General features: G+C 43.6%; 4 protein-coding genes and 1 pseudogene across 11 annotated transcripts in view; 1 reads left to right on the forward strand and 4 right to left on the reverse strand.

Annotated features, from left to right (window-relative positions):
• The window catches only part of GATAD1 (GATA zinc finger domain containing 1), a 26,807-nt gene extending 326 nt beyond the window's left edge, over positions 1-26,481 (reverse strand). The window contains exons 1-6 of one of the 4 annotated variants that reach the window (XM_085892559.1): positions 26,287-26,481; positions 10,120-10,270; positions 9,606-9,731; positions 8,243-8,302; positions 7,830-8,010; positions 1-111 (exon numbers count right to left, since the gene is read on the reverse strand). The exon at positions 1-111 is cut by the window's left edge and continues 326 nt beyond it. In XM_085892559.1, coding sequence (XP_085748685.1) covers positions 59-111; positions 7,830-8,010; positions 8,243-8,302; positions 9,606-9,731; positions 10,120-10,269 — 570 coding nt within the window. In that variant the 5' untranslated portion in view covers position 10,270; positions 26,287-26,481 and the 3' untranslated portion in view covers positions 1-58. Of the gene's footprint in view, positions 112-4,032; positions 5,185-7,829; positions 8,011-8,242; positions 8,303-9,605; positions 9,732-10,119; positions 10,271-26,286 lie in introns of those variants that run through there. The other 3 variants (XM_085892558.1, XM_085892556.1, XM_085892557.1) reach the window with 3 other exon arrangements.
• A 9,743-nt stretch (positions 26,482-36,224) lies between these two features.
• Positions 36,225-107,143, reverse strand: LOC147022017 (glutaminase kidney isoform, mitochondrial-like). 5 transcript variants are annotated; one of them, XR_015061044.1, is made up of 19 exons: positions 106,908-107,143; positions 87,326-87,419; positions 86,432-86,553; positions 71,472-71,601; positions 67,458-67,537; positions 66,166-66,329; positions 64,346-64,404; positions 63,740-63,772; positions 55,870-55,928; positions 52,258-52,324; positions 50,546-50,596; positions 50,122-50,298; positions 45,955-46,086; positions 44,463-44,555; positions 44,099-44,160; positions 43,131-43,207; positions 39,559-39,622; positions 37,811-38,603; positions 36,225-37,091 (listed from the first exon to the last, which is right to left on the reverse strand). XR_015061044.1 is itself a non-coding variant. In XM_085892568.1 (18 exons), the coding sequence occupies exons 1-18, from the start codon at positions 107,105-107,107 to the stop codon at positions 38,453-38,455; spliced, it is 1,815 nt and encodes a 604-aa protein (XP_085748694.1). In that variant the 5' UTR covers positions 107,108-107,143; the 3' UTR covers positions 37,154-38,452. The 5 variants fall into 5 exon arrangements, 3 of the variants coding, with proteins under 3 accessions (XP_085748694.1, XP_085748696.1, XP_085748695.1); XR_015061045.1 differs by lacking the exon at positions 36,225-37,091 and adding an exon at positions 41,799-41,908 and having other exon boundaries at positions 38,542-38,603; XM_085892568.1 differs by lacking the exon at positions 36,225-37,091 and having other exon boundaries at positions 37,154-38,603.
• LOC147022018 (uncharacterized) lies at positions 100,314-102,495 on the forward strand. The gene is made up of 2 exons (XM_085893527.1): positions 100,314-100,416; positions 100,527-102,495. Exon 2 carries the CDS (start codon positions 101,041-101,043, stop codon positions 102,493-102,495), a length of 1,455 nt encoding a protein of 484 aa, XP_085749653.1. The 5' UTR covers positions 100,314-100,416; positions 100,527-101,040.
• A 22,315-nt stretch (positions 107,144-129,458) lies between the features above and the next one.
• On the reverse strand, positions 129,459-130,607 carry LOC147022019 (protein FAM200C-like). The gene has a single exon (XM_085890479.1). The coding sequence runs from the start codon at positions 130,605-130,607 to the stop codon at positions 129,459-129,461; it is 1,149 nt and encodes a 382-aa protein (XP_085746605.1).
• A 7,566-nt stretch (positions 130,608-138,173) lies between these two features.
• Positions 138,174-139,368, reverse strand: LOC147022020 (uncharacterized; annotated as a pseudogene).
• Between the last annotated feature and the right edge of the window lie 4,811 nt (positions 139,369-144,179).

Consider the following 144,179-nt stretch of genomic DNA (forward strand, 5'->3'; position numbering starts at 1 on the left):
CTTCCATCTTGGTCACCAATACTCAGTCCTGGTGGCACCATATGTCCTTGAGTGGCTTTTACTTTGGCAATGACAAAGTGATTTGATTTTGGTGAAGATCCGAATCCAGATCTGCATAAGAGATTTTTTTAATTGATGTGATTCTTCACCATTGAGAGATGGGGCCAAAAACGATATATAGTGTAGGACAATGTATCAAAAGGCTTTGGACGTATTCAGATGAAACATGGTGGACAGGTTAGATGTGTGCCAATGACGAATTAATTCGATTTTGGTTGAATCCAGGTTTGGATAAGAGATGAAAAAACATTTCAAGTGATTCTTCACCATTTAGAGATCAGGCTAAAAACGATAGATGGCATATTTCAAAAATGTATTAGGCCTGATATGTTCCACTGGATCAGGCATTGCGTGGCGGAGGTATGCGCTCTACAGATTGCCCTTCTAGTTTGGTTTTTCTCTTCTACCCTGAGGTATTTGTATGATGCTTTGTTTTCTCGCTCCTGTGTTGTTTTTAAGTCCACATTTATTTGATGTGTTGTTGTTGGTTTACCTCGTACAGACATGTACTTGGTACATTTAGATAGGACAAATTCCATTTGAATATCCGTTTACGAGTTTAGTTGTTCTGTAAGGGTAACAAGTTATGTTGCACTTCAACTTTAACCTGTGTCGAAAAAGTTCCATGGTTCCAGAGATTTCCAGGATATAAAATCGTCTTGCAAGTACGAGCAGTTTGGCGGAGGGACTTTTGTGAATGTTCTCTCTCTGAGGCCTCTGTTTCTACCACCTCTTCTCAGGTCTTTTTCTCTCTGTTCTTTCATCGCTCCCCCAATTCCCTGTTCTTTCATCCCTCTCCAATCCCATGAGGTCACACACATTCTTTGAGTAACCCCCTCTTTGTGAAACTCCCAAAATTCAGGCTCACTGGTCACCTCCACTCCTCCGTTCTTTGCTTCCACTTGTAGAACTTCCCTTCTTAGGGCCCTGTCACACCTTGACGTTTTAGCCAGCGTATGGCAAGGTCTCAAAATGTATGTAAAACGCTGGCGTACGCTGAACTATTGATGTTTTTTTTAACTTTTGGGCATATAATAACGTGTTGGACGTATGCATAATGTATTAGTAACATACACAGAACGTTTCAATAACATATAGATAACTTATACCAATGAATGCTGAGCGTGTTGTTGGCGTTCACAACCTATGCCCAACGATAGTCTAACTTATGCATAGCGCGTGGTAGCGTATCGCTGACGATCACGTGGTGTAGGCTATTAGTGGGCTGCGGCTCGACGATTCAAATCATAACTGCACAAGACATCGAAGTGTGAAGCCGCTGTCACACCTTGACGTTTTAGCCAGCATATGCCGACGTATGAAAAATTTGCCGAACCAAGCTGGCACACGTCGAATACGTTATGGGTAAGTTTTGTATACGTTAAGAGCATGCTGGCATACGTCGTAGTACATTGGCATACGTCGTCATACACAGAGTACGTCGAGAAATTTTGAGCATGTTGAAAATTTCGACGTACGACACGTTCCGCATACGTTGGCCATAAGTTGTAGGCACATTACGCGATCGTTGACACACGTTACTTGTACATTACTCATAAGTTGAAACACGTCAAGGTAATGGTTAGCGTCAGTGTTCCAGACTCCGTTTTTTTTTTTCTTCGGTATGACGGTGATGTTGACACTTCGATTTCTAGTGCGGTTATGATTTAAATCGTTGAGCGGCTGCCTATTAATTATATTATATTATAACCGCACTAGAAATCGAAGTGTCAACATCACCGTCATACCGAAGAAAAAAAAAAAAAAACAGGGAGTCTGGAACACTAACGCTAACCATTACATTGACGCGTTTCGACTTATGAGTAACGTACAAGTAACGTGTGTCGACATGTGTCAACGATCGCGTAACGTGCCTACAACACGTTACTCATAGGTTAGAAATAAGTTTCGGGTACGCTAAACATTACCTCGACGTGTTTCGACTGATGAGCAACGTACAAGTAACGTGTGTCGACGCGTGTCAACGATCGCGTAACGTGCCCACAACTTATGGCCAGCGTTATGCGGAACGTGCGAGTCATACGCTGGCATACGTCGAAAAATTTCAAGCATGGAAAATTTGTCTTACACCTCGGTGTACTACGACGTATGCCAGCGTACTACGACGTATGCCAGCGTGCTCTTAACGTATACAAACTTACCCATAATGTATTCGACGTGTGCCAGCATTTTAGCCAAATTTTGCATACGTCAGGCATATGTTGGCTAAATCGTCAAGGTGTGACAGGGCCTTTAGTTTGGTCAATCCCACCCTTCAAACCACGACTTCACATTGGCATTGTACCACAATGTCAGGTCATTCTCCATCCCAACCACTGATCCAATCTTTATGACAGTTTGAGTCTATGGTTCGATGGAGGTGCTGTGTAATGGACATGTCTGCAAGGTAAAGTGTTTATCGCTTAATTTATTATCATATAAAGTGATGTACGATTAAAGTTAGTCACATGTAGTCATACTTAAAATAAAAGTGATAATTAAATGAGTTTGAATAAGGATAATGCATTGCTGTGTTGACTGACTGTCTGGACACAACTCTGAGGTTGTAGGTCCATTGATGTTGAGTCATCTACTAATGTGGACCTGCAACCGGGGTTGTGGATTCGCCATTTGGAGAGGTTCTGAGTTGAAAGGATCAAAACCTCGATGATCCAGGCAGTTGGGAAATCAGTCGATTGCTTATGTACTTACCAGTACATAGTGTGTGTGTGTGTGTGTGTGTGTGTGTGTGTGTGTGTGTGTGTGTGTGTGTGTGTGTGTGTGTGTGTGTGTGTGTGTGTGTGTGTGTGTGTGTGTGTGTGTGTGTGTATATATATATATATATATATATATATATATATATATATATATATATATATATATATATATATATATATATATATATATATATATATATATATATATATATATATGCGTGTGCCTGTGACGTCTGGCTTCCTTCTTGGAACTACGGTGCAGTAATTGGTCTTTATTTTGATTTACCTCTCCCCATTTACTTGCAGGTTGCTACATTCTCATTCTCCTCATGTTTGTTCACCCCCTTGCTCTAATGACGGTGGCCTACCTTTTACCTTCTATCAATTTGCTCTTCTATGAACTTTTGAACACAACATTTCTTTTTCACACAAAATATTGAGGGATACTTTCTCTGTAGCTGTATCATCCATCGTTTTAATTGTGGATTCCATAACATAAAGTTATGAGGTATAAGCTTGTTACTAATGATCATGGGCGTCGATCCCGGGGGGGTTGTTGCGTATGTTGCGTTGCGTACAGTTATTTTGACGGCAGCTGAGTAATGTTGTTTTATTGTTTGTAATAATATTGTTTGACGGCAGCTTTTGTTTGTTTTTGGCAGAGTAATATTGTTTGACGGCAGCTGAGTAATGTTGCGTACAGTTATTTAATTTTACTGCAAATATTTGTTTTCTCTCCTCACCCATCTTCTTCTTGGTCTTCTTCTTCTTCTTCTTCCTGCGTATGGCAGCCTGGCTGCCAGGTCACCATCATCTTTTGGGGGCGCAACTATGCCGCTGATGTGTGACCTTCTTCCAGTACACTGGTACTCATTTCACCGACCTTGGAAGGCTGACAGGCTGAGTCAACCCCACCTGGTGTTAATTCAGTGGCCAACAGGGCTTGAACTCAGGACCCGAAGATCCCGAGCCAGCCACCCTAACCACTAAGCCAATACCAGGCTCACCCGTCTCAATATGCTCATCAGATGTTCCTCATTGTCATCGCTGTCAATGTAATTTAATGTGTCATCCATCACATGCTTCCTTTGCTCGTGTGCTAATATCGGTGTGAGTAATTTAATCCAAAATGTACATCGAAGCACCTTGGTGTTAATTTTTCTTACATTATGCTTTTCATTACTATTATGCAGTAAAGCTACAATCTTTTTGGAGGGAAAAATGTTTCATCCCAACAATGATGGGATCACAAAACTACAAAATGAATTGCAATTTTATTATATACTTGCCACAGCAGCAACTTTAAGATACAAACATTTAGCAATATTCGAACAGGGCCACTATTACAATGTGGAATACAAAGTTACAAAAGGACAGCATGCCTTGCATGATACACAACATGATGTGTCCACAATTCAACAACACGATTCGTGTGATCCGCTGATTTTATCTATACGTACGTGTCATCGTGCTTTGTTCTCGAAGGTATCCATAAAAGTGGGAGTACAGGATAAAACTTTCCTCAAAAACTGCACGAAAACTCATGTTTGCAGTTTTGCGTTTTACTGTTGATTAGCATCCCTTCGATGTCCACAAAATTAACCTGTTCATGATAACTGGAGAAAACCTGGTTTTCGATGAACAAATGCCACAAATCTAACACATTTAAACATTGAGTTTAAATGTGTTTGATTTGTACTCTTTAAAAAAAAACATGCATTCAAAGAATTGTGGAATGACGATGAACAACGCTTGATATTTGTCTAACGGCAACCACGGCAATGTGCAATACTTAGGCAGAGTCATGACCTTCATGTGGAATGGCATTGCACATTCCAAATAGCTTGGCTCAATCAGAACGACTTAACACACAATAGACGGTCATCCTGATCTCAATATCTCAGAAACCTAGGCCAAAAGTGAGAAGGGTCCTCCTGCCACCAGTAGGTTTTCTGTGCAGTCCTCCAATCTTAAACGAGTGATCCCCTTCTCCATCATTGGTTTTCTTTTTTGTCAAAAACGAAACATGATCTTGAGCATCTTGAGAGATGGCATTAAGCCAAAATTGAAAGTTCATGTGGAAAACTCCAAGGGGTTTATATTTTATTTTAATGGAATTGAAAAAAAATAAAAATAAAATAAATCATCAAGATAGTACTGATCTAATATGAATGACCATTCATCTGAATCTTGTCTTTATAAATAGTCAGTGACTAAAGGACACACTTTGCCTGCTGAGATGTAGAAGAACCCCCAACGCAAAGTGGCAGATGTGTCCAAGTGCAACACTTGTCAGTGTGTATGGCAAGGGTGGGATATGGTGAACAGCGAGAATGAAAGTACTCCGATGGGGCGTGGCATACAAACTCCAAAAACTCCATCCGACGAGGAAGTTCTTCCTCTGGGCCTGCACCCCTCACGTTACACCCATCAGCATTATACAAACACTTTAACCTGACACTACTCAGCATTGCAATGGGCATGCATGCGCACCAAGCAGAACTCTGCCACATGCCTCTGAGCAACTAGTCTCGGGGCCTGCTCACCCACCGAGCAAGACTTGAATACAGGCCGCCTGTGCACCCGCCAAGTGAGACTTGGCAACAGGCCTGCATGCCGAAGTGAGACTCGGTGACGGGCCTGCACATCCACAGAGCTTAACTCGGCGACAGGCCTGCATGCCCAGAGAACGCAACTAACCTATCGGCCTGCATATCCACCGAAACTCAATAAAGGGCCTGTGTGCCATTGAGTCCAAACATCCTCTGAAATTACATTGATACTGAAAATTACATTGTCCAAATCAGATCAGGATTTGGGGAGGGGAGATGGTTGCCATCAGTGTCAAATAATGACCCTCTAACATTTATATCCCTGGTTAATATCACCTGTTTCTGCTCCTTGGTTATGGATGCTGTTGATAAGAATGGAGATCACCCGATCTGTGAAAGTCAACTCTCCCTTTCAAATGGAGTCTCTTGAGCTCTTTGTGCCTGCTTATTCTTTTCATGTTTCCTGCCTCTGCTCGAGTATTGCAATAAATGTGTCTGTGTGTTTGTCTGTTTGACGGCAGAACAAGTTGAAAATATGATCCATTAGAATTATCAAATTTGGTACAGAGCTTCACATTGTACATAAAAACAGCGCGAGTAAATATAGTCCTGTGCTAAAGTTTAATTTCATTTTTTTATTGTTGTGACCTCAAAGTTGAACTTGTCAGAGACATTCACAGTATGAAGTTTTGCACCAAATTTGGCGATGTCAGCTGTCCTCGTTGTCTGGTTATTTTACCAACAAACAAATAAATAAACCAATGTCACCCGCAGGGTGACCCGTATCTTGCCAAAAGGTGACCACGTGTGACTTCTTTAAGGTCACACTGAGGTGAACAGAGCTGCTATCCACCAGTAGCGACTCCTTGAGGAATATCTGCCGATGAGAGATTCCGATGAGAATCGTTCTACAGAGTAACCATGAAAAATATGTGTTTGCCTCATAACGTCACCAAATGACGTCATAATGCCTCAAGCTTGACATATCTAGAAAGCACTCAAAGGTGTTCAATTTGAGGTATTACACGATATGGTACCTAAGATTTCAAAATTTGACCTTGGGGTCAAAATATTTCGACCTATGGCGCTAACCATGAAGGTCAAGGCCAATTGCCACCAAAAACTAATCAGCTGAGCGCCAGACCATATACAGCATTCCCATAAAGTTTGGAGATTATTCGATTAAAATTACTCAAAAAATAAGGGTTTCGGCGACCTCCATGATTTACCGCAAAGTGACCTTGACCTTTATGTGTGCTGAAGGGTATTGTAATAATACTACGATATGTGTACCCACAAGAGTTTCCGATGAGAATTGTGCTCTTCAGAGTGATATAAAGGTGAAAAATCCAATGATTACAGAGGAAAAAAAATAAAAAATAAAAAAAATAAAAAAAAAAACTTACCAAGTAACAGATCTTGCAAAAACTTCGTTTTGGCAAGATAACAAGCACACAGATGGGATGATCACAGTACTCACACACCCGGCCTATGGCTGCATTGTCAATAATAATAAACCAGAAACTTCTGAGAACACCTTATTAATAGAACACCTTGTTTACAGAGCAGTCTTGAGAAAAAGGACATGGGAAGAGTCTTTTAAGCTCTTGCTTTGCATTTCTGAGCACTATCTATATTTCCTATAAACCACCATTTTGTCTGAATCTCGATATTCTCCAAAGCTGAGAGAGCAAGTGGAAACTTTGATTGGTCGAGATGGCGTAATATTTTGTCTAAGTACTACTGCTAAACGGAAGGTTTTTGAAATTGCGAAAAGGCGATTTGTGTTCTACAATGTTCAAGTATATAATTCAACTGAAATAAAATAAAGATTCTAAATGTGGTCGAAAAACAAAATTTGGAAGTTAACTGCCATTGATGCATCATCTTTGACACCACCCTAACACGTTACATTAGTTCTTCGTCCCTGTTGTTGGTGTCATTTCGGACGTCCCTAAAATCAGTAAGATTCCTGTAAGGAATGATTTCTAATTTTGTTTGACTGCCAGACTAAAAATAAAAATTACCTTACTTCTCTCTGCGAATGTGTGATTGGGACGAGATTCCGTACAATTTACTGATTTTAGGTGCCAAAGTACTGCTAAACTGGATATTTGTGTTATACAGCATTCAAAATACAACATTCAATTGAAGTGAAGTTGTTCCTCGATCACAGAGCAAAGTCTGTAGACAGACGTACAAAGCGAACAAATTGCTTAGCTCTGCTTTTCGCTTCGCACGCAGGATAATCACCCATAATTTGTGGGCATGGTCTCTCCGAAGACGTTCCGCAGTGTTTTAACCCAGATGTAAATAGTTTGGATAATTTCCCCAAAATTACTATTATTCTCGATCCGAGTATTCTAAATCGATGCATTCTTTTCTGTCAGTAGCACAAGAATGCAGCAAACAATGAACCCCTCACTCTCGTGGACAAATGTTCAGAGTACGACTACAGCGCTGCAATAACTGCGTATATACATGCACAGCTGGCACTCACCCAGGATGTACGTGGATGGATCAAATTTTCCCTTTGGACTGCCCGTCGTTGGCAGTAGCCATGTGATGACTGCACTCTTCTCACAATACTGGTCTTGCATGAAGCCCCTAATCTGAGCAAAGTACAGCTCCCCTTCCTCATCCAGCACAGACACCACATCGCCAACTTGATAGAAAACGCCCTACATGCACGTAAAGATCCAAGCGTTATTAATCTTCAGCGACAGTTAACCAATGGTGGTGGTGCAGAGGAAGCAAGGTTGGTCGATTTACAACTTGAGCTTAAATTATGCTTTGTATAAATTCATTACTTTCATGTTGTTATCATATTAAAACATTCATGGGCATTTGTTGTAAGCGCATTACGGATAAAAGAAAGTAGGGTTGAACGTTATATGTGTAGAGGTCAATTACCTGGTATAAAATAGAGTCGCTTGTCACAACCGTAGCAACAGCTTCAGGAGCCCTGAGAGGCTGGATAAAAAAACAGATGAAAAGCCCAGGAGAATATCAGGAAAAAAATAATAGTAATCACACAACAGGAAATAAAATAGCTCAATCTTTGAGTAAATAAAGTCCAAAAGCTATCAAATGAAAACCAACTTCTTTCCAAGGACAACAACAAAAAAAGGACATTTGACTTGACATCAACTGCTATTTTTCACCAATACATAAAGGTACAATCCTAGTCCAAAATAATTTCTTCAAAAAAAAAATATAATCTAAGACTACCACTTATCATCATCAATACTGTACTATTGGCAGAATGCTCAGTGTTCATGCTGCCGCAGCAATCTCTCGCCGAGTTAATGTTGGGTGGTTTCCCGTTGCCTTCCAGGCAGTCAATCAGGGCAGGAATTTGTAATTTGTTCAGGAGGAGGAGATTGGGACCAGACTCTGTGTAGAGCGTTGGTGCTACCTAAGCAGTCTCCTCAGCTATTGGGCACAATCCTGGACGGGTTGCCACTCCGACACAGGATACCAGCATGCTGGCACTCATTTTGCCGACCTCAGAAGGATGGCAGGCCGAATTAACCCCACCCATGGTATTAATTAAACAGCTGAGTGGGATTTGAACTCAATAAAGGGCCTGCGTGCCCATTGAGCCCAAACATCCTCTGAAATTACATTGATACTGAAAATTACATTGTCCAAATCAGATCAGGATTTGGGGAGGGGAGATGGTTGCCATCAGTGCCAAATAATGACCCTCTCACATTTATATCCCTGGTTAATATCACGTGTTTATGCTCCTTGGTTATGGCTGCTATTGATAAGAATGGAGATCAGCCGATCTGTGAAAGTCGCATCTCCCTTTCAAATTGAGTCTCTTGAGCTCTTTGTGCCTGCTTATTCTTTTCATGGTTTCCTGCCTCTGCTCGAGTATTGCAATAAATGTGTCTGTGTGTTTGTCTGTTTGACGGCAGAACAAGTTCACAATATGATCCGTTAGAATTACCAAATTTGGTACAAAGCTTCACATGCTGGCAGATGGGACACCCAGATTAATGTCAATATGAGGTAAGGTGCACTTTGTGAGCAACTCCTTGTCTGCATAGCACCAAGGTCTATAGTTATATTGGGAATCAAACCCAGACGAGACAGCTCAAGGGCAAGTGCATTACCTCTACAGCAACCTTGCAGACAAAAAAAAAAAAAAACTTTTGGAATACATTTACAATAATTTTTACTGTCATAATAAAGACGTGGGTAGTCCCCCGCCCCCCCCCCCCCCGAGACATTTTCCAGGATATTTTGCAACATGTGGTGTACGCACATTTTTCAACTTAAAGATGTGCCTGCGGCCCTTCCCTTTGCTCGAGAGTTTCCTGTCGGCAGCTGGCTGTGTTCTTGCCTTGGTGTTCCGCAGGCGGGCAGACCGGCGATGGGCCTCCGGTTTTCCCTGTCGACAAAAATAAAAATTCTGCTTTTACAAGATAGGTCAGTCTTGTGATACAAGCCACATATTTTGCTGTACTCATATGCACCACGTGTCCATATATGTTCAGCTTAATTTATCATGTTATCTACCAACAGAAGTCATCTGATGAAACCAGCAATCATAAACTGTCAACTGTCTTCAAATCCACAGCCATCTCAATCATATTCTTTATTATATTACTAGCAAATACAACCGTCGCTTCACTGACAGAGACAATAAAAGGGGTGGGGGGGGTGAGGAGAAAGAGGGAGGGAGAGAGAAAGGAGGCAGATGTAAGGGGGGCAGGGGAGACAGAGAGGATGAAGAAGGGGGAGCTTGGGGGGAGCAAAACTGCAAAGGTTTCACTCACCGTCTTTGATACACTATTACCATGGCCACCTGAGCTTCCTGGAGCTATGGCGCAGCTGTTGCACACAACGTCCCCCTGACTGCTCCTGCGCCACATAGCAGTGTTACCTGTACGGCAGCAACTGCAGCTTGGCTTTAAACCTAGAGGCATCCTAGAGACGGGAAGAAGGGGAGAGAGAAAAATAAATATATTCCCACAGGGAAACAAGTCAAAGAAAGTGGAACTATCGGATGACTATGCAACACTTAAACAAAGCTAACTACATTCCGTCATCCATTGAAGGTCTATTTAAAGTTCTTTTAAGACTAAAGTCAGATTGTTTATCAAAACACATCAATCCTGGGACAGGCTGCTCGTGGCCACTTTTCCACACCGCATTCCTGCAGTTGACAGGTCATGGAGGACAATGTCGAGCAAACAACTCAGTCTTCTGTGACATTCATGTGTAAAAATTGCTGTCAGGTGTGCACCTTCAGATGTCAGACATCTTTGGAGTTGCCAGAGGACAAGTGTCGATACAAAAGCAGTCTTGGACCTCTGAAAGAGGCTGAAGGTAAAATCCTAGTCCAGAAGTGAGAGACTCCAAATGTGATGCTCAAACCCGCATCTGAAAGGCTACCTTAACCTCTATACTTTGACATTCCAGACGAGCCAAACCAAATAAAGATGCGAGAAGAGTATGGTAATGAATAATACCCTGTACTTGCATTCCTATAAAATTTGCATTCCTACTTGTAGAAACATTCAAGTTTGACCAGCCTTTGAGCTTCAAGTGTAGGATTTCTGAACCATTTTTATTGTTTTACAAGGATGCAGAGCTCAGGGTCGAGTGTGACCCTATTAAATTACAAATTACAGATTTCAAAATGCACCTGAGAGGTCGATAAATCAAGAAAAAACAATTCATTGTCAGCTCGTAAATTATGTTAGCATTTTTTTTTGTATACCTTGTCGAGGCTCGTATGAGAGCTAACACACAACGCAAAGCAAGGGGGCATGAGACAAGAGGGGCGGGAGTGGGAGGGACAAAACAGTGGAGAACAGACACATTAGGAAATCTGTGGAAGGGAGAGGGATGGGACAGGGAACATGAGGAAGAGGAGCCCTCAGTTGGGTTTGCTTTCCATGAGGCAAAGGCAAGTTGTTTCAGGACAACTGCCTTGCCACAAGCTTCAGTAAACAAAGGGCGGGAGGAAGGGTAGGACAACTGAAGACGAAGACATTACAGGGACTTTCAGGAAGGAAAGCAGGGGAATTGAAGGAAGTGGGCTTGGGTGGATTATCGGGGGTAGAAAAGATCGAGGATTTGGATGGGGGATGATAAGAGGTGGTGGTGAACAGCTGTTTTGAAAGCCTGGAGAGAAGAATGGGAAAGAATAGAGTGAGGGAGTTTATTCCAAAGGTGGGAAAAAAAGAGGAATGAAAGAGTGAAAGTGAGCAGTGATTCGTGTTTTTGGTAGTTTTACCAGAAGGGGGTTGTTGGCGGACCTTGAGCACCATGTGGAAATGTGGTGGGGGCAAATCGCAGAGAGAGCAGGGGGGGCAAGGCTGGAGAGGAGACGGTAGAAGACAGAAAGACCATCGACCAACCTGCGGTGATTGAGTGAGAGGCCCAAAGACTCAGTAAGAGGCCCAAAGACTCATTGCGGGAGATGCTGATGATCCTAAATGCCCTGGTTTCGACAGCGTGAAGCCGAGAAAGGTGGGAGGCAGGAGCACCAGCCCAGAGGGGAAAGGAGTACTCCATCAGGCTACAGACAAAAGCTTTGTAAGTGGTCAGGAGCTCAAGAGGGCCGAGGAAGGACTTTGCACAACGGAGGATTCCCAGTCGGCGACTGGATTTGGAGGCGAGGTTTGAAATGTGACATTCCCAGGAAAGGTCATGGCAGATAGTGAGACCCAGAAGCTTGAAAGAAAAGTCTTCTTCCAGAGGATTGTTGAGAAAGTGGATGGGGAGGGGGGCGTTTCTAAACGGTCTTTTCGAAGAGACATCTTAAGAGTGTGAGATTTGTCTGGATTGAAAGACATGTTCCACGTGTTGGACCAGTTTGTGATTTTATCCAGATCTGCAGTGAGCGAAGAAGCTGCTGCTTCCCGGTCTGAGGGATGACCGATGGTACGGCAGAGGGTGGAGTCATCAGCAAAGAGATATAGAGGATTTTCCAGAGAGTTGGAGAGATCATTGATGAAAACCAGAAAAACGAACAGGGCCGAGAACGCGACCTTGAGGAACTCCAGCATGGACAGGAAGAGGGGATGAAAGAACTCCATTTAGGGCCACACGTTGACTGCGACAGGAGAGGAAGTCAGCGAGCCATGAGTGGAGATGGCCTTGGATACCATGGGAAGAGAGTTTGGTGAGTAGGGCAGGGTGCCAGACTGTGTCAAAAGCACGTGATATATCCAGGGATATGGCTCGGATTTCCTGTGTGGCATTGAGGACCTCCATCCATTGATGGGAGAGCGGAAACAGCATATTCAGGGTAGAGTGACCTGGTCTGAAACCAAATTGATGATCGGAAATCAAGCCATTGGAGAAGAGGAAGGATTTCATGTCTGAAGCGATGATGGATTCCATAACCTTGCTGATGATTGGGAGAAGGCTGATTGGTCTGTAGTTGCAGGGATCTGTTTTTGCACCTTTTTAATGCAAGGCAGTGATGTTTGCAGATTTCCAAGCATATGGCAGATGACCTTGAGCAAATGAGAGGGTGAATAGAACAGAGAGGGGGTGAGCAAGAGCAGAAGAGCAGGCTTTGAGGACATGTGGGCTGATGCCGTCTGGACCGGTTGAAGAATCTGAGTCGAGGTTTGAAAGCAAGCTCTCCACCTTGTCAGGAGAAAAGGACACAGAGTCCAGGGACAGTTGGGTGCGACTGTGTAAGGTGGGTAGAGAAAGTGATGGGTTTAGGACACAAGATTTAGCTGCAAACACCGAGTTTAGGCATTCAGCTTTTTCACGTGCGGTATCAGCAGTGCGGCCATTTGAGGTAAGGGAGGGGTTGGAGGGGGAACATACACCAGAAATAGATTTGTTTAGATGTCACCAGGATTTTGAGGAGGAAGAGAGGTTTGAGAGTTCAGACTTGAGATGAGAAAGATGTTGTTTTCTGGCTCTCCTGAGGGTAGATACACACTTGTTCCGAGCTTTGTGGAAGGAACTGAGATTGCCCTCAGTTGGGTTTGCTTTCCATGAGGAAAAGGCAAGTTGTTTCAGGACAACTGCCTCACCACAAGCTTCAGTGAACCATGAGCGGGAGGAAGGGTAGGACAACTGAAGACGAGAGGGGATAAATCTGTGCATGAGGGAGATAAGAGCAAGTTTCTTTGAAAGAATTCCCAGGATGAGTTGATGTTGGAGAAAGTAGCGATAGGAGACCAGCCTATAAGTTTGAGGGCTGCTTGGAGACCCTGCCAATCGGCTTGAGTGAAATGCCAGACTCGACGGCGGTGAGGTGGTTCTCTGATAATAGCCAGAGAGATATCCACTTTGACAAGGACGTGGTCAGAAGAACCGATTGGAGCGAAGGAAGAGCAGCAGATATTGTCAGGGAAATTTGTCAAAATCAAATCCAGAAGAGATGGAGTACCATTGGTTGAGATCCAGGTTGGGAAGTTGACCGATTGAGTCAGTCCCAATGAGTCGCAGAAAGCTTTTGCTGAGGTGCCATGACAGGTGAGAGAGGTACCCACACCTTGCCAACTGGCATGATGACAATTGAAGTCGCCACATAAGAGGAAGAGAGAGTTTGGATGAGAAGGTAGAAGATGGTCCATGTTTTCGGATAGTGAGGGGCAGATGGAATCATCACTGTTCGGTGGACGGTACAGTACACATATAAACACGAGGTGGGAGGGGAGGGAAGCCGTAGCCAGAGGTATTCCTGGGGGTGTGGGGGAGTGAGAGCAGTGCATGGAGAGTGAGGAATCGAGTCTTTGATGAAGAGAGCAACACCTCCACCAGGACGAGGCCCAGGTCTGTCATACGGGAGGAGGGAGTAACCAGGAAGAGATACTTGGGAGTCAGACACGTCTTGGGAGAGGAAAGTTTCTGTTAGGCAGATTATGTCTGGTTTGTCAGTGGCAGCCTGTATGGAAAGATCTGAAAGGTTTGAGCAAAGGCCCCAGATATTTGAGGTCCACACTTTTAATGAAGAGATAGGGAGGAGGCTTTGGGTGCAGGGTGTGGGGGGGAGGGGGAGGGTAGGACAAGGGACGAGAAGGGGAGGTAAGGAGGGTAGTGGAAAGAGGGTGGGGGATTGCAGAATAGCTCGGGGAGGTGGCCGAATGAGGAGAAAAGGCTCTGTGGTGCTGGGGGAGAGGGGGGACAAAAGAGGGGGAAGAAGGCAGTTGAGGATTTGAGGAGGTGGAGTTAAGAGATGGAGGTGGGAGGGCAGTGGAAGGAGGCAGCTTAGTGGATGAGAGGGGGGGGAACTTTGAGAAGGATGAGTGAGGGGGATGAAAGGTGGGAGAAAGGTGAGGGGGAAATTTTTGAGAGAGGTGAGAGGGAGGCTTGGAGGGAGTAGAGTGGGATGGTTGCTTTGAGAGTGAGAGTGAGGGGTGAGTTGGCACTGAAGTTGGAAAAAAGAATGGTTGATGGAAAGCGAACATTCATAGCAAACTGGGGTTTTTTCAAGTTTTCGGTCAGAGATGCGATTTAACACAATTCTTGATGGATGCAATAAAGGCGAATTCAGAGAATGGAGAGAAGAAGCGCTGTAACAGTTGGATTTTTTAGGCAAGGAATGAAGGAGAGGTCGAAATGAGAGCAGTCTGTTAAAATAGCAGAAGAGTAGTGCATTATGAAACATTAAAGAGTACCACATGTGTGAGAGAGGAAGATGAAGCATTACAAGATCGTTTTTGTTATTATTATTAATGTTTGAGAGAGTTTTCAACAGATTAGGTCATGGAAGTGTTGTCGAGAAAATCGAGGACGAAGAAGAGGAGGAAGATTAAGAGGAAGAAGAAGAAGCAGAATCGGGAGAAGGTTAGCCTATTGTTGTCGTTATATATATATATATATATATATATATATATATATATATATATATATATATATATATATATATATATTTATTTTTTTTAAAGATTAGAAATCGAGAGATTAGTTGGGAGAATGGGGGACATTAGGAAAGTGGGGAGGATAGAAATTGAAGGTAATGGGGAGAAAAAAAACAAACAAAAAAAAAGGATCGAACACCGAGGGGAACCGTTTGGCATCAAGCCGAGGCCAAGGCCTCGGCCTCAAACACCCCGTAAGAACGTCGACAAAAACTCACAAAATAGCACGATTTTTGAAACAAAACCGAACTAGGAACACACAGTAATATGTAGGTGAGAAAATTAAACAGTTAAAACGGGACAAATAACGACCGGAAACTTAACTTTGAGAACGTCAGCAGAGCCTCTTAGGAGACCTCTCGACGCTCCAAACCCGGAACCGGAAGCATTGAATGACATAGTTTCGAGGTGGCATTATAACAAACCAAATTAAGGTAAAGTGTCGACTTGTTGTGGTGCCGGGTTCGGTGGCGAGGACGACCGCTAGACGGAGCAGTCGGGCCGTCTCCCACCGAACACCGGAATGGAAGGTTGTCACCCCGGATAACTCCAGAGTTGACGGGTCGCTTAAAGGACCGTGGTTGCCAATATTTTGACGGGGTGAGGCAGGGTCCACTTGTCTATTCCAATTTACCGAAGTACTCACGCCGTCTCGCTACCGGGGAAGCCAAACCCTCGGCCGACTCTGTCCGAACTGAGTCGCATGTACCGACTCGAGTGTGGCGTAACCGAGCGGGAGTTACCAGGTTACCAGGCCTCCGTGGCCTGGCAGAGCCGCGCCGGTCCCAATGACAACTTACGGCACAAATGGCCTCACGACTTCTCAAGCCCGCACCGTGCTGGGTCAATGAAAGAAAACATGGACAACGAACTGGAACATTTAACACGGGGCTTATTTTACAATGGGGAGAGGGAGACACAGAGCAGACTTATCACGAATATGCAGGCAATGTACAGTGAGCAAAAGCACTTAACAATTTGTACTTACAGGACTGGGCCCATGGACACACACACACACACGAAATGGACCCCGTTGGGGTCTTTATTGGACCCTCCAGCCGAGGAGGATAGGTCAGTTGGGGGGTCAGAGTCCGGCTATGCACCTGTCCGCCACGTGGGATTTGCTCGGTCTTGTTCGGTGGGACTCGAACCCACAGCTTTGACGCAGCACCAAGCACCAGGGGCGAGGGATATGCGACAGACGCCAGCCAGCACGAAGGCGGACAATACGAGAGGAACCCTTGCGCTGCGAGGACAACCGGAAAACCAGACCAGACAAATGGATCACCAACCGGCCAGGCGAGGGCAGACCAGCGCCAGCACAGACAGAACGCGCTGAACACTCTCCCTCCTCCTCGCGCGCGGTGGCCAGAGGGACCACCTCTGACGTGACCTCATCCCTCATTGGACGGGGGGGGGCGTGTCGGTTGCCTCGGTGGCCTGCCTTCATTGGGTGGAGGGCGTGTCGATGTCTCCGCCCCCCCCCCTCGAAGAGGTCTGCCCCTCGAAGAGGCTGCGCAATAGTATATGGCGTTCTGGCTTCCCATTGGCTGGCGAGCGTCAGCCAACACTCGCTCCTCGCTGAATGGACAAGAGGAACTCCAGGCCCTTTTTTGGAGCGAAAACCAGAGCACTAGCGACAGAGGAAACCCCACCTACGCACGCGTTCGGTGTGCCAGCACGCGAAGAATGCGAATAGTGCCGAAAGCAGAGGGGGGCTGTTGCTGTCGACTCCTTTGGATAGTTGTTGGGGGATTTAAGATGTAAAAATACCTGACTATAAAATAACCCGCAGCACACACATGCAACTCCCATTAAACACAGGGAGGAACCTAACTATACACATACTTATCGAAATAACTAAGCTTAGGGACTGGTCTGTTTGTGTGCAAAAGGCTTCCAAATCCCTAACAGACTGACTAAAGTTTGGAAGCGACCAGAAGGCTCCTACCACTGGGTAGGGAGCATGCCACGACTATCCCCAGATTAAATGTTATTGATCATTTCCACCAGCAAGCTTGTACTAATTTCTTTCTGACCTCGAGAAGATGACAGGCTGGGTTGACCTGTTTGGTGTTATTTTTGGCATGGCTGGGTTTGAAATCAGGACCCGAAGATCCTAAGCCAACTGCCTCATCTGTTAAACCACCACGAGGCATTAGTATGAACCAGACGTGTTTAAACATCGGAAGGTTCAGTGGTAAAAGGGTATTTTGTAAGGCTTATGGATGTAATCACAGAAGGGCAGGGATTCGTTTCTTTGACTTCTCAAAGGATCCTCCAATTATAAATTCTCAGATCCATAACAACTGGAGAGTTCATAGAACACAATGCCCTGTGCAATGTTCAAGATTATACAGGAGCTGTTAGTATCCCCAGGCGGTCTGCCAGTTTTCTACATGGCAAGTACGTCAAGCATATACTTGCCATTTGCAGAGGTTGTGTTCTTGAAAATCCTCGTGAACCCCAAATCCGCAAACTTAGGGGGTAATGGGGAAAATATGGTTAGGGACTTCAACTTCAAAATTTGTCCAAATTGTACCCTTAATTAACATGTTTGTGCATTGTTTTTGTGATATTTATTTTCCTGAATAAAAGAGTTATTAAGAACAGAAAATAAAATATTATTTTTTTGAGTTATTAAGATCATGACATTTGCCTTTAATCATAATGATGATAAACTTGATCGAATAATATGATGGCGATGTTGATGGAGATGATGATGTTGGGGCGATTGAGGGGGTTAAGTCAGTGAGGGGTCAGCCCATGTTAAGTGGATAAATGTGGAGAAGAGTTCGCAACCCATGATTATTCAAGCGCATTGACCGCAATGCACAAACATTGCCTCGATAAATTAATTGTGATGGAGCAAATCCACGAACAGGAAACCCACGGACGGTAAGGCTCTCCTGCACTTGAATTTTAAAGATAGTTTTAAAAAAATCCATGTTTAGTGGTCCTGAAGTAGTCCATCCATCCATCCATTGGGACCATACTCTGTGTAGAGCGTTGGTGCTGCCTAAGCAGTCTCCTATAAGACTGCCGAAGTAGTCTTACACACCAACCACCCTTATACACTGTAATAAAACAATGAGGAGTTGCAATTTAGGAGATGGAGGCTTTATTGATCAGTACATAGCCATTATGGCAGCCTTTTCTTCACCCAGACACATGACTCACCCTCTCATGCTATATAATCGAAAAACTGTATTGTATGGTTCTTGGAAGTATTATGAAGGTGATTTGTGCTCGAAAGTCTTCAAGTCTATAATTTAATTTAAATGAGGATTTAAACAGGTTTAAAGGCAAATAAATAAATTCTGGTTTTTAACCACAATTTTATCCAGTGTCTGTTACACCACCATATCTAACACGTTGCATTAGTTATTCACACCTGGTGTTTGTGTCCATTATGACATCATTTAAAAACAGTAAGTGTCCTGTCTGGAATAAATTTCACTTTTGTTTGACTGCCAGGCAGGCAGGTTTACAAACTAAAAAAAAAATTATCTGTATTTTTCGAATTCTATCGCATCGTCTGTTCTCGCTGGTAGCTTGAGATCGAGAGCTACAGTAGCCCCATAGGTTTGTTGCCGTAAACGATACAGGGTCATACTGTTGTGGGGCTGGGTATCGGTGGCGAGCACGACCGCTAGAGGGAGTAGTAGAGTCGGCTCCACCGAACACCCGGAATTTATAGGTCGTCACCCCGGATAACTCCAGAGCCGACGGGTCACTTAAAGGACAGTGGTCACCAACAATTCGACCACGTGGGGTAGGGTTAATTGCCTAATTTCAATATACCGAAATACCCATGCAGTCAAACTACTGGGGAACTATACCAGTGGCCGACTCTGTCCGATCCGAGTCGCAGGTAATGACTCGGATCCGGTGTAACCGAGCGGAGTTACCAGAGCCACGCCGGACCAAATGAACAATTTACCCTTGCTATCTCTCAATACACAGCATGCTAAGTCAATGAAACACAGAAACGAGCTGGAACATTTAACAGGGGATTTATTTATAATAGGGAGGGAGACACAGAGCAGAGTTATCCGAATAAAGAAATGTACAATGAACAAAAGCACTTAAAGGTCCCATGACACCCAAAAGTACTGAAAAAAAAAATATATATATATATATATACATATACATATATATATATATATATATACATATATATATATATATATATATATATATATATATATATATATATATATATATATATATACACACACACATATATGTCCTACAGGAGTTTTTCATCGTGATTTCAGATCTGACAATTTTTTCACAATACTCATTCTGTAAAATGGAAAACTAAAAAAACAAACCTCTTTGGGAACGCCCCTAAAAATTCTGCCGAAAGGGGCGTAACCCACATGACGCCAACTGCAGTTTGACAAAGGCTGCACATAAATTACTCGGGTTGGTGGTCTACGCGATTCTATTGGCTTTCTGTGCGTTTCCACATGTGATTGGTCGACTCAATCGCTTCGTTCATTTCTGCTTTAAAAAAAAAATTGAACATTTGGTTTTGAATAATGGATGACATGGACTTTCATTTGCCTGGTAACAACAGTGAATGTGAGAGAAATGAAGGATTTTGGTCTGAATCAGATGGAGAATTGTCGGATAACGTAGTCGTGGGAGGTGAAGTTCAGGCAGCTGGAAATGAAATACGGCCTTACCAGTTCGAGCCCGAAGCAGGACAAGCAGAGGAAACTGGCGATGAAATTCCCGGAGTTCATTATGATCGGGAGGACATCGAAGGAAGACTTGGCAATAACAGCTGGTTAGATTAAATCCTATTTGGAATTCAATAATGTAAATTCTACTTGCATACTGCTCGATATCAGAAATATTTTAGTGAGGTGACGTGAACAGCACAGCGCAGCGGACATGTTTCTCCGCGGCGAATGAATCACAAGCAAGGCCAGCGCATGTCATCGGCCGTATCTCTCCACGCATAAAACGAAGCAATCTCGCTGTCTGGATACGATTAAAACTTGTGTGCAGAACACACCTTGTGACACAATTGTCTAGAGTAGTCCGATAAATCTGACATTCTGTTGCATTTTTATTTATTTTATTCCTACTGTCGTCATGGAGCGCCAGTAGGAAACAATGAAGAAAAGAGAATAATAAAAGAAAGCGACAGCACGTCAGATTTATCGGCCTAGTCGGAGGGACGACGGATTTAATCGGCCTAGTCGGAGGGACGACGGATTTTTCGGACTGGTCTAGACTCTAGAGATCTCGAGTCAATCCACTTTGTGCGAGTTTCTGCATGTGACGTTAACGCTGCGGTTCGCTGAAGTCAACTTTTTTAAGGGGCGGGGCATAGAAAGTTGTGAAAAGCACCAGAAATGTTCGAAATATTGGTCTAATTATCCCATTTTTGATTAAAAAAAAAACATGGGTGATTTCTTCACGAGGAAGGTCAAGTTAATATATAAATAACCAGAAACTTTTGGGTGTCATGGGACCTTTAACAATTTATACTTAAAGATGAGGCCCAGACACACACACACACACACACACACACACACACACACACACACACACACACACACACACACACACACACACACACACACACACACACACACACACACACACACACACACAATAAAATGGACCTCAGTGGGTCTTCAGTCAGTCGAGCTGGGCCGGGGTACCTGTCCTGCCTCGTGCGGTCACACCGACCCGAACCACCACGGTGGGACTCGAACCCACGACCTTGGCGTTGCCAGCACCAAGACTGCAGACCGCTCGACAACGACCACAGACTGTTCCGCAATCGCCACCAGGACTGCAGACCGCTATCGCCACGATCCTCCAGAACGCACTCTTGTTGACAACCACTCACTGGCTTTGGAAATGTCTGAATTGAAATGTCCTTTCCCACAAGAAATGTGTCACACACAATGACAGGCAGCTCGGCAAACACCACGATCTCCATCTGCCGAACTCTGGTCCCGACAACCACACTCCTCCTCTCCGCTACTCGCCTCCTGATTAGACGGTGGGTTGTCAGGCGACTCGTGGCGGCCTCCTGATTGGCTGGGGCGTGCGTGTGGTGCTCGCCCTCCACTCATTGGCTGGAGGAAACGCTCTGTGCCCCTCCTCGGAGCGGAGCTTCGACCCGAGTCGACGAAGGCTCCGCCCACGTCCTCAGTCAAAAACACGTGCGTAATGGCAACCGGGTTGAGTGCGGGAAGGTGGCGTTGTTGTAGTGGATGCAGTAGTAGTAGTAGCTGTAGTTGGTGAAGAAGCGAAGATGGGTGTTGTTGTCGTTGGTGGTGTAAAGATCCAAACTATAAAATAATCCACAGCGCACGTACAATTATTCACCCATGAAACATCGGACGGGACCCGAACTAGAAACACATTCTTACCGATATAACTTATCTATAGGACCTGGATGTTGTGTGCAGTAAGCTTCCAAATTCACAATACGATGGGCTATCTAAAGTGAACCCTTTCATTTTGCTAAATTCATTTCATGAAATAAATATTTCCTTCCTATGCCGAGTCGGATATCTTTAGAGTGTACGAGGTGCAGTGGAACACGAGAAGCAAGAGCGTCAGCATCAACTCCGCTTTATTGCGCGTCCGGATGTACATTCCTGCCACCCCTAGCGGGCGAGTCATGATATACGAAAACCCAATCATGTGATACAGCACACTCCTCCCCTCGTAATATGACAAGTCAAATGATTAAAGGACAATCATAACATGACCACCCGAAACCAATCAACACTCATAATCCTCCAAGTACCGCGGCCGCACCCTGACCCGCCTCGGACGGACAGCGCCGCCAGACAGCCCAGGCTCAGACGCCTCCCGGCTCGGTCGAGGTGACACCCTCGCCGTACTCGCGCCATCCGCAATAACAACCGCCCCCGGCCGACCAGCCTGCCCGACGTCCCCGGGCAGGACAGAATCAGGCGAAGACCCCCTGGGCGTCGGCACATCCGGCCCTGGCGATACAACGTCTGGCCCGGCGACATTACAGGTGGGGGTCCCACATCGTTCGGCCCGAGGGGCGTGGGGGGGGGGGGTGACGCTGGACAGCGATCATGCATTTGGTCCACGTGCCGCTTCCACACCTCCCCACCATCAGTCCGCACCATGCAATTCGCCGGCCCCAGTACCACCGAGACCACAGCCGGCACCCATTTGGAACTGTGGAAATAATCGTGCACCATTACCCGCTGCCCCACATCGAAACCGCGCAGCAGCGTCGGACGCGACACCGTCCGACTCCCCGACCCTCCAGGTCGCAGCAAATCCAGTCGGGACCGCAATGCCCGTACATAGAAACTAATGGCAGGCGAATCACCCGTGACAGGATGAATCGCGTTCCTGTAATGGAGCAAAAAAGACATCGACCACTGTCTGCACAGGTGCAACACCCCCCCCCCCCCCCGCGCAAAGCCCGTTTCAACATCTTAACAAACGACTCAGCTTTCCCATTTGTCTCAGGATGATACGGTGCGGACCTTAGATGCCGTATACCATTTTGACGCATAACTCATCAAATACACCTGCGATGAACTGCGGACCGTTATCAGAGACCAGGATCTCCGGTAATCCTTTATTAGCAAAGATCGTCCGCAGTTTCTTGACTGTAATGTTTGCTGATGTATGCTGCATTACTACAACCTCCGGCCATTTAGAGAATGCATCGATCACAATCAAAAACATTTTGCCATTAACCGGCCCCGCAAAATCTACATGGACCCTCTGCCAAGCTCGGTCTGGCACAGGCCAGAGACCCGAAGCTCGACGCGGGTTATCAGCATCTGTTTGACACGTGGCACAACGCTTAACCAACTGCTCAATGTCTTTGTCCAACCCCGACCACCACAACAGGCTACGAGCAAGACTCTTGGTCTTCACGACGCCAAGGTGACTGACATGCAGTTCTTCCAAACACCGCTGCCTGAACCTCGGTGGAATCACCGTCCTCATTCCCCACATTACGCACTGTTGGACCAACGACAGCTCCGATGCGCGCGACGTGAAAGGTTGAAATGCCGGTGTCGAAGGCAGATCGCTCCAATTCCCCGTATAAATCGCCTGGATGACACGGGCGAGCACCAGATCACGAGCCGATTCCAACGCGACCTGTCTGGCCGTGATCGGCCCGCTTTGGACCTGGCCCAGCGCGAACACATCGACCCGGTCAGCCGACTCAGACGCAGCTGGACCCTCCGCACACGGCAAGCTTGAGAGCCCGTCGCAGTTAGCATGCTTCTCGGTGCTTCGGAACTGAATATCATAATCGTAAGCACCAAGAAACAGACACCACCGCTGTATTCGCGCGGCCGATACCACCGGTACCCCGCGTTCGGGTCTCAGGATAAATTGAAGCAGTTTGTGATCCGTCTGCAAAGTGAAATGCCGCCCCAGCAGGTATTGATGAAACCTCCGCACACCCCAGATGAGGCTGAGAGCCTCGCGCTCGATCTGGGCATATTCCCGCTCTGCTGCGGACAGGGTCCGGGATGCAAAACGAACAGGCCGCTCGGAACCATCGTCCATTCTGTGGGAGAGCACTGCCCCGATGCCATATGCAGAGCTGTCGCATGCCAATAAGAGCGGACGCGCAGGCTCGTAGTGCACGAGGGCCGTATCCTCTGTGAGCAGCCGCTTGACGCGGTTGAACGACGCCTGGTGTGCAGGCCCCCAAGCCCAGCGCTCGACCTACCTGAGCAACCGTGTTAACGGCGCAAGTTGTGAGCTGAGCCCGCGCACGAACCTTTGGTAATACTGGGCCATACCAATGAACGAGCGCAGCTGCATCTTGTCGCGAGGCGGTGGCATGTATTGAATCGCCTCCACCTTCTGAGGCCCTTTCAACAGCCCCTCCGGCGTGATGATGTGCCCGAGGTATTCCAAGCGCTGCTTGAAGAACGCGCACTTGTCCCGGTTCAAGCGCAGGCCGCACGCTTCTGGCTTTGTCAGCACTTGGGCAATGCTCGCAAGGTGCTCGTCCGCCGTTTTCCCCGCAATGAGCACATCGTCCAGGTTGGTCTGAGCGGGCAGGCCAATGCAAACCTGATCCATGGCTTTCTGCCACAAGGCTGGGGCCGAAGCAATCCCAAAACAGAGTCGGGTATATCGATAGAGCCCTTGACACGTGTTGATTGTCAAAAGCTCGCTACTCCCAGGATCCATCGCCAGGTGAAAATATGCATCACGCAGGTCTAGCTTCGTGAAGTATTGACTCCCCGCCAATCGCGCATATATTTCATCGATTGACGGCAGTGGATATTGCTCCCGCTGAGCCCCGGCTTAACCGTGGATTTGAAGTCCCCGCACAATCGGACGTCTCCATTCCGTTTCAGCACCGTGACGACCGGGGTGGCCCAATCCGAGTACGACACCCGTTCGATCACTCCACAGGCCTCCAGCCTATCCAGTTCACCCTTGACCTTGTCCCGCAGGGCATACGGCATCGGACGTAGTTTACAAAAACGAGGAACCACCCCCTCCTTCAGGAAGAGTTTTGCCTCCACGCCCTTGAGTTCTCCAAGGTCGTCGCAAAACAAACCTTGATGTCTATGAAGAATCTTCTCCAACTGATCCTCCCATCGGCTCGGCACGGGTTGCACAAGGTGAACTGCGGCCCAGTCTAGCCTGATGCGGGACAGCCAATCTCGGCCGAGGAGAGACGGTCCCCTCCCCCGCACGACGTACAACGGAAGCATGGCGACATGGCCTTGGTACCGCACAGACACGTCTGCCATCCCGACTGGCGTTATCTTCTCGCGGGTGTACGTGAACAGCGTGAGGTTTGACCTGATAAGCTTCAGGCCGTTGAGTCTACGCGCGGTTTGTTCGCCGATGATCGACACAGCCGCTCCCGTCTCGACCTGAAACGTGATCGGCGTTTTGTTCACTTCGATTTCCACCGTCATTGGGCGCGCCGCCGCTGGGCCAATTGAAAACAGGCCCCTCAACGGCCGCCGCTTCCGCCCTGGGTCGCCTCGCACATCGCCGTCCATGACCTTAACGGTGGCCGGCGCCCCACGGCACACACGCTTCAGATGACCCACCTTGTGACAATTTAAACACACGGTGCCTTTATACGGGCACGCACGGCGCAGGTGTCGACCTCCGCATCCCAAACACGTCCGCGGGGTCACCTCGTCGCTCGTGCGGCCGCGCGGCGACGTCCGACCCGCACCGAAGGTCGTGCGTGCGTCCCGGGGTGCCCGCGACCCCGCGTGGCCGGTGATGGCCCGAACATCCCCGCGAGTCCGCTCGACCGCTGTAGCCGTGCTGACCGCCGAGTCGAATGTAATGGCTTCACCCTTCAGCCGTAGAACCGCCGAAACCATCTTCACATCTTGTAAACCAGCAATAAAACGATCTCTGAGCCGAGCTGGACGCTCCCCCGCCGTGAACTCGCAGGCCACGGAAGAATGCTTCACTCGCGCCACGAAATCAGCGACGCGCTCCTCCGCACCTTTCGAGAGGCGATCGAACTGGAATCGAGCGAGCTGTAATGACTTCTCCGGCGCCATGTGTGCTTTCATCTCCACAACGTCCCGAAACGACAGCCCGTCATCACGGGGCTCGTCCGGCGCCACCAAATCACTCAGTAGTCGATAATGTTCCGTCGATAGCGAGGCGAGCAAGATCGACTTCTGTTTGCTCTCGTCGACCACATCATTCGCGTGGAAATAGCATCCCAATTGCTCCGAAAACAATTCGAAGTCGTCTCCGACGAAAACGGACACGTATCCGTTTTCAACCATCCTCGTCAGCCAACTATGGTGTACGAGGTGCAGTGGAACACGAGAAGCAAGTGTCAGCATCAACTCCGCTTTATTGCGCGTCCTCATGTACATTCCTGCCACCCCTAGCGGGCGGGGCATGATATATGAAAACCCAATCACGTGATACAGCACAATCTTGGAATTAATTATAAAAAAAAAATAGATTTAAAGGAACGTTCGATGACGTTAATGACAAGAATGGCCAGGTGGATAGAAACGGTGCACGATATGCAAACGGGAAGATAAAATACATGGAGTGTGGAGCAAAAGCAAAGAATGAAGCCCGTTTCCCGCCTGTTCCCACCTGCTCGCGTGTCGGTTTCCTCATACAAGTTAAACAGCAGAAAAACCGAGGTGAGCTTCTCGGATAAGGAAAGAGAGAGAGGATCTCTGAACCTGTCGTACACCAAGCCCGAACCGGTGCGTGACGAGAACCATTATCGGCACACTGCACCACCTCACGAACAAACCGGAAGTGGTACTCTTCTTGTGGAATCCATCGATTGGCCGGGGAATAATTATTTGAGAAATCACGAGTCGAAACCTCATAAGGATTTTACAATCACCGACATTATAAAAGCTTTGGACAATCCAGCGGAGATATTTTTTTTTGGTTCAAGGCAAAAAGCACTACCACGAACTATACCGCCATGGCGATGAGACGGTGCACAATTTCAAAAAACAAACAAAACAGTGTTAAACCACTGAAATAACATCAGCGAAAATACACTACATGAAGTAACATCGACGAAATACTGAAAATCATCGGCATTACCCATAAGGAGGCTCCCTATCTCCCAATCTCGTCCCACAATCTTTTCTACCACCAACAATAACTCCACCTCATGGAACCCACTTCCTTGGAGGTCCATGTTTCCTCCTATTTTCTTGCTTGTTCGGTGCAATTGTTACTCCACCACCTCACTGTGATATCGTCACCTTGTTGTCCCGTCACCGAGCTCCTCCACAAGCCTCAATCAGTTAGAAATGTTTTTTTGCTGCCATTGTCCTATCAGGAATCCATCCACCACTCCACCACATCTACCGGAACAAATATTCAGCCAGTAAAACGATCCTTTACCTTTCAAATTCCAGCTCAACTTCTTACTCTCCTCCATTCCTTTGTCCTTTTTTTTCCCTACAAGTGACATCAACTTTCTGTTTCATCAAATTACTCATTACCTTCACCACCCGAGGTGAAGGAGGTTATGTTTTCACCCCCTTTCTGTATGTCTGTTTGTTTGTTTGTCTGTGTACAGGATATCTCAAGAAGTTGTGGACGGATCCGGATGAAATTTTGTGGGCCGGTTTGATGTGTAACAAAGATGAACTGATTAGATTTTGGTGGAGATCCGGATCCAACTCGTATAATTTTTTTTAAGTGATTCTTCACCATTGAGAAATAGGGCCAAAAACGATATGTATCACGATATCTCAAAAAGTTGTGAACGGATTCGGACGAAACTTGGTGGACACGTCGGGTGTTTTACAAGGAAGAATTGTTTCAATTTTGGTGAAGATCCGAATCTGGATACAAGAATTATTTAATTTTATAAAGTGATTCTTCACCATTGAGATGGGGGTCAAAAACCATATCGAACTGCATAGAATGATGTTTTTAAAATGTCGTGAGCCCGATATGTTATCATGGATCAGACATTACCTGGCGGAGGTATGCGCTACACCGAGTGCCCTTCGAGTTCACGACTGTATTTCAAAGCTGTAATTCAATGTGATCTCATCTCCCACATTCACACTGATCCTTTTTATTTACTCGAGGGCCCATTGGCCCAATGGACCAAATTTTCATTGATCTTCATGGCTTTGATGAAAACCTGCCTGACCATTAGCTTGCCTTTCAGGTCAGGTCAGGTATGTGAGCATGCACCGGAGCAGCGCATCGCTGCGTCCACTCTCCGCCAGTACTCCAGGGGCCTCCATCTGGCCATCCCCCAGGAAGATGCCTGGCCCATCCCCATCTCCTTGAGATGTTGACCAACCTGCTGCAACCACGAGGCATGTGGTCGGCCCATTGACCTCCTCCACTCATGAGGCTCCCTCGCTGTTGGATCTTTTTCAGCAAGCCCAGATGTGATAATATACGTTCGTTATTATTATTGCCAAATGATACTCTTATTATTGTTGTTGTAAATATTATTAGTATTAATTAATATGTGCTTTGTTACAATGTTATCATTATTTTTATGATTTATTTTGTAATTGGGACGCCATGCCGCAGAAGGACAAATTAAGGTGGTCTATACACATCAAAATGGCGTGTGTTTAAAACATCTAAATTTTTCCGGTTTCTCCATAGTTAATTTACCTAATAAACTCAGAAAATCATGACGATCATTTCAGTGGATCACACTCGACATCAGAAAGCTCAAGTAGAAACATACACACACACACACACACACACACACACACACACACACACACACACACACACACACACACACACACACACACACACACACACACACACACACACACACCTCGTCCATTTATAGTCGACCAGCAGAGTACTCGCCTGATGGACAATCTTGTTCCAAGCATGCAACACGTTCTTCTGACGCATACCCTTATCCGGGCGGTGGATAGACAACTGACAGCTCCGTATAGGCAAAAGCAAAATAACGCGGGTTACGTACATGAAGCAAAAACATAACTACTGCTGATAATTAACAAGCTCGAATGAGCCAAGATCCTCGTCCTCTTAATGATGACGTCATAAAAACGAATATGACGTCATTGTGATGTACCAGGTTTGCGATAAATTATCTGTGCTAATGCCCGGCTTGATTCCCGCAAACAAAATTCAAACAGCTTGCCAAGTTTCGGAGATAATGGTATCGGCGATTTCCATTAGCAGCGATATTATGACGTCAATTTTTTCCTAGGAAGAATTTCCAAAATCGGAGATGGTTACTGCCTGCGCATGGGCTTTCTGCATATACATGGCAAGTTTCACGAAGATCCGATGAAAACACTGGGTTGTGAAACAAAAAATGTCAAAAAATGGGAATGACGTCATAAAAATTGATATGACGTCATAGTGATGTATCATATGTGCGGTAATTCATCTTTGCTAATGCCCTGTTCGATTCCCGCAAACAGAATTCAAAAAGCTTGCCAAGTTTCAGAGATAATTTTTAGGCGATTCCCATTAGCGGAGATATTTTGACGTCATAACTTTTTTTTCTAGGAGGAATTTTCAAAATCGGAGATGGTTACTGTCTGCGCAGGGTATTTTTACATATATATGCCAAGTTTCAGGAAGTTTCAATGAAAACTGTAGGCTGTGAAACAAAAAAGTCCACAAGAACAACAACATGAGTAAGACAGAGATCCTCCACGAGGATCTAAAAACACCTCACTGCACTTGGAAATGTGGGGACTGGAATCATACTGTCCTGTAAATGGTGAACACTTGTAATACCCTCACCCACCTGTAGGTGCAGCTACATGATACACATTTACAGAGAGAATTTGCATCCCTCCCCTTACAAAATCACCAGCAAAACCTGGAGGGGGAGCACTCGGGAGAGTGCAAAACCTCCGCCGCCAATACTGCTGTGTCACTCAAGTGAACCTTATATCTTATTCATTAAATATGATGTCAACAGTGCTGACAGAGTTATAGTTATTTTCTCCAACATTTTTTTGGGGCGGGGTGGGATTGGAAATCACTTAAAACATGTAGAAATGCAAAAAAAAAAAATTTTGTTTTCTAACAATTTTTTTTCTCTAACAATTTTTTTTTTTGGGGGGGGGGTTGTAAATCACTTAAAACATGTAGAAATGCAAAAAAATTCTCTTTTTTTGGGAGGGGGTAACAATTTTTTGGGGGGTTGGAAATCACTTAAAACATGTAGAAATGCAAAAAAAAAATTCTCTATTTTTTTTGGGGGGGGGAGGTAACAATTTTTTTTGGGGGGGGGGGGTTGGAAATCACTTAAAACATGCAGAAATGCAAAAAAAATAAAATTCTCTAACAATTTTTTTTTTCGGGGGGGGGGGAGGGACCAAGTCCAAAATTTAATGGCATGATCCTTGGACCATACCTAACCCTCCCACCAAGTTTCGTCGAAATCCGTCGAGGAGTTTTTCTGTAATACTGTTCACAAACAAACTAACAAACAAACAAACAGAAAGGGGTGAAAACAGTAACCTCCATCCATCTTTGAAGATGGCGGAGGTTAATAAAAACACCCCTATTATACATTAATTGGGGTCATGCTGATCCTATGTAGCAAGTCTTGATGTAATCAGACCAGAACTGAAGGATGAGTAGTGCAACAAACAAACACACACACACACACACACACACACACACACACACACACACACACACACACACACACACACACACACACACACACACACACACACACACACACACCGGTCTGTCAATTACAGGAAGGATTCCTCTCAGGCCCCAGCACCAACCTCCTCTCATTGTCAGAAGTACAATTCATTGTTGACAAAGGAAATGGTTGTTTTGTATTGTGCCCAAGATCGTTCAGTGTATGTACTTGTTACGTCTGTAGGGGGGCGTGTCTGTGCTCGTGCCATAAATTGACTAAATCCTTTTACGTACAGAGGAGCAGTTTGGTGCTCACTTATTCATTCCCTTTTCAGGCAGAACATTTTGGAGTCACTGCTGGGACGAACGTGCCAAGGATGATTGCATGCACAGCAACATTTCCTCAATTAACTATTAATCTCTTAGACTCTTAAGCAACCCATTTGGCAGTTAGGTTGGTGTGGGGAGAACTTGGCCAGAGGGTGAGGAAAGAGTGCATGCAACTTAAGGGACCATAATGGTGAAAGCCAAGGTTGCAGCAAAGGCCTGGCTGGCAAGAGGGATGTCTCCATTAGTGATTGTTTTAACACTGCGATGGCAAATACGGATACCACAGCCTTAGAGGATCGACAGATTCAGGTCAAAGGGGCACTGTATCCACCGTCGAAAGATCGATGTGTGTTGCTGAGTGATTTGCTGGGAATTTCAGCACCCAGCCAACAAAATGTAATTGGAAAAAGCCGAATGTCACTCATTTAATATGTATTTATTATCTTGATCGTGGTGAAGTTGAAGAACGTGAAGATAACGGTGTTAGGTCAGGTATGGGAACATGCGCAGGAACAGCGTGTTCCAGCGTCCACTTTCCTCCGGTACTTCAGGGGCCTCCGTCCTGCCATCCTCCAAGCAGATGCCTGGCCCATCCCCAACTCCTTGAGATGCCGATCAACCTGCTGCAACCACGAGGCACATGGTCGGCCCATTGGCCTCCTCCACTCAGGAGACTCCCTCGCTGAGAGAATCTGGTGAGCAGGATCAGCGTCAGGAAAGCGAGCCACATGTCCATACAGCCGCAGCTGACACTCGCAGACTATACAGGTAACAAACCTCATCTGAAGCTCTCTCGGCAACCGCTTGTTCGACACAAAGTCCGATCAGTGATACTCAAGGATTCTCCGAAGAGACCTGGTACCGAAGGAGTTAAGTCTCCTCAGATCCTTGGTCAGAGTCCAAGTCACGTCTGCAGAGCAAGACTGGGACCAACAAGTACTGAAAGACTCGGACTTTCGTCCTCCTGAATCGGTACCGACAGCGCCACATCCCATGATCCAGTGAATCCATGACTCCCCAGGCCCAACCCAGATGTCTGTCGACCTCTGGCTCACAACGTGCGGAGACATGTGTGGAAGAAAAATAATTATATTCACGTATTCTCAATTACAATTGTTGCTGGTACTTTATAAATTTAATTTTTGTGCTGTAGTCTAATTGGCTGTCAATAATGTTTCCCTTTTCCCAAGCGTCTTTTGACCTACATATTGATAAAAGTTACTATGAAAAAGGTCTTGCTTGCTGCATAGAAACAGGGTGACCTGGTTGATTACACTACAAACAATTTCCATGATTGTGTCATTCTCTCCCTCCCATCCAAAGTGGACACGTATTGCAGTTTTGAGTTATTTTGCCTAATGTTTATCAGCTCATCCCGTGGTTCAATTGCCAAATGTCTCACCCTCCCATTCCTTGGAATGTCAAATTGTGTATAAGAGTGTTTACTTCAGGCTTCTGTTTCAGTGAAGTCCATTCAATGTTTCAGTGAATCATTGAATGTTCTTCCTCCGTATATAGAAAATTTAAGATTCTCCTTTGGAATGATGATCCAACTTGTGGAAATTGAGTTCTTTTCCACCACAAATGACTATCACTGCCAAGGTAAGTGAATCTCTCCATGACCTCAACATCCTCACCACAAACAGGAACAGACAAGATAGCAGCATCCAAGATTTCATTGAAAGCCTGGATCTAGGTTTTCAGCCAGGAAACTCATAAACCCAGCGGCTCAGACTCCTCATTCAGTGCCCCGAGGGCCCCCTGTAACGATATCCATTGTCTCCACAAAGATGACTGCATCATCTGCGAAATCAAGGTCAGAGATCTTGACATTCCCAAACGATGCACCGCAGCTTGATCTCTCCGACATCCTCCTCAGAATCCAGTCCATACAAGCACTGAAAAGGGTGGTGGCCAGTACACACCCTTGACGAACTCCAGTAATAACTGCAAATAAGTTGTAAATGGAACCACCACACCTCACATTACTTTTGGTTCGAGAGTTCAAAAATCAGATTGATCCGTTTTGGTGGCACTCCATGAAGACCAAGAATCCTCCAGAAGGCATCCTGATTCACTGAATTTAACACTTTGCGTAGAGCAACATTAGCTGTGAGCAGCCCCTGCCAAAACTCTCGTCTGCGTTCGGTGAGGACCCGAAGAGCAAGGATACGGTCAATTGTTGACTTCATTTTAAGTCAAGCTTGATGACTGGTTGCTGGTGCTCGAGCAAATGGTGGTGAACCCTATCAAGCACTGAGAGCAGTGTCACCCCTCTGTAGTTGTTGTAGTCCTGGCGATCACTCTTCCCTTTCCAGAGAGAGACAACAAGGCCCCTCTTCCAGTCAGTCGGGATGATGCCTGCGTTCCAAACGGAACACACAACTGCATGCGACAACATGAGTACAGCATTTACACCAGCCTTGAGAAATTCAGCATGGATGCCACAGATCCCATGAGCTTTACCTCCTTTCAACTGGTTCACCGCAGCCTGTGTTTCCATAAGCGAAGGTGGTTCACAGTTTATCGAAGAACAAGCAATCGTGATAGTTGCACCCCTGACATCCAATTCAACAGCTGGTGGGTTAGCGTGGTACAGCCACTCAAAGTAACCGACCCAGCGGGCATTCACTTCGGACTCCTCTGTCAAGAGCCCACCAGCCTCTGCTCCAACGGCAGTACACCAGGTGACGGGCTTGGAGGAACGCAATACACAAATTCTTCTGCAAGCAGGACGAGAATTACTTGCCAACAGGTGATGCTCTGCCACTTCACAGCTTCCTCACACATAGGCCCCTTTTTCTGTACTCAACACACGTGCAGTTTTACGACTCAACTCCCTGAACAGCTCAGCTCTACCATTAAGCCTGGCCCTGCGACTATGTTCAATGTTATCCAGTGTCCTTTGGGAGACAAGTTTCTTCTTCACCTGATGGTGGGTTCCAAGACATCCACCGGCAACATCAAGGATGGTAATCTTGAAGGCACTCCACAACTCTTCAGGATTTCCCAAAATACCCAGACCTCCCCCCCCCCACTCCCCCAAGTCCTCAATCTGCTTGTTTGCAAACTCCTCAGCTAACCTCTCATCCTTGAGTTTGCCAAAAACCAGCCTAGGCATGGTACCATTGCCAACATCCTGGGATGGTACTATTCTCCTGGATTTAAGCTGCAACTTAGTTGCTACAAGACTGTGCTTGAGGTATTGAGGAACTGAGCACTCCAGTCATCCCTGCAGTTCTGAATCATCCTCGAGCACATAGTCAATCTCCTTCGACACACCATCAGAGTTGGAATACTCAGTCCAGCGACGAGGCTGTGGGTGCTAAAACCATGAACCAGCCACCCTTAGTTCACAATTTCTGGCAAAGTCAAGGAACTTGACTATTCTGGTTCACGGTTCAAGACCCATTGGGACCAACACATGTCTCATAGCCATCCCTATCAGTGCCAGTCTGCATTGAAATCCTCCAAGACGAGAAGAGTATCTTGCCTGGAGCACTCATCAACCACAGACTCGACCGCAGCATAGAATTCCTCCTTCACAGTGAGAACACTCGTCTCATTCGGAGCATATTCAGAGACCAGTGAAATTACACTCAAGGAGTGACAAATCCTCAGTCTCATCATGGGAGTCAGGCTTAATGGACACAGCTACAACAACCCCTTGGGCATGGTAACCATTAGAGTGACCAGACCAGTAGTACTGTCAGTGTAACCTGAAAGTAGTTGATAATTATAAGATTATTGTGAAAGTAGTTTATAATCATCTCACCACTATCCGGTCTCTGAATCTCTGAGTGCTGGAGTGGCTGAACTAGCTGAACTAGCTGAACTAGCTAGCTGCAAGAGACAAAAATCAAAGAGCTGAGCGAAACCAGTGAATGGAGCGGCAAGATTGTTTAGACCCAAAAAGACCACTGAGACAAACTACAAAGAGACTTGGATGAATTACAGCAGTCGGTGCAACAAAAACAAGAAGTGCAAGCATTGGCCAGCAGAGGTTTGGAGAACGATGAACATTTGGTCACATTAGGGAAGAAACCAAAGCTAATACAGGATTCTGCTTTGCTTTGAGAAAGAGATTTCAAGACATCAGGTCAGATTGGTGAGCCTGGGCAAAAGGATAGATTTATAGCCTCGTTCACCAGATAGAAAAGTTTTTCGAGCTGAGTACACCAAATAGAAAATGGACTGAGTAAAGGTTTCCTGGAAACTGAGACTGTTGATACTGTAGTGTACTTTTCATCAGTGCCGATTTGTAAGCACTATTCCATCATTCCACCATTGAGAGATGGGGCCAAAAACGACAAGTAGCATGATATTTCTAAAAGTTGTGGACGAGTTATAACATAACGAGGTGGATGAGTTGGTTCGGCGACAAGAACAAGCCGATTCGATTTTTGGTTCAGGTCCGATTCCAGATCCGGCCCAGCAGTGGGATACAAAACGTGAACTGTTCAACGTGGCAGAGGTATGCCGTCTCCCAAGTGCCATTCTCGTTATTCAGGCAATTTTGAGTTGTATTCATTTTTGTTGTGTGCATGGAGGCAAGCTCAGAGTTGTTAGTTTGCACATCTACCACAAGTAAAACAATAACGTAACAAATATTTGTTTTGTGACATTATTGTTATTAGTCAATTATTATTGTTATTAGACTAATAATAATTAGTTAATGCAGTCGACATATAGTTACCTTTCCATCGATTGACTTTACCGAGAAGCCTTAACAGTTAGTGACTTTGATGTGGATGTGGACTTGGAGTTGGAAGAGGGGAATAGGATGTGGACTTGGAATTGGGATGAGGGAGGGGTGGGATGTGGACCTGCAGTTGGGAGGGTGGGTGGGATGTGGACTTGGAATTGGGATGAGGGAGGGACGTGGGCTTGGAATTGGGATGAGGGAGGGACATGGGCTTGGAGTTTGGAGGGTGGAGGGATGTGCACTTGGAGTTGGGAGGGATGTGGACTTGGAATTGGGAGGGGTGGGTGGGATGTGGACTTTGGAGTTGAGAATGGAAGGGGGAGGGAGAGATTCACACTTGGAGTTGGGAGGGGGAGGGATGTGCACTTTGGAGTTGGGAGGGATGCACACTTGGAGTTGGGATTCGGGGGGGTGGGGTGGGGGGGGAGAGATGTGGACTTGGAGTTGGGAATGGGGTAGAGAATATTTTACCCCAAAGTCTTATCTGTCTGAGGTGTAACACCAATCTTTGCCAAGAACATTAAATTATGAACGAGAAGGGCACTCGTTTGAGCGCATACGGCGCATACCTCCGCAACACAATGCCTGATCCATGAGAATATATGAGGCCATATACATTTTTGAAATATCATGCTACATATCGTTTTTGGCCCTATCTCTCAATGGTGAAGAAGCACTTTAAAAATTTGAGTAGTCGGATCTGGATATAGATCTTCACCAAAATCTAATCAGTTCATCCACGTCACACACCCAACCTGCCCACCAAATTTCATCTGGATCCGTCCAAAACTTTTTGGGATATCGTGCACACAGACAGACAGACAAACAAACAGAGAGGGTTGAAAGCATAATCTCCTTCACCTTCGGTGGCGGAGGTAAAAATCAAATCTGCCTACCATTTCAGCTTTGCAAAAATTTATTCTGGATGATGTTCAAAGCACAGGAATAAACACACAAGAAATTCGCGCAATATAATGCAACCATCAAAATCACATGTTCTATCAAAACACCTCCAGCACAAAAAATATTATTTTTTACAACAATCTTACAATTATAAACTACTTTCAGAACAGTTTAACTTACACATTAAAGCATCTTCAAAAACTTGCAAGGCCTTTGATTTTCAGACACCGACCAAAGAGAAATAGCACATTAAGATCCACAAACAAATATAAATGCCCTTCTATTAGGGCCAGCTATTAAATTGTTATAACCAAATCAAATACTTCTCAAAACCGACCAACCTTTGTGCGAGGGGAGACCTACATTGAATGAGGTGGAAAAGTAGACAAAAACAAACAAAACTGAGAAGGTTATGGATGGGGAAATAGAAGGAAAAATGTAAGCTATGGACTTGGGGAGGGGGGGGGATAGAATTGTTGTTGTAGTTGTTAACAAGTGCATCTTGGACTGAGACCTAATTCTGAATTCAGTCCATTAGTTCTATCATTCACCGAGGTAGGGCTGTGCTTTTGATGCAGTGCCCCTGTATATTGAGTGAGGAATTTAGAATTTGGCCAGGGTGTCAAAAATAACTTGCCTCCTCGTATTGAAAGCCACCATGAGTTCTTTAACGTCACCAACTCACGTAAGCAGATGGGACACCCAGTTTAATGTCCATTCGAGGAACAGTGTACACATTGATGAATCATCCTGCATGCAAACATCAGGGTAACAGTTTATAGCCAGGCTGAAATACCCAGGTTTATACCCAGGCCAGACAGCTCAGAGGTGAGTGTGCATAGCTCGAGGCTATCCTCTCAGCCTAGTGGTAGCGATATATATATATATATATATATATATATATATATATATATATATATATATATATATATATATATATATCGCTACCACTAGGCTGAGAGGATAGCCTAGAGCTAGTGGTAGAGAGAAGGGAACAAAAGCAGACAAGGTAGAACAGAATATGCAGATGATGAACATCACATCGTTTGATTGTCGATAACTTTTGTAAGAAGCCTTCCACATTTACTCTACAATCCTGTCATGGCCCTGATCCTGTTTCTCACTCATCTCCAATAACACATCAAATGTCTGTATTTCCTGCTGCTGTGTCCAAAAAGCAGTTCAAATGTGCTGGAAGTTTGGTCATACAATTGCCAATGCAGTTGATTAAAGATAGCTAAACAACATCGTTTTGCTCAATAAAGAAAACCTCAAGATAAAATGAAGCGATTTTAAAATGCATATTCTTCAGTTCTCTAACGAATACCAAAGGATCTCTATCCTTTCACGTTTTCTAAAAATTTTCACCAAATGTCAAAAGGATAATAAAAAAAAACAACCACAATAAAATATACATTTTCCTCTCAAAAGTTACAAAATCAATGATTCAATGATGCATCTCTGCATTCTACCTACAATTTTACAATCCATGTGCAACATAAAACCCCACAAAAATGGAATAAATAAATTCGCAATAAATAAAATCAAATACATTTCGTTTTAATATCTGCTGTGACACACCTTCGATTATGCTATGCACAAATCTCCATCTGTACAACAGAGACAAAAAGCTTGCTTTCATCCGAAAGTGGCCCTGTTGAATAAAGATATACTTATTAATGGATAGGATCAACCAAAGGAGTATGTAAGTGCTATGAGAATGAACGTGCAGCCTGAGGTTTTGAGCATTAGCCCATCAGATAAATAAAAGGGAAAGGGCTCACGATCCAAATGGTAACTGCACCGCAATTAACATACTCCAGCTTTTCGGAGATAAAATCCATCATTTATCTCATCTACCAAGACAAAATGACACTACCCTTCACAGAGATTAGTGTTCCTTTGCTTCCTATTTGTGGTGGTTGTTTGAACAACACTAATAAAAATGTCCCCAATAAAGTCCAATCAAACCTCATGTAAAGCATCATTTCACTTTTATGCAAGAAAGAATGACATTGACAAAACGAGCCAAGTGTAACACGAGTCAAATATAACATCATGAACTTAAAGCAACATTAAATAAAATAAAGAAAGTTCTTGCTCAGAGCAACGCATTTGAGAGACACCAAAACTGCAGTGTATGGGGTGATTAAGAAATGGTACATCTGCAATGTAACTTTGAGGTAAAACTCAATGCATGTCGAGTGATGAGGAATTCATTCATTAGACCATCCCCTCCAGGTTCTCTTGGGATGTCGTCGTATTTTTGCCATCGTTTCCGGCCGGCAAGAATTTCCCATCGTGTTCTTGCAGCAACTGCACAACCTCTTGTTGTCCAAACCTCACTGCCTCATCCATCGGAGTATTTCCCCACCTGCCACAGATTCCATCATTGAGGCTGGCATTCCCAGAATAAGTAAATTGTGTTTCAAGTTTGCACCTCCATTAAATCCCACATATAACTAGAATGGCACTCGTAGAGTGCATCGTCTCACCCCGCACGTTCATTCTGAACAAAAACATCATCGATAACTGAAAACGCTACCATTATGGCCCATATACCCCTATCATCCATCCACCCTGTTATGTCATGCTGTTTCTTGGCATGGGTTATGAATGTCATAAAAATAATTCTTCACTCACATCAGGTCATAGATCAGACAAATGAAGCTTCAGATTTTTTTGGAGAAAGATTTCAATTCAACCAATTATGGCTGAAATACCACTTCACCAATGACATCATTGTTATCACACTATATACCCCAAGGGGAGTTTATGACATATGCCAAGCTTAAATTTTTTCTCGTTGAGTGGTTTCGGAGAAAAATGATGCCCAATTTTTTCCCCTTTAATGATACTCCCATATGTCTGCCATACCAGGTGACCTATGATGTCAGATTTAGCAAAAAAAAAAATTCTTCGTGGGGAGTCCCTCCGATGTCTAAAGTTTTGCACATCTTGTCTGAATCGGACAAGCGGTTGCAGAGAAAAACATTTTTAAAGTGAAAATATAGACGTGGACACACACACAGACACACACACACACACGCAGACAGACACACAGACAGGGGCATTGCAATGGTCTCACATCCCCTTCAGGGTGAGACTAAAACTTCACAATATCACAATAAGAATTGTATTATAATTCCTTTTTTTGGAGATTATCTTCATAAATATAACATTGCATTTCGTACTCCAGTCTACCAATCGGAAAATGTTTGCTCATTTATCACACAATTGCTTCAGAGTTTCTTGGTGGGCAGAACAGATCCATATCATGCATCAATTATATATCAGAGCACAATGTTCATAAAAAAGAAAAAAAATACCTGTCTTTGGGTGAGATGTTCACTTTACATGACTCCAGTAGGAATCGCACTACTTCAGCATGCCCTAGTATAGAATGAAGCAAATAAACAAGTTACACAAGACATATCATAAACCACTAAAACACAAGATAGAAGACCCTCCATATCGGGGGTTCAACTATCGCGGGTTTCTACCAATCGCAGGCAACCGATTGTGTTCCGATTCCGTTATCGCGGGATTTCATTTCGACCAATCGTGGTTTTTGAGCTGAGAGGAGTTATCATTTGCATCCCATGAATGAATGATTACCTTCCATTACAAGCCTTGTGGTGTTTCTCATGCACCGTTTTTAATGAGCCCAAATGAAAAGCAATGAACAAAGTTAGTTTTACCAAGAGACATAGAAAGGTTATGACGTTGGGTTGAGTTGTTACAATGTTTGGCTCAAGGAGAAAATGAGGCATTTTTATTTTGTATACCTTGTCGAGGCTTGTATGAGAGTGAACACACAACGCACAGCAAGGGGGGCATGAGACAGGAGGGGCGGAAGAGGGAAGGACAAAACAGTGGGGAACAGAGACATTAGATCAGTGTAAGGGAGAGGGATGGGGCGGGGAACACGGGGTATAGAAGATGGACATTAGAGGGACTTTCAGGAAGGAAAGCAGGGGAATTGAAGGAAGTGGGCTTGGGTGGATTATTGGGGGTAGAAAAGATCGAGGATTTGGATGGGGTAAAGATAAGAGGTGGTGGTGTACAGCTGTTTTGAAGGCCTGGAGGGAAGAATAGGATTGAAGAGAGTGTGGGAGTATATTCCAAAGTTGGGAAAAAAGAGGAATGAAAGAGTGAAGGTGAGCTTAGTGATTTTGGTAATTTTACCAGAAGGGGATTGCTGGTGGACCTTGAGCGCCCTGCAGAAATATGGGGGGGGGGGAGACATATCGCAGGGAGAGGGGGGGTGAAACCGGAGAGGAGATGGTAGAAGAAAGAAAGACCACTGCCCTGCCTGTGGTGGGAGAGTGAGAGGCCCAAAGACTCAGCCTCATCGCGGGTGATACCAATGATCCTAAATGCCTTGGTTTCCACAGCGAGAAGCCGAGAAAGGTGAGAGGTAGGAGCACCATCTCAGAGGGAAGAGCAGTACTCCATCTGGCTGCAGACGAAAGCTTTGTATACATGGTCAGGAGCTCAGGTGGGCCGAGGAAGGACTTTGCACGACGAAGGATTCCCAGTCGGCGACTGGCTTTGGAGGCCAGGTTGCAAATGCGTCTTTCCCAGGAAAGATCATGGCAGATGGTGAGAGCCAGAAGCTTGAATGAAAGGACTTCTTGCAGAGGATTGTTGAGAAAGTCGATGGGGTTGGGGGAGGTTTCCGGACAGTCCTTTCAAAGAGACATAGTGAGAGTGTGAGATTTGTCAGGATTGAACAACATGTTCCAAGTGTTGGACCAGCTTGTGATTTTATTCACATCTGCAGAGAGTGAAGAGGCTGCTGCTTGCCAATCTGAGGGATGACAGATGGTAAGGGAGTGGGTGGAGTCATCAGCAAGGAGATAAAGAGGATTTTCCAGAGAGTTGGAGAGATCGTTGATGAAAACCAGAAAAAAGCACAGGGCCCAGAACACTGCCTTGAAGAACTCCAGCCTGGACAGGAAGAGGGGATGAGAGAACTCCATTAAGGGCACACGTTGACTGTGACAGGAGAGGAAGTCTGTGAGCCATGAGTGGAGATTGTCTTGGATACCATAAAAAGTGAGTTTGATGAGCAGTGCGGGTTGCCAGACTGTATCGAAAGCACGCAATATATCTCGGGAGAAGGCTCTGATCTCACGCCTGGCATTGTGGACCTCTATCCATTGTTGGGAAAGTAGGAGCAGCAAGTCCAAGGTAGAGTGACCTGGTCTGAATCCAAATTGATGATCTGAAATCAGGCCATTAGAGAAAAGGAAGGATTTAATGTAGCAAGCGATGATGGATTCCATAACATTGCTGATGATTGGGAGAAGGCTGATTGGTCTATAATTGCAGGGATGTTTTTGCACCTTTTTTATGCAGAGCGGTAAGAAGTTGCTGCTGCGAAGAAACTTTTATGAAGTTGCTGATTTCAAAACAGATGGCAAATGACCTTGAGCAAATGAGAGGGTGAACAGAAGAGAAAGAGGGTGAGCAAGAGCAGCAGAGCAGATTTTAGGACACATGGGATGATGCCGTCTGGACCAGTTGCAGAATCGGAGTCGAGGTTTGACAGCAAAATCTCTACCTTGTCGGGAGAAACGGACACAGAGTCCCGGAACAGCTGGGTGTGACTGGATAAGGTGGGTTCATAAAGCGATGGGGTTGGGACACAAGATGTTGTTTAATGGGTAAAACCTGCAAAGGACAAGAGACATAAGGACAACTTTTAACCCTTAGATGCATAAGTGGGTCAAAAATGACCCAGTTTGGCTGTAAAATTGCAATCTCTTTTTTGCATTCATGCATCTAAGGGTTAAAGTAATATTTATTAATCCCTACTGTTTACCTTAAACACAATGATACTAATTACATATAACACTTAATGACTTTCCTAATAATCCCTAAATTAAACACATACCAATGTCACAGACTACAATGCAGCTGTAAGTTCACTCATGACTCTGGAGATGGCAACCTAGCTCAAGCAAACAGTTTGTAAAATAAACTTCATCGGGTTATAAATGAGTGAAGGGTAGGCGGTGAGCATGTTCGAAAGGATCTAGTCCCAAGGGTGCACACACGATGAAGCCGACGGGCCAGTCGTGTCGTAGAAGTCCTCAGAAGATGAAGTCCTCATATCACCAAAGTATGGAGAAGAAGCCATGTTCACGGGTCAAGTTGTGTGAGCGATATTGAAGACGGGACCTCCAAACTGTTAAGGACACTGTGTTACATGAAGAAGGGGAGAGAGTGGAGGAACAGGCAAGTTGCCTTCTCAATAATGCACCAGCAAGGATATACAAGCTTTGAAGTCATCTCCAAGACAACAGCAGTGCAATGTTAGACAAGTAGATTCAACGAATAGAGGAAGTTCAGCAAATGATACCTCACTGGGTATGATAAGAAGTGAAGCTGAATTTCGACCAACCAATGTACATTGGGTGAAGTTGGTTCTTCGTGGCCAGGGAATGGGGGAGTTGATGAACCAGCCCAGGTTTGCATACAGAAGACCCCCGACTCCTTCTTTACTGGGTGAATCAGTTTTAAAATGATTTGCGCCACATAAAATTGAGCAGCTCAGGAGAATGTGTCATTTTATTTCTCCCCTTTGTCTCCTCTGCTCCTTCTCCTTCCTTCTTTTTCCTCTTTCCTCTTGATGAAAACTGTCGGTGTCTCTTACATCTTGTGTTGTTATTGTTGCCAATGCCACTGCAGTCTTGGCTGGTGTCATTGTGACCCAACAGGACATTCAACAGTCAAAACAACCTTTACCAAAGCACAATTAAATTAAAATACTGGTCCTTAATAGTACACAAAGAGGTTACCCAAATTTTGTCAAAAACCATGATATTTAAGGGCTTACTGTATATATCCTTGAATACAAAATAATAACAGCTGGATGCACTAATGGCAATACCTTCAGCAGCAGCAACATGTAGGGCTGTGCGGTAGTCATAATCCTTTTGCTCCATGTCCATAGCAGATAACGCAAACCTGAATTTGCAAGAAAGAAAAAAAACAACAGCAAACCTTTAAACCTTGATAACGAGCCGTTAATTAACCTCCGCCATCGAAGATCGGAGGTTACTGTTTTCACCCCTTTCTGTTTGTTTGTTTGTTTGTTTGTGAACAGTATTACGGAAAAACTCCTCGACGGATTTCGACCAAACTTGGTGGGGGGAGGTTAGGTATGGACCAAGAATCATGCCATTAGATTGTGGACTTGGTCCCCGCCCCCCCCCAAAAAAAATTGTTGGAGAAATTTTTTTTTGCATTTCTACATGTTTTAAGTGATTTCCAACCCCCCCCAAAAAAAATTGTTAGAGAAAAATATTTTTTTTTGCATTTCTACATGTTTTGAGTGATTTCCAACCCCCCCAAAACATTTAGAGAAAAATTTTTTTTTTTTTGCATTTCTACATGTTTTACGTGATTTCCAACCCCCCCCCTAAAAAAAATTGTTATAGAAAAAAAAATTTTTGCAACTTTTTTTCAACAAAATTTCGATTTCATTTTTTTGCATTTCTACGTTTTAAGTGATTTCCAACCCCCCCCCCCCCACCCAAAAAAAAATTGGAGAAAAGAACTATAACTCTGTCAGCACTGTTGACATCATATTTAATGAATAAGATATAAGGTTCACTTGAGTGACCCAGCAGTATTGGCGGCGGAGGTTTTGCACTCTTCCGAGTGCTCCCCCTCTAGTTGATTCAGCAATTGAAATTCTTTGTGGTGTGAAAAAACAAGATGGATTGAGAAAGTAAAATTGCTATACATTTTACATCAGCTGGTCTGCTTCCAAGAAGCTCAGTTATTTACCTGCTGCTTCTGTTTCTTATTTTCAGATTCAAAATCAAAATACTATAACATATAAAACTGTCTTACCTCCTCATGGCAGAAACATCTCCACTGTAAGCTGCAAACAGTAGGTTGATGACGGTTTTAGCCTGATGTGAAAGAGAAAAGAATAATCAGAAACTGTAAGCATTATTGATTATGAAATTGTTGAATTTTGAGAACAGTGATGAAAGAAATTAAGTAAATCGGTGAAGGAGAAAGAGGGGACATGGAACAACGGAAGAGTGGAATGCTGTTGATGATTATACCACAATATGAGATTTTTGCATTTGATATCTGGTTGAATGTTGATATTCAACCATTCATTTGATATTTGGTTGAATGTTGCAACAACCGAATTAATATTACATCCAAAAGAGACGCAAGGGACTTTACATAATCGTAGTCTCACCTTGACCTCACCACCCTCCCGTCGTGGATCCAGTTTCTTGACAAAGTGTCGAAGGTTGTCATAATTATGAAAATTGAAGACTGAAACCAACTCCTTCAAGGTAAGAAGAGACAAAAGCTCAAAACAACATGAATGAAAGGCAATCCAGCAACAACTGTTTCAACTAAACACAAAAATACCTGCTGCCTATTCTTATAGCACGTGAAATAATGCTGTGTACATTCTTGACACAATCAACAAGTAAAAAAAGATATAAAATGTCATAGCCCCTGTTGTTTTAGTAATTTTGCTGTATGAAGTTCAACGGCAAGCCCATATTTATGTACAACTAAAATGGCTACCAGTCTACCAGTCAGTCATCTTTGATCAGATTGCAAAATAAAGTGAGGGGTACGTGTATACCATCATGGACTGTGCTTGTGCCAAGTTTGAATAAAATCAGACCGTGCATGTCTGAGAAATGGATGGGGACACATTTCAGTAACAAAATGGCCACCAGTCAGCCATCTTGGATTTTTCTCGAAAAAAAATGACGTGCATATGTAAGCCATCATTTATTATCTGTGTGCCAAGTTTGAACAACATCAGTAAATGCATGTCCGGAAATGGTTAAGGACGTGTTCAACATCGGGTTTTTTACAACTAAAATGGCCATCAGTCTACCAGTCAGCCATCTTTGATCAGATCACAAAATAAAGTTCGGTGCAAGTGTATACCATTGTGTACTGTGCTTGAGGCATGTTTGAACAAAATTGGACCATGCATGTCGGAAAAATGGTTGGGGACACGTTTAAGTAACAAAATGACCGCCAGTCGGCCATATTGGATCTGATCTCGAAAATAAATGACAAGCTTATGTAAGGCATCATTCATTAACTGTGGGCCAAGTTTGAAGAACATCGGTAAATACAAGTCCAAGAAATAGTTGAGGACACGTTCAACACCGGGTTTTTTACAACTAAAATGGCCACCAGTCGGCCATATTGGATATGATGTCGAAAAAAAAAAGATACATGTAAGCCATCATTCATTATATGTCTGCCAAGTTTGAACAACATCGGTAAATGCATGTCTGAGAAATTGTTGAGGACATATTTGATAACGTGTTTCAAATTTTTACAACTAAAATGGCTGCCAGTCGGCCACCTTGCATCTTATGTCGAAAAAAAAATGGCATGCACATGTATGTCATCATGTGTTGTTTTTGTGCCAAGTGCAAATAAAATCAGTCAATACATGTCCGAGATATGGTTGTGGACACACGCATGCACACACGGACATGAAAATCGAGACCAAATCCATAAGCCTCAGTTTCTAACTCAGTCCAACGGGGGCTAATAAACATGTGACTTTCGTGTAATGATGCAAACTATGATGTAAGGAAAGGAAATAAGGAAAGCAGTATCAAAAGGGCTTAATTTACCAATTACCACCACATTTCAAACTGGGTTGAAGCAGTTTGACATGAAGGACAATGCTGCATGCACTTCACCTGACAGAAGTGGATGCCTCGGACACTGTTTCCCAGTTTGTCCAGTGATGGGGACCAGCAAACAATGCCCATAACATTGGGCACCACCAGGAGAATCGCTCCACAAACACCAGACTTTGCTGGTAATCCAACCTAATGGCAAAATCCCACCACCAACAATGACGGCAATAATTATGATTGCCGATTTTCTCACTTCGCTTGGATATGCATCAAAAAAATTATTATTCAAGTCGAGCTACATTCAAGGTACACTGCCCCCAAGCCAAATAAAGAACCAGCATATCCTCCAGCGCACGACATTGCAGGGTGACTTTGGCGCCTGGCGATGTTGCCATGCAGCACATGGAAACGGAATTGGGAGGGAACGGTGAACAATATATAATTGATTAATTGCGTAATTAAAATAAGTAAATAATAATCGTAAAATAATGAATTTCTTAATCAATTTGCTAATAGCATACCTAAACCACCGCTGTTTCATCCAAATCTGTAGTTTTTTGAAAATTAATTAAGCAATAAATCGAAAAATCAAATAATTAATCGATTGATTGATTGATCAATAAATCAAAAATACCTTTTATCGCCAAATCACTTGGTCACTGACATGTCCAAATATCAGCTTCCTAGCTCAAAAGGTGCCTGAGAAATTGCCCAGATGAGAAAGAAAATAAATAAGTAATTAATAAAACAAAAATAATTAAGCAATTAATCAACTAATTGATTCATGAAAAAATAAAAATAAGATTTTTGCCAAAGCACTTGTTCACTATTGTGCTCAAATTTCAGCTTCCTAGCTCAAATGATAGCTGAGATATCGCACGGACAACCAAACAAACAAACAAAGAAACAAGAAAGAAAGCAAACAAACGGTGTGAAAACCGAGTACACCCTTCCGTTGCACGTCATCGCCAGGACGTCTTCGGCGTTGACGTTGAGCAGCGCCTGGAGGTGGAATAGGGAGGGATGGTGTACACCAAACGGAATGAAAACTGAGTACGCTCTTTTAGCACGCCCCTGGCGATGACGTCGTGCTTCTGGAGACTGAATAGGAAGGGGGCGGTGAACAATATATTTATTCAATACGAAATTGAAATAGAGTGGAGGCAGAAGGGGAAATATAGACATAACAAGAGGAGTAACTACAAAGTCTGAGTGACATTCTACGACCTTTGATCTGGTTTTCGCTCACTTAAACTCCCAAAAGTCAGTTGGGCTTTCATATTTGAGTACAGTATATGTCACAATAACAACCGTTATATTAAAGTGTGACATTATTGTCGTGTTTCAAATCAGGATTTAAATGAATTTACAATGGTGGTTAAAAATCGATTAACAAAGAGGGACGTTGTCTTTGGTCAGGGAAGCCTTCCCCTTAATTACATATTTCCTGCATTAATGCATGTGCTTAAAATAAGAATGCAACAAGCGACATAAAAAATAACGGAACAGCAAATTACTTGTTAAATTTCTGGTCTGCCAAAGCATCAAGAACATGGAAATTTACAACCAATTAGATACACAGTATGATAATGATTACCCATCAATGATACACGTATTTTGATTGTCAATGATACAGCAGAGCCAATGCAACTCATTTAAAGAAAGATGTGAAAGTGTACAAAATGAACAACATGGTGAACGACTGGCCACTTTGATCAAAAACACAATCAGTAAGAGATGAGAATCCCATTTTGGTTGAACGAAGAGTCTATTCATCAAATCAGTTCTGTTTTAACATTAACAACTAGAACGGGCACTCGGTAGAGCGCATACCTTCGCCGCCGCAACTTTTTTTCCGGGCACATTTGAAAAACGTCATTTTAAAACGTCCATGACGGCACAACCGTCAGTCCGATTGACGTCAAATTTGGTGTGTAACCTCCTTGAAGGCAGTCCAACAAAATGGAATGATAAACACTGAAAAATTAAAAAGTTGAAAAATGACGTCATTTTGACGCACTTCCGGGGACGTCTCGTCCAATCGGGGACTACCATACTGAAAGCTCTTAGTTCACTGAACGTTTTAACATTGGTTTCATGTCAATAGCTCTATTAGATCTGAAGCTATGCCTACAAGTATATTTTGACCTTGAGTGTGACCTTGACCTTGACTACAGAGTTAATTGGCAAAACCTGTACATCAATAAACAGATATTTTGGTACTGATCCCCTAATGCCTGGATTTGGGAGACTTTGCTTTATAAATTATATAGATATTTGAATGTAAAATATCAAGACATTTTAGCCACAATTGAAAAACGTCATGTTCAAACATCAATGACGTCATAACGGTCAGTCCGATCGAAGTCAAATTTGGTGTGTGACGTCCTACAAAACGGTATGATCAAAACTGATGAGCTCGAAAATTGAAAATTTACGTCATCTTGTGACGTCATTTAGACGCACTTCCGATGACGTTACGTCAAATCCGACACTACATATCCGAAAGGTATCTCCTCATGGAACAATATGGCGGTGGCTGCATGTCGATAGCTGTATTATGAAGGAAGTTATGCTCAAAAGAGTGTTTTTGACCTTTTCATGACCTTGACCTTGACCTTTAACCTGATCGCTCCCAAAATCTAATCAAATCGTCCTTGCATACTCACGAATCATCCCACCAAATTTCATGCAATTCGGTTTTATACTTTCTGAGTTATGCGAATAACAAACAAACACACATATTCACAAATAAATAAATACACAGCGACCAAAACATAACCTTTCGCAGAATGTGAAGGTAATGATTGTCTTGAGTACTGTATACAATTTGTAAAAAGTTGGTGATCTCTAAGGCAAATCCAGACAAATTTGAACCACTCCCATGTAGATATATATATATATATATATATATATATATATATATATATATATATATATATATATATATATATATACATATATGTATATGTACATATATAAATATATATATATATATATATATATATATATATATATATATATATATATATATATATATATGCATGTGTCCTGCTAAATGAGTGGCAGCCCAATTTGCCTCAGAATCACAAAAGTTCAAAACATACACACCTGTGACATTGCACTTTTGGGCAATAAGGTACGGAATCAAATGTGATATGGATGCTTTATACTGTACAATCAAAAACTTCAGATATCAAGCAAAGGGTGGTTGTTTTATTTATTTTTTACCATGGAAACCAGCATTCATAGTCTATAGATACCTCATGCACATGTTCTGGGCAAAACAAGTATGGAAGTACAGTTATGTGCAAAAGTCTTAGGCCACCACATTTTTTTCACTAATTTGTTATTTCTCTCTTTCAGATGACATAAACCCACACCATGCTCGAAATAACAAACTTGATAAGATTCAAATTATTTTGCTGCTGACTTTGGTGATTTGGTGAGAATCGAAGGAACAATGAATGATGACAAGTAAGCAGATCATAATCCACCATGGTATCCCATCAGTAAAGAGTCTAATTGGTGACAACTTTGTTATCCAGTATGACAATGACCCCAAGGACACTGTAAATGTCCTTAAAATATATTTACAAGGAAAAGCAGAGTCGAGAACTCAACAGCTATTAGAATGGCCCTCAAAATGTCCTGATCTTAACATCACTGAATCTGTCTGGGATTATTTGAATCGGAAGAAAAACGAAAAAACAAAAACAAAAAGCCAAATCATGGGAAATATTGCAGAATGCATGGAAAAACCTCGAATGGAATTTCTCCAGAAATTTCAGAAAAGCATTCCAAAAACAAATTTGCTGTTTCACATGAAAATGTTGGTCACACGAAATATTCAAATTTCATACATTAATATTGTAAGATACAATTAATTTTTGCTTCTTCAATAAAACATGATGAAAATATGCCAATGTGATCATAAAAAATGTTTATTTTCAAGGTGGCCTAAGACTTTTGCCCAGTATTGTATATTGAAAGAAATTTTACACCTATGCATAGAAAAAGGTTCCAAGCACCTGTTTGGGTGATTCTAAATGCCTTATTTCTGTTCACTAATTATAAACCAATGCACAATAATTATAAACCAAAAATAAACAATTTTATTTCAAGCCCCTCGTTTATGAGATATCCAATGTGAAAATTATATTAACAATTCCGAATGACATTTATTCTTCATAAAGATTTGAGCAGGCTCAAAAACAGTAGACTTACATGGAATGCGAACTGGCCAGAGAAATCGTACATGCCGCAGGAATGCATGAGGCTGAGTGTGTTCCGAACAGCTTCGGGACTCAGCACATGTTCGCCCGTGATGGGACAGATTCCACCGTTTGCCAGAGTAGCTGCCAATACACTTGCCGACTCGCATGTTACCTCAATAGAACAGAGCTGCAAACACCAAGGTTTACACATTAATATTGTGCACGAGACTCCCATCAAAGCAATATTGGACCAAATCTACTGAATGTTCTTTCTTGTCATGTGCTGCTGTTGTTTCAAATCACTTAGGCGAGTCGCAGCTTAGTTCAATGGAAAAGCTAAAAAGCGTCTGCACAGCAGACCATACCATCATGCGAAAAAAAACTGAAAACGTTTATTTAAAAAAAAAGAAAAATAATGATATTATTTTAATCACCTGAAAGTAAAAATCCAAGCAGGTCCCAAGGTCTGTGCCTTCGGGAAAGCACTGAAATAAAAACATTGCAAAATTGGTTACTGCATCGTAACCCAAAAATTATGTTTCCGACTATTGCAATAAAATGTGAGGTTCAATTCTTACTGATTTAAATTCCTCAGCACAATCCAAGTACACATCATAAATCTGGCACAATGAAAGGCCTTTACATTCTGACCAAAGTTTGATGAAAATATGACCATCTGCAGGTGATCGCATGAACAAACTCATTACACTGCTGAAGGTTATCAGTGAAGACAACAAGGGAAAGACTAACCCTGCTTTCATTTGATAAAATTCTGAGGGTGGAAAGATGGCATAGTTAAGCAAATATTCCTCATGTGCTTAAAGGTATAATAGCAAATTAAACTATAGATTGATGATGGAAATATATTTGATAGAGAACAGATCTGATATAAATCCCCCAAAGCATTAATGTATCATGAAACATGATGTACGTTGTACAAAATAAATGTTAATTTACATCCGCAACCAGTTTTGTGAACATGATGCATTCATCTCCACTTCAATTTGGCACTGGGTGGAGTCATTTTGGCTCAAAACTGCTTCAGATGAAACAGTTGTGCCCGTCTACGGTCAAGTATCAAAGTTTTTAAAATGTTTTCAGTTTGGTGCAAAGCTAAAAATTTCCAAGTGGGATATACATATATTTTTGATTTGAGGTACCAAACTCTTTAAAGAGGGTTAGTGCAGTTTATTGGCAAGGGTTATACCAGGTGATTTGCCATTTCCTTCCCAGTATTGTTTGTTCATGCCCTATTCATTTAAATGATTAGCATCAAGCAAGGAAGCAGCACGTACCATTCTTTTGTCTTTGGCATGACTCGGTCAGAGTTTGAATGACTGACCTCCCAGTCTGAGAGCAGATACGCTAACCATTATGCCACTGTCTGGTGGTAGTGTGTGTGTGTGTGTGTGTGTGTGTGTGTGTGTGTGTGTGTGTGTGTGTGTGTGTGTGTGTGTGTGTGTGTGTGTGTGTGTGTGTGCGCATGCCAGGGAGCATGGGAAATACATATATATATATACTCTCCCCCCCCCCCCCCCGTGGTCTTCTCACCCAACCCCCAACAATACATATATATATATATATATATATATATATATATATATATATATATATATATATATATATATATATATATATATATATATATATATATATAATAGATTCTGATGTACCATGCTATGTTACAGAGCGTTAGTGCTGACGAAGCAGTTTCTTAGCAAGGGTTATACTGGGTGGTTTGCCGTGGTGCCTCCGAGCAGCAGTTAGGGCAGGGATTGGGAATTTGCTCAGAGTTTTGACGATAGCTCGCTTACTCTTCTTGAATAACACCATGGCATCTTTAACGTCTACCAACTAATGCCAGCAGACGGGACATCCATTTAACGTCCAACTGAAGGATGGCACACACATTGATGAATCACCTTGTCTGTGAAACACCGGGATGACCGTTTATAAGCTGGTCGGGATTCAAACCCAAACTAGACAGCTCAGAGGTGAGTGTGTGTACCTCTAGGTCATCCTGTCAGACACACACACACACACACACACACACACACACACACACACACACACACACACACACACCAGGAAAAAAATTCTCAATCTACTGTAAAAAAAACTCAGCAACCTGAGAAACTATCCTTACCTTCTTTTCCTTCAAGTAGTAACCGATTGCAAAGTTCCTATCTCCTGTATCTCGTTCTGACTGAAACCTGCCAAAAGGATATTGCTCTGTGAGCCAGAGAAAAACAGTAAACCTGATGTTCATAGATGATACAACATGGTTACAATGACTGTGAACTGATAGGATAGTTCATAGATAGTGTACTCACCTCAAAGTTGTTTAGTCTGGATTTACTTCCCAACCGAATAGGATCTGACAACTGCATTTTGGAGAGAATGCCAAGCCAGATAGTTTGGCTACTCGGTCTTGCTTATTGATGTGCAATGCCTTATAAAAGACTCACAGGTCACTGTGGCTAAATCTCAAAATCCTGCCTTAGCTTCAAGCAGACAGATGCTACTGCATTACAATGATCACCAAAATGTTCTGCTGAGTTTACTGCATTTGTGCTGCCCCAGTTATTGTTGTCACAGAGAAGTGTGGATTCCAATGGCACAAAAATCCATTTGTTAATCCATTTGCAATTCATCAATGTTCATGTTCATCGAGCAAAACAATATAGTTTTGCTTTTCATTCAATATTGCCATTATCATTTTCCCCATTGTCTTACTATAGCTGAACCAAAGGGGAAATGGAAGAAATATTTTGAAATGTTTAACATTCCGTTGTTAAAATAGCAGGTTACCTCACTTAATGACAACAGATTACGACATGTACTGTTGCACATTATCATGGATATTCAAACCCAACATTATACACTGTCTGTTTTGTCTCCACAAATGAGTAAGTGGTCCAGGTTTAGCCGTAAGGCATGGAAAATGAATGCTAATGGAGAAGTGGCATACACAAACATCGCTACTTTTCAAAGTTTAAATTATGTTCTTGGGAACGATGTACTTATAGCGAATCTTTAACTTCCTTGAATATCCTGTTTACAATGACTGAATTTATTAAGACCTGTCTCCCTCTATTGGACTTAGGTGACATGTAATCTCAGAGGTATTTTTAAGTTTTGAGAGCAGAACAATTACAAACTTCAGAACGACATTTTGGATAAGGTGAAGATTTGATATAATGGGAAACACCATAATGGTGCATGTCAAGCAGGTCAGGTGCAAAAGCAGCAAATAAGGACATGTTAAATTGTCAGCTTGACCCTTCTCCGAATACATAAAGCCATTTTATAGCCAAGATCTCAGACCCTCAAGTCGGTTTTACAAATTTTAGGCTTTTGTTTTTTTACATTGATCTATGGGCCATTTTGGAGATTGCACATAAATCAAATGTAAAACAGACATTGCAAGACATCAGTGTACCATTACATTAACAATAAGGATATTATATCACAAAAACATGCAATTTCGGATTTGAACTTTGATTCCTCACATCATGAGCCAGTGGGTTAAAAAAGGAATGCTACCAGGTTCACTAAAAATTTTCTGTTTCAAAAGTTGGTGGTATATTTATATGCAATACACACACACACACACACACACACACACACACACACACACACACACACACACACACACACACACACACACACACACACACACACACACACACACACACACATATATATATATATATATATATATATATATATATATATTGTCGCAGGTCTGATGGTTAAGGTTTATCTCCCGCCCCCCCCGACCCAAATAAGGTGGACGAGCAGTTAACACCAACCAGGCCCGGATTGCCGAGTGGTATTCCTTTGGAGGCGGACATGTGATCCTCAGAAATCATCGGGCGCAGGAGTAGCATTGGCGGCACTAGTGGAGCGACAGAATCACAGATGGATGCACAAGGGGTTTATACTCGAACCCCACACAAATACACGGACACAGCAACTTAAAATAAACCCGGATTTAATTAAAATAGACAAATATTTACAAGGGACAATAATTTAGAATGTAATAATACATGAGGTAAACTAAGCCCAAAGTCGAGGCGCCTCGACACAGACTTAAATACAGACAATGGGAAAACGAAACAAAAGAAAATCCTCCCTTTATTCTGGCACTAAGCTTGGTCCAGAGATGGTCTCTGTGGAACTTTGGAAGTGAGGCGCTTCATTCTGCATGGGTAGACGCACCCAAACTGGCGCCGAGCCACTCTCTCACAGTGGGATGGTGTACATGAGGCAATTCGTGAGCAGTATTCAACGCCACAGCTCACCATCCGCCGTGCAGCTTCATCGTCGATCGTGCTTACCGACCCACTGCTTTGCAGAATGGGGCCGTCTCTTCGGTGATTAACACGAAGCCTCGAAGTCCGTCTCTCACAACCAGCCAAGAGTCGATGGCCAGAGTCTTGCTCAGTATGCAAGCCAATTCACAGCACAACATGAGAATCACACAGCCATTTTGTTGTGCCGAGAGGAGAGCAAAGCAAGATCCTCCATCCCAGCCACGTTCCTCTCACAACTACTACTGCGAACCTCACCCTTCTTCCCCCTCTGGGCGTGGCTTACTCATACGAAACCCAGGAAGGCGGGGCCTCTGCCTGTTAGGCATGCCTGGCTCACTTGTTGGTCTGGTGGTTGTTATAAAAACGCAACTCCTTCACGGCTGGCTTGTAAATACAGAAATGTAGGAATAGGTCACAGGGGACAATTACATACTGGGGGAAATTGGTCTTAATCCATATCTAATTAATACCGCACCACCCCGTGTTGTGACAAGTTAAACTTAAGCTCACAGTTTCTCTACTTAATTTACATCAAGATGTCTCCAACACATCCATGGACCAAACAACTCAATTCAATCCTAACTTCGCTATGAAATTCCTCCATCTACCCCCACAACCATAACTATATATATATATATATATATATATATGTATGTACATATATATATATATATATATATATATATATATATATATATATATATACATTTATATGTACACACTAGGTGAATGCACCCGGCGTTGCCTGGGTTCTCTTTGAATGAATTTAATCTTCTGTACATAGGTTTGACACGAACCCAGTATCAGTTCCCCATTGGGCCACAGCAGTCATAGCCTAAAGGGGCTGGGGAGGGGGAAACACCCTCCCCCGCCACCGAGGGGCCTCACCACCTAGCCTATAACCTTCCCGGGGCCCGTCCCGACATTTTTGTTTCAGAGGTTTCCTCCTATCTTTCACCATTCAGGAGATTAGCGCGTGCAGACAAACAAACAAACAAACAAAAACTTAATAAATAAATAAAAAAAAAAAATATATATATATATATATATATATACATATATATATATATATATATATATATATATATATATATATATATATATATATATATATATATATATATATATATACTGTACAAATTATTGGCTGACAGCTGACAAAAGAGCGAGGTAAAATAGGGGAGAAGGTAACACAAACAGTAGAACACTGGGATAAGGTATATAAGGAACAACACAAGATGCCTACACAGTCTTGGATGCAGACAAACAAAAGACACAGTCTTGGATGCAGACAAACAAACTCAGCGGTTGAAATGTTGGAATGAAGCCTTGCTTTGCTGGGCAGATAAACTAGTTGGTGGTACCATTTATGAAGCTCCACAGTTATATTAGTTTCTGAACCATCCTTTCCAAAACTCCATCATCCAATGATGACTTACGTTGCATTGCTGAACCCCAAATACTCCTGTCCACAAAGTTTGTAGAGATACTGCATCATCTGCAAAGGACAATAGGTACATTGCAAGTAATTATAAAATGCAAAATAGTCAACCCTTAAATGCTTTCTTTGGTATTTTAAATAATGCCCTACAGAATTAAGCAAGGAACTCCTTTTTTTTAAGGTGTACTGTCCGAGTTCTGTCCGAGTTCAGTCCGAGTTGTAGGAATGAAGGACCTGCAGATTCAAAAAGCACAAAGAAATTGGTCTAGTTGTTTCCTTCTGTTCCCCTTTCAGGTTTTTCTTCATCTGTTCCTTCCATTATGTTGTTTCTGTCACTCCCCCTACCCCCCACCTCCACCCCACCCAAGCTCAAAGGTAGACACTTGCCTTTGAGAGGTCTAGTCTGAGTTTAATTCTGGACCTGACTATGAAATGTCATTCAGGTGCTTCTCAGGTAGAGTATTGTGTCAAAGTACACCACCCCTCAGATAGATGTTAAGCTGGGAAGCTGACTGCTAGCATTACTTGGTGGATGTTAAAGATCCCACGGTGTATTTTCACTTGTTGTTTCGTATGCAGCCTGTGGCTGCTGGTTGCATCATTTTCTGGAAGCACGGATGTGCACTGATGGCACATCAGTGCCTGTTACCAGTCGGCTGCTACTCATTTCCCTGACCTCAGAAGGATGACAGGCTGAGTCAACCCACCTGGTGTTGTTTCAGCAGAACGACAGGGTCTCAAACTCAAGACCCCAAGATCTTAAGCCAGACACCTTAACCATTAAGCCAACACCAGGCTGTCATATGACTAAGAGTAGGTGAGTATTTTGTCACCCAGGCAAATTCTAAATCATTGCCCTAATCTAAAGGGGACGCTGAATTTAAAAGCATCGCCTCATCCCCAAGAAATTATGCAACAAACAGCTTGCACTCAGATCAATAAAAAAAAAGAGTACCATGCCTGTTTCCACTATAAGGCACATAATAGAGCTTGTTCACAAATCACATACAGGACAAAGGGATTAGAAGAGATCAGTGTACTTATAGATGAATTACAAAGACATCTGAAAACAATGCAGAAACATATGGTATGTGGGATTCGAATCTTGGGTCTCTGCACCATGATTCAGGAGTTCAGATGAGAATGCCAACAGGTTAACTCAAGTACTCATATTTGGGGATGGGGGTTGGGGGCTCAAAATTACACCTTCAGTGACGAAGCTCAAAATGAGCAAGGAAAAGCATTTTACTTGAACGACAAATATCTAAGGTTGGGAAATGAAAGAATGGAGGAATAATTTTATGATGACTATACAATGACAAATGTTTACTTTTGACTTTTAAAGAGATCAAAACTGTCTCAAAAGGCTCTCAGGAGGAATTCTATCAAATATTTAAACCTGGGTTTATTTTCATAAACTTTGGAATTGTGAGGCGAAAAAGCACATAATTGCTCCACGTACGCGAAGTGAAGAGCGGGGTTAAGTAATTGAATAAAGTCGTCTGTCTGTCTACAAACGCCAGTTTATGATTGAGGACCAACTTGATTTCAATTGAATGTTGTATTTTGAACACAAACCGGAAAACAAACCTGTGATTTAGCACCTACCTTGGCTCTGAATTCGTCCTGATCACACATGCACAGAGAGGAGTGACATAATTTATTTATTGTCTACCTGTCTGGCAATCAAAGAAAACTGAAAATCATTCCAAACAGGAAACTTACTATTGTTAGCGATGTCATAAAGGATGCAAACATCAGGCATGAAGAACTAATGTGAATGTGTTAAATAAGGTGGTGTAAAAGACACTGCATCAACGGTGGTAAATTTCCTAAATTGTTTTTTCTACAACTTCTAAAATCTATATTTTATTTCAATTGAATTATATATTTGAACACTGCAGAACACAAGCATCTTCTTGGCACTTTAAAAACCGTTCCGTTTAGCAGGACTTGGACAAAATATTACGGCATTTTACATCATCACGACCAATCAAATTTGGCGCTCGCAGACTCCACCCATGTTCTTGTTTCTCAAGACTGCTCAGAGTAAAGTGTTCTATGAACTCACCATTCATTATAGATAGTGATCTTTCTCGTGTCAATATTGGATGTACATTAAAGGTTGTTAGAGTAATAACTGGGGTGTCAGTCATCAATAATTATATAACAAAAAACATGGTTCAGGCCTATCAAATAGGAGAAGACAGTTGCGGGAAGAGACACGAATGAGTCATGGAATCCTGTTGGAGGAAGGATTTTGTTCAACAGATGATATCTGGTTTATCAGCACCAGCCTCGATTGAGAGATCTGTCAGGTTGGAGTGGAGACCTCGAATGTTTGAGGTCCACACAGTTAGAGATGGAGGGGAGAAGGGTGCAGGATGGGGGAAGGTTTGTATTTGGGGGGTGCGGTGGAAGGATTGAGTGTGTGGTGTGCGGCGGAAGGATTGAGGGTGTGGGGTTGCAGGTGAAGGATTGTGTCTGTGGTGTGCAGTGAAAGGATTGAGTGTGTGTGGTGCGGGTGAAGGATTGAGTGTTCAGACCGGTCATATAGGAGGAGATAATATCAGGGAATGACACGAAGGAGTCAGGGATAGCCTATGGCAAGAAGGATTCTGTTAAACAGATGTTTGGTTTATCAGCAGTGTCTTGGATCGAGACATCAAGTTGTAGGGGAGACCTCAGATGTTTGAGGTCCACACAGTTTGAGACAGGGAAGGAGGCATTGGGGGGGGGGGTGCAGAACCGGTGTGGTGGTGGTGGGGGGGAGGCTTTGTGGGGGCATGGTGAGGGAGAGCCTTTAATGGGGTTGGGTGAGGAGAAGGTTTGGGTGGGTGGAGTGAGGGGGAAGATTTGAGGAGGTGGTGTGAGGGGGAAGCATTGAGAGGATGGAGTGAGGAGGGATGCGGAAAGAGGGGACATAAAGCTTTGAGTGGGTGGGGAAGATGTGAAAAGAGGGAACATGAAGTCAAGAGATACTGATCCTAAATTTCAAAATTGGACAAAAAGAGATAAAAATCATGGGATAGGAGTTAAGAATCTTTGTTGAATGCACGGAGAAAGGTGGTGCTGTAGGTTCAGGAAGAAGATTGGTGGACCAAGTGCTTAACTGAGACAGTTTTGGAAAATATATTTGTGGAGAGGAATATATCATCATGGTGAAGAGGAGGCGGAGGAAGAAGAAGAAGAAGAAGAAGAAGAAGAAGAAGAAGAAGAAGAAGAAGAAGAAGAAGAAGAAGAAGAAGAAGAAGAAGAAGAAGAACACATGGTGTACTCCTGATTGAGAAATAAGGAAAGTGCAATATTTTAAAATGTTTTAAATGCTTTTAAAGGAAGAAGGAAGAAGTATTTATCTTCAACGAAGATTAAGTTTGGAGATATTGAGAAAAAGGAGGAAAAAAACAAAAAACAAATGGAGTAGAGGAAGTACACTACAGGCAGAAGGAAAGTCAAGTATAATTGTTGTGGAGTGGAAAGATGAAGTTTTTTGTTTGTTTGTTTTTTTGAAGCAAGGAGGGGAAATAGATAATTCAGGGGGTAGAAAGTGCAGTATTTGGGAAGAAAGAAGCAAAATGAGGAACAAGGTGACAAAAGGGACACATAATTTTCATAGTAGATATCTGAGTTGTAGGCCTTGAACACTAAAAAAAAAATCGACGAATACAGCACAACAAGGGACAATTTAACACAGAAAATCAGACAGAAACACAAACAACAACACAGGGGCAAACATATAACAGAACAAAACATGACGAATCTGGTTCGGAAAACTTTAACGAGGTGGCAGCAGCAGCTGCAGATACTATCAACAAATGAAAAAATCCCCAAACTGGAAGTATTGGTTCACGAGTCAGTAAGTGACCACTATATTCGTTATGGGTGTGTGTCTGTCTGTCTGGCCCGAGTATAGCTCCGTGGGTTTTGATCCGATCCTGATAAAATTAGGGTGGGAGGTTTATATCATGATCTAGTTGTGTTTTCCTGAGAATGGGCGTGCTGCGCCCATTATGGGCGGAGCCATGCCCCAAAAAACGTGTGTTTTTAGGGGGTAGCCGATTTCAAGTTACATCTTCTCCGAGGGGGTTTGTCGAATCTGGCAGGGGTTTCAGTATTTGTTTAGCCCAATGGCACTTGCATAGCCCCATGGAGCTCGATTTTTCATTTTCATCCCAAGGTCAAGGTCACAAGGTCACGAACTTAGAAAATGTCAAAAAAATCAATAAATTGGGCATCGAGTTCCTCGGGTTTTCAACTGTTTCAAATGAAAGTTGGTATGCAAGTAGTGCTCTTCGAGTACAACTTTCATCATTTACGTTTTTCCCGATTTCCGCCAGTTTGCCCGTGGCGTCCCCTCGAAGGTCAAAAAATAAAAAAGGCAAACTATGTACATTGCTCGTGAACCATCGCCGTCTCCAGACTTGTTGGTTCACGAGTCAGTAAGTGACCACTATATTCGTTATGGGTGTGTGTCTGTCTGTCTGTCTGTCCCGAGCACAGCTCCGTGGGTTTTGATCCAATCCTGATAAAATTTGGGTGGGAGGTTTATATCATGATCTAGTTGTGTTTTCCTGAGAATGGGCATGCTGTGCCCATTATGGGCAGAGCCATGCCCAAAAAACATGTTTTTAGAGGGTAGCCGATTTCAAGTTACATCTTCTCTGAGGGGCTTTGTCGAATCTGGCAGAGGTTTTGGTATTTGGTTAGCGCAATGGCACCTGCATAGCCCCACGGAGCTCGATTTTTCATTTTCCTCCCAAGGTCAAGGTCACAAGGTCACGAACTTAGAAAATTGCGAATTTTGACATAAAAATCATACAACCGCCCAAACTTTGAGAGCGAGGATGACAATATTTTTATGCATAATCTTTAGGTCATTCCCCACCTAAAGTCTTGAAAGCATTTTGCTCTATCTCGAACACCTTGCCCATGGCGCCCCCTTCAAGTTTGTTTTTACGCTGATTTCATCAAAGTATAAATAATCCGAGGAGTGCGAAATGCCATATAGCCTATATGACGTTATATTGTTCGTGGAATGTTCTGGAGGGAGTTTTGCACCAAAGGTCATAATCCTTGACCTTTGACCTTTAAAGTTCACAAAGGTCAAATTTTCAAAGTTGTGGGAATCGAACCGGGTTTTCGACCTTCTTCGACGAACTAACTCCAATAAGCTATAGCACGTATCCTGTTTCCTTATTTTAATGTCCACAACATTGTTTTGTGACCTTTAAAGGTTATGCAAAGGTCAAATTTTGAAAGTTGTTGAATGAAACCGGGTTTTCGACATTTTGCAGCTAATAACCTGTCACTCGTACCACATCATGTTGATCATTTTTATAACCTGGTCAAAAATTATCACATTGTCTCATCCTTAACTTCTGAAACAATCTACATCGTCAAATACCGCTCGTGAACCATTGTGGTCTTCAGACTTGTACATATTTAAACTTATTGTTCAAAGTGTATTTAGTATTTTTGCATTCATTGCAAGATTACATTTGTTATTCTTTATTTGCTATTTCGGTGAGGCATTCAATAATCTTACACACTGACAAGTTCTCAAGCCATATATCAAGTAAAGGGTTTTAAATAATTCAAAGTGAGACACATCGACAACAGAGTAATGAGCAAAAACGCAGTTACATGCGATATTAGGGTCCTGACATTGATCACGTGAAAAACCTAGCAAAAGCTACAATTTGTTCAAGCCTATCATGTAACAATAAACTCAAGATGCTGAAGACTTCAAAAATGTATGCCCAAATGTATCTCTCTTGGTCCCCTATTTTGGGGGGTTGGGCCCATGGACTATTTTAGTAATACTAGTACGTGCCCGTAAAAAAAAAAAAAAAAGAAGAAATAAATATTCCAACCGCGAGCAACAAACAACAACCACACAGGCCGTTTCTTCGCTCTTGCATGCCCGTACGTGCGTGGCACGGAGGTTCGCATATCACAGTTACGATGATTCGCAATTTAGGTTTTAATGGCCAATTATTCAATTAGCGCCAACGTATTTTGCCTTTTCGCAATGTCATCGCAAGGAAAAACAAAAAGAGAAGAGAAGAGAAAAAAAATTACTTCCTGGTTCGGAGCATACCAGCATTCTGATGTTACCGAAATTTATGCACCGTCTCATATGAAAACGATCATAACTTGCAGCATTGTGTTTATCTATAAATACGCATAAGAAATCGAGAAATTATTAGAATACACGAAGTCATCATTATCCGGAAGCCCGTACGTTGTAACTTGTAATGGGGAACGCGGCTGAGCTTCCCTTCCCCATCGGCCACGCCCACGCAACAACATGTCTTGTCATTGGTTTGGTAAATAAATGGCCATAACTTGGGAAGCACTTGTCCGATTAATATCAAACCATGAAAAGGCACATCCTCAGGTCCCCAGCAATATACCTGGCAAGTTTCAATTACATCGGACCAGCAGTTGTCGAGAAACAGCGGTCACACACACACACACACACACACACACACACACACACACACACACACACACACACACACACACACACACACACACACACACACACACACACACACACACACACACACACACACACACACACACACTGCTGGAATTGTAGATATATTAAGAAAAGAAAAATGAGAGAATTTTAAGAATCTGAAGCTTTCAGGTCAAAATACACTTTTACTTCTCTTTAAAAAACAAAATGATGCTTGACATTATTAAAATGTTAACATCCATTTTACTTGGATTAATACAACAAACATTAAAATAAAAACCAATGTCACCCCCAGGGTGACCAGTATCTTGCCAAAATGTGACCACGTGAGACTTATTTAAGGTCACACTGAGGTGAACAGAGCTGCTATCCACCAGGAGCGACTCCTTGAGGAATATCTGCCTACGAGAGATTCCGATGAGAATCATTCTACAGAGTAACCATGAAAAATATGCGTTTGCCTCATAACATCACCAAATGACGTCATAATGTCTCAAGCTTGACATATCTAGAAAGCACTCATCGAGGTGTTCAATTTGAGGTATTACACGATATGGTACCTAAGATTTCAAAATTTGACCTTGGGGTCAAAAACTTTCGACCTCGAGTGCTAACCATGAAGGTCAAGGCCGATCGCCACCAAAAATTAATCAGCTGAGCGCCAGACCATGAACTATATTCCCATGAAGTTTGAAGACGATCCGATCAAAATTACTCAAAAAATAAGGGTTTCGTCGACTCCCATGATTTGCAACAAAGTGACCTTGACCTTTGACCTTGACTTTGAAAATTTTATGCGCTGAAAGGGACCTCTATAGGACTCTGATATGCGAAGTTACAAAAATTTCCAATGATAACTGTGCTCTGCAGAGTGATCGATACGTGATTACAGACAAACAAAAATAAATAAATAAATAAATAAAAAATATACAAGCTGACTAACATATCTTGCAAAAACTTCGTTTTGGCAAGATAATAAAAAACGTAGTAACAGGAAGGTGATTCACCCATTCATTAATTACTGGAACAAAAAATAGTTTCGAGCACCTAATATGTTGCACATTTTCATTGTTAAAATGTCCCTTTTGCAAAAGAAATGTAGGCCCTCATAGGCCTGTATCACAGCCAGCTATTTCCACAGCACTTTGACTTAGATGTAGGATTTAACACTATGCCCAGGACCTTGAAGTCGAAAACCACTGAAAGTTTTCTTCAAAGCTTGAGCCCTGTTATGCGTAAATTTCATCACGCATATTTACGTCAGATATTTGGTTCCCTTAATGATTGTACAGTGTACACACATACATCCAAAATATGGAAAATTCAGCCACAAAAATTACAATAATGTGGAGTGAAATTATGAAATTATCTGACAGAGACTTACATAATCAAACTTCTCTGAGGTATGGGCTCCTTGCTGGGGAAGGAAGGAACAATAGGTGTGCGCACGTGCACATGAGTGTTAAAAATACTCACACAATTCCTCTCCGTTGGCTAGTTACATGCCAGAACACAATTTGTAATGCAAATGCTAACAAAGTATAGCTTAAACATCAATCAGCAGGGTTGAGAAAGTTTGTGATAATAATTGTACAAATAGCATTTGTCATTTAGATTTTCAAACAATTTTACTGCAGCAAAATAATGGTGCAAAAAAAAAATCATTTTCAGGAAATATTTTTGGATAAATCAGATTAACCCCAAATCCATTGCAAAAAAAAAAAAAATTCTAACATCAGTGCATGGATGAATCACTAAGTTAATTGTCTGAGAAAACTGTAAAAATAATAATTTTCGAGTTGAAATTCTTGCAAAAGCACGACTTGAAAATTAACAGTTTCATCCAATGTCAATCATGTGCTTTTTTGGGGGGGTCATGAACTTAACGATCAATCATTATGTTTCACAAAGTAGGGATTGATGTTAATGAAATCCATATTCACTTGCTATTTGGGTTAAATTAAGGGCTATGGTAGATACTGTATCTTACCTTAATCAAAGATGTGATGACAATCGCACCAGCATTCACCATTGGGTTGTGCGGTATCTCTGAAAACAATATTACAATCACAAAGCATTAAACAAATACAGTCTATACGTTAAATTTGCTTGGGTAGTGGGTCTAAAAAGTAAAGTGGTATATAAGGGATCGGGGAAAATGTTGGAACAGTTTTTGAGAGGATTAAGAAAAAAGATGACATTAATGTCATCAGTGAGGGTTCATGGAAGAAGAAGAAAACAATGGCACTGTATTTTAATAAATAAATATTACATAAAGTAACAATGGTCTTTATTAAGGGGACTTACAGTACATGGATAGAGTATCTTTCAATTGGGCTCATTTGATTGTAGGTTAAATAAGTAAGGCTGTTTACAATGTAAAACTAGAGCACCACTTGGTAGAGTGCATACCTCCACCATGCTGAACAGTTTACATTTTGTATCCCACTGATAGGCCGAATATCGATCCAGACCTGAACCAAAGTCTAATCGGCTTATACTGGTACCTACCAAACTCATCCACCAAATTCCGTCCAAATCTGTTCACTACTTTTTGAAATATCATGCTATATATCGTTATTGACCCTATCTCTCAATGGTGAAAAACATAACGTCCGTCCACTTTCGGTGGCGAAGGTAAACAGAGGCTGTCATCAAAAATATATACCGTAAATAGTATGCAAGCAGTCTACAAAAGAGTGCAGTGGAATGAACAGAGGAGCAATTCAAAATTCAAATATGTGCAATTGCAGGCAAAGTGAAATGCAAAATGCAAATTGTTGAGTATAAGTGTGCAAGCACATTACTCGTGTTAATTTGCAGTATGGTTGCACGACAAGAGGAGTCATTCAACCTTATAACATGCAAATATGTTTTTTATCCAAAATAAAACATTCTTTTGATGTGCTTACAAAAGATGAAGGCTCATGGCAGAGCAAGGTATTTTGGGGTAAAACAGTGGCGCAATGTTGGACACTGGATCCAGAGATTATGAGTTCCAATCTAGCAGAAGGAAAGTGTTAAGGATTTTGATTCTCAGCTTATGCAAATTGAGCAAGTCTCAGGAGCATTAACATGTGATGAAAAACCATGCTGGCTCATGAATGACCTTCAGGGATGGGATAATGTGTGACTCGGCTGGACTGTTATCCACGTGATGTCAGTCCATAGTTTCCTTCAGAGAAACTTGTGGTGGGCCACCTAAATGCGACTTTAAAAGACAATGCCTAATAAATTGCCCCAATAATAAAAACAATAAAAAAAACTAGTAACCAGATCTGGATCTTCACAAAAATCGAATCAATTAGTCCTTGTCACACTCCCAACCTAGCCACCAACTTTAGTCGAAATTCGTCCACAACTTTTTGAGATATTGTGCCATGTATCATTTCCAGCACTATCTCTCAATGGTGAAGAATTACTTTTTAAAGATTGCATATCCAGATCCGCATTCTCAGCAAAATCGAATCATTTCATCCTTGTCACACACCCAACCTGTCCACCAAATTTCATGCGAATCGGTCCACAACTTTTTGAGATATCCTGTTCACACAAACAAACAGACATATGGCCAGACAGACAGGGATGAAAACATAACCTCTGCCCACCATCGTGGTGGAGGTAATGATGCCGAACAGGTGAACATTTTCTGGAGGAATGATTAAATTATTGGAGGTGATAACCATACTACAAGGCGACATCAACATTTATTCATCTTGTCAAAATTTACTTGTTTGGGGCTCTGTAATGAATATGTGCACATACAGATATTCACTTGTCCCTCAAAAACACACATGGTGGCACACTTACTTTCTTCATTAAGTGAGAGCGTGTTGAAGCGCAGGCCACTGGGCTCTTTCCCCACAAACCGGTGCACGTGCTGTGTGCCCAACACATCTACTGCAACAGCATATTCCAGAGGCTTCACACAGGACTGCAGGCAGAATGGCATTTTTGTGTCCCCAACTGAATACCTGTACATGCAAGAAGCAATTTCAATCAGTAGCTGGAAAGTAATCGAGTTAGATTGCTTGTTACATACATCAAATTATGATTTTATATTTGTGCGAGTTCATATGATTGGAAAACTATTCCATCTTCTGATGAAAGGTTACTGTACATCTATAATTGGCCCAATAAGGACTGGTTATTACAAATAAAAACAAACAAAGACTAGAAGGGGAGTACTCGGCAGAGTGCAAAACCTCCGCCACCAATACTGCGGGGTCACTTAAGTGAACCTGATATCCTATTCATTGTAGGTCAAAACGGATCAGACTCTACTGAACCATGATTGAATAAACTAAACTAGATTGACGCGCATGTAGAAATGGCAAAAAAATAAAATCGAAATTTTTTGAAAAAAAAGTTGCAAAATTTGTTTTTTTTTTCTGTAACAAATTTTTTTGGGGGGTTGGAAATCACTTAAAACATGTAGCAATGGAAAAAGAAATTCAAATATTTTTCAAGTAAAATCTAAATTTTTTTGAAAAAAAGTTGCAAAATTTTGTTTTTTTTTGTCTAACAAAGTTTTTTTTTGGTTGGAAATCACTTAAAACATGTAGAAATGCCAAAACAAAAATTCAAATATATTTTCAAAATGGCTGTTAGGGTTAGATGTTAGGGTTAGGGTTAGGGTTAAAATGGGCATAGCGGCCATATTGGACTTTGGACCAAGTCCAAAATCGAATGGCATGATCCTTGGACCATTCCTAATCCCCCCACCAAGTTTCGTCGAAATCCGTCCAGGAGTTTTTTCTGTAATACTGTTCACAAACTAACAAACAAACAAACAGACAGGGGTGAAAACAGTAACCTCCATCCATCTTCGATGGCAGAGGTTAATAATAAAATATGCTTTCAAAAAATTGGAGTGCCAATGGTTTCACTGGGATGGCAAAGTACATTCTTTAATGTGCACTTTCCAAAGCTAATGGAAGAGCTCGTACATGTAGTACATATAGTAATGGAGGAGCTTGAACAATGCTTGTAAACATCACTGCACCTATATATGTATAACAAGGACATCATAATTATGAATAGCTTCGAAGGTAATGAATGGTAACTAGGCTGTCAGTACAAAAGCAGATCCTCCAAATTACCTCTGTCCATCAACTGTGCAGATAGACACACCCCACAAGTCTGGACTGAACTTCGCAAGCTGTGGGATATAATCTGCCACCTGAATACACACCCACAATCACACTCAAGGAAAAAAGCACAAAACATGCATCCAAAATTTTTTTTTAACATTTAGATTTGACTGCATGTGCATACCATATTTTAGCCTCAGAGCAAAAAAAAAAAATCTTCATCAACACGATGTAATGACATGCATTTCAGAGAGAGAGAGAGAGAGAGAGCAAAACAGCCATGCCAGGATAGTAGGCTATGTAATTCAATGTAACTATGGTTGCTTTCTATTGACTGATAGATGTCAGACATCATCCTCTCATACTGAGGTGTTAGAACCAGGAGTGTACAAGTTTCATAGTTGCTGCCAAAACTTTTCATGGTGGGAAAGGTTATGCAAAACAACAATATGTACAATAAAGGCTGCAACATGCAAGCTTTTATATGACCAAGCTGCCTCCATTATAGCCACTCTGGTGTCCATAGATGTAAAGGGCATGACAAAAAAAAACCAAACCCATAAAAAAAATCCACATCACATTCATTTTTGTTCTAAATTACCTAAAACTTAAGGAACATGTGTTACATTTTGTGTGAATTAGGTGTACCAAATATCAGAACCTTAACTTTTAAGACTTTAGTTTGGCACTTAGTCGATGACATGCTCCAAGAGTCCACCTCTGCGCTGAATACAGATTTGAACATGACAGGTGAAGTTGTGGATTACGTGCTGACATTCAGCAAGTGGGATGGACCGAACTTTCTCTGTGATTGCTGGTTTCAGCTCAAAGATGCTTCTAGGGTTATCGTTGTACACACTGTCTTTGAGATATCCCGAAAGACAAACATCTTGTGGGCTTAGATCAGGGGAATGTGTAGACCACTCAACGCTAAAGCATCGACCAATCACTCTCTCATATAAGTGGCTTGCGTCACCCACTCACGGGACTCATTTGCGGTGTTATGGGTTGTTTCATCCTGCTGAAACCATTGTTCTTCGCTTCGAAAGCTTCTCCTGTGACCAAGAGCAGCCCAGAACGAATTCAGCACTTTAATGTTGCGCTCAGAGTTGATGGTCATGGCATTACCATCTTTATCTTCAAACTAGAATGGCACTTGGTCGAGCACATACCTCTGCTAGGCTGAACAGCATATATTTTGTATCTCACTGATAGGCCTGGACCTTAATCAAATTCTAATCATTCTTGTCACATACCCAACTCATCCACTCATCCAAGTTTTGTCATCCACAACTTTTTGAGATATCGTGCTATAAATAGTTTTTGGCCTTATCTCTCACTGGTGAAAAATCACTTTAAAAATTCGAGTATCTGGATCCGAATCCGGATCCTCAACAAAATCGAATCAATTTGTCCTTGTAACACACCCAACCTGTCCATCAAGTTTTAACCAAATCCATCTATAACCTTTTGAGATATCCTGTTCACAGACAAACAAACAACCAAACTAGAACGGGCACTCATATAGCGCATACCTTCGCCGCCACTACTTTTTTTGTTCTTGATATGAGTGTGGGGAACTGGTTTCATATTAATGGTCTTATGACACAAACCACATATCTATAATGTCATGACCCCCCCCCGACTTTCGGGGGCTATGGACTAAACAACAATCAACTCACGTCGTTTTGGCGAGTCATCACTCGCAAGCTCGGTGAATACAACGTTTCAACAAGAGAAGGTAATCTCGTTTGATGCTAGTTTCATGCAAATCGAATAAGAATTGACTGAGTTATGCCGAAAACCGCATATTTTTCAAGGGCGTGACCCCCCCCCCCGACATTTTACCCCAACCGGTGACATGTATTATGACGTCGTTGAGTCACAAGATTGGGCATTAAATTCTGAACATTTTGGTGCTGGGTTCATGTAAAGCGGACAAGAATTGACTGCATTATGACAAAAACCGCATATTTTTCAAGGTCGTAACCCCCCTGACCTTTGACCCCTAACCGGTAACAAGAGTATGGGCGTCATTGTGTCATATTGCATATCACAAGATGAGGCATTGAATTCTGAACATTTTGGCGTTAGTTGCATGCAAATTGAAAAAAATTGACCGTGTTATCGTAAAAAGACGATTTTGACCTTTTCGTGACCTTGACCTTGACCTTTGACCCGAACGATCCCAAAATCTAATCGAATGCTTCCTGGCTAATAACCAATCATCCCACCAAATTTCATGCAATTCGGTTTAATACTTTTTGAGTTATACGAATTACAAGATTACAAATAAACAAATAAATAAATAAATAACTACACGCCGACCAAAACATAACCTTTCGCAGAATGCGAAGGTAACAAGCCGGTAGGTGGACATGGGTAGTCGATCAAGTCGAATTTAGTCGTTTTTCAGCCGTTACTAGCCAACAAAAGCGTCTATAGCAACGGTTCTTTCTCACACATAACTAGGACATACCATGAACCTACCATACCAGTTTCATGTATATCTGACTCATAGTCTCTGAGATATAATGAACTTCGTTTTTTTTTTATTGTTTTCGACCAGGGTTCATTTGAAGTCTATCTTCTCCGACAGTTTTCATAGGATCCGGCTGGAAATTTTTGACAATATGGCTGAATGTACTGCCCACAGTCGCTCATGGCCCGATTTTTGATTTTAGGAAAAAAAAAAATTGAGATTTTTTTTGAAAATTTCAAAGGTCCGTTGCTAGGCAATGGATGGGTCCATAGCAACGGTTCTCATTTGCACACGACTAAGTCATGGTCTGAACCTACCAACCAAGTTTCATTGAAATTGCCATTGTATTAATGGAGCACTGAACCGAACAGACATACAGACAGACAGACAGACAGACAGACAGACAGACAAACATATTGACAGAAATACTTATAATAAGGGTAGACTAGATTGACTACCAAACAAACAAACAGACAGGAGTGAAAACATAACCTCTGTCCACCTTCGGTGGAGTAGGTAACCAGAACGGTCCAATGATGTCATGCTTGCTCATTGCAAACCAGGCCGTGCACGTGAATGAATGTAAGGATATCTGATGAACCCCATCTGGCAGTACTGCAACTCAGTCGACATTGTTCCTTAATTTGTCTATTAAGCAAATTGTGAGCCTCATCAGAGAACCAAGTGTCGGTGAGAAAACCAGATTCCTCTTCAAATTTCTCCACAATCTACTGAGCCATTTCAAGATGGTTGTTTTCGGCTGGGTCAGTGAATTTGTATCTGACTTGTATTTTGTATGGATTTATTAAGTTTCATGTCATCATGGAGAATCCTCCTGAGACTTGACACTGCCAGACCAAGTTAATGACTGTGGTGTGGAAGCGACTTTTTGGACACACTCAATGACCTGAGGAGTTCTCAACGAAGGGTGTCCAGAACTAATTGGTCTGTCCCTGGATTTTGAATTCCTTCTCAAAATTTCTTTGTTCATTTGAATATTGTATTTGTATAGGGCATCTCTGCAGTTAAAATTTCTCTTGAACTCTCTTTGACTTTGAACAAAGGATTGCATTTTGATGTAGGATTACACAAAAAAAGCCTTTTCTTCACTTGTCCAGGGCATTGTCGTTTCCTCCAAGACCTAAGCTATCATTATCTGAAAGAGAAAATTCATGAAAAATAAATCAATGGTGAATAAAACAGAGGGGTTTTTTTTTTGGCACACCTGGTAAGAAAATATTCAAACAATAACATCGCAAAGCTTTTCTGTTTTGCACTCACCAAAATTATTATTGTATTCCATTTACAATAAGAAAAAAAGAAGAAACAATTCAATTAAAATTAATAAATATTGTAAACACAACAGGCCACATGCTGCCACTCAGACAATGTGTGCAGAACAAGTTTATCTGCAGTAAATGTTCAAATCCCCATTGAGCACACACATGCACAAAGTTCTTGTAAGCTGTATGGTGAATCAAAAACTAATTAATATTGAAAAATAATGGTGCTTTTTTTGTCGAGGTATACAATGGTTTTACCTTGCCCCACGTAAGTCCTTTGGCATTTTCATGAATGCTGTCAATCTGAGCTGTGAAGTTCTGAAAGTCTGGAATAACAAACTTTCTGCGAAATGCTTGAGTCAGAAGAACAATGCTTCCTGCAACACATCTGGTGAAACAGAAGCAAGTAAAAATAAATTACAGTGGTAAACATGAGACAAAAAAGTTAGAGGTGTTAAATATTGTTGCGGATTCGCGCCCGCCGGCGTGCGAACGGCCACGTAACTCGAATCGCGGCACGTCGCCCACCGGACGGACAATCCAGTCGTGACCCTCTCGGACTAACGCCGGGAACCAGTCACGGGTGGACCTTTCGGTCTCACCACGATCGTGCCAATCGGCCCCCGCGTAGGATAGGGTTGCTCGCCAAATTCGACCTACCTAAGTACCCACACGGAGGGTAGACCGGGCGATCGCACCTCGCCGCAGGTCGACTTCGGACACGGGCCACTTTAAGCGACCCGTTCCGTACTATCGGGATAACCAAGCAGTGTTATTCGTCGGCCTTGACGGTTCGATTAATTATCGGGCGTTTTAGCCCATGACCAACCCTTTACGTGAAGCAAGATGGAGATTCAATGAAAGAAAAGACGAAGCGAAGCGGGAAAACAGTTCAACAATAAGCACATTTATTTCGCGATGAACGGAAAGCACACATATACAATTCCACCAAAAGCACATGTAAAAGAAGAAGACAATGCAATACTACACAAAAAGCAAATGCAACAATGCAGATCTATCCAACTACCGGGCACACGGCAACACTTATACAATTTTACTTCACAGACGGCGCCGACAACACATATTCCCAAAGCAAAAGAAAAGAGAACCACCCTCCAGGATGAGGCGGGCCTGGGGCCGAGACCGTGTTGGGCCTACCCGTCCGATGATGAGACGCGGAGTGGCGGTGGTGCCTCAACTCCACGGGCCTTGCGGACAGTGTCTGGTAGGGGGTGGGAAAGGGGCCCCTTTTGTCGCACTATCTCAGCGCGGGGGGAAACAGGAGGGGTTGCTGATGCTCGGGGGAAGGAGGATATCACCCTGTCTCGGGTCCCGCGGCGAGCGTCTCCTCCTCCACCTCGGTCGCGTTGCTGGCCTCTCCCTGTGCAGCTCCCGGCAAACGACGCGAGCACCCCCTCGTCCGCCTTCGCCGCCGTCACCTCTCCACAGCTCCGTCCTCTTCACTCTGACTAGTACCACTTCTTTCCAGCTCCACCGACGACTCTCTTGAACTCCGCACACTTCTCTCAACTTCCAACTCAACTCATGACTGACGAACGCAGCCGTTTATATAAGCCCCGTGGCTTCGCTCTTTCACCCTTGACCCTTTGCCTCCGACCCTTCACCTGGCTCCCCATTGGCCCGAGGAAAAGTGGGCGTGAATGCTTTTTGATCCATGAATTTGCATATAGCGACCGCCCTCCAACACCCTGGAGGCGGGGCCAAATTGCCCCTCGCTCACCGATTGGATGGAACAAAAGTGGGCGTGAGTCGTTTTTGATCCGTTTTCTGCGGAAAGTCTGTGATGTTTTTGAACACGCTGCTCGGTGCGCGCCCCGCACGAGTCCAGCATCGGCGCCCACGAGTGGCGCGAGATGGTGTGGATGAGATGGTGGCGAGTTGTGACGGTAAAGGTCGTGGCGGTTGTGGTGAAGCGGCGTTGTGGTTGGTGGTTGTTGTTGTGAAGCGGCGTTGTGGTTGGTGGTTGTTATTGTGAAGCGGCGTTGTGGTTGGTGGTTGTTGTTGTGATGGCTGTTGAGACGTGGTTGGTGGTGGTAATAATGGCGGCTGGTCCAAAATAAAGATAGTAAAAGAAAAACGGCTATCCTGAAGAGTCGCAGCCCGCATGAATGACATTTATTCCCTCTAGACAACGGGTTTGGGCCTAACTACACATATACTTACAGAGATATCTCACCTAAGGGACCTGAATGGTGGTTTGTGAATTTTGTCAACCACAACAATATGTTTGGAATATGAACAATGTACAGGATGGTCCAAAATGATGTGCAGCTTTTTATTTAATAACAATATTTTTTATCAACGGACGATTTTTTTTGTTTATTTGTTTAATAATGCAAAGGGTAAGTGAAATTTTTGTTTGTTATCGTGAAGAAAATGCTTTATCAAGGAATAAGGAGTAATTCATTAGTTGTTGATAAAGTGCTCATCCAAGCACCACACCTCTGGATCACAGGTCCCACACGGACACTGACGTTGTCAATAACTCCACTGAGAACTGGAGCTGATATGCATCTGATTTCCCTTCGGATGCCACTTTTTAACTCCTGCAGTGTGTGTGGGTTGATTTTGTAAACTTTATCTTTGAGAGTGGTAGGAGGGAGGAGATAGATCAAAAGAGTATGGAAGCCATGAGTTGTCCATCCTTCAAGAAATGAGTCGACCACCCGGGAAATATCATTGTTTTCCAACATGGCTACCAATTATGACATGACGTCATAATTATCAATACAACATTCTACATTAGTAGTCGCTCCTATGGTGAAAATTTAGTCTCAATCTGACAAGTGGTTGCGGAGAAAAACACAAGTTCTGTGCGGACAAACAAACAAGAAAAAGATATCATGCAGAGCATGATACGTGCAAAATCAACCCCCTCTCCTTCGGTCAGGTCAGGTATGGGAGCATGTGCCAGAACAGCGCGTCGCTGCGTCCACTTTCCGCCGGTACTGCAGGGGCCTCCGTCTGGCCTTCCCCCAGGCAGATACCAGGCCCATCCCCATTTCCTTGAGATGCTGGTCAACCTGCTGCAACCACGTGGCACGTGGTCGGCCCATTGGCCTCCTCCACTCACGAGACTCCCTCGCTGAGAGAATCTGGTGAGCAGGATCAGCGTCAGGAAAATGAGCCACATACAGCCGCAACTGATGCTCACGGACCATGCAGGTAACAAATCTCATCCGAGTCTCTCTCAGCAACCGCTCGTTGGACACAAAATCTGAGCAGCGATAGCCAAGGATTCTCCGAAGAGACCTGGTACCAAAGGAATTAAGTCTCCGTCTCAGATCCTTGGTCAGAGTCCAAGTCTCACATCCATAGAGCAAGAATGGAAGCACCAAGGACCTGAAGACTTGGAATTTCGTCCTCACACACAGGTACCGGCAGCGCCACACCCCATGATCCAGTGAATCCATGACTCCCCAGGCCCGACCCAGACGTCTATTGACCTCTGACTCACAGCCAGCAGAGACATGAATATCACTGCCAAGGTAAGTGAATCTCTTCACGACCTCAACATCCTCACCACAAACAGGCACAGACAGGACAGCAGCATCCAAGATGTCATTGAAAGCCTGGATCTTAGTTTTGACCCAAGAAACCCATAATCCCAGCGGCTCCGAATCCTCATTCAGCACCTCGAGGGCCCCCAAAAGGATATCAAAAGTCTCCGCAAAGATGACTGCATCATCTGCGCAATCAAGGTCCGAGATCTTGACATTCCCAAACGATGCACCGCAGCTTGATCTTTCCGACATCCTCCCTAAAATCCAGTCCATACAAGTGCTGAAAAGTGTCGGGGCCAGTACACACCCCTGACAAACTCCAGTAACAACTGGAAATAAGTCAGACATGGTACCACTGCACTTCACAGCACTCTCAGTACCAGAGTAGAGTTTAGACATCAGATCGATCAGTTTTGGTGGCACTCTCCAAAGGTTGCCATGGATACATCAAATTGTCCATTTCATCAACATTGAATTAAGAAATTGCCAATCTTAATCAAAGCTCAGGTCAATCGGATGAAAATTAATTATTTTTCAGATTGAAATTGATGATTTTAGAAGTTTGACCTTGAGTTGACCTTTGACCTCAAAATAGTTGGTTTCTAAATTCAGTAATGTACTGTACAATTGCTGCTTAATTTTCAAGTTAATCAGATGAAATTCACAATTTTTCACTTGAAATTTGATTATTTTAGAAGTTTGACCTTGAGTTGCAATTTGTCCTTTTGACCTCAGAAATATTTGCTTTCCCAATTCGGTGAGGGACTTTGCAAATCATGTTCAACTTCCAAGTTACTAGGATGTAAATTGACGATTTTTCATTTGAAAAGTGATGATTTTAGAAGTTTCACCTTGAGTTGACCTTTGACCTTTCATTCTCAAAAATAGTTGTTTTCCCAATTCAGGAATGTACGATGTAATTGCTGTTTAATTCCCAAGTCAATCGGATGAAAATTGATGATTTTTCAGATAAAAAGTGATGATTTTAGAAGTTTGACCTTGAGTTGACCTTAAAAATAGTTGGTTTTCCAATTCCGTGATGCAATATGCAAATCCTGTTCAAAATGGATAAAAAATGACGATTTTAGAAATTTTACCTCAAGATGACCTTTGACTTTTGACCTCAAAATCAATAGGCTTCTCAGTTCAGACTACCTCTACAACTTGGTAAAGTTTCATTACGATCGGTTTAGAATTGTAACTTGTAGGCGATTGACAGACAGACAAACAAACAGACAGACAGAATAACAAAATCGACCGACCAATATACTTGAAAATCTTTGATTTTGCAAGTAACAAATTAAAAATCACTCATAGAGTGACACTTGGCAAAATGGAATGGCACTCGGTGGAGCAAATATCTCCGCCAGGCTGAATTTACATTTTGTATGCGACTGATAAGTCGGATCTGAATCCGGACCTTAACCAAAATTGAATCGGCTTGTTCTTGTCACCGAACCAACTCATCCACCTAGTTTTGTCAAACTCGCCCACAAATTTTTAGATGTCATGCAATACTTAGTATTTGGCCCCATCCCATCTCTCAGTGGTGAAGAATCACTTGAAAAATTCTCGTATCTGGATCCAGATTCGAATCTTCACCAAAATTGAATCAATTCGTCCTTGTCACACTCACAACCTGTCCCACAAGCTTTCTGCGGAATCCATCCATAACCTTTTGAGATATTGTGCTACATATCGTTTTTGGCCCGATCTCTCAATGGTGAAGAATCACTTGAAAAATTCTCGGATCCAGATCCAGATTCGAATCTTCACCAAAACTGAATCAATTCGTCCTTGTCAAACACCCAACATGTCCACCAAGTTTAATTTGAATCCGTCCACAACTTTTTGAGATATCATGTAATATCGTTTTTAGCCCCATCTCTCAATGGTGAAGAATCACTTTAAAAAATAATACATTGTCGTTATCTTCACTAAAATCTAATCAATTCTTCCTTGTCACACACCCAACCTGTCCACCAAGTTTCATCTGAATCTATCCATAAACTTTTGAGATATTGTGCTCCATATCGTTTTTGGCCCGATCTCTCAATGGTGAAGAATCACTTGAAAAATTCTCGGATCCGGATTCGGATTCAGATATTCACCAAAATTAAGCGTTACTTATCCTTGGCTGGTTAACTACATACACAGAAAAATTCAGAACGACTGCTTGAAAAATGTGGCCAAAAATCGTGTGACAAACAGACAAGCAGACAGCTAGACAGACAAACATTACAGACCAACATGGCAAAAAATAATGTTTTTGCCAAGTAACAAACAGACCTAAATGCAATACCCTCTGCTTCGGTGATGGTAATGAATGCATGTGAGGTCGTGGTAAGCCACAACCTTAACGCAGTCGAGGGAAGAAATTGACTGAATCAACACAGAGAGGAGATTCCAAAAGCAGGAAAAGAGGGGAACAAAGGATTGCAGGGGAGCAAGAAGCCTGGACTCTGAAAGGTTGACAAGGAGAGGGTTGCTCATCATCATTCGACATCAGCATAAGCCTGTGGTCGCCTCCTCAAATTATACACCACCGCCGCTTTCAACAGAACACATCTTTCCAGCGCTGCCATTTTGAGTTCAGTGATAATGCATCCTGATTACTCTGGGATGTTATCGACCCAACGCATCTTTGGTCGACCTACCGAAAGACGACATCCCTCCGGAAAACCATCCACTACAGCTGCTGCCAGTCCACCATGCCAAATCACGTGGCCAGCCATGCTGCCTTGTATTCCATTACATTGCTACTGCTGAGGCACCAATCATCTCGATTAAACTCTCATTTGTAACATGGTCATGCCACTTGATGTTGAGCAGGTGGCGCCAGATAGTTCAGCCAAAGCAGTTTAGTCGCCTGATGTCGGTTGCCTTCAACAACAAGGTGGTGGCACAGTACAGTACTCTTGACATGATTAGCACCTGAAAAGGCTGTGCTTTTGTTTCCAGGCTGACATTGGTGGAACACAGGTATTTACACTGCTGAAGGGTGGATTTGCCCATACCTATCCGCATTCGCACCTCCTTGCTGTCATCCGAATGTTTCTGAATGAACATTTTTACCCTGCTAGAGCTGGGGAGGGGAGGAAAGGTGAAGTACAGGGGTGGGGGTGGGGTAAGACTGGATGACAGACAGTACATGATCACAATACCATCAACCAGTCTACATTAAGAAAGGAATAGGCACTCTGTGCAGCCTTTTTATGCACGATACACATGATTATCAAAGCCTTGACATCCATGACTCACAGGAGCAAGAGGTGCGATGCAGGTGTAATGGCCCAAAAGGACAAGCAATGCTCCATTATGCTTCAGAGAACTGTTTTACAGGCTGTGATCAATTCTGAAGAACCAAAGGACTATTTCTATCTCAGAATGCCCTGGATGCACCTGGTTTTAGCATCCAGCTTGGAGATGTGGTCTGCTTAGGAGAGGTCACGATTGAGAGTGAGGTCCAAAAGTTCAAGTGATTGAAATTCTTCAAGAGGTTGATCACAAACTAGTGGTCTTACTTGAAGGTCTTGCTCTTCCATGAGCCTAAATTTTGTATCCAAAAAGGTCTTTGCAGTGAAACAGTCATGATGTGGGAATTACCTTGATTAAAAGTTACAACTCACCGTGAGGATGTATATTTTATTATTGGACAATTCATAACTGTGGATGAAAACATGAGTATTGAAAGTCATGTTGGCCATGAGAATGCAGCTGCTGCCACTGTCAGTAGAATGGAGAATTGTTTGACAGAATGTGAAAATGTGGATTCCTCTGCACAAATGTAAAGATAATAATCCAAGGAAATATTGGTCATTAATGAAAAGCAAGAGGAGAATTGGGCCGAATGTGCTGCAATGGAGCATTCCAGCCTCTCCAGGTAGAGCAGTTGATAAGGAGTGATCAACATCTCCAAGCTGTTTGTGCACATGGAGGACAATGGTCAGCCAGGTATGAAGACAGTTTTGAATGTGACATGCAGAAAACTTGTTAATCAGAAAAGGGTGCCTGACTATGTTGATGAGAGATGTGTCTTGGGAGACAGGCTCAACCTAATTTTTCTGTTTTAGGTAAGACTAGAAGTCATATGTACAGATTTGAGGGGCCAGGGTGGAAATTTGAGAGCTATGAGAAGTGGAAGAGAAATTTGAGAGGCCAGGGCCAGGCAAGTGATCAGGAATTAGATCAATGGAGAAAAGGAGTGACTTCACGTCAGCAATGATTACGGATTGCGTTGCTTTGCATATTGTGAGAAGCTGACTGTCCAGTTTGTAGTTAAGTCAATCTGTCTTTTCACCATTATTACCTCTGCTACCAAAGGTGGACAGAGATTATGTTTTCACCCTTGTTTATCTGTCTGCGAGCCTGATATCTCAAAAAGTTGTGGATGGATTCAGATGGAATTTTCACTTCCGGTTCTGCGTTTGGAGCGTCGGCAGGTCTCCTTCAGGGCTCTCTGCTGACGTGTGGTACTCTTTACTGTATCATAATGCACTACTCGTTTACTATTTAAACAGACTGCTCTCAATTTGACCTTTCCTTCATACCTTGCCTAAAAAATCCAACTGTTACAGCATTTCTTCTCTCGATTCTCATAATTCGCCTTTATCGCATCCATCAAGAATTGTGTTTAATCGCATCTCTGACCGAAAAATTAAAAAACCCCACTTTGCTATGAATGTTCGCTTTCCATAAACCATTCTTTTTTTCCAATTCCAGTGCCAACTCACCCCTCTCAACGCTCCCTCTCAAAGCAACCATCACACTCTTCTCCCTCCAAGCCTCCCTCTCACCTCTCTCACAAACTCCCCACTCACCCTCCTCACTCACCCTTCTTAAAGTTGCCCCCTCTCTTCCACAAAGCTGCCTCCTTCCACTGCCCTCTCACCTCCATCTCTTCACTCCACCTCCTCAAATCTTCAACCACCTTCTGCCCCTCTCTTGTCCACCCTCTGCCCCAGCACCACAGAGCCTTTTCTCCTCCTCATCCGCCCCCCTCCCCAAGCTATTCTGCAATCCCCCACACTCTTTCAACAACCCTCCTTACCCCCCCTCATCCCTTGTCCTACCCCCTCCCCTCCCACCCCCTGCACCCAAATCCTCCTCCACTCCCTCTTCATTAACAGTGTGGACCTCAAATATCCGGGGCCTTCGCTCAAACCTTTCAGATCTTTCCATACAGGTTGCCACTGACAAACCAGACAGAATCTGCGTAACAGAAACTTTCCTCCCCGAAGACGTGTCTGACTCCCAAGTATCTATCCCTGGTTACTCCCTCCTCTGGTATGACAGACCTGAGCCTCGACCTGGTGGAGGAGTTGCTCTCTTCATCAAAGACTTTTTCCTCACTCTCCATGCACTGCCCTCACTCCCCCACACCCCCAAGAATACCTCTGGCTACGGCTTCCCCTCCACTCCTACCTCATGTTTATATGTGTACTGTACCGTCCACCACAGCGATGACTCCATCTACACCTCACAATGTGAAAACATGGACCAACTTCTATCTTCTCATCCAAACTCTCTCTTCCTCATATGTGGTGACTTCAATTGTCATCATGCCAGTTGTCTCGGTGTGGGTACCTCTCTCACCTGTCATGGCACCTCAGCAAAAGCTTTCTGCGACTCATTGGGACTGACTCAATCGGTCAACTTCCTGACCCGGATCTCAACCAATGGTACTCCATCTCTTCTGGATCTGATTTTGACAAATTTCCCTGACAATATCTGCTGCTCTTCCTCCGCTCCAATCGGTTCTTCTGACCACGTCCTTGTCAAAGTGGACATCTCTCTGGCTATTATCAGAGAACCACCTCACCGCCGTCAGTCTGGCATTTCACTCAAGCCGACTGGCAGGGTCTCCAAGCAGCTATCAAACTTATAGACTGGTCTCCTATCGCTACTTTCTCCAACATCAACTCATCCTGGGAATTCTTTCAAAGAAACTTGCTCTCCCTCATGCATAGATTTATCCCCTCTCGTCTTCAGTTGTCCTACCCTTCCTCCCGCTCATGGTTCACTGAAGCTTGTGGTGAGGCAGTTGTCCTGAAACAACTCGCCTTTGCCTCATAGAAAGCAAACCCAACTGAGGGTAATCTCAGTTCCTTCCATAAAGCTCGGAACAAGTGTGTATCTACCCTCAGGAGAGCTAGAAAACAACATCTTTCTAAGCTCAAGTCCGAACTTTCAAACCTCTCTCCCTCCTCAAAATCCTGGTGACATCTAAACAAATCTGTTTCTAGTGTATGTTCCCCCTCCAGTCCCTTCCTTACCTCAAATGGCCGCACTGCTGATACCGCACGTGAAAAGGCTGCATGCCTAAACTCGGTGTTTGTGGCTAAATCTTATGACCAAAACCCATCGCTTTCTCTACCCACCTTACCCAGTCGCACCCAACTGTCCCTGGACTCTGTGTCCTTTTCTCCTGACAAGGTGGAGAGCTTGCTGTCAAACCTCAACTCAGATTCTGCAACCGGTCCAGACGGCATCAGCCCACGTGTCCTAAAAACCAGCTCTTCTGCTCTTGCTCACCCCCTCTCTATTCTATTCACCCTCTCATTTGCTCAAGGTCATCTGCCGTCTGCTTGGAAATCAGCAAACATTACTGCCCTGCATAAAAAAGGTGCAAAAACAGATCCCTGCAACTACAGACCAATCAGCCTTCTGCTAATCATCAGCAAGGTTATGGAATCCATCATCGCTTCAGACATTAAATCCTTCAGACAATAAATTCTCCAAAGGCTTGATTTCTGATCATCAATTTGGTTTCAGACCAGGTCACTCTACTCTGGATATGCTGCTTCTGCTCTCCCAGCAATGGATGGAGGTCCTCAATGCCGGACATGAAATCAGAGCCATATCCCTAGACATATTGCATGCTTTTGACACGGTCTGGCACCCTGCCCTGCTCACCAAACTCTCTTCCTACGGTATGATGGTATCCAAGGCCATCTCCACTCATGGCTCACAGACTTCCTCTCCTGTCGCAGTCAACGTGTGGCCCTAAATGGAGTTCTTTCATCCCCTCTTCCTGTCTCGGCTGGAGTTCCTCAAGGTAGCGTTCTGGGCCCTGTTCTTTTTCTGGTTTTCATCAATGATCTCTCCGACTCTCTGGAAAACCCTCTTTATCTCTTTGCTGATGACTCCAGCCTCTGCTGTACCATCTGTCATCCCTCAGACGAGCATGTAGCAGCTTCTTTGTTCACTGCAGATCTTGATAAAATCACAAACTGGTCCAACATGTAGAACATGTCTTTCAATCCGGTCAAATTTCACATTCTCACTATGTCTCTCCGAAAGGACCGTTTAGGAAACACTCCCATCCACTTTCTCAACAATCCTCTAGAAGAAGTCCTTTCTTTCAAGCTTCTGGGTCTCACGATCTGCCATGATCTTTCCTGAGAAAGCCACATTTCAAACCTCGCCTCCAAAGTCAGTCACCGACTGGGAATCCTCCTCGTGCAAAGTCCTTCCTCAGCCCACCTGAGCTCCTAACCACTTACAAAGCTTTCGTCCGCAGCCTGATTGAGTACTGCTCTCCCCTCTGGGCTGGTGCTCCTACCTCCCACCTTTCTCGGCTTCACGCTGTCAAAACCAGGGCATTTAGGATCATCGGCAACTCCCGCGATGAGACTGAGTTTTTGGGCCTCTCACTCTCTCACAGTAGGCTGGTCGCTGGTCTTTCTGTCTTCTACCATCTCCTCTCCAGCCTCGCTCTTCCTGCTCTCTCTGCGATTTGTCCCCACCACATTTCCACAGGGTGCTCAAGGTCCGCCAACAACCCCCTTCTGGTAAAACTACCAAAATCACGAATCACTGCTCACCTTCACTCTTTCATTCCTCTTTTTCCCCACCTTTGGAATAAACTCCCTCACTCTATTCAATCCCATTCTTCCCTCCAGGCCTTCAAAAAAGCTGTTCACCACCACCTCTTATCATCCCCCATCCAAGTCCTCAATCTTTTCTACCCCCGATAATCCACCCAAGCCCACCTCCTTCAAATTCCCTGCTTTCCTTCCTGAAAGTCCCTGTAATATCCATCTTGTATTCCGCATGTTCCCGTCCCATCCGTCTCCCTTCCACAGATCTCCTCATATCTCTGTTCCTCACTGTTTTGTCCTTCCCACTCCCGCCCCTCTTGTCTCATGCCCCCCTTGCTGTGCGTTGTGTGTTAGCTCTCATATGAGCCTCGACAAAGTATACAAATAAAATAAAAATAAAAATTTGGTGGTTGTGTGACAAGAATGCATCCTGTTGGTTGTGTGACAAGAACTAATTGATTCAATTTTGGTGAAGATCTGGATATGGATCCCAGAATTTTAATAGTGATGCTTCACCAGTCAGAGATGATTTCAGACGAAACTTGGTCGACAGGTTGGGCGTGTAACAAGGACAAATTAATTCGATTTTAGTGAAGATCCGAATCTGGATACTCGAATTTATAAAGTGATTCTTCATCATTGAGTGATAGCGCCAAAAACGATATATCGCATGATATTTCAAAAATGTTGTGGACTGATTCTGACGAAACTTTGTACACATGTTGGGTGTGGGATAAGAGCAATTTGATTCGATTTTGGTGAACATCCGGATCTGGATCCGAGAGTAAAATAAAAAAAATTCTTAGTGATTCTTCACCATTAAGAGATGGGGCCAAAATTATATATAGCACAATATTTCAAAACGTTGTGGATGGATGACGAAACTTGGTGGATCGGTGACAAGAACAAACCGATTCGATTTTGGTTCGGGTCTGGATGCAGATCTGGCCTGTCAGTGGGATACAAAATGTAAACCGTTCATCCTGGTGGAGGTATGCACTCCACGGAGTGCTGTTCTATTCTTAGATGTGGTGATGTTTTCAATATTCGAATTATAAGGAAGGTGGCCTGAAGTGGAGGACCTGCTGAAAAATAGTTTGAAGAAGAAAGACAAGAAAGACAGAAAAGAAGCCAGTTTGTTAAAGCATGTTTCGAGTTTTGGATATATCATAGTCATTGAGAATCTTCTTGACCTTCTCAGATGGAACATTCAGTGTCCAAGGGATAGGGGATAAGAGGACAAAGACAGGATGGGGTATCTTGTGTATAACAACAGTAATTGTGCAATTATTACAATCAATGTTATGTTAATATTGTTGCGAATTCGCGCCCGCCGGCGTGCGAGCGGCCACGTAACTCGAATCGCGGCACGTCGCCCACCGGACGGACAATTCTGTCGTGACCCTCTCGGACTAACGCCGGGAACTAGTCACGGGTGGGCCTTTCGGCCTCACCACGACCGTGCCAATCGGCCCCCCGCGTGGGATAGGGTTGTTAGCCAAATTCGACCTACCTAAGTACCCACACAGAGGGTAGACCGGGCGATCGCACCTCGCCGCAGGTCGACTCCGGACACGGGCCACTTTAAGCGACCCGTTCCGTACTATCGGGATAACCGAGCGGTGTTATCGTTAACCTCGACGGTTCCGATTAATTATCGGGCGTATTTAGCCCACTACCAACCCTTTACGTGAAGTAAGATGGAGATTCAATTAAAGAAAAGACGAAGCGAAACGGGAAAAACAGTTCAACATAAGGCACATTTATTCCGCGGCACACGGAAAGCACACATATAAAATTACAACAATTATGCACCAAAAGCAATTGCAACAAAAGAAGCACAACAATGCAGATCTACTACCGACTACGCGAGCACACGACAACACTTACACAGTTTTACTTTACAGATGGCGCCGACAACACATATACTCAAAAGCAAAAGAAAAGGGCCACCCTCAAATACAAGGGGACAGACGGGCCTGTGGGCCGCGAGACCAGGTGGAGCCTACCCGTCTTGTGATGAGCCGCAAATGTGGCGGCGGTGCCCTGACTCCGCGCTCCTCCACGGGTTTCGTTGGCACTGCTTGGAATGGGGTGGGAACGGGGCCCCCTTTCCGCACTATCTCAGCGCGGGGGGGAAAAAGGGGGGAATTGTTGATGCTCTGGGGAAAGAGGATAGCTGGCTTGCTTGGGTCCCGCGACGAGCGACTCCACTGCGACCTTGACCGCGCTCCCAGCTTCCCCTCTCTGCAGCTCGCCGACAGACTCCGAACCCCGACAGACTGACTCTCCTCCAGACCCGTCTTGACTGCTGCTGCCACACTCTGCCGCTGCCACACTTCTCCAACTCGCCTTGACTCTTCTCCAATTCGCCTTGACTCTTCTCCAACTCGCCTTGACTCTTCTCCAACTCCCTTGACCGAAAAACTCTCTGCTGCTGCCACACTTCTCCAACTCACCCGAGCCCAAAACTCTCCCGCTGCCACACTTCTCCAACTCGCCCGAGCCCAAAACTGACTAAATTCGCCCCACGCTCGGCGCTTTATAGTACGGCAGGAGAACTCATATGCAAATTTCTGGATCAGAACGAGCTCGGGGGTGGAGCCACGCTCGCCCATTGGACGGAGAAAAAGGGGCGTGAATCTCCCCTGATCCTCGAATTTGCATATATCGATTCTACTCTGACGCGCCTGGAGGCGGGGCCAAATCGCCCCACGCTTGCTGATTGGACGGATCAGAAGTGGGCGTGTATCATTCCTGATCCGACTTCTCCTCGGAAAGGCCGCTTTTTGCACCCGCGGCTCGGCGCGCGTCCTGCACGAGGCCAGGACAGCCTGACGCTCGTGTTCACAAGTGGTGCGGGAATGGCCGCAGAAGGAGAGGCGAAGGTGGTGGAGGGTTTAAAGTGGTGGTCCATGGCCACGGTGACGCTTGGAATGGTGGTGATGCGATGTTTGCGGGAGCGAGTTGTGAAGGTAAAGGTCGTGGCTGTTGGCGTTGTTGTTGTTGTGAAGCGGAGTTGCGGTTGGTGGTTGTTGTGTGATGGCGGTTGAGACGTGGTTGGTTCAAAATAAAGATTGAACAGAAAAACGGCTATCTTAAAGGGTCGCAGCCTGAATGAATCACATTTATTCCCTCTAAACAACGGGTTTGGGGCTAACTACACATGTACTTACAGAGATATCTCACCTACAGGACCTGAATGGTGGTTTGCGAATTTCCTCAACCACAACACTATGGAGATTCGCACCAACCTTTGTACAGTTTATCATAAAATTAAATATGATTATTTTTCTTTCAACACAGAGTCAGCAATCTCACAAGGCATAATATAAATGTGTGAATCAACCGTCGCCATCGCCAAAACATTCAAAGGGTAACTGTTCTTTGTATCTATTTTTTAAACCGTAATTTTCCAATTATAAACTGCACCGTATACAAGTCACAGTCCCCAAGTACTGATATTTTTGAAAAACAAACTCGTGTACTATAAACCGCAGCTGTAAAAGACCTCCTGGTACTAATTTTTTGGTGATATACGACGATGGGGCCCGTTAAAACACTGCAACGATAAACAATGTATATTATTTTGTTAGCAAGGCATGTTTCATTGAGAAGACATATTTTCTTAGCAATGATTCCATTGTAGCATAGTGGTAGAAGAGAACCGGAATAAATTAACACCACCAGGCAAAGTATAAGCTGCACTTATGTGTTAACCACAATGGATAGTTTTGCCTACAAAATTCGTGAATAAACCATGGTTTATAATTGAAAAATTACAGTAATCCCAGGCACAGTATTATATCATACATTATTCAAGACCAATACTATGGAAGAGCCATGTGAACAGATAAACAGCTGCACGTACTTATGGAAAAGCTCCTTGTCCAGCGAGATCCCATCTGGTGACGTCTGCACCACCTTTCGAAGGGTGTCCATCGAGTCCTTGAGTCGAGGATCAGAGGTGCTCAAACCTGTTGCCTTCAGTGCCTGCAGAACCAAACAAGGACTCCTTGTTTGTTTTGTGTTTTTTCAAATCAATTTCTGCTTTTAAATCTTGACACCTGTAATGGCAGTCTCAATGAAAAATCGAAAAGCATAGAAGAAAGAGGACCCATCAGCAATACATTCCAATCTGAGATAGTTTGGTAAAACCAGAATCATTGTGCAAACAACATTCTAATTCGTAGTCCGACGCTTGGCAAGTTATATTTTTGAGAACTTCCCATCACAACCATGCAAGGCTCAAAATGATTGCAAAACCACCACATGGGGTGTTTAATAAAGTCCACTTAAATCTAATGACTTTGACCAGCTGTCGTTCCATTTTTTAATGGTAATCATGTCACAGTGGATGGTAATCTGATTGTATTTAAATGGAAAAGTGGAAGGACGATCAGGTCATGGAGAAGCCAGAGTTAGGGTGGCTCTCAAGACATTATAAATTGCGTCAACCCGATTGTGCCACCTGCGGAGACAATGCACCTGAAAAAGCTTACCCCATGTCACTCTGGCTTAACCGGGTTTAACCTCCCTCCAGAATTTCCAATGATTATAACGCACGTGATGACACACGCTAAGACCGCTGCCAATTGTTACTCACCTCACCCCACACCTTCCCTCCCAAAGAAGGTATGCAAGAGGTAGGTTCACATGAGAATTGATAATCGTAAACATTAATGCCGGTCATATTTATTTATTTGAGCAAAAACAACACATATTACCATTTTCAGTGAGAAAAAAATGCAATCGTTTCACTTACATTGATAAATTTTACTACAGGGATCGTATTTTGTCCTTCGGCAATAGTATCAAACAGTAGATCTTCAAGCCTCATATCAAGAGATGATGTCTCCCTGGAAATAGAATGATGGCATTTTTGCATGGAGATGGTGCTCACATTTAAAAAATATATATTTTTAAACACACATGGCATCAGGAGCATTCTAGAGTCCGATAAGAGATAAGTGTGAAATAATAATTACTTCTGTATCCATCTTGTCCACACCATGCATCCTCCCCTAACCCTCATTCTCGCTCACACCCGTTCTTCAAAACACCTGTTTTGTGTTTCCCTGCCCCTCTTGTCTCCTGCTCCCTTTGTTATACATTCTCTGTGTTAGCTCTTATACGAGCCTCAATATTGTATACAAAAATAATTGTCCAAGTCTCCCTCTAATTTGTCCTTCAACCCTGCTGTTGGTGTTTCCCCCCTCTCTCTACTATTCCTTTTGTTCTGTTGCATCCTGATCCATTCAATGTTCTTGCTCTTCCATGAACCTTGACCATGTACTATGTATACATATATATATATATATATATATATATATATATATATATATATATATATATATATATATATATATATATATATATATATATTAATGTCGTTCTCTGACCTGAGATGAATGCAGTGATGTCAATGCCACAATGTATTTTTGTCCTGTCTGTGGCTCCTGGAAGAGCTATCTCGCAGCATTAATTACAAAGATATAATTTCAGATCAAATAAAATATCTGTCTGTATGATATGAGTCACCAGGTTAAAGCCTTCGGGTTGGAAGTGACTCTTTGGTGTACTTGCGCAGGACTTTACGTCCATTGGAGATTGGTGGAGCACTCGTCACGCTCCACACATTTCAATATATATGTATGAAAAACGAAGACCCACCCCCATCTCTCACCTGTGAAAGGTCTTACCTAATCAATTAAGCCCAGGTGGAGAGGATTATATAAATAAATTGACTCCTCCCATGTCTTTCTAGCCAGAGAAGCTGCATAAAGCAACCAAGAAAGGCTACCAAGGTAAGCCCTTTGATGTTTCAAACCCTTCCCAGAGTTCCTCAACAGCTGTAAAGACATTCACAAATAGTATACACATGGGAATCCCAATGCGACACACCCCCCTCAGCTGCCAGACCGGTTTCATCGCCTGTTGGCGAATCATCAACAGCGCAGACAGAAATGCATACTAATGAGGCTACCAAGCATGTACCACATGTAAACGTCAAAAGCAGATAACATACACAACCAGTGTGACCACTCCTCATTTTCATAAATGCCAAGGTGAGCCAAGGAAAAAAGCCAAGAATTCAAAATGTTTCGGAAAAGCGATGATAATAGAAAAGCTATACGCCAAGAAAACCTATAGAAAACTAAGACGCCAAGGTGAACAATGAATTGCCAAGATATTGTGAAAAAGCCAAGGAGTGGTCACACTGTACACAACGGGTCAAAAGTTTTAGAACACCCCCATTTTTCCAGTTTTTATTGAAATTTAAGGAGTTCAAGTCCAGTGAATAACCTGAAATGGTACAAAGCCAAGTGGTAAACTGCGAGAGCTTGGTTTTTCAAACCCGGGGGCGTGACCCCAAGTGGGGTCGCCGAGCAAATTTCGTGGGATCACGGGCGTCCACTTGCAGCGATAAAAATTTGTCCATTTTCGATCGGTGTTCGCTTTTACGGGATGTAATATAAACGGTTCGTTCAAAGTATGGGAACCGGCGCAACATGACGCTTGGAAACTGAAGGGCGGTTCATTTTGGTGGGAAATTAGTGGTTTGATCCACGGCCTCTCAGACTCAGACTCTGACTATCATTAACGTCTATTCACGTCTCCACATACAACTCGAGACCTTATTTGTGATAGCAGCACCGGCCACCAGCAAATCTTGAGAACGTTCTTACCAGGATAAATTTCTGGACCTTGGATTTTACTACGTGGTGGATAAAAGTGGGGCACAGAGGCCTCAGTGTGTGATTTGTTTTGAAGTGCTTTCTCCGGAGTCTATGAAACAAAATAAGTTGCAGAGGCATTTGACAACAAAACATGCGCCTTATCAGGATAAGGAGAGAGCATTCTTTGAGAGGAAACTTCTTGCACTCAAGAATACGCGTCTTGACAGAGAGGGTACATGCCATCAGACCAATTCTTGGGCATTAGAGGCCTCGTATCGAGTGTCGCTCCATGTTGCCAAGACTAAAAAGCCTCACTCAATTGCGGAAGAACTCGTGCTGCCATGTGCAAAGGACATGGTATCTCTGATGGTTAGGGAGGAAGCAGCGAAGAAACTGGCAGTTATACCTCTCTCTGACAACACCATCCAATGCAGAATTGAAGATGAGTCTGTACGTAACGGCTCAGGTCGTACAGAAGATCAAGGAATCGCCGTGGCACACCATACAGTTGGATGAGTCCACTGATATTGCATCGTACGCGCAACTCATCGTCTGGGTCTGCTTCATCAAGGCTGATAACTTTGTCGATGAGCCTCTGCTCATCAAACCATTGGAGGGCACCACCAAAGGCGAGGACATTTTTGGGAAAGTAGAGCAGTTTTATTGTGACCATGATCTGGACTTCGGAAAGTTGCTCGGTTCTACAACGGATGGCGCGCCAGCAATGTTAGGAGTGCGTTCTGGATTCAAGGCTAAATTGCTTGAGGTGGCTCCTCAGACCTCCATGGTACACTGCATGATTCACCGAGAAGCGCTCGCCTCTCGTACTTTGCTAGAAACCTTGCAGAGCGTGCTCTCAGAAGTCGTAAAAATGGTGAATCACATCAAATCGAGCGCCCTCAACACTAGGTTATTCAGGCTATTCTGCCAGGAGATGGACGACGACCATAAGAATTTACTATTCTACACTCAAGTCAGATGGTTATCTCGAGGAAACCTTCTTATGCGCGTTTACGAGCTCAAAGATGAACTGAAGGAGTTCCTACGCACACAAGGGAAAACGCATGGGTAGCGTTGCTCGAGTCGGACTCTTGGCTGTCAGAACTGTGCTATCTCGTTGACATCTTTGAACATCTCAATGTCCTCAACCACTCCCTCCAAGGCAAAGACGCCAACCTCATGATTTTTCACCACAAAATGAGTGGATTTCTGGCAACTCTAAAATTACTGGCAGACAAAGCAGCTGTTAAGTGCTTCAGCCTTTTCCCACATCTGGTGGAGCATCTAACGACCTGCCAGTACGATTATACTGAGCTCGACAGTCTTTCTGTGGAGATAGCACGTCACCTTCAGTCGCTCGTTGAACAGTTCGAGCACTATTTCCCTGAGCTGGATGTGCAGTCCTTTTCTGTAGTTTGGGACCCTTTCACGGCTCCACTGGACTCAATTGCTGATGAAGATGATACAGCACAGGAAGAGCTTGTACAGCTCCAGCAGGATTCAGGAGCGCAGGCTCTTGCGCGGACGAATTTGTTGTCGACATTCTGGTGTAAAATGCTGCCGTCGTACCTGATCCTGTCACGGCGCGCCATTAAGGTTCTCATGCCATATCCTTCATCATACTTTCGTGAGCAGTCGTTCTCTACCATGGTGGTGATTAAAACAAAGTACAGAAATCGCCTTGAAATGGAGCATGATATGATCCTGGCATTGTGATCTACTTCTCCACGAATAGAGAAGTTGGTTTCTGAAAAACAGGCTCATCCTTCTCACTGATATATCGAAATGTCATTCGGACTAAACTTCTGAAACATTCAACTGTACTATTTGGATACTGTCGGCTATTCTCCATTTACTCGTCTATGAAAACATGACGATGGTGAATAAAGTAAACAGTAAATGTTCTTGTGTCATATGAAATCTTATCTTGTATATTATGAATTGGGTTTTGAATCTTTTCGGTCACGCAATGTAGAGAGGTTCTGAAATTGGGTCGCCACTAAAAAAGTTTGAAAACCACTGTGCTAGAGGTTAAAAAAAAAAGTTTCGGTTTCCAAAAACTGAAAAATAATGTAAATTTCAGTTGTTAAAAAGGCCTTTTTCAGGGAACAAGTAATGGGTTAGCAACTGCAGCTATTCTGCAGCAATGGAAGTAGATTAAGCCTTGAAAGTTGATGCAAACAATTCCTGCAGATGTCCCAACTTTTGTTGATTAGTTACAAACCCTCTGCCTGTATAAAAGCAGTGTTTGAACAGACTGTGTTGTTACACCCTCTGAAGCATTATTTGGACAATATTGTACTGCAGGAAGTAGTATATTGCTATCATAATGGTGAGAAAAAGACAATTAACAAAGGAAGACAGACAGACCATTATAACCCTTAAAAGTGTAGGTCTTTCCTTTGGAGAAATTGCAAAGAAGCCAAGGTGTCAGTGAGTACAGTTTCCTACACCATCAAAAGGCACTTGGAAACTGGAAGAAACTCTGACAGGAAGAGGTCTGGCAGACCCAAAGCCACAACACAATCAGAAGATAAGTTTCTGAGAGTCAACAGCTTGTGTGATAGGCGGCTCACAGGACAGCAGCTTCAAGCACAGCTTAACACTGGTCGAAGTAAGAAAGTCTCAGTTTCAACTGTGAAGAGAAGACTTCGAGCTGCAGGTTTGACAGGTCGAGTGGCAGTAAGGAAGCCATTGCTAAGATGGCAAAATAAGAAAAAAGAGGCTTGCCTGGGCCAGGAAGCACCGCTAGTGGACTACTGAAAACTGGAAGGAGGTCTGATGGACTGATGAATCAAAATTTGAAATCTTCGGTTCGTCACGCAGGGTTTTTTTACGCCGTCGAGTAGGCAAAAGGACGGTTCCTCAGTGTGTGACACCAACTGTCAAACATGGAGGAGGAAGCGTGATGATCTGGGGCTCTTTTGCTGGATCCAGAGTCGGCAACTTGCTCAGAGTGACTGGTACCCTGAACCAAAAGGGTTACCACAGCATTTTACAGCGCCATGTAATACTCTCTGGTCTACACCAAGCTGGTCAGAGGTTCATTCTACAGCAAGATAACGATCCAAAACATACCTCCAAGCTATGTCAGTACTACCTTAGAAGAAAAGAATGAGACGGGAGGCTTCAAATCAGGAAATAGCCAGCACAGTCTCCAGACTTAAACCCCATCGACCTGGTTTGGAATGAACTGGACAGAAGGGTGAAAGCAAAGCAACCTACAAGTGCAACACATTTGTGGGAACTTCTGCAACAGTGTTGGGAAGAACTTTCCAAACAATATTTGATTTTCATTGTCGAAAGAATGTCACGAGTTTGTTCGGCTGTTATATCTGCAAAAGGTGGCTACTTTGATGAATCAACAATTGAGTAAATTTTGTTCAACAAAACGATTACATGATTTCTTTTTTATCTGCAATTGTTTATTTGTTCTCTGCTTTAATGTCAGAGTACATTGAAACATTAAACCACTTAAATTTCAATTAAAAATGGAAAAATGGGCGTGTTCTAAAACTTTTGACTGGTAGTGTATGAATGAAAAATGAGGACCCACCCACATCTCTCACCTGTAAATGGAGGAAATAACAAATAATTGTGTTGATTTGTCTCAAGTCACAAAATGTCCTCAATATTTATTCAAAAAAGTAATGTTGCAATTTTCTCACAAAGTGTGTGACATGTACATGACCATTGTCTGGCGAAAACTGTTTTACAATAAGGAACTAGAGCGGAGTTGATGGTGCACCATCGCAGATCTCCATGCTTCCTACCAAAAGCAGAGATGAAAGATGGCAAAAAGTTCCACTGGAAATGAACCAATATCAAATTTTGAGTAAAAAATGTTTTTCCCCATTTTGACCCCTGTAGCCCCAAGTCGCAACCTCCAGGGGCAGGAACCGGAGGTCAAATCCCCCCAAAAATCATTACATATTTCATGCGTCCCCCAATGTTGACTACATATACAAAGTTGTTCGTTGTTCTTCTCCTGTTCCCTTTATAAGGGGTGAGGTCCGATGGCACCAAGCTTGTGCTCTGCCTTGACCACGATACTCATCCACCTCCCTCTGGCCTCAGCCAACTCTCTCCACTCTCCAACCACCTCTACCTTATAGACATCCCTCCTCACACAATCCTCCAATCTCAACCAGTCTACCTCTTTTCTTCCTAGCTTGCTCCCTCAATCTATCCACTCTCTTTGCCATTCTCCCTTCCCCCATCTGCACCAAGTGTCCAGTCCATCTCAGCCGGCATTTCACCAATCCTCCCGTAAAGCTCATCTGCACACTAATCTCCTCCCTCAGTTCATCTAACCTCCTATCCACCCTCCTCACTCCTGCATTCCTCTTGACTCAGTTGTTCTCGCAAACCTGCAGCCTCTGTCGTCATCTCTCTACCAGTGCCATCATCTCCAGGCCGTAAAGGTAGGCCAGCGTTACATACGACTTCAGAACCTTCCATTTCAATTTTCTTGGTATCTTTATGTCCGCCATTACTCCCTCCACCCTCCTCCTTGCGTTCGCACCCACCTGAATCCTCCTCCGCACCTCTGCCTCGGATTTACCATCCCCGGTCACTGTTCCTTCCAGACACTCAAACCTATTTCCTTGTCTGATCTTCTTCCCCACTAACCTGATATCCGTTCCACCAACCTGACTTCTGCTTCCAGCACTCCCATCCATCTCAGTGTCGCAATCACCATTTCTCTTGGGACGGTGTCATAGGCCTTCTCCAGGTTCACAAATCCCAATGCCATTACACTTTGCACCTCCAACCTATTCATCATCAGCTGTCTCAGGGTGAACATCCCATCCATCGTCCTCCTCCCCTTTCTAAACCCCTGCTACTCTTCTCCGATCTCCAACTCCACCCTCTTCCTTATCCTCCTGTCCAGAATATTTTCTAGCACCTTCATTACGTGACTTCGGAGCGTAATGCTCCTGTAATCCTTGTACTTTCCTGGATCTTGAACATCGCCCTTCCTCTTCCATATCGGCACAATTAACCCCCTCTTCCAATCCTCTAGAATTGAACCTTCACTCATACATATATTGAACATACATATACAAAGTTTCATTAAAAATGGTTTTAAATGTGCTCATAATTGTATTTTTGGTGTTTCACCTTTTGACCCCATCCCTGGGGTTGGGGCAAAAATGACACGGCTCTTGCACCTTCGTGCTATGTGGTGATCATAACTACCAAGTTTGGTGACTTTCTCCCCAACCATTTAGGAGATAGCATGACGGACAAACAGACAAACAGAGCCGATTCCAAACCCCTTCCCACGCCTCCCCCACCCCCCCGCCATCTTTTTCAAAAAATTGTGGGGACAAATAGAAAAGCAAACAGTTTGCGTGATACAAATTAACAATGGTCCAAATGTTCCTCAAAATTTCAAGAGCAAACAGCATGGATAATGCAAAATGTGACAACCAGCAGAGCATGTGATGCCAAAGCGAATCAAATATTCATAAACCCCAAGAGAGGTCCCCACAGACAGACATGACAAACAGACAGGACAGACAAAATGGATTACAATACCCCCTTGTCTTTTTCAAAAAGTGTGGGGATAATTAAAATCTGCCAAGTCACAGGGTAATGAACACTCTCAATTATTCTCAATTTGTTAAACTTGTTGGTGAGGACACTGGACTGAGATCCCAGAAGACAAATGTTAGTACAGGATACTGACGTACACTGTGTGGGTTCGACTCCGGTTGAAGAAACCAATATAATCATGAATTTAGTTTGAGAGCTCCAGGAACCCTGGTGAATTTAATGAGAACTGCCATGTTACAATTCAGGACCATCGCTAAGATTTTCAAAGCAGGAGGGGTCATTTCATGGGGATTGTGTTACAGAGTTGGTGTCACCCTCCTTAAAAGCAGAGGGAAGGACCCCTAAAACATTTTTGAGCTTATAGCCTGGAGAATTCTGGTGATAAAACAATGTCTGGTATTGTAACAAAAATGGAGTGAGAGAGTGTGTGAGTGTGTGTGTGTGTGTGTGAGTGTGTGTGAGTGTGAGTGTGTGTGTGTGTGTGTGAGTGTGTGTGTGTGTGAGTGAGAGAGTGAGAGAGTGTGTGTGTGAGTGTGTGTGAGAGAGAGTGTGTGTGTGAGTGTGCAAGTGTGTGTGAGAGAGAGTGTGTGTGTGAGTGTGTGAGTGTGTGTGAGAGAGTGAGAGAGTGTGTGTGTGTGTCTGTGTGTGTGTCTGTGTGTGTGTCTGTGTGTGTCCGGGCCATAACTTTTTTACCATTTGAGCTTTTGTCATCAAATTTTCAGCATTGCTGTATTATGAGAATATGGAGAAGCCAAATTAATAATTCTGTTAAAAGGTCAAAGGTCAGTGTCACATAAAATCGTCAATGTTCATTCAATTGACCTGAAATTCTAATTTAACATTTGAGCTTTCTCATCAAAGGTCAAAATCTGGAACATAGCAAACATCGCTTCATTATGAGACAATGGAGAAGACAAATTAATAATTTGGTCAAAAGGTGAAAGGTCAGCGTCACATAAAATCGTTACTTTTCATCCGATTGACCTGAAATTTAGAAAATTTGCATATTGTGATAATGAAACTGGTTCACCAATCAAACACTAGAAGCTGATTGTTTTGTTAGATCAAAAGGTCAAAGGTCAAGGTTGCATAAAAGTCAATTTTCATCTGATTGACTTGGAATTTGAACAGAGTTTGCATATCGGGACACTGAATTGGTTCACCAATAAAATGCTCAAAGGCTTTGCATTTTCAGATGTTTTCTAGTTTATTTATTTATTTGATTAAAACTGCTTTCTCCTTTCTCTTAACTATCCTCACCACGAACAACAGGTTACCGAGTCAAAAGGAACATGCATTTCTGTTGAATCAGGCCAATCAATGGTGTGCTCACGAAGGCAACCAATGGGCGTGTCAAGGATCGTATGAGAGCTAACACACAGAACGTACAACAAGGGGAGCAGGAGATAAAGGGGCAGGAGAGAGAAGGAAAAAACAGTGAGGAACAAAGACATGAGGAGATCTGTGGTAGGGAAAGGGATGGGGTGGGGTACACAGGGTAAACAAGATGGACACTACAAGGACTTTCAGGTCCTTACACGACATGGACTTTCAGGAAGGAAAGCAGGGAATTTGAAGGAGGTAGGTTTGGGGTGGATTAGCGGGGGTAGAAAAGATCATGGTTTTGGATGGGGGCAGATAAGAGATGGTGGTGAACAGCTGTTTTGAAGACCTGGAGGGAAGAGTGGGATTGAAGAGAGTGTGGGAGTTTGTTCCAAAGGTGGGGGAAAAAGAGGAATGTAAGAGTGAAGGTGAGCAGTGATTCTTGATTTTGGTAGTTTTACCAGAAGGGGGTTTCTGGCGGACCTTGAGCGCCCTGTGGAAATATGGGCAGGACAGATTGCAGACAGAGTGGGGGGGGGGTGGGGGGAGGTCGGAGAGGAGATGGTAGAAGACAGAAAGACCACTGACCTGCCTGCAGTGAGAGAGTGAGAGAACCAAAGGCTCAGCCTCATCACAGGAGATACCAATGATCCTAAAAAATAAACTTTCATTAAAGGTTGAATTTCATGAAATTATTTCATTAAATTTCATTAAATTCATTAAAGGTGATATTTCATTTTAAAAAAAAAACTGTGGGATGTCAAACGCAGTTGCTTTCTGTCTGCGAGAGTGACGTGTCGCTTACAACTCAATGTTTGCTTTCCAGAATTTGCAATGACTGTCACAAGCAAAAATATCCCATGTTTGCTTCCATTCAAAGTATGAAAAAAGACGTCCCTACACATGACGTCATCACGCAGCGATGTCTGCACCAGCAAGAATGCACTAATAATTGGAGCCATTTTTTATAACGCCCTAAAACTCATGGAAAAATGATATGATGGAGGATAGAGGATAGAAAGTTTATTTGCTGATTACTATGAGAGGAAGAAGAAGAGGAGAAAAATTAAAAGAAGAAGAAGAAGAAGGAGAAGGAGGAGAAGGAGGAGAAGGAGAAGGAGGAGAAGGAGAAGGAGGAGAAGGAGAAGGAGGAGAAGGAGAAGAAGAAGAAGAGTATGGAAAATCATGCAAACATGGCAGTTTTGTGCGAGGTGTCTCACTATCACCTAATCTAATATATAAAGACTAGCATATACCCGTGCTCCGCACGGAGTTGAATGGGTGGCAAAAGGTGGATGAAGCATAATAGTTGATGTTATGGGAAGCTGGGGAGGGTGTAATTCGGGATGTGATGCACTATGGTTACCTTTCCTTAGTTTTCTAAAGGACCTCCCTGTAGATGACATTTTGGGTGAGTGTCTTGTTGCTGAATAGTCCTTGTGAGGAATTATTGTCCACTTTGATAGATATAGGAGTAACCTCTTGCACGTGAAAATGCAACATATAGTTGGCCATAGGAGAACACAGGGGCTGGGAGGTATATTCCGAGTTTGTCAAATGTTTGGCCCTGGGATTTGTTTATGGTCATCGAGTATGCGAGTCTGACTAGAAATTGCATCCTCTGCAGTGTGGCTGGAAGGTTGGCATCTGATGGGGCAAGTTTAACATGATATAGGCCTAGCCCAAGACTGAACAGGAGCAGTGGAGGGTGACCGAGAATCAGAATGCAAATTCCAATGAACGGCACTTTTTGGCGCACATACGACGATTGAACACCGCTGGACACTTTAATTTGAAGATCACACACGCAAGACACAACACAGGTAATGATGGCAGTTAAGAAACGTCAAATTACGCGCAGACGTTAACAGAAATAATATTAATAAAAAAAATCTTTACTTTAAATACAATGTTTCTTGTTACATTTTTTGTGTCAAATTCACCTTCTGAGGTAGTCAACATGTGCAGAAGAGGGTTTTACATTGCAGACGCTGTTTTCTAGGAGTGGCATTATGCCTCTCAGCGGTGACGGTCTGTCGACGATAAATATAATGACGTCAGCGAATGACCGATGATGTCATGACGGCATTATGCCTCTCAGCGGTGACGTCACACGTCGCCATGCAAACGAGTGTAAAAATTAGAAAATCGCCAAAAATTCCCAAACCTCTCCGTTTGGCACGATCTTACACAGCCCATGCTGTTCATTAGACCACAGAGCACCCGCATGCCGAAAGTGGTGACAATCCATTCGGCAGTTTTGGAGGGGATACGTCAAATTACACGCAGACATTAACAGAAATAATATATAGATGAGTTTGTGTCTGTGGGTGGATGTGTGGGTCTGAACAAGGTAAGTTTTCATCACAACAAAATTACTCACGATTAATATTTAGTCTTTAATTTTAAAAAAATGTCCTTTTGTCGGTGTTTTGTATGTACTGTATGCTGTTGAGATGTCCAGTGATGGATGTGTTGTTACCAAGCACCTAGTTTGCGCTTGCCAAGCCAGCCGTTCCTCATTAACGGTTTCTAATGGAGCGCTTGCTTGAGTGTTTAAGCCACTTAGTAAGCACTCTAAAAGAAACTTGGTAACTGAACACACTCCAGATTCATGACATGGCGATGAGGATAAACATCTATCGCATCATCATTTCAGCCATATCTATGAATTCGTCCCTCATGGGGTGGGGAGGGAGGAGGCAGGGGACGCCGACGTTGCCCGGCAACGCCGGAAACCCCTGCTAGTGTTGTATAAAGATGGACACTCAAGAGTTGTGCAATGGAATGATGTTTCTTCGCTCAACTTCAATCATGTGACACCGGATCATTTTGAGCTTGAGTGTTTTTTTAACTCGAAGAAACAGAGACAAACAGTTCATCCACTAGGGAATACAAACTCTGGTAATGTTACCAAAAACTACAGGAGTGTCCACAGGTTCCATTGTGGGTGTGTGGCATACCTAACCCAACCACAACCTACAAGATAAGAGAAAACAAGACAAGATAATATTTGTTTTATTTTAGGAGGAATGCTATGATTGTTGCTGTTTTAGTCTCCTGAGTATTTTCTCGATGCCTATATTTATAATGTTCTCACCATTAAGGGAGCTCTTAGAGAGGGCAAACCCAAGATAAACTAACATTTTTTCCAGTCAAGGTTTTCTCAATGGATTCATCATCCTGAACCCATACCATTTGATATTAGCTTTGGGGCCACCCAGAATTTTGCACAAATTCAAGATGGCGGCGAAAATCCAAAATTGCCGCCAAAATTACCTTGAGGAGATTTATACTATCTCGTAGTGTTTCCTGTCAAGGTTTTTTCAGTGGTTCTGTCATCCTGAACATATATCCTTTGAGATTAGTTTGGGAGCCACCCAGGATTTGGAATAAAATCCAAGATGGCGGCCAAAAATCAAAATGGCTGCCAAAATTAAATTAATTAGGTTTATACTGTGATATCGTTTTTCCTGTCAAAATTTTCTCAGCAGTTCCGGCATACTGGACCTATAGCCTTTAAAATTAGCTCGAGGGCCACCCAGGATTTCACCTCAAATCCAAGATAGCCACCAAAATCATCTTAATTATAATCAAATTACCTCCGGTTTTCCTGTCAAAGTTTTCTCAGTTACTCTAGTAGCTCATGGTGGTTTTGTATGCACTTGAATGTCCAGAGCTAAACTCTTCAAAAATCATCTAATTGAAGGTCATTGAACAATTTTTGGTTGGTAACACATTTGCCACTGACGGCGAAATAGGTGAAATGGCCACGCCCCTTTTTAAGCGAAGTACTACCACCCGCCATTACTGTATCTCCAGAACCGTTGGACCTAGAAGGTTGTGTCAGGTCAGGTCAGGTATGGGAGCATGTGCCAGAACAGCACGTCGCTGCGTCCACTTTCCGCCGGTACTCCAGGGGCCTCCGTCTGGCCATCCCCCAGGCAGAGGCCATCCCCCAGGTTGTGTGGTCACTCAAAATGTTTGGAATGGCCACATTAAGGGGGGTCAGTAACACATTTCCATGTCCAAAAGTCAATGGTTTTTAAGATATTTGCCAAAAACTGATTTCAACATGTTACGGACTTCAATAATTCATAATTGTTTCTTCTTCTTTTGTTCAATTACTTGACTCCTGAAGATTCTAGGTGGGCAATAATCTGCATTAAAAAGATTACAATTAACCATATTATTTCTTTGTTGTAGGAGGCGCTAGGTGTTCAAGTGTTAAAGAGTTCTCTGATGGCAAGTAATTCTACCTTGGATCCCTGCTTGCTGTTACTATAACATGGTATGATTTTATTATAGTTGAATTATGCACATTAAAATCATCTGAACAAAGTTTTTGAATAATAACTGCGTCATCTACAATTAATTATGCAAAAAAATATTTTTTTACAGGAAATTTTAGTGGTTTCAAGGTCAGCAGCCGAAGGGGTTTTTGATGGGACTTCATGCGTTATATGCAACACTGCTTCAGGAAAAACGTTAACAGGTAAATTTCAGATGTAATAGCTTCAGAACCCTATTTGGCAAACTGATGAACAATACTTCCCTTACCTCACAATGTCTATGGATGAAAAAGTGTGTACTTATATGTGTGTATACAACGCCATGCTTGTAAAAATTAAATCTTTGGTACCTTTGGAACACAGGTAGATGGACCTTATTATTCAGCATCAAAAATCCATTCAGCACTGGGATCAGACTTCACAACATCTCTACTGGAGCTGATATACCCCAGGAGGTTGTTGACAGATTACTTGAATGCCTGGAAACTGGTGAGAAGAGTTATCAAGAGTTTGTTGAGACCAGATTTCGGAATAAGGAGAAACACCTACATGACACAATACCTACTAACCGCAAGACTGTTTTTGTGAAACATGCTTCTACACCATCCACAGCGAAGAAATCAATGGCAAAAAAAGATGCTGCAGAAATGATTAGGTACATTGATTATGCCAGAGAAAGAGGGTACAGCATGCTTGAGCTCCTGAAGTATGAATTGACCAGCACATCCCAGTTCCTCACCACTGAATGTAAAGATGGCATCAGAGTGAAGAAGCCTGATAAAGCTTCCTTATCGAGAGAACTAGTCAATCAACTTCCAGAGGAGAAAAGGAATGTCAAATGTGATGCTCAGATGACAATAGTGGACTTCATGGCACTTGTGCGAAAACTACCAATGAAAAAGATTGGCCTTGACACATTTGGGCAATTGGCTGAGAGTCTTTCCAACAGCATCCTTGATAAAGGTTCTGAGTCCACAAGAATAGACATTATTTTTGATGTTCATAAAAAATCATCAATCAAGCAAATGGAACGTGCACAGAGAAGTTCTTCTGAAGAAATCACTATCACCATTAGGTCTGACAATCAGAAACTCCCTGTCGATCTTGATATGTTTTGGAGCTCAATGTTGAACAAAGTAAGGTTGCAGGAGTATGTCTTCAAGTGGATGCTGCAGAATGTTGTGTCAGAAAAGGAAATTATCTTTGGAGGAGTATATGGGGGTGAGTGTAGGAAACTGTTAGCTGGCACTGAAACACAGATCGCAGAGCTCTCAAGCAACCAAGAAGAAGCAGATGACAGAATCATGTTCCATATTAATGATGGTGTTGTGAAACACGTGGTTCAATCAGTCTTGGTTGACTCACCTGACACAGATATCTTTGTCAACCTCATCTTCCACTTCAAGAAAACCTGGCAACAACAAAAGCTGTTTGTAAAGCTTGGTAACCAGAGAAACAAGAAAACTGTACCAGTCCACCTGTTAGTTGATCAACTGGACAACAATTTGGTATTGTGTCTCCCAGCCATTCATGCACTTAGCGGGTGTGACAGTACCAGCAAGGTGGGTCTAAAACTGTCTGGCATGAAAGCATCCATGGATCTCTCCCTACTGGAAGGGTTTGGTGTGGAGGAACTGTCACCACAGATGATAAGTAATGCTGAAAAATTCCTTGTGTCTAGATTAAAGAAGACCGACTGTTCCACATTCGATGAGTATCGTTGGGAGCAGTACCACAACTCCAAGAACCAGCTCGATTTCAACCAGCTTTTGTGCTGTTCTTCAACGCTACGAGAACACATAAAGCGAGAATATCTGCAGTGTAAGATGTGGTTACAAGCTCCAAATCCTGCAGTCACCAAACCAGATCCATGCCAGTATGGTTATAAAGCAACAGATGGTGGAATTACACCTGTGATACCACCAGAACAGTGCAGGCCCGATGACCTGCCCTTTCCATGCAAATGTCCAACATCATGTATGAGTACCAAGACGTACACTTGCAGAGGAATGAACATAAAATGTGTGGTGTTTTGTGGCTGTAGTAAAGGCAAAAAGTGTAGAAATCCACATAATTAAACTCTAAAATATGGACAATGTGCAAAATTACAACAGGTAATATAATAAAGGGTCAGAACTGTAGTGCGTACCATGCTGAAATCAGTTTTGGCAAATATCTTAAAAACCATTGACTTTTGGACATGGAAATGTATTACAGACCCCCCATAATGTGGACATTCCGAACATTTTTAGTGGTCACACAACCTTCTAAGTCCAACGGTTCTGGAGATACAGTTATGGCGGGTGGTAGTACTTCGCTTAAAAAGGGGCGTGGCCATTTCACCTATTTTGCCGTCAGTGGCAAATGTGTTACCAACCAAAAATTGTTCAATGACCTTCAATTAGATGATTTTTGAAGAGTTTAGCTCTGGACATACAAGTGCATACAAAATCACCATGAGCTACTCTAGTAAGTGGTTCCACCATTCCAAACCTATGTCCTTTGTTATTAGCTTGGAGGGCACCCAGGATTTGGCCTCAAATGCAAGATGGCCACAAAAGATGGCCTTTTTCTCACATACTCTTCACTTCCAGCATACATGTAGGTTCTCAAGAAGGTCTTAGCATCGGCGATGTCTTCAACTGAAGTGCGCGATGTGCCAAGTTGCGAGAGGAGTTGGAACTTTTCCAGTTTCTTCGTCTTCTTCAGTGGTTTAACTTTACCAACACCAAATGGAAAAGAGGTTGTATCACACCCTGTAATGCTGTGATAGGCAGGAAGTGATTGACACATTTCGTCACCAAATCGGTCAGAGTGTTGACGCTAACATACCTCTCATGGTCAATCTTTATCATCCAGTCTTGTAATGGTTTAATGACAGAATAAGCATAGGTCAGGAGAACAAAGACATCTGTATCTGTCGCCCTGACAATTACAGGATCTGTTGACTTGGATGCAAGGAGGATGAGTCTGGTGACAGCTTCGTGGTGGTTGCAGGAGGCAAGCATCTCGATTTTGAGTTGCATTATTAACTATAGGGGAAGCACTCGGTAGAGTGCAAAACCTCCGCCGCCAATACTGCTAGGTCACTCAAGTGAACCTGATATCCTATTCATTCAATTTGACGTCAACAGTGCTCACAGAGTTATAGTTTGCAACTTTCCCTTTTACTTTTAACTTTTACATACTCAATTCATTCGTCATAACTAGATACCTTGAGACAGAAATTGATTTTATGTGGGTATATCCACCTGAAGTTCCAAAATCAGCCACAATTATAATTTTGGCATACTTTTTTGTTGGAAATCACTTATAACATGTAGAAATGCAAAAAAAAAAAATCTACATTTTGTGGAAAAAAAAGTTGCAAATTTTTTTTTTCCTCTCTAACAATTTTTTTTTTTGGGGGGGGGGGGTTGGACATCACTTAAAACATGTAGAAATGCAAAAAAAAAAATTCAAATATTTTTTCAAAATGCCCACCATAGCGGCCATATTGGATTTTGGACCAAGTCCACAATCTTATGGCATGATCCTTGGACCATACCTAATCCCCCCACCAAGTTTCGTCGAAATCCGTCCAGGAGTTTTTCCGTAATACTGTTCACAAACAAACAAACAAACAAACAGAAAGGGGTGAAAACAGTAACCTCCGATCTTCAATGGCGGAGGTTGACCAGATATTATCTTCCTCTGTCACAGTTTGTGGAACTTTCAGCTTGGATCTCACAGCATTGGTCTTGTAGTAATTGACTTGAAATCTAATCAGTTCAGTCTTATTTTCTGAGTTTTGCAGAAACAAGTCCCAATCTTTCCCTTTTGGCATATCCAGTTCAGAGCTTGTGATGTGAGTTCTTCTTCCAGGTGTGCCATGGCGACGTTGAGTGAGTTCCTTCATTGTGGCTGTACTGTATGAATCAAATATGATTCCCTGTTGCTGCGGTTTGGAGTCACTTGCTGGCAAGCAAAATTTCAACAGGGCTGCTGCATATTTTCCCCAAGTTTGCTGAGCAGGAATAGATTTCACAGCAGCCATTCCATCTATAAGTCAATTTCCTTCATGTGGAGGGTTCTCACAGACTGATTCAGACTCTTCTATGAGGTAGTTCCTCAATGCTGCTTTTGAACCTTGTCTCAAATCTCTCTCTGGTGTGGCTCGAGCTAGTGGGACAGTCGTCAAGGGATATGAATGTGCCTCTTCTGGAGATGTTGCTTTGCCTACCAGTTAACCGAAGGCCTGTCTGTCTTCTTTCAGGATATCAACAACTTTTGGGTCTTTCTTGGCCTTCTCCATCCTGGTTTTGATCTTGAGCTTGGTAATCTTGTCAAATAAATTGACTTGTTCTTCCCCACTGGCTTTGAGTCTGAAGTCAACAAATTCTTTATATTTCTGTTCTCCAGCTTCTGCGGATGACATCAATCCTCTTACAACATCACAATCGATCTCCACAACAGTCTTCATATGACGAGCGGGACCATTCAGGAATGGGTCGAAGTATTTGTCAAGCTGAAGTACGAGATTCTGAACCATATTTTCATGGTGTATTCAGGCCGCAATTGTGGTCTCCTTGTGGGCTGAGGAGGTGATGATATTTAGCCTTTCCTTCAGTGTTGCTCTGATCTTAGCCATGATATGACTGGTCTTAACGAATGTGTCTGTTGTGCTCTCATTGGTACTGTATCCGCCTTGCATTGGACCACCTCTGACCTTCGCTTCTCGGTTGATTGTGGTCTCAGTTATCAAATCCCCATGGATTATAGAGAAGGGCTCACAAGACAATGGCACACCATGCGGAAATTTCTCCCTCCCCCAGGTCCCATAATTATTGCACAGCCCCTAAACCCTGCTATCTGAGAATGGAATATTCTGGGGGAGAAATAAGACGAAATATCAATTTTGAGGTAATTTTGGCAGCCATTTTAGTTTTCCGTGGCCCATCTTGCATTTGAGGCCAAATCCTGGGTGCCCTCCAAGCTAATAACAAAGGACATAGGTTTGGAATGGCGGAACTACTGAGAAAACTTTGACAGGAAAACCCAAGAGGTAGTTTGAATATAATCTATATATTAATACTGAAGGACCAAATTTGTGCTCCTCCTTGCGGTCGCGTCACATTTTTCTCGGTACTGTGACCTGGACTGAAAGAAACTTCGTACCTGCAAGAGTGCATCGCACATAGTGGCAATAGTCAACTTTCAACTCTGAAGCAGAATAAACACTTTTCGTTTTACATTCGTTTACATGGCGACGTGTGACGTCACCGCTGAGAGGCGTAAGGACGTCATGACATCATTGGTCATTCGCCGATGTCATTACGTCTGTCGCCAAAAGACCAATTTTGCGCTCCTCCTAGCGGTCGCGTCACGTTCTTCTCGGTACTGTGACCTGAGAAGTTTTGACACGGTGTTTGTACGTCAAAGTAGACACGTGCACAAATTAGGGGACTTCTTCACAAGGAGTAGTGTACACCAAAAATGTCGTGTACAAGGACGTTTTGTAGGCCTCATTAGGTAAGGCCATGGAGTACATCGACTGGGATCCGGCTCTTACAACAGCCGCCACTGGTTGTCATATTGGGCTCATAGAACGGAATCCGTCTGTGACGGGGTTTTGGCTCGTTAAGATGATATTGACAGCCATTTTGGCAGCTATCTTGGATTTGAGGTCAAATCCTGGGTGGCCCTCGAGCTAATTTTAAAGGCTATAGGTCCAGTATGCCGGAACTACTGAGAAAACTTTGACAGGAAAAACTAATTAATTTAATTTTGGCAGCCATTTTGCTTTTTGGCGGCCATCTTGGATTTTAAGCCAAATCCTTGGTTGCTCCCAAGATAATCTCAAAGTATATATGTTCAGGATGACAGAACCACTGGAAAAAAAAACCTCGCCAGGATACACTACGAGGCAGTATAAATCTCCTAAAGGTAATTTTGGCGGCAATTTTGGATTTTGGCCGCCGTCTTGAATTTGAGGGAAAATTCTGTGTGGGCCCCAAAGCTAATATCAAATGGTATGGGTTCAGGATGATGAATTCACTGAGAAAACCTTGACTGGATTAAAATGTTACTTTTTCCTTGGGTTTGTCCTATCACCAGTCTGAAGTGATCGTCTCACTGAGACTGTTCATGTTGCATTAAAAAAAAAAACATTAAAATCTTCAAATCTCAACCTCAAAAATCTTCGACAGGAGCTTGCAAAAAAAATTGTTTTTCTATTCTTGTCTTTAAATTGGCTCAGTCATTGGCGACGAGCTTAAACGGCACAACGCCACAACATGCCTGACACGCCTGTCCTGGTTGGTGTCACGTGATTCATTGTGGTTATCTCTTCGTTTCGTTTGTTCTATTTACGAGGTCCTTTTAAATGGCGAAATAGGCCTCACCCTTCACCTGCACTGACAAGTTTAATAAAAAATAAATAAATAAAGATAAATCTCGCTGGTTCTCGCTTTTATTAAATCACTTGACGAGCGGCGAGTTCACGCGTTACCTGTTCCCGGCCGCGCTCCACGACGCCCTCCACTGCGACATCGACGTCGCACCGGCTCCCGCAAGCCGCACATCCCGGAACGACCTTGGCAACGCTCGTAACCGAGCAGCCGTCGCTCGGTGCACAAGCAGCGACGCCTGCACGGCCTTGCGACTGGAGAAAGCGATGAGAGCGGCGAACGGCGAGACCGTCACCATCATGAGACGATGTGAACAGCCCTGCAGTCGGGCGATGAGGCGCCGCACTCTGACGTTCCTCACGCTGGGTCCGCCCACGTTGGCGGTTCATTTCGAGGGGCTCGTTTCGCACATCTCGCGCTCACGTTTATAAATCTCCTCTGAGTATTGAGGAGGAGCACTCACTGTGGGGGAGAGCGCGATGAGGAGGAACACTCACTGTGGGGGAGAGCGCGGTGAGGAACACTCACTGTGGAGGAGAGCGCGGTGAGGAGGCTCACTCACTGTGGGGGAGAGCGCGGTGAGGAGGAACACTCACTGTGGGGGAGAGCGCGGTGAGGAGGCTCACTCACTGTGGAGGAGAGCGTGGTGAGGAGGCTCACTCACTGAGGAGGAGAGTGCGGTGAGGAGGGTCACTCACTGTGGGGGAGAGCGCGGTGAGGAGGAACACTCACTGTGGAGAGTGCATTGAGGAGGAACACTCACTGTGGAGGAGAGCGCGGTGAGGAGGAACACTCACTGTGGAGGAGAGCGCGGTTAGGACGAACACTCACTGTGGAGGAGAGCGCGGTGAGGAACACTCACTGTGGAGGAGAGCGCGGTGAGGAGGCTCACTCACTGTGGGGGAGAGCGCTGTGAGGAGGAACACTCACTGTGGAGGAGAGCGCGGTTAGGAGGAACACTCACTGTGGAGGAGAGTGCAGTGAGGAGGAACACTCACGGTGGAGAGCGTGGTGAGTGAAAAGGTAAAAGTGGAGACTCCGTGAGAGGAAAGGGGGTTTTCGTGTGGCGCAGGATGGGGCAGAGATTGCACCTCTCCATTGACGAGGTGATCGGGTGAAGCAATCAGTCGTAGAAAAATGAACCGAAAAGACGATCGACTTGCCAATAGTCCCGATGGGAGCCTTGCCCTCCAGAAAACACCTGACTTTTTATCCCCCCCCCCCTCTTGCCTTCACATGAATCCTCCCCCACCCACTTAAAAATACGTCGCTCTAACCCAGGGATCGGCAACCTTTTTGTGCAGGAGGGCCCAGCGAGATTAAAACCTAAAACAGTTCGTGCACAAAGAGCCAATCTTAGTATTGGTTCACGAAAAAATATTTTCACGAAAAATATGTCACCACTATATTCGTTATTGTTGTCTGTATGTCTGTCTGTCTGTCCCAAGCATAGCTCCGTGGGTTTTGATCCGATCCTGATGAAATTTTGGTGGGAGGTTCATATCATGATCTAGTTGTGTTTTCATGAATATGGGCGGAGCCACGCCCAAGAAACGTGTTTTTAGGGGGTAGCCAATTTCAATTTGCATCTTCTCCTAGGGGTTTTGTCAAATCTGATAGGGGGTTTTGGTATTTGGTTAGCCCAATGGCACCTGCATAGCCCCACGGAGCTCGATTTTTTTTTTCCATTTTCGTCCCAAGGTCAAGGTCACAAGGTCACGAACTTAGAAAATTGCGATTTTAGCATAAATTTCTTCTCTGAGAGGTTTGTCGAATCTGGCAGGGGTTTTCTGTATTTGGTTAGCCCAATGGCACCTGCATAGCCCCATGGAGCTCAATTATTATTTTTTTTTTAGTCCCAAGGTCACAAGGTCACGAACTTAGAAAATTTCCAATTTTGACATAAAAATCAGATGACTGCCCAAACTTTGAGAGCTAGGATGACAATATTTTTTATGCATAATCTTTAGGTCATTCCCCACCTAAAGTCTTGATACCATTTTTCTCTATCTCGAACACCTTGCCCGTGGCGCCCCCTTCAAGTTTGTTTTTACGCTGATTTCACCAAAGTATGGATAATCCGAGGAGTGTGAAATGCCATATAGCCTATATGACGTTATATTGTTCCTGGAATGCTCCGGAGGAAGTTTTGCACCAAAGGTCATCATCCTTGACCTTTGACCTTTAAAGTTCACAAAGGTCAAATTTTCAAAGTTGTGGGAATCGAACCGGGTTTTCGACCTTCTTCGACGAACTAACTCCATTAAGCTATAGCATGTATCCTGTTTCCTTATTTTAATGTCCACAACATTGTTTTTGGACCTTTCAAAGGTTATGCAAAGGTCAAATTTTGAAAGCTGTTGAACGAAACCGGGTTTTCGACATTTTGCAGCTAATAACCTGTCACTCGTACCACATCATGTTGATCATTTTTATAACTTGGTCAAACATTATCACATTGTCTCATCCTTGACTTCTGAAACAATCTACATTGTCAAATACCGCTCGTGAACCATCGTCGTCTTCAGACTTGTTTAAACACACAATCAATGTAGCCACCTACCTACTTCATTGTGGACGTGTAACAATGAAATCGTCAAAGTTTAAACTTGAAATTGTGCTTCCTTTGCACTTTTTTGTTCAAGCAAAGCTCAAGTAATGTTCAACTCTTCTTGAACGATTACAATTCCAGAAAACTTTCAGTAAAAACTCAGATGAAAGTGTGATGTACTTTTCATCATGCCAACTTGTTACTAATTTTCCATCTTGAACTTTGTTACATTTACTTGTCCAACCAATGGCAGTCGTGTCGGCATGTTTTTGTTATCTGGTTTGGAACCAATCCTTTTGCCCGACACTACTACTACTACTTCTGAGGTCTAGGACCTCCCTCCAGATGGACGAGGGAAGAGTAAGGCTTTAACGTGAGTGAGGACACTTTCCTGCCTGGCAGCTCGCTATTTACACCATCTTGGAAATGGCTCACAGCCTTGAGTTTCACTGGAGTTATACTAAAGTTCCATCCATCCATCAGGATCATACTCTGTACAGAGAGCATTGATGCTTCCAAAGCAGTCTCCTGGGCAAATAGGCACAATCTTGGACATGTCACCACTCCAACATCTATCCATCCATCGGGACCACACTATGTGCAGAGTTTTGGTGCTGCTGAAGCAGTATCCTTGGCTATTGGGCACAATTTTAGATGGGTCGCCACTCCAACACAGGATACCAGCAAGCTGGCACTCATTTTGCCGACCTCAGAAGGATGACAGGCTGAGTCAACCCCACCTCGTATGAATTCAACAGCCAAGCAGGATTTGAACTCAGGATCCTTAGCCCCCAACTATAACCATTCAGCCAACACTAGGCATACAAACTAAAGTTTACTGGAATTGAACTACATTCACAGCCCTATCTTGTGCGATGCATTTCCTCTTGACTCAGGAAGTTTTCACTATCGGCTGGCTATAAGCGAGCCCGGCAGAGGAGGAACACGCAGCACACCTCCGATTACTTTTTGAGCACCTTGCGAAGCATGGAATTGTCATCAATCCCAGCAAGTGCCAGTTCGGGGTGCCATCACTCACCTTCCTTGGCCACGTCGAAAACAAACACGGTATCTGCCCACTGGAGAAGAAAGTCAAGACCATACAAGCCTTTCCTGCACCCACATCACTGTGCAAGTCGATGGAGTTTCTTGACCTTGTGAATTTTTGCAGGCATTTCATCCCAAACTGAGCATACGTACAGTATCTCAGCCGATGACAGACATACTGTTGTGGGGCCGAGTTTCGGTGGCGAGCACCACCACTAGATGGAGCAGTAGAGTCGGCTCCACCGAACACCCGGAATCTAGATCGTGCTTCTAGGAGAACTCCGAAAGGCACAGGTCCCTCACAGGACTGTGAATCGCCAATAATTCGGCCGCGTGGAATAGGATTAATTGCCAACTTCAATATACTTAAGTATCCACGCGGCAAAGCTACCGGGGAATTCACACCCTCGGCAGGCCTCGAGCGGACCGAGCCGTTATCGTGCTCGAACCGTGCGTAACCCAAGCGGATGGTTACCAAGACCCGTCGGTTCAAATGCACAATTTACCGTTTCCCAATTTCCCAACATGCACCATGCTTAACCAATGAAAGAAGCACAGAAACGAGCTGGTACATTCAACAAGAGGGGATATTTATTTTACAATGGGGGGAAGGGAACACACAAAGAGCAGAGTTATCCGAATATATTCCAATGTACAATAACGCAAGCACTTAACGATTCTATTTGGACAAGACAGGTCCGCACACAGACACGCACACCCAAAAAAGAAAATGGACCCGTCGGGTCTTTATTCGGCTCTCCAGCCGAGGAGGATAGTTTGGCTGGGAGTCAGGACGGCTGGCTACCTGGCCTCGAGCACGCGGCTGGTCGTCCACTCCTTCCCGGAACTCCGGTCGCTAAAGGACCGACCCGGGCAGCCGAATCCCGAGGAGGCAAGACGAGGTGATCTCCCTTGACGAAAATCGACCGCTCGCTGTAATGCGCCAAATGAGACACCTCCAAAGCGTGGGATGCAGTCCGCCACAAACCCAGGCAGAGACGTACACTCAAGCAGACTGGATGCGCACTCGAGCAGACTGGATGCACAGTCAAGCAGACTGGACGCACAGTCGAGCAGACTGGACGTGCACTCGAGCAGACTGGGCGCAATTATTTGTTCTTTTTTCTTTTATTGTCCATCTCGGGCGCGGTCCGCTCATCCGTGGCCTGCTCTCATTGGGCGGACCACGTGTCGCGGCTCTGCCTTCTTGCAAAGGACCGCCCCGGCTCTTGTCTGCTCGTCGCCCATTGGCCGGAAAATGACGCATACCCTAATTTGGCACCAGGCCAGAACGAAACGCTTCGTGAGCGCGCTCGCATGTGGACCCTTGTTTGCCGAATTCAAACAACACTCGCCGCCATTTTAGCCATCCACGAGGCCTTGTTGAATCCCACGCGGAGCGTTTCTCTACCGGATTCCCGCCACGAAGACGCGCGCATGAGGGCCGCTCGCAAAATGCGAAACGGGCCCCGTACGCGACGTCCCGTGAAACCGGCACGGTTCCCGAAATACTAGCGGCCCATTCAACTCGCTATACCCGTCTCCCGTCTGAATCCATCCGCGTTTCAATCCCTCGCATGCACTCACGCATGCCATGACACTCGTACTGCTCACACATTTCACCACACACTCCAGGACAATCACATCGGGGGTTCACGTTCCCACAAGAAATCCCGGGGTTTCCATTCCCCCCAAGCTCCGCATGTACCCATTCACATCACTCATCCGCTCAACCTCGTTCGGCCTGACCGGACTTACCTGGTCGCGATCTGCTTCGAGAGAGCTTACCATCTCCCCCTGTTCCTGAAGGAGGTTAACCTGATGATCAAACCGGGTCACGAGACATTCCACCAGCTCAACCCTATTGTCCACCACTATCCCTACCTGTGTGTGCTCGTTTTTAACTTTATTTAATTCGTTCCCCTCTTTTGCTTCCTGCATCTCCATCATTATTTCGACATCCTGCGTCTCTACTTGTGTCTCTGTTAATTTCTCCGTCTCCGTCACCTCCTTTGGTTCTTCCGTCGTCCCCTCGTGTCTCATCCTACACATCTCCCTATCAATTGTCATGGCATTTCTCGTCGTGCCGACCTCACCCGTCTCCATCGCGGGCCAGACACATTTCACACTCCCCCTCGTCGGTTCGGTCGCTCCGCCACGTGGTGTCGCCATTATGCAATCCATTGTCCGCATCTCACCTTTCACCTCCTTCAGACTCGCCCTCATTGCCTCTTGCCCCACCTGGAAACTCAACCCCATGCTCTGCATATCACCCTTCAGTGCCTGCGTGTTCGCCTCCATTTTGGCATCCATCCGTTGCGCATTTGCGTCCATTTTGTTTTGCATTTGTTGTGCATTCGTTTTCATTTCGTTCGCATTCACATCCATATTGCTTTGCATCGCTTGTATCATCCGAACCAACTGTTCGATGCTGATGGCTCTAGCGGAGCCGATCCGCCACGATCGTTCACGGTTTCGCTGGGGACCGAGGGGAAAATTTGACGGAGGGGGCGCTCTTGCACCACCGCCCCCACCACGATCTCTGGGTCCAATCGCAGGGAAAGTTCCTGCATGGAGGTGTTGTCCTGGACCATGGGTTCCTCTAACACTGCACTACTACCCACCTGCCCCAGCTCATCTTGGCTCGCCATGTTGCGTGTTGAGAATAAATTTGACTTGCTCGCAATTTGGGGGAAAATGGGGGGGGGAGAGGGGGTTGGTCCCTACACCCCTGCTCCAAATCCTGTGAATTTCGTGGAGGCGGAGTGGTTCGAAATCCGCTCCTGACACCAATTTGTTGTGGGACCGAGTTTCGGTGCTGAGCATGACCGCGAGATGGAGCAGTGGAGTCGGCTCCACCGAACACCCGGAATCTAGATCGTGCTTCTCGGAGAACTCCGAAAGGCACTGGTCCCTTACAGGACCATGAATCGCCAATAATTCGGCTGCGTGGAATGGGGTTAATTGCCAACTTCAATATACCTAAGTATCCACGCAGCAAAGCTACCGGGGAATTCACACCCTCGGCAGGCCTCGAGCGGAACGAGCCGTTACCGTGCATAACCCGAGCGGATGGTTACCAAGACCCATCGGTCCAAATGCACAATTGACTGTTTCCCAATTTCCCAACACGCACCGTGCTCAGCCAATGAAAGAAGCACAGAAACGAGCTGGTACATTCAACAAGAGGGGATATTTATTTTATGATGGGGGGAAGGGAACACACAAAGAGCAGAGTTATCCGAATATATTCCAATGTACAATAACGCAAGCACTTAACGAGTCTACTTGGACAAGACAGGCCCGCACACAGACACGCACACCCAAAAAAGAAAATGGACCCGCCGGATCGTTATTCGGCTCTCCAGCCGAGGAGGATAGTTCAGCTGGGAGTCAGGATGGCTGGCTACCTGGCCGCGAGCGCGCGGCTGGTCGTCCACCCCTTCCCAGAGCTCCGGTCCCCAAAGGACAGACCAGGGCAGCCGAATCCCGAGGAGGCGAGACGAGGTGATCTCCCTTGATGAAATGGTCGACCGCTCGCTGTAATGCGCCAGACGGGACACCCCCGAAGTGCAGGATGCAGTCCGCCGCAAACCCAGGCAGAGACGCACACTCGAGCAGACTTGACGCGCACTCGAGCAGACTGGACGCGCACTCGAGCAGACTGGACGCGCACTCGAGCAGACTGGACGCGCACTCGAGCAGACTGGACACGCACTCGAGCAGACTGGATGCACACTGGAGCAGACTGGGCACAATTATTCGTTATATTTTCTTTCGTCATCCTTCTCGGGCACGGTCCGCTCATCCGTGGCCTGCTCTCATTGGGCAGAACACGTGTCGCGGCTCCGCCTTCTTGCAAAGGACCGCCCCGGCTCTGGTCTGCTCGTCGCCCATTGGCCGGAAAATGACGCATACCCTTATTTGGCGCCAGGCCAGAACAAAACGCTTCGTGAGCGCGTGAAGAGCGCGGACAATGCCGTGAGCAGAGTGTTGTTGGCGTTGTTGATTTAAAAATCCTCGCTATAAAATAAACCGTAGCGCACACATGTAATTCCCATTAGACAGAAGGGGATGGATTCTAACTATACACATACTTATCGACATAACTAACCTTGGGACCTGAATGTTGAGTGCTCATGGCTGCCAGATTTGTCGCAATACTACTTAACAAGAATATGAAAAATCATCTTATCACCTTCGAGGAAAAGAAATTGTCTGCTTTTCAAGAGATGAAGGTGAGGTTGGCTGAGGCCACACTTCTTGTTCATTCCAACACTGAAGCACCACTATGCCTCTTGGTCAATGCCTCGGATGTGGGAGTAGGAATTGTTTTGCAGCAAAATGTGGATGATGTCTGGCATCTGCTTTCCTTTTTCTCAAAGCCTTTGCAACCTGCAGAGACCAGATATAGCACGTTTGGGAGACAACTTCTGGCAGCGTACCTGGGTGTCAAACACTTTTGACATATGCTAGAAGGGAGGACATTCTCTCTCTAAATGGACCACAAGCCATTGACCTGTGCTCTGAAGTCAGGACCCGATCATCGCTCTCCAAGAGAAGTACGACTTCCTGATTTCATCTCCCACTTCACAACAGACTTGAGGTATTTTACCAACAAATCAGTGGTAAAAACAACTCAGCAGCAGATGCACTCCCCCAAGTTGACATAAATGCTCTGGTTGCACCTAACATCATCAATTTCACTACCATAGCTGAAGCTCAACAGCGTGATGAGGAGCTATAAAGGTTGTGAACCTGTGAAGGAGACATTGTCACTCCAGTTCAAAGAGGTATCACTCCCGACTTCTGAGGGTAGGATTGTCTGTGACATTTCCATCGGTGATCCTCGCCCTTACGTCCTTTGCGAGTAACGACGTGCAGTTCTTGACGATCAACACAATTTGTCGCACCCTGGCATCAGCGGAACATTTAGTGACTCCGTTTTGTATGGCAGGGAGTAAATTGTGACATCAGGGACTGGTCCAGAAACTGCATAGCATGTCAGAGATCCAAAAATATGACAACGCACCAGGTCTCCTCTTGGCACGTTTTCTACAATGGATGCCAGAGATCCGAACTGCAGTTAAGTCTGACCGAGGTTGCTGTGCTGCTGAGTTAGTTTTTGGCACAACTTTCAAGTTGCCAAGACAGTTTGTGGCACCTCGTCAGTCAAATCACGACTTAGATCCTAGCAACTAAGAAAATAGATTACGAATGCACATGAGAAACTTGAGGCCTACACCTACTAGGCTACAGCACAGGCAAACCCAGACCAATTCAGACATTCAGAGTTGTACTCATGTTTTTGTGTGGCATTATGCGGTGAGGAAGCCACTTTAAACCCCCATATGGCGGACCGTTTGAAATCATCCGCAGTGCTGACAAGTTTTTCATTGAGCTGTTAAATTCAATGTAAAACATGACTGTCAGCATTAACAGGTTGAAGCCTACTTAATGCTTATGTTGAACATGACCTGACTACTGCACATGTGTCACCTACAACCCATCCCTTGCAACCAGCACCAGCTGTTTCTCAAGTGCCGACGACCAAGAAGACACGGTCTGGCCGTCAAGTCCATTGGCCAGCTCGTTTTGTACAGTTTTCTTGGAACTTGAAACTTTGGGACTGCTTATTGTTTTACACTACAATTTTTACACCTTTCTGATCGTTCGCTTTATTCCTATGTTGACAAATTCAGGTCACTAGCGATCTAGGAGGGGGCTACTTGTGGTGTACTTTTCATCACTGCCAACTTGTTAATACTTTTCCATCATGAACTTTGTTACATTTACTTGTCCAACCAATGGCAGTACTGTACTGTGGGCATGGTTTTTATCTGGTTTCTAACCAATCATTTTTCTCGACACGACTACCAGGCTCTCGGTTGTCCCTCTTGTGTGGTTATCTTCACAATTTTTTTTAGAGGGGCCACTTTTGCCGATAAGACATCAGTGTGAGAGCTACCACACCACCTGCAGAACTCCGTAATGGCTGCTATTAGGCCCCGTCCCGTATACTCTTCTTCGTTCTGGTTTACTCTGCTGCAAGCATAATTGTTTGTATACTGCCATTTACTGTTGTAGTTGTTACTTTTATGCTTCGCATTAGAACACTCATTTGAAGTGATTCTGTCAATTTGATAGCATTTATGGCGGGTTATAATGAAGGTGTTTTCACATTTGTGGATTATCGGTAGCACGTCAGGGGCCGCACTTGAGGCCAACAGGGGCCACCAGTGGCTCGTGGGCCTGCAATGAAGAACAGAGCTCGAGAGGGATGAGGGGAGAGGAAGGCTTTAACGTGAGTGTGAGGACGCTTTTCTGCCTGGCAGCTCATGATTTACACTGTCGTGGAAATGGCTCAAGGACTTAAGTTTCACTGGAGTTAAACTAAAGTTCCCTGGAGTTAAACCGCATTTGCAGCCCTTTCTTCAGTGAGTCTTTGCTCCTTTCAACCACAGGACTACTATCATCGAACCCCTTTTAGCAAGCAGCTTATTATCACGGGCACTGGTCATTTATGACACCCGAGTCGCTGAGTGGATCATATTATTTCATGGACACAACGCCGAATTGGCCCACTGGTGATATACCATTTCTTGCTTCTTTTTGAACTTGTGACAGTATTCACCCATACTCAAGCTTAACGGCAGGCTGGACGAAGTCGTCAACCTTTAGCGGTGAGTGTAGAAGTCAATTACTCGATTTTATATAAAACTATTCAATTGCAATATCAAATCAGTATTATTGTAAGAATGGTGCAGAGACATGGAAAGATGAGCAGGGAAATTGAATGAATTAACTGATCACCTTCTATCAAATATGTTTAAGAAGGATTCCAACGAACATAGAGGGTGATGAGTAGGACATGTACTGGAATGAGAAAACAAGAGGGATAGCTGACTAAGTGAGCAATGTTTGTTCCATTCGAAACCGTTGATACGGAACGGATGGCTTGACAAGCGTTAGCTAGCTACTTGGTAACTGAACATACCCATTTTGCAGCTTTGCTAATTCCATTCTTGCACAGACGAACTGATTGAAAGAAATCTTGAGCAATCAAAACCCAATGAAACTGCAGACTCAGGAATACAAGCAACAATAACATCTGTCTTCGTGCAGGACAAGCCAGAGATCCGGCTCTGGGACACGCCTGGGGCAATCATCATCATCATCATCATCATCATCATCATCATCATCATCATCATCATCATCATCATCATCATCATCATCATCCAGTACATTAAATGAATATACACTACAAAATTAGAGCCTGTGGTCGTTTGTAAATATGGAATAAAATAATAATAAAAATGTAAACGGTGAATAAAATTAAGCCGAAAGATTTATTGGTACTTTCAACAAAATCAATGTATAAACATTACAAAAAACTTGCTGTAAAGCGAGGATTAATCAACACAAACTTTTGAACAATATAATGTAAGCCTTGAAAAACACAAACATCACAAATATTTATGGTATAGTAGAGTATTTATTTATTGACAGCATACATAGATTAAAAAAATATTGACTGGTTAACTATTATTCATATGATTAATCTGTATTGGCGCTTCTTTCGTAACTGTTTTGAATCAGCACCTAAAATCAATCGAGTTAAAACAAAATCAAAATATCTTTCAGCACATTTACTCGCCAAATATTAAAGTCAGACCGACTTGATTAGTGTAAGTAACACAATTGATAGTTGACAATCACTTGACGTCAGTCACTCTTTCTTCTTCGAAGTGTTGTCATTAAACGTTAAAACAAAAGCAAACACCAACGCACAACCTCACACCAATTAGGCAATTAAAATCCACAGCTGCAAGTCAGATTAACAACATTATAACAATACGATATTATTGCGTAAACAATATAATAGTATTGCAGATTAACAACATTAAAAGAAACATTTGTCGGATAGTTATGCACAAATTATTTATGTTATAAATATAATTTGAAAAGGGATTTGAATCCCAGGCCTTTCCAGCGACAGGTTGAGTAATTATCCACTCTGCCAAAAGATCTCTCATGAATAATATGGCAGCATGGGGCCTTTAGAATCGTGGGGCCGCTGGACAACTGCCCAGTGTGCCCATGCCTTAAGACAGCCCAGCTCATACTCTGAACAAGTCGCTGCCATTAGAGCATTGAGCCTGCATCCTACATCCCCACCCCATTTGGAATCATGTGCGAGCATGGGAAACTTGCTCGTTGGTATTAAAAATAAAAGTCAATGAATGACATCAGCAGTGCTCTGACTGTCAATAGAAAAGACAAAAAAAGGGTGAGAGCCATAATTTCAGCTGAATGTACTTTTGTTTTCTTGTTCAACACGATGTTTATATTTATTTTTAGTTTTAGCCACAGCTGTTGATCTCATTTTCCACAAATGAAACGTGAGAGAGGTGTGTCAGCCTACTTGAATACCTTTAGAACCATAATTTATTCACACAGAAGAATATAATCAGTGAACATGTTTAAAGCATGACCCTTATATATATGACCCTTATAAAATTATACTTTGAAACATTCATTTGTGATTTTCTTGTTTTATCTACAGGCTCTTTAATAAGATCCCTTTAAGTTTTGTATTATTATTGACAGGGTCTATGTGCTAACTCTAAACCTTGGCTAACTGTACACGCAAAGATATATTTTCAACAGGCGTAAATGGATCTTGATCAACCTGACTGAACATGGAACAGCTGGCTTAACATTGCTCAGCAACGATGGATCACAAGGTAAAAGTGTGGACGTGTTAGGTCCAAAAATATATGTATATACCAGTTGATCGTCTGAATTTATTTTTTAAAAAGGAAAGCTTTATTTTTATTTTTATTTTTTCAAAATGGCCACCAGCTTCTAGTACCCTACACTCCAATTTTTTATCTCCTCATTTCCCTCCATCCACCCCACCCCACTTTTCAAAAAATAAAAAAAATTGCATGAGTCATTCCCCAGACATGTCAGTTTTCCACTCCCAAAGAAATATGATGTGGGACATACACCTGACACATCACATGCACACTCACTCAGCCTATTAAAAATACAATCCACAGTTCTAAACAAATATACAATAAGTGTATAGAGAAATACACAAAAACCACACACTTTGTGCATATTCAAATAATTGACTTTGCCATCTAGTCAGGTTCACCGTGTACCTGAAACGTGTACCTCCCGTGGGAATTGCGTGCCAAAAGCGATTTCATTGTTTAAATGGCATCTATAGGGTCTTAGTAGACAGAAAAACTTGGGTGGCAATTTTACTTTTGGGAATTTGGGTTTTTGTGGGGGCTTAAACGGGGGTACCGTCATTTCGCAGTTTATCGCCCGAAATGAAAGCACTAATATTGATATAACTATTTTTATCTCTTAAAATATTAATAGGAAAATTATGAAAAAAAATCAGATGTCTTCCTCATATCATCATTCATTTATGTACCAAATAATTATTGATGTTTATGTATTTCCAGATATGCACTTATGAAGAAGTTCACCCGTTTCAAAGCAAGGCCTGTTGATATTCAACTATAACGGACGTGACAATGAACTCACTCACCTGCATCATTTGCGATAAAGGCAAGCGGAAGGGCTACACCTTTGTACAGAATGTTACATCAGATTCTATTGGTAACATAAAGAACTTTGCCGAGAAGCGAGCACAGTATGGAGAAACGCAGTATGCACCTCTGGCTGAAAATCTGTCAAAGTTGTCTGCATCTGATACGGAAAACACCCATTACCACAAAGAATGTTACAAACTCGTAGTGCACAAAGGTATGTTGGAGAGAGCTGAAAAGAGATTTTGTGAAACATCATCTCGTGAATCACAAATGCGACCAGCGAAATTCGGACGTCCATCCTTGGCACATGATGAGGTTTCTGTCAGACGTGTTCGCAGGTGTCGCCCAATGGAGCCAAAGACCAAGTCCTGTGCATTTCTCTGTGATATATATATATATATATATATATATATATATATATATATATATATATATATATATATATATATATATATATATATATATATAATCCGACAGATGGAGAGTTGCATCTTGTCCTGACAGATACGATGGGGACCCGCTTTCTGGACATAAAAACGAAGACACGTGATGACAAAGTCCGAGCAAACCTGTCACTGTTGCTTGAAGTTGGTGATGCCGCTGCAAATGAAATGTGGTATCACAGAGATTGTTTACGAAATGTTGAACGCCAATGCTATTCTTTCAGATTTGATTGTACTGGGGTCGATGATAATATCACCAAGCATATGTGTGACATTGAAATTGTAAATGCAGTCAAATGTTTGCTGTCGTCTGGTGCTGTTCTAAGTATGAATGATGTTAATTATGAGTCTCTGTCAACTTTGACTGAACATGGTGTTAGTGTGGATAGCTCCGACTTCAAACGCCACCTAAAAAGTTTGATAACAGAAAATATCAGTACTGCTGAATTTGTCAGGCCCCATTGACTCAATGAAAGTGAGCATATCATCGATAGTAAAACCCTTTCAGTTGCTGTTGGTAAAGTAGTACCCCAAGATTCGGGGAAAACACTTAGCGACATTGTTAGAGTTACTAAGTTGCTTCGTGATGAGTTGTTGAATTGCAAAGATAAGTGGCACTTCACTGATAACATGTCGTTTGAAAATCCATCAATGGTAGCTTTCTTTCTGAAGCAGCTACTCTTTGGCACAAATGCACACGCTGTTTCTGGGAAGCGGGATGGAGCCATAAAGAACACCGTCGGCATTGTATCACAAGTACTTGTGCAAAATGTAAAGAGCGTCAAGCAAGTTCGCCATAAGCCGAAGTCAGATGTTGGATTTGTGTCACACACAGAGACACCGCTGAACATTGGCTTGGCACTCTCTGTATGCAGCAAACAGCTTGTTAACTTCCTGTCAGACCTACATCTTGGAACCAGCTACAGCAGTGTTCTCAATATCGAGAAGAGAGTGGAGTGTGGAGTGGTCGAGAGAATGAAATCCAGTGGTGGCTATTGCATACCGACATTTGTCAAGAAGGGCAAATCCATCTTCTTTGCCATAGACAACATCGACTTCCTGGAAGACACGTGCGATGGACAGAATACATTGCACGGAACAGTGGTCATCATGAATCAAGAAGACACAGATGAAGGTGAAGTGGTGAGCCAGCCACTCATAATACCAGACAAAGTAACACCAGTAAGGCAGGATGTAGTGTACCTTGAAGACCCACGGATCATCCCCAAAGTTACCAAGTTTGATACCTACAAGGTCAACGCGAACTCTGGACTTCTGAAGAAATATGCCACAATGGACCGCTCTTGGATGCTTGCTTGGCATCTAGGCAACAACACTGTCCAATGTAACAGTGAAGATGTCACCATCAACGCCAACGCAAGCTTTGACGACCACACAGCAGGAGGTACTTTGACAGAAGACCTTGATCCGGTTGTGGAAGAAGACACCAATGAGGACATAACAATGCCAGCGACGAGTGACCACCAACAAGCATCTCGGCCGACCAGTAGACTGAACAAACATCCACCTCGGCAGTCTCTCATGCCTACTTGGTCTGCAACAAATTCTTGCTTCTGCAACTCAAAGATTGCAAGTCAACAAAGACACACAGTGAAGTTGTTGCACCACTCTTTCGACAGACTCCAACGGATTACGCGACACTATATACCGTCCTTTCACTGACAGAATATACCTGCTGTTGTGATGGGTCCTGACAGAAAAACTGTTATCACTCTAGACCTTGATCTCTATGAGAGAGCAGTGAAGATCCAAGAATCAGAGGGGAACACCAATTGGGTTCTACGTGCAGAGGAGCTCCACATATGTTTTGCAGCCCTGCATGCACTAGGAAAGTACATCGAAGGCAGCGGTCTTGACACAGTCGCCATCGAAAGGGCATCTATTCTCCAACAACACTGCGTCACATCTCTGGTGGAAAAGCATTCACGCGGGGTATCGAGCACCACACAGTAAATGCCTTGGCATGCTACGTCATGAAGTACGAGCAGCTTGATGCTGATGACACCTCAGTCATTGTAGAACAGTGCCAACAGCTCCGAGAAGTTCTGCACAGTTGAAAGAAAGAAAGCACCACAGTCTTTGACAACATATGTGCAAGCTTCACTGAGACTATCGACGAGAAGATGACAACATCAAATGATGGAGAAGTTGGCAAATTCCTCATGAATTATGTGCATCAAGTCGAGTGCCTACTCCACTTAATCCGAGCATGCAGACAAGGTGACTGGGAAGAATATTTGGCCGCCCTTGACAATCTGGTCAAGTATTTATTTGTGCACGACCTGTACAAGTATGCCAGACTGATGCCATTTCATTTGGCTGAAATGAATGCACTGAAGACAGAGGACCCTGACACATGGAATGCACTTAAAGATGGTGACTTATGTGTCAAGAAGACAGGAACACTGATCTGCAACCTGTTTGTGGATCAAACCCTCGAACAAGAAATCCGAAGACTCAAGGTAGTGGGAGGGATCACAGGAATCGCGCAAAATGTGTCTGCACTGACTCGCTTCCTGCTGACGGCACCACAGTTTACCCGTATAGTCAGTGATTTCCGACACCACAACACTTTGACCACTGATGCAACTCAACAAGAACATTATCAACTATCAGGAACAATAGCCCAGCGGTTCACTACAAATGTGGATAAAATGAAACGTGGCCTTGAAGAACATTGTGAAACTAACCCATTCGCCACTGACATGCAGTTGGTGAACATTGGGTCAATGATGGCTGTACCCAAAAGTGCGAAAAGTGATATCCTGGACAGAGACTTGAAAGGGACGAAACGATATGAACAGTTTGTGGCTGACAGACTTGTAGATGCTTCTCCCGTTTCAATATGGGAGAGAATTGAGAAGATGAAGCTGAAGACACACAGCACGTGTGTGAAGAAGACAAGCTATGGAGTTGGAAACAAAGTTGTGAAGCTTCGTGAAGATCGCCAGTTACTAGCTCGCTTCCTAGTAACTCAACAGTCTCGACCACAACTAGTAGACAAATTGGGAGACACAATCGGAAACTTTGAAATGGCGGTCACCCCTCGTTCCGTCTTTGCAACAGATGGGACACTGCTGATCCCGAGTGACAAGAGCTCGTTCATGAAGGAAATACAGTCATATACACCACCAATAACTGGATCAGACAACACTACACCATGCATCCAAGAGGTACCAACTGAAATCGTTGCTCTCACCAACGATGAGGGAAAGGAGGGTACCACAGAGGGCATAGAAAAACATCCAGAATCCATCGAGGATTATGTCTGTCTGCACCAAACAAGTTACTCTGTTGACGATGACGAGTTGGGGTTGATGGAATCCAGGTTCGCCAGAGAAAGGGTCATCATCATTGATGGACAAGCGGTCGTACAGGGTATGAAGAAGCTTCCAGTGATGCACACAATTATTGACCTGGCTGATGCATTTGTCAAGAGAATCGACAACATGATGAATTTGTACAGTGAAGGGCGAATCATCTTTGACCGCTATATAACGGGATCCATGAAAGAAAAAACACGTTCCAAGCGAGCAGGCTCAGCACAACCAGTGAAGTTCATAATACAAGATGCGATAAACATACGCAATGTTCCTATGAAGCTTCTGCTATCTCATGTAGACACCAAGTCCCAGCTCACAGAATTTCTTGGGAAACGATTGCTGAAACATTTCTCTGGGAGTAACAAAGGGCTTGTTGTTGTGTATGGGTCATCAGCATACACCAATGCAAACAACATCATCAGTCAGAATATGTCCACTCACAATCACGAGGAGGTTGACACACAGATCCCGCTTCATGTCATCAATGCAGCAAGACAAGGAACGTCAACGCGAGACATGTATGTGTGGTCCCCAGACACAGATGTGTTCTTGTTGTTGATAGATCTTGTTGCTAACCACACCATCCCAGGACAATTGAAGATATTAACTGGTAGAGAGAAATTCTTCCGGACAATTGACATCAAAGAGAGGTGCACTGCGATTGGAATGGAGAAGTCAAAGGCTTTGATAGGACTGCACAACTTCGCTGGCGCGGATTGGGGTGGAAAGTTCTTCAGTCTATCGAAGAAAGTGTGGATAACCAAGTTCATGCAACTACCTTCAATCAGCAAGATTATCAAGACTTTCCAGATCTTTGGATGTCCAGACAGTCTTCCTGAAGCTGATGTTGTCAATGTCGAGACGTTCATCTGCAGTGTATACTCCAGCAAAAGTTTGTGCGTCACATTGCCAGATCTTCGATGGGAGCTGTTCAAGGTCAAGAACTTGGAGGGTGAAAAGCTTCCACCGACGCGAAGCACTCTGAAACCTCACATACAGCGTGCCAACCTGATGTTCAAAAGAGACAAAACCTACCAAGAACCAAGGCCAAAGAACCTGCTCCCAGAGGACAATGGATGGAAACTAAATGACGACAAAAACCTTGTACCAGTACAATGTCTCGAAAAGCCAGCACCACGTGTCATACTTGAACTAGTTAGATGTGGATGCAAAGGTGCGTGCAAAGAGAAAGTGAACTGTTCATGCCATAAAAATCGCTTGCCATGCACAGAATTATGCAAATGCACCGACTGTGGAAACGTGAATGACTACAGTATTTGTGACGAAGATGACATGGAGCCAATCAGTTAGCCAATGTATTAAGATCAGCCAATGACCCAATAAGATTCATTTAAGATTCTACATTAATTTAGTCTATTGTTAGTATTCATCTAGATGTTGAGTGGAGTAATTACTGGTGATAAAAGGTGGTATGAATGTGTGATGATTACAGAAAAGTATATTTTTATTTCCTTTATTTGTATCAGTGCTATGAAGTCATGTCATGAATATTACATGTTTTATCATATAATACATTTGTCATTTTTTTTCATATATATATATATATATATATATATATATATATATATATATATATATATATATATATATATATATATATAAACATACACAATCATATCATGTAAATATCACAGTATATGCCTAAATAATGTAGTAAAAGAAAGGCAATTCCTGACACTAACTGGTGCTGAGGTTGTTAAAATCTTCTCGTTACGGATGACTTATTTCTGCACTGGATACTTATCTGGGAAGAACAGACTTCATAAAATATTGCTACATTACTATCATCGATTCGGCCGAGCATTCATTTATTGTACATATATTAAGTTAGAATTGTTTTATAGTCGGAGACAATCAAAGGTGCTGAAATAGACAAAAATCTTAACCTGGTTCAGAGAAGGCGGATATCGTGGTTCACATACTCTGCATGTACAAATAATATTGTGACGTCCACGGGACTTGAACAGTCCCGCCAACGTAGAATGAGCCGAAACGATGGAGGCGGTTTATTTGTTTATAACCCAAACATGGCGGTTCTAATCGCTCTCCCGCAAACGGGACGAGGAAGGTGGCACGAGTCACTTTTCACTGAGTTGATGATGTTTATTCGTTTTTACTATTGACCAGAAATAACAAGACTCGGCAAGAAGAGGGATCCGGGGCGATTCGACGGGATGTTGTGGGATCGGGCGTGGGGAAAAACACAGACAATTCCAATGAATATACAGTTCTATATCCCTCTAAGGCGCCAAGCACACACACACACACACACACACACACACACACACACACACACACACACACACACACACACACACACACACACACACACACACACACACAAAACGTAGCTATTTCTGGTGGTCAGGCTGGACCGTGGTGTGGACGCAACTGTCCCTGGATCGGCGTCGGACGAGCTGGCCTTGCTCTCGTCAGGGGGGCAGGAGAAACCGTGGTGCTGTCGACCTCCTGGTCTTGGCCCAAGTCCGCTCACAGCCGCCAGGGAACCAGTTCTGGCGCCAAGTTGCGAGCAGGAGAGGGAGGCAGGTCCGCCCGCCGTTCGACCCCGTACTCCGAGTCAGCAGAACCCCAGAGCCAACCAAGGTGAGGCACGAGGCTCGGCAAGGCTCCAGGACACGATGAAGAACACGATCGACTCAGCACAACAACGAGGACGGTCTCTGCCGCCACAGGGAACCACACCAAAAAAACCACGATCTTTTGGTTGTAATCTTCTTCCTCTTCCTTTTTGACCCCGAACAGAACCTTTTTATCCTTCGTCCTCGTCACTCCCAATCGAGCCGTTTATTGGCCCACCGCCTTCCGCCAATCGTGATCACGGGGCGGAGCCATCCGCTGCACTGTCCTGTGACGTCACGGCCAGTCTTCAGAGAATACCAAAAGGGGTTTACACAGACACACTTACCCTATCCCGTGTCCCTATCTAATTACGTGACATTTATCATTTCCCCCTTGAAGAAATGAACATTTACTAGACAACTTATCACCACTGAATTGCTACTTATTACATCGAAATCCTGGTAAACTCGAACAGCATGGCATACCTAATTAAACATCCTAATTACCCTTTGAATGCATACCCACCCCCCCTCAAACGTAACAATATATTTGTTAATACATCAATAATTATTCAGGATATCAAATAAATATTTGGTAAATAAATGAATGATGATATGAGGAAGACACTTGATTTTAAAAAATAATTTTCCTATTAATATTTTAAAAGATAAAAATAGTTATAACAATACTAGCGCTTTCATTTCGGGCGATAAACTGCGAAATGACGGTAACCCCCGTTTAAGCCCCCACAAAAACCCAAATTCCCAAAAGTAAAATTGCCACCCAAGTTTTTCTGTTTATTAACACCCTATAGATGGCATTTAAACAATAAAATCGCTTTTGGCACGCAATTCCCACGGCATGACATGGTGAACCATACTATAATCTATAGGACCTGAATGTTGTGTGCGATAGGTTTCCAAATTCGAAACAATATCAACCCCTTTGCAAGCTGCTCCACAAATGGAGCAAGTGATTAATAGAGTTGTGTCATTATGTTAGCATAAATGGCCTCAGTAGTCTGATTCCTAAGAATACTACAACTTATGAAATGCTCAGAGGCATACCCCTGTCATTTGTAACTCATAATCTATATACACTGCACTGTAAAAAGTTATTCATGTCTGTCTGTCTGTGGAAAAAGCTACATTCCATACTGAAGTCTCTTTATTACATACTGTTTGACCATCAGTTGCACCATGCCAACATCTTTAAAAATAAACCTTTTTTTAATATATGTTGTAAAATTACATGCCCAGGCAAGGAATCAGACCCAAGTCCTCTGGAAAGCCATACCAGTGCTCTGCCATCTGAGCTATCTAGGTAACTCACCAGCTGTGTGATGCAATTCTTCCACATATACAAGTACCACTCTCTTTCCCCCACTGCTTCCGGGGCACTCACTGCCAATCATAGGAGCAGCTAGGGCCTGTTATCAAGAGGGTCTTCAGTGGCAGAAGCAGTGGGGGAAAAAGTGGCACTTGTATATGTGGAAGAATTGCATTGCTCAGCCAGTGGTTCACCCAGATAACTCAGATAGAGCACTGGTGTGGTTTTCCAGAGGACCTGGGTTCAATTTCTGGGCTGGGCATGCAATTGTTCCACATATATTTATGATCTATCCTGTTCATTTTCAAATATACCTTTTAAACCTTTAAAACCTTTCGACTGCTTCGACCCATTTGGACCCTTTCGGGATTTCGACCCTTTTGAGTTTTAGACCTTTCGACCCCTTAGACTTTGAGATCTTTGGACCTTTAAAGACCCTTTCAACATTTTAGACTCTTGAGACGCCTTTAAGAATTTACATCCTTTCGACCCCTCTAGACCTTCAGACCAATTGACACCATATAGACCCTTTAAACCATTGGCCCTTTTGAGCCCTTAAACACCAAGTACTCTTGGAATGTACCTTTTAGACCTTTAGAATCTTTTATACCCTTACATACCTTTAATAGCACTTTCGACCCCTTCAATCTCTTCAACCCTTTAGAGTTTAGACCTTTTGACAATTTAGACCTCTTAAGACCCTTTAGACTATTTAACCCCTTCAGACCCCTAAAACACCTTTCACCCATGAGACACCATCGACCCCTTATATTTATAAGCTACAGGTAGTTGGACAATGACCAACTTCTATGAAACACACCCATGAGACATCATAGACCCCTAAGACCCTTTAAACACCTTTAGACCCTAACTTCAATTGGAATGTACCTTTTAGACCAGTAGACCCCTTAGATCAGTGATTCTCAACCCTTCCTCTGTCATTTACCCCCTCGGCTTGATGTATTTCGCCATTTACCCCCTTACTTCCATGCAAAAAAATGCATAGCCGGCATAGAGGCACAGAAAAAAAAAGAATATGGAACAACTTTATTATTAAGGTTTTGCAGAAAATAAACTTTGATAAAGGAAAAAACAAAACATACAGTCCACTTATTTCAAACAAAAATACCAGAAGCATTATCAGTGGGAACTCTGCTGATTCATTGAGTCAACCAGTTTATTTATTCGAGGAGCTGTTGATGACAACACGACCTTCATGTCGCCATCGGCTTTCAGGCGGTTCCTTGCCTTTGTCTTCATTGCTACTAAAGTTGAGACACCTGATTCACATAGATATGTGGTGGCAAAGGGAACAAGTCCTTTGAAGGCTCGCTGAGTAAGAAGTGGGAATGAATCTGTGAGTTTCATCCAGAAATCAACACCAACTCTATTAAATTCTTCCTCAAGACTAGCAGAGGACTGAAGATCAATCAGCTCCTCTTTTGCTGGGTTTGTCATCTCTCATTTCTGACAGATCAGTGGTAAAAGGTCTAAAGATCCATCTTTCTGTAGGTATCATGTCTTCTGGAAAGTAGCCAGTGAAGTGATGCTTCAAGATGTTCAAATGTGCTGTGATGTCTTCGTTTATTTCAGGTAACGCACCAGGTTCTTCTCTAATGGCCTCATCCACGTTTGGAAAATTTTCAAATTTTTTTTTAGATGAACTCTTCGTGCCCATAAATCCAGCTTTGTCTGCAATGCTTCCATCTTTTCACCTGCTTCAACGATGGTTACTGATTTTCCATGGAGTTGTTTGTTGACTCGGTTAAGATGGGTAAATATATGTGAGAGATACCCTAAAGAGGCGATGAACTTTTGAATCAGAAAACTTTTCCCACAGCTTTGAATCCCGGTCACGAAGAAAAACCTCTACCTCAGTACGGAGCTCAAACACTCGGTTAAGAATAAGTCCACGTGAGAGCCACCTCACTTCAGTATGAAGCAAAATAATTGAATGCTCAGAGCCCATCTCATCACAAAAGGCTTTGAACAAGCGGTGATTCAGTGCTCGGGCACGAATGAAATTAACAGCCTCAATAACTTTCTGCAAAACCATTTTCAGATTTTCAGGATGGGTTTTCGTAGCTAATGCAAATCTGTGAAGAACACAATGTGTTGTTATCACATGGGGTGCCTTTTGTTTTACAAGTGCAGTGAAGCCTGATCTAACTCCCATCATGGCTGGGGCTCCATCAGTACATATTGAACCAACTATGTCCCATGTGAGATTGTTCCTTTCAAAGAAGTCTTCTGTTTTCTGCATTATGTCAGCAGCCTTTGTGGTTTGTTGGAGAGTTTCACAGAAGAGGAATTCATCCTTCAGTTCTTTTCCACATATGTACCGGACAAAAACGAGCAGTTGTGAAAAATTAGCAACATCACAGGATTCATCAAGTTGCAAAGAATTTTTTGCTGGGCTAGATTTGATCTGTTCAATAACTTTTTGACAAATAGCTTGAGACATTTCACTAAGTCGATGAATTGTGTCATTAGAAAGGGGAATGTCTTGAATCTTGTGTTTTGCTTCTTTCCCACATACATGTTCAACCATGTCTAAGGCACAAGGTTTAATCAACTTCTCGGCAATGTCGTGAGGTTTCTTTGCCCTTGCTATTCGATGTGCTACGTGATAGGAAGCTGCAAGCATTGGTTTCTTGTTAGATACGAAGCCATGTTTGGGCAGTGTTCCTGCTGCCGTAAACCTAGCTCTCTTTGCCTCAAAGGTAGCGCGGTCATCAGATGCATGGGTAGGACGTGTAGCTTCCAGGTGCTGTTTTTGTATTGAAGGTTTCAATGAGCCATTTGCAAGAACTTTTGAGCACAGCAGACACCGAGGCTTATCCACGTCATCGTCAACAATGAAGTCAAAGCCATATTGTACATGTGAATCCAGGTATGTCCGTTTTTTAGACATGCCAAAATCTGAAAAGAAATAATAATTAGTTAATTATAATGTAACATTTTTCCATTCACTGAAATATGAAATTGATTTTTTTAAAAAATAATAATGGTATGAAAGATAGTTCATCCTCCCCATCCTACATAACATCCCCCTTATCCCCCCCCCCCCCAGGATCTATGCCCATGCCAGCCATAATTTTTCTAAGACAGGCTGACCAGGTATAGTGTATTGCAGAATTAATACTTAATTTTCAGGTGTGATATATTTACCCCCTGCCATGTAAATTTTTACCCCCAGGGGGGTAGATTTACCCCTGGTTGAGAATCACTGCCTTAGATGCCACACACCCCATAGACCTTTAGACCTCTTGACCATAGATAGGTGCGTATCCCTGTTTATACCCATCTGTACAGAATGGGAAAATCCAGGCTCCAGGGGTACACTTTTCTAAAGTTGAGACCCTTTTAGACCTTTTAAATCCTTAGACCTTTTGAGACCATATTTAAACCTTTTAAGACCCTTTAGACTCATTTCGGCATTTACATCCTTTAGAGCCTTTTCAACCCTTTTAGAACTGTTGGATCCAAACTACTTTTGGAATATACCCTTTAAATATGTAAACCCCTTAGACCTGTAGACCCTTTAGACCCCTTTAAACCATTTAGTCCATTTAAGACGTTTCAACATTTTAGACCACTTTATACCCTTTAATCCATTATAACCCTTTAGGGTCTAAAAGGGTTTAAGGGTCCTTTCACTGGACAAAAACTCGTGGAACACTTTTCATCAATTCAGGAGCCACTCGTCTGACATAGTTTCACTGTATGAATACAATCGTGTTTTCAGACCTTTCAACACCTAAGGGCCTCTAATTACCCCAACCACCGAAGGTGGACGAAAGTTATGTTTTCACCCTTGTTTGTCTGTGAGCAGGATATCTGAAAAAGTTAGGGACAGATTTGGATGAAACTTGGTGGACAGGTTAGGTGTGTGACAAGGATGAATTGATTATATTTTGGTGAAGATCCGGATCAGGTCAGGTCAGATATGGGAGCATGCATCGGAGCAGCGGGTGGCTATGTCCACTTTCTGCCAGTACTCCATTGGTCTCCATCTGGCCATCTCCCAGGCAGATGCCCAGCCCATCCCCATCTCCTTGAGATACCGATCAACTTGCTGCATTCACGAGGTATGTAGTTGGTCCATTGGCCTCCTCATGCACGAGGCTCCCTCACTGAGAGAATCTGGTGAGCTTCAGGAAAATGAGCCACATATCCATACAGCTGCAGCTGACACTCACGGACTATACAGGTCATAAATCTCATCTGAGTCCCTCTCAGCAAGTGCTCGTTCGACACAAAGTCAAACCAGTGATCGCCAAGGATTCTCCATAGAGACCTGGTACTGGAAAGAGTTAAGTCTTTGTTTCAGATCCTTGGTCAGAGTCCAAGTCTCACATCCATAGAGCAGAGTCACCCCTCAGTAGTTGTTGCAGTCCTGATGATCAGCCTTCACTTTCCATAGAGGGACAACAAGGCCCCTCTTCCAGTCAGTTAAGATGATGCCTGTGCTCCAGAGCACAGAACAGCATGCAACAACATGAGTACAGCATTTCTACCAGCCTTGAGAAGTTCAGCATGGATACCACTAATCCCAGGAGCTTTGACCCTTTCAACTGGATCACTGCAGCATGTGTTTCCCCAAACAAAGGGGGTTCATAATTTATTGGAGGTTAGGGGAGGTTATATCAACAGATGGTGGATCAGCCTGGTAAAGCTGTTTAAAGTAACCGGGCCAGCGGGCCTTCACTTCAGACTCCCCCGTCAAGAGCTCACCACCCTCCACTCAACTGCAGTACACCAGGGGACAAGTTTGGTGGAAACGCAATGCACTGATTCCTCTGTAAGCAGGACGAGAATCACTTGACCACAGGTGATACTCTACAGTCTACACTTTCACATATTCCTCGCACATCGTCCTCCTTGTCCATCCTCAGCAAATGTACAGTTTTATGCCTCAGCTCCCTATAAACAGTTCAGTTCTGCCATCAAGCCTAGCCCTGAAACACTGTTAATGGTATCCAGTGTCCCTTGAGAGACAAAGTTCCTCTTCGCCTGATGGTGGGTTTGGCAACATCAAGGATGGTAGTCTTGATGGCAATCTACAACTCTTCAGGATCCCCTGAAACACATGGATCCCTTCGACCCCCACACAACCTGTTCGTAAACTCATCTACCATTTAATCCTTGTGAATGCCAACATCCAGCCTTGACTGGGATGGTACCATTCTCTTGCATTTGAGTTGCAGCTTCAGAGTTTCTACAACAATCCTGTTCTTGGTCCTGAGGAACTGAGCACCCCAGTAGACCCCACAGATCTGGAGCAACCTCCAGTGACCATCAACTAGAACATGGTCATTGGAATACCAAGCCCAGCGATGTGGCTGTGGGCATTGAAACCATGAACCAGCCACCCTAAGTCCACGACTTCTTGTGACGTCAAGGAACTTCGTGCTTTTCTGGTTCCGAGTTCCAGACCCATGGGGACAACACATATCTCATAATCATCCCTACCAGTGCCAGTCGATACAATGAAATCCCCAAATATGAGAAGTGTAACTCGCCTGGGGCACTGATCAATCACTGACTCGAGCGCTGCATCAAATTTCTCCTTCTCAGTGAGATCACTCTCCTCAGTCGGAGTATACACAGTGACCAGGGAAATTACACCCAGAGAGTGATGAATCCTCAGTCAAACAATACACTTGTTGATCAGTGTTCCTCCCTTCCCATCAGAGTGAACTTGTTGGACACAGCTATAGAAACTCCCTGGGAATGGTAACCATCAGAGCAACTGGACCAGTGGTATGGGGAGCCACCCACCATGATCTCAGAAAGTCGATCATCTTCAAACCTCAGGAAATGCTGCAATACTGATGTTCAGATGCTGGAGCTCAGTTGACAGCAGAGACATGTGATCATCCTCTCTCAGAGTGAAGATATTCCAGGCACCCACCCAAAGGTACCGCCTCAGGTTAATCCGAGGAGACTACCATCTGGTGGACAACAACTCAGCTCCACCCAATTACACATCACCAGAAGCCGACTCAGCAAGGTTGGCCTGTGATTTCCCTCCCACCATCAAAGAATGGGGGTCCTGGAAGCTTTTGCCCAGTCCCATCCTCCAGTGAGCTGCCCTGCGAAGGACAGCTGCCCAAGAGGTGCTCCCACAGAGCAGTTTCTTCTTTGTTTGATTTGGTTGTTTTTTGTGTGCATCTTGTGGAATTAAATGTTTTTATGGTGGCCGGAGTGCAAATTCTGCCATCAACCTCGTAGAAACGGGTAACCCAACTGCAGAATGATGCCCACGGACAAAGTTGGGCACCAGATAGGGATGACCGTTGGCTCACGTGGAGCTCCTCTGCCTTTTTTCAGGATTTGTTTTTTAATCCTGATGGGTATCCATATCCAGACACCTTCCTCATCAGGGAACCTGGTGGGGGAGTCAGTTTCGTCACCAACAACCTGACGATGAAACAGGTTAGTACCAAGTTTACATGTATATGTGGCAAGTCACAGGTCTGATCTGGCCTAGGATTTTAAAGTGATTATTCACCATTGAGAAAGAGGCAAAAATTGATATATAGCACGATATCTCAAGAAGTTATGGATGGGTTCAGACAAAATTTGGTGGACAGACAGGTTGGGTGTATCATAAGGACCAATTTGTTTGATGTTGGTGAAGATCCAGATCTGGATTTGGATCCGATAATTTAATATTTTTTTAAAAGTGATTCTTCACCATTGAGAGAAAGGGACAAAAACGATATATAGCACAATATTTCAAAAATGTTGTGGACGGATTTGGACGAAACTTGATGGATGAGTCGGGTAGGTGACAAGTCTGAAGACGACAATGGTTCACGAGCGGTATTTGATGATGTAGATTGTTTCAGAAGTCAAGGATGAGACAATGTGATAATTTTTGACCAAGTTATAAAAATGTTCAACATGATGTGGTACGGGTGACAGGTTATTAGCTGCAAAATGTCGAAAACCAGGTTTCGTTCAACAACTTTCAAAATTTGACCTTGGCATAACCTTTAAAGGTCACAAAACAATGTTGTGGACATTAAAATAAGGAAACAGGATACGTGCTATAGCTTATTGGAGTTAGTTCGTCGAAGAAGGTCGAAAACCCGGTTCGATTCCCACAAATTTGAAAATTTGACCTTTGTGGCCTTTAAAGGTCAAAGGTCAAGGATTATGACCTTCGGTGCAAAACTTCCTCCAGAACATTCCAGGAACAATATAACGTTATATAGGCTATATGGCATTTCGCACTCCTCAGATTATCCATACTTTGATGAAATCAGCGTAAAACCAAACTTGAAGGGGGCGCCACGGGCAAGGTGTTCGAGATAGAGAAAAATGGTTTCAAGACTTTAGGTGAGGAATGACCTCAAGATTATGCATAAAAAATATTGTCATCCGAGCTCTCAAAGTTTGGGCGGTGGAATGATTTTTATGTCAAAATTCGCAATTTTCTAAGTTTTTGACCTTGGGATGAAAATGAAAAATCGGACAACGACAACTTTTAGATAATTCATTTTGCTATTCAAATACCGAAGAACCCATTACATTCAGTCAATTCCCTCGAAGAAGATAGATTTTTAATCCAACTTCCCCCTAAAAATGGCTATTTTTTGGACGTGGCTCCGCCCACATTGGGCGTGCCACGCCCTCATCTAGGAAAACAACCAGACATTGATATCGAACACATAACCAAGTTTCATCAAGATCGGATCAAAGTGCCTGGAGTTATGCTCTGGACAGACAGACACACAGACAGATAAGCCGGTAGGTGGACATGGGTAGTCGACTACCCAATAGAACCTGATGCGATTGGCCCGTTCGATGAGGAATGACCTGAGGATTAAGCACAAGAAAATTCATGATTCTTGCTTCAAGGGTTGATGCTGCAGATTGTTTTTTCGTTAAAATACCCCACATTTAGAGGTTTTTCGGCCGTTGCTTGGCAACAGAGGGGTCCATAGCAACGGTTCTTTCTCACACATAACTAGGACATACCATGAACCTACCATACCAGTTTCATGTATATCTGACTCATAGTCTCTGAGATATAACGAACTTCGTTTTTTTTATTGTTTTCGACCAGGATTCATTCAAAGTCTATCTCCTCCGACAGTTTTCATAGGATCCGGCTGGAAATTTTTGACAATATGGCTGAATGTACTGCCCACAGTCGCTCATGGCCCGATTTTTGATTTTCGAAAAAATAAATTTTTAATGATTTTTCAAATATTTCAAAGTCCTGTTGCTAGGCAACGGTGATGTCCATAGCAACGGTTCTCATTTGCACACAACTAGGTCATGGTATGAACCTACCAACCAAGTTTCATCGAAATCGCCATTGTATTAACGGAGCACTGGACCGAACAGGGAGACAGACAAACATATCGAGGGAAATACTGAAAATAAGGGTAGAAAAACATAAACTCTCAAAAATGTTTTTTTTGAGTTTTTTTTTTGGACTTGATCGACTACCCAACATATCGACGGAAATACTGATAAGGGTAGAAAAAAAAAATCTCTAATTTTTTTTTCGACTGGATCGACGACCCAACAGACAAGCTGGTTGGCAGACATGGGTAGTCGACTCCCCAATATAACATGATGCGATGGGCCCATTTGATGGGAAATGACCTGAGGATTAAGCACAAGAAAATTCATGATTCCAGCTTCAAGGGTTAATGCTGCAGATTGTTCTTTCGTTAAAATACCCCCACATTTAGAGGTTTTTTCGGCCGTTGCTAGGCATCGGAGGGGTCCATAGCAACGGTTCTTTCTCACACATAACTAGGACATACCATGAACCTATCATACCAGTTTCATGTATATCTGACTCATAGTCTCTGAGATATAATGAACCTCGTTTTTTTATTGTTTTCGACCAGGGTTCATTCAAAGTCTATCTTCTCCAACAGTTTTCATAGGATCCGGCTGGAAATTTTTGACAATATGGCTGAATGTACTGCCCACAGTCGCTCGTGGCCCGATTTTTGATTTTCAAAAAAAACAATTTTTTTTTATGATTTTTCAAAAATTTCAAAGTCCCGTTGCTAGGCAACGGTGGTGTCCATAGGAACGGTTCTCATTTGCACACAACTAGGTCATGGTATGAACCTACCAACCAAGTTTCATCGAAATTGCCATTGTATTAACGGAGCACTGGACCGAACAGACAGACAGACAGACAAACAAGCCGGTAGGCGGACATGGGTAGTCGCCCACCCAATAGAACCTAACGCAATGGGCCCGTTCGATGAGGAATGACCTGAGGATTAAGCACAAGAAAATCCATGATTCTAGCTTCAAGGGTTAATGCTGCAGATTGTTTTTTCGTTAAAATACCCCCACATTTAGAGGTTTTTCGGCAGTTGCTTGGCAACAGAGGGGTCCATAGCAACAGTTCTTTCTCACACATAACTCGGACATACCATGAACCTACCATACCAGTTTCATGTATATCTGACTCATAGTCTCTGAGATATAACGAACTTCGTTTTTCTTATTGTTTTCGACCAGGGTTCATTCAAAGTCTATCTTCTCCGACAGTTTTCATAGGATCCGGCTGGAAATTTTTGACAATATGGCTGAATGTACTGCCCACAGTCGCTCATGGCCTGATTTTTGATTTTAGAAAAAATGAATTTTTTATGATTTTTCAAAAATTTCAAAGTCCCTTTGCTAGGCAACAGTGGTGTCCATAGCAACGGTTCTCATTTGCACACAACTAGGTCATGGTATGAACCTACCAACCAAGTTTCATGGAAATCGCCATTGTATTAACTGAAATCGCCATTTTAAATACTGATAATTAGGGTAGTACAAATCTAAAAAAAAAGATTTTTTTTTTCCGACTACATCGACTACCCAACATAACAAATATAGTGGTCACTCTGGCTGGCGCTCGTGAACCAATAAACATCAGGTGAGGAAAACTGTCAAATTATGCACAAACTGGACATGAAGCTACGCAGTAAATTTGTGATGCTTCGTGTTATGGTCCTAAGAATGATTTTATTCACGTCATTCAAAACCTCCCCTCGAGACTGGCTGTTTTTGCATGCAATGCCTTTCGTGATTAAAGTGTGAAGATGGGTGGAGCTGAGGTCGAGAATTACCCAGCGAGGCAGAGTTTGGGCTGTTCGTGATGGTGTTTGAGTGGGATGGGGTGTTTGAGTGACCCGGGTCCTGTCATGCTGCAATGATCTTTGCTGCTCAATATTTTTAAAATCCTTTCTTGTTTTCACCCTCCACCCTTTCACCCTTTCACCATAGTCAAGTGAGTAATAACACATTATTCTCTCTGTTTGACCGTATTCTGGGCGGTGGGCGATCTCTGCATCTTGATGTTCCTAATGGTTCTCATGATTTAATGGTTTGCCTTTCTTTTATGATGTGAATTGTTCTTTTCTCTGTTTTGGATTGTGATTGCGGCTTGACAAATATCAAGTGTTATTTTTTTTTTGTGTGTGTGTGTGTGTGTGTGTTTGTAGTCACCGTTGTATTAAATGAAGCCATTACAAGATGCCATCTCTGTGCCTGCACGTGACATTTCTTTCTATAATTGTTGACACGTGCCGGTGGAATTATAGCTATCATTGGCTCTGAGCTATGCTTTAACTGAAACCAGTACATTTCGAAATGAGGGTTCGTACATCCAGCCGACAAGGCACTTTCATGGCTCGGCCAGATCTGATGCACACCATCGTCGGATTCTGTAAAGGTGACAATACGTGACTGAGACTTGCAGACTGTGGAAGAGATTGGACAACCATCTTTGCTCTGGTAGCATGAGTGATGCCATTGTCATGGCTTACAGATTCAACACTAAAATTTGCAGATGGTTCACCCTTCTTGCCCGCAGTGGGTGGAGAGTTCTTGTTTTGGCTCATTAGCAGATGAGGCACTATAACATGTGCTGGAAGCTCTTGAATGTGGATTTTGGTTGCACCTCCTGTTTGACCATTTTATAATGCAAGCAAATATGAGTGTGATTCTTAACACCTGCAGATAACTGGAGCTGGGCTCCCAGCAGAGGGTGTTGTGGTTCTAAATGCGAAATTGTTGACCAGGGTGTCGAGTGGAGACCAATGTTGACGAATGGTGACATTTCATGTACCCGAGCACGTTGATCATGGTACAGTTTCTGTGAGTGGCGACATTTCTCCAATTCCTCGTGGACAACGTTGTCATCATCGTGTTGGTGGATGATTCTGGTAGGCAATAGTGATTTGGATTTTCTACCCATGAGTAATTGAGCCGGACTTGATAAGTTGTGGCTCACCGGGGTAGAACACCAAGATAGCAGTGCTATATGAAAATCAGATCCCACACTTTTTGGTTTGTGGAGGATAGATTTCACTGTCTCGACGTGACGCTCAATCCATTCGATTTTGGATAAGTCGAGGATGACATGATGTGGTGAAAACTCCATGACTTGGTAAAGGAACGAAATTCAGCGCTGGAGAAAGGAGATTCATTTTCACTATTAAACAAATCAGGGATTCCAAACTCTGAGAATATTTGTACCAGTATCATAATAACTGTACACCTGGGAATGGACTCGGGCAGTTTACAAACAATAGGAAATTTTGAAAAGTAATCTGTGATGACCAGCCACTGAGCAGCATCAAAATAGAAAATGTCGCATCCAACTTTGCTCCATAGTCTAAGCGGAATATCATGTTGCTGTAGTGGTTCGGGCATCTGCGATTTCTTGGTGTCATTGGCAGGTAGATCAACAGTCCACAAGTCGCTCAATATCTTTGTTCATGTTGTACCAGTATACAGCGTCTTTAGCCCAAAGTCTGGTTTTCTCCTCTAGAAAATTGAGTTTTCGACTCACCACAAAAGGTTGATGACTTTGTCCAGTCTGAGATCTGGGCAGTGTCCCATAAGCTGTTAAGTTTGAGTGCGGGTGAATATTGTCACAAGTTCAAAAAGAAGTAAGAAATGGCATATCACGAGTGTGCCAATTTGGCGTCATGTCCACAAAATAATATGATCCACTCGGTGACTCAGGTGTCATAAATGGCCAGTGCCCGTGAGAATAAGCTGCTCACCAAAAGGGGCTCGATGATAGGGTGGAAGTGGCTTCCTCACCATGTTGTCACACAAAAACATGAGTACAACTCTGAATATCTGAATTGGTCTAGGTTTGCCTGTGCTGTAGCCTGGTATGTGTAGGCTTCAGGGTTTTCATGTGCATTCATTGTTGATGTACATAGTTGCTAGTATTTAAGTATGTCTGGTGTTGGCTTAATTGTTTGGGTGGTGGGCTTGGGATCCTAGTGATGCTGAGTTCAAATCGCACTTGGCTGTTGAATTAATACCAGGTGGGGTTGACTCTGTCTGTCATCCTTCCGAGGTCAGCAAAATGAGTGCCAGCTTTCTGGTATCCTGTGTCGGAGTGGCGACCCGTCCAGGATTGTGCCCAATAGCCAAGGAGACTGCTTAGACAGCACCAATGCTCTGCACAGAGTATGGTCCCAATGGATGTATGGATTTAAGTCATGATTAAACTGTCCTGGCAACTTGAGAGTTGTGCCAAAAATTATCTCGGCAGTACAGCAACCTAGGTTGGACTTAACTACAGTTCAGATACCTAACAAGTGATAGGAAGACTTGCTGTCCATCTTGTATTTGCATGGGCTTTCAGAGATTCTTTCATCCGTCGATGGAATCATTCCGTGAGCCCATTAGGTGATGGGTGATAAGCTGTGGTTTGCGCTCTCCTACTGCCAAGTATATCAGCAGAGCTTACGAAAGTGCTGATTCAAATGGATGACTTTGGTCTGTGGTTATTGTTGAGGGAGTACCAAACACAGCTACCCAATGTGAGATGAATGCTTGTGTTACTGTCTCTGCTGTCGGATTAGGGATGGGTATTGCCACCAGCCGACGAGTAAAACGATCAATATATGTGAGCAGGTATGTATTACTGTCTGATGAAGATAGAGGTCCAACTAGATCAATGTGAACATGGTTGAATCTGGCATCCGGTGTCGAAAATGTGCCAAAAGGAGACCTCACGTGTCATTGTATTTTGGATCTCTGACATACTATGCAGGTTCTGGACCAGTCCCTGATATTACAATTCAATCCCTGCCAGACAAAACACCGAGTAACTCAATGTTGAGTGGCTCTGATGCTAGAGTAAGACGAATTGTGTCGAGCGTCAAAAACTGCATGTCGATACACGCGAGTGATGTAAGGGCGAAGATCACCTGTGGAAACGTCACAGACAATCCTACCCTCAGAAGTGGTGAGTAGTACCTCTTTGAACTGGAGTGACAATGTCTCCTTCACAGGTTTGCAGCCTTTGTACCACTTCATCATGCTGTTGAGCTTCAGCTATGGTCGTGAAATTGATGATGTTAGATGCATCCAGAGCATTTATCGCAACTCAGGGGAGTGCACCTGCTGCAGAGTTGTTTTTGCAACTGATGTGCCCCTCAAGTCTGTCGTGAACTGGGAGACGACATCAAGATGCCATACTTCTCTTGGAGAGTGATGATTGGGTCCTCACTTAGGAGCGTAGGCCAATGGCTTGTGATCCGTATAGATGGAGATTGTCCTCCCTTCTCGTACAGGCCAAAAGTGTTTGACACCAATTTAGGCTACTAGAAGTTATCTCCCAAATGTGCTATATCTGGTCTCTGCAGGTTGAAAAATGCCTTGAAAAAAATGAGAGCGGTTGCCAGACGTCATCTACATTTTCTTGCAAAACTCCTACTCCCATGTCCGAGGTATCGACTAAGAGGCATTGTGGTGCTTTCGCGTTGGGATGAACAAGAAGTGTGGCCTCAGCCAACCTCACCTTCACGTCTTTGAAGGCAGACAATTCTTTTTCATCAAGGGTGATAGGCTGATTTTTCATATTCTTGTAACTTGTTATGTCCGTCATTGGCTGAGATATTGTTACGAATCTGGAAGCCATTTGCACACAAACAGACAGCAGTCCCTAAGTTTAGTTATTTCAATAAGTATGTGTATTGTTAGATTCCTCCCGATGTCTAAAGGGAATTACATGTGTGCGCTGCGAAGTTTCTTTCTGGTTAGATTTTTGCAATACCCAACGCCAACAAATCAATCCTTCACTTCTTCGCACCATCGACGCCATTGTCCATGTGTGTTCGAACACGGACGTGGGCGGAAGTTTCCTCACCTCAGACCACCGACTCCGCCCAGGAAAGGAGGGGGTTCCCCCCTGTCCAATCAAGGATGGCCAGCACATCATCCCACGAAACCCTGTCCAATCAGGGCAAAGATTACCTCAGAGGTCCGATCACCCCACCCCTACCGGGGGAGGGAAAAGAATCGCCGGGCTCCCCTTAGGGCTCGTTGGAGTTGGGTTGAAATCGTCGGAGAAGAAAGGGGTCGCCATTGCTCTTGGTGTGCGTCGTTTGTGGTCGTCGTTGCCGTGTCTCAAGCTGGTCCTCTGACTATTCCACAGCCGTCGACTTCCATCTCATTTTGTCGAGCAATAACCCAGAGTCCGAGCCGGGAATCTCTGCTGGCCCTCTGTGAGGAGCGACCCTGGCCCCCGCCTGGACCCCGTTATACCATGTCTGGGCTCGCTGATGACCCCGAGTTTCACACCTGCAGTCGCGGGCCAAACCGCACAAGGTGGCCAGGTACCGACCAAACTCTGACCTCCAGCCTGTCTATCCCCTTGGCTGCGAGGGTCGAAATAAAGATAATCCGGGTCCATTTTCTTTTGGTGTGTGTGTGTGTGTGTCTGTGGTGGCGCCGTTCTCTAAGTAGAAATTGTAGAAGTGTTGATTGCTCATTGTACATTGCCTGTATATTCGGAATAAGTCTGCTCTGTTTCTCCCTCCCTATTGTAAATATACCCCTGTTAAATGTTCCAGTTTGTTGTCCATGTTTTCTTTCATTGGCCGAGCACGGTGCGGGCTTGAGAAATAGTGAGGGCGTTTGTGCCGTACATTGTTCATTTGGTCCGGCAGGCTTTGGTCATCCCCGCTCGGTTACGCCGGATCCGAGTCGGTAACAGCAACTCGGTTCAGACAAAGTCGACTGAGGGTGTGGCTTCCCCGGTAGTTAGATGGCGTGAGTACTTAGGGTCCACTTGTCTATTCCAATTTACCTACCTCACGCCGTCGAAATATTGGTGACCACGGTCCTTTAAGCGACCCGTCGACTCCGGAGTTATCCGGGGTGACGACCTTCGATTCCGGGTGTTCGGTGGGAGATGGCCCTACTGCTCCATCTAGCGGTCGTTCCTCGCCACCGAACCCGGCACCACAACAATATGTCTGCACAGATCGGGATGAAATGCCTGTAAAGATTCACAAGGCCAAGAAACTCCCTCAACTTGCACAGTGATGTGGGTGCAGGAAAGATATTGTGGGTGCAGGTCTTGATTTTCTCCTCCATTGGACAGATACCGTGTTTATCGATGGCGTGGCTGAGAAAGGTGAGAGATGGCACCCCAAACTGGCATTTACTCGGATTGATGAGAACGACACACTAAGTAAGGCGCTCAAAAAGTAATCGGAGATGTGCGTCGTGTTCTTCCTCTGTTGGGCTCACAACTAGCAGCTCGTCAAGGTAAGTGTTGACGAAAGGGAGACCACAGATGACATCATCCATCAACCTCTGAAACATCTGCACCGCTTTATTCAAGCCGAATGGCATGCAAACAAACCCTTGGAGCTCAAAATATGTTGTGATGGCTGTATTGTGCACTTCAGTCAGCTCTACTGGTATCTGGTGGTATGCTCTGACGAGGTCTATCTTGAAGAGAACACATGTGCCTTTGAGAGAGGATGAAAAATCCTGCAAATTGGGAATTGGATAGCAATCAGGAATGGTGCGTTCGTTGAGTGCATGGTAGCCAGTAGCCACCACCTGGCTGCCAGTCACCCGTGACTGCTTCGGTACCATATGCAAGGGTGAAGACCAGTTGCTCTCAGATTGTCATATGATGCCGAGTTCAATCATGTGCTCAAACCTTGACTTGGCAAATTTCAGACAATCTAGGGCAAGGTGCCATCGTCGTGCTGCAACGAGACGTCCATGACCTTACTCTGTGATGAGTGGTAAAACAATTGGTTAGAAACGAGATTTTTAAAAAGCATGCCTAAACTACTGCCATTGGTTGGACAAGTAAATGGAACGAAGTTCATGATGTAAAAGTCCAAACAAGTTGGCACTGATGAAAAGTACACGACACTCGTGTCCAAAATGGCCTGAGCGAAGTTACTGCGGAATGTCGTGTCTCATTAATCTGAGGAATAAGGACTCTCTCACTTTTAATGTAATTACACTGTTTTGAACTGACGGCTCATCCCGAAAACTCCATCAAGTCCGAAGAACCTCTGGGCTCTGGGAGGTCCTTCACACAGACCAGCCATCCGCCGGTGATGAGTACTCAAGTCAATCTAGTTTGTTATCATGAAGTGTTTCTTGTTGGAGTTGAGGGAGCTACTCAGAGGAGAAACCTTTCAAAATCAACACAAGTCAATGGTAG

This window comes from Eptatretus burgeri, chromosome 8 (assembly GCF_056783735.1).
Source record: "Eptatretus burgeri isolate ZD-2024b chromosome 8, Ebu_testis_v1, whole genome shotgun sequence".
Classification (NCBI taxonomy): Eukaryota; Metazoa; Chordata; class Myxini; order Myxiniformes; family Myxinidae; genus Eptatretus; species Eptatretus burgeri.

What these genes read in the sequence shown, in the direction of transcription:
- LOC147022017 (XM_085892568.1), bottom strand. Translation starts at nt 107,107, where the DNA reads ATGATGGTGACGGTCTCGCCGTTCGCCGCTCTCATCGCTTTCTCCAGT. An exon ending in AAGGACTTACGTGGGGCAAG is followed by an intron (nt 67,538 to 71,471) that starts GTAAAACCATTG and finishes GTGTGTATTCAG; the next exon opens with GTGGCAGATTATATCCCACA. An exon ending in ACTACTTGAAGGAAAAGAAG is followed by an intron (nt 50,597 to 52,257) that starts GTAAGGATAGTT and finishes TTTTTATTTCAG; the next exon opens with TGCTTTCCCGAAGGCACAGA.
- LOC147022019 (XM_085890479.1), bottom strand. Translation starts at nt 130,607, where the DNA reads ATGTCTAAAAAACGGACATACCTGGATTCACATGTACAATATGGCTTT.
- LOC147022018 (XM_085893527.1), top strand. Translation starts at nt 101,041, where the DNA reads ATGGCAAAAAAAGATGCTGCAGAAATGATTAGGTACATTGATTATGCC.